This window comes from Amblyomma americanum, chromosome 10, assembly GCF_052857255.1.
Source record: "Amblyomma americanum isolate KBUSLIRL-KWMA chromosome 10, ASM5285725v1, whole genome shotgun sequence".
NCBI lineage: Eukaryota > Metazoa > Arthropoda > Arachnida > Ixodida > Ixodidae > Amblyomma > Amblyomma americanum.
Genome location: NC_135506.1, coordinates 69,227,420 through 69,366,236, shown reverse-complemented (window position 1 = coordinate 69,366,236; position 138,817 = coordinate 69,227,420). Strand labels below are relative to the sequence as shown.

General features: G+C 46.9%; 1 protein-coding gene and 1 pseudogene across 1 annotated transcript; one reads left to right on the top strand and one right to left on the bottom strand.

Moving 5' to 3' along the window:
* Positions 1–43,676: 43,676 nt before the first annotated feature.
* LOC144106806 (protein tyrosine phosphatase domain-containing protein 1-like) lies at positions 43,677–138,584 on the bottom strand. Its single transcript, XM_077639750.1, has 12 exons — positions 137,935–138,584; positions 79,338–79,484; positions 76,290–76,370; positions 60,827–60,942; positions 56,032–56,053; positions 54,103–54,387; positions 52,978–53,016; positions 52,341–52,440; positions 51,652–51,761; positions 48,604–49,042; positions 46,821–47,120; positions 43,677–44,857 (listed from the first exon to the last, which is right to left on the bottom strand). Exons 1-12 carry the CDS (start codon positions 138,018–138,020, stop codon positions 44,495–44,497), a joined length of 2,088 nt encoding a protein of 695 aa, XP_077495876.1. The 5' UTR covers positions 138,021–138,584; the 3' UTR covers positions 43,677–44,494.
* LOC144108950 (U2 spliceosomal RNA) lies at positions 95,648–95,776 on the top strand (annotated as a pseudogene).
* Positions 138,585–138,817: the final 233 nt, after the last annotated feature.

Sequence of the window (138,817 nt, the reverse complement as noted above, 5' to 3'; positions counted from 1 at the left end):
TGGGATTAGCCTTGCTTATTCTTCCGACAAGTGCTCCACCCTAACGTCACTTTTAAGTTAATAATGACCTAAAACCTGTCGGATCTTCCCCGCTACAGTCACTTATAATAGTACATATTTCACTCCGGCAGTCACTATCTATGCACACATTTACTCACAGTAGAACATAGTCCACTCCAGAAGTCACCATCTATGCACATACATATTCAGTCACAGTAGAACATGAGTTGCTGACTCAAAGGCAAGTGACTGCCCAGCACAAGGTGAACGGTACAGGAAGCCACGCCACTAAAACCAGCTTAACCCGTGCCAAGCGTGCCTGTAGTGAATGTGTATATAATATTATATAATATAATTGGTTTTGGGGGAAAGGAAATAGCGAAGTATCTGTCTCATATGTCGCCGGACACCTGAACCGCGCCGTAAGGGAAGGGATAAAGGAGGGAGTGAAAAAAGAAAGGAAGGAAGAGGTGCCCTAGTGAATGTGTTCCAAACTGCTCCTGCGCACGGAAGTTAAGTGCTCGTTCCACCGTGTGCGCAGATTGTCACCAAGCACAGGGCTTTGTTTCAGAGCCTTGTAGTCAATCGCTAATGGCACCCCTTAAGCTCTGTATCTATGTAAAGTGAGAAGGACCCTTGTCCTCAACCTTTAAGAGTGATCTAAAGGTTTTAGGGGTGCCGTATGGGCTCCACTACTCTACTATACGGCACCTGCAGAAGTGAAATAATTAAACCACCACTACGCACAGACCATCCAAGTGCGCCTCAAACACGCTTACAGTGGGCACAGGGCTGGTGGCTTCTGCCCAGCAGCGTATTAGTCTGTTGCTCCTTACGTCTGCAGCGGCCGACTTGTTGCGCCGCTTGCGTAGGTGTCTTCTGTAGCGACGAACCGCCTTCGCCGCCTTCCTGTGAGAAGAGCGATCGCTCAGCATTTTACGCAAATGCTTTGAGTCCTAGGGCCGCAGAAAAGCGGGTGTTGGCGTTGCTGTCGGCGTAACCGAAAAGGTAGGACTAGTCGGCTGCAAGAGGCCTCGATAGATGGCGCCAGCCACACCAGCAGCGCATCGGAAACCCCTGACCCTCGAGCCCTCGCTTTGTGAGTCAGACACGTTCGTACAGCTTAGTTAAAGCGGGGCTTTATATGTATGTCTTGTGGTCTTCCATGTAATGATTGTGACTGTGAAAGATTAAAGAGCCATTAAGGCTGGGAACTCGGCGAGTTGGTACTGACTGACATTTGAACAGCGCAATAAAACAACGGGTCACAATTTTAGCGCTTGTGGAGTAAACAGTGTACAATTCCTGCGTGGCCAAGAGGAACCGCTGTCGCGTCATACCCTAAACAGAAGGGTTAAAATTTCCCCCAATTTTTTCTTTAGTGCTTTCGTTACTATCTCCAGCTTTAGGTATTCCACAGAGTTCGCCTGGTGTGGCTGATGTCAGTTCGCTCATTCAAGCGCCTCGACTGCGGGTGCGCAGGCCGGTTGTCCTGAGTATAAACGCGGGGGAACAGCGCCAACTAACGGAACAAGACACAAGACGGAATACAACTAGCACCGTTTGTTAGCGCTGTTCCCTGCCTTTATTTATTTTATTTTTTTGCTTCTCCATTTATTTACTTGTGCCTCGAAGGCCAGAAAGGGCCATTACATGAAGGGAAGATTACTCGAGGTTAACCAACTAGCTCGCCCCAGCCATATTGCCCCAATTATTTGACATCGTCCTGCTCGCGCACACACCGCTGACGTGTTAAAGTTACTTGCATTTGCGGAACTGCAAGAGCCGTGGCATACATCAGGGGCAAAGTGCCTCACAAACTGTACCTTCACAAACGGCGGTAAACTGTCCCTGCAAACAGGAGCTTCACACACCTCGACCGTCCGAAGTGCGGTCAATGTCAGTTACACGTCTTCTAGCTGACAGCAGATGCGGTAAGTCATCGTCATTAGTGCCCACGTAGACGTCGGAAGTCACACATGTCGTCGTACTTGAAAAATTGGATATTGAGGAAAGGAAATGGCGCAGTAACTGTCTCAAATCTTGGTGGACACCTGAACCACGCCGTAAGGAAAGGGATGATGGCAGGAATGGAAGAAGAAAGAGAGTAGGAGGTGCCGTAGTGGAGGGCTCCGAAATAATTTCGAGCACCTGGGGATCTTTAACGGGCACTAACATCGAACAGCACACCGGTGCCTTTCGCGCTTCGCTTCCAGGTCTCCGGAATAATTTCGACCACCTGTCTTTCTGCGGAAATATGAGCGCACCCGCATGCGGCCGAAGCACTACATGATGTTCAATGTGTCCAGAGTTGCGCGGTTTGACACATTCACATAGAGGATATCCCTCCTGTCTTTTAAGCGGGCCTCCACTAAAAGCGCAGGCCGATTGCCTACAATCGGCTGTTGAATGGCTCCAGATCGGCAGCCAGCTAGATCGGCAAAAGAAGCTCGTCAACTGATCGGGCCGTGAGCATATGCCATGCTGTTCGGCTCAAAGGTCGCGCCAGCCGTCAGTCGTGACGTAAAGCCCGCTGTCCCTCACAAAGCTTGGCATATGCAGATAGTCCGATGTTTACATGCACCGCCGGGCTACATTTACCTGGGTACCTAAACACTGGTTTGGTTTTATTCATGACGGCTCGCGTTGCTTGAAGTTCTTTAATGGTTTAATATCAGATTTAAAAGAAACAGGTCTTTTTATACGCAACTTATCAAGCTTTTTTTAGGCTCGAAGCAACGATTTGAGTCTTGCTGTCAATGGCGCAAGTTCGGACGCACTTAGGCAACCACGCGCCCTCCCGCCGGCGAAGCGCGCATGCTTCAACTCCATGCTTCAACATATGTCCGTGTGCAGCTTTCTATTGAGAATTCGGCGCGACCATGCTTCAAGGTGAGCCTGTACCAGAAATTAATTGCATTTTGGTGCTTGAGCTGTAAATAAGATTGCGAAATATATTAGAGATGCTTATTTTGTTCTTTACGGTTTTAGCGGTATGATGTAACAACAGACGGTCGCCCGTGGATGCTCGCACACCTCTTGCTTTATCACATATAAAATAGCGCAACAGCAGACAATGACATGAAAAAACACACACGAGCGCTACGTAGCGCTCGTGTGTGTTTTTTCATGCCCTTGTCTGCTGTTGCGCTATTTTATACGGCATGCACAACCAACAAGCCCAAACTGCCACCTTATTGGACTTGCTTTATCAAGGCGCGCTACCAGATGTCTTTTCGAACTGCAGCAGTGGTGACATGTTACACTTTGGCTATTTAAGGCGGTCATATTCAGCGGTGTACTCAGATTTAGTAGCATAGTATAAGGTAGTATCGGTTTGGGCGCAGAGTAGATGATTGTTTATGACGGCGCCGGCCGCTCCTGTGGCATTAGACGTACAGCGTTGCGCACAAAATCATGGATGTGCTCCCCAGTTCGTAAGTGCGTTGGACAGGCAGGCGCCATTGAACATTTTGTGCTACCGTTGTGAAGTTGTGCGGCAATGTGTTGCACACACGCAGATTTGGGGCAATTCTTCGGGGATTCTGGTGCCGTGCACTATAGAATCGCGCACTTTTTTTTAATGCTTCCACCTATTCCGGGGTTCAAACCTCCTACTTTCGGCTTGTCACGTCTGAGTGTGAATAGCCCTTTGTGCGTAGCTTTCACTGCACCGTGATTCAAAGCATGGGCGGCACTTGTCACTTTCTGAATTGGCGAGTGTTGAATTCAAACTAACGTTTCTGCGAGGCGGCCGCCCAAAACAGGTTAGAGCATAGAGGTTGCTGTCGCTTTCCGTGTGCCGTTGAACCCGATTCGCTGGCTAACTGAGTGCGCTTCATTAAGCTTTTTGTATTCTGTATGGAGAAAAATGCCAAGGAAGATTTGCGCTTGCTAGGTTTATATAAAGTTCATTTGATAACGCTTTCTCTCTTGCGTATCATGGACACCGCGAAGTCTTATGGAAGGTCAAGCAGGCATGAGTTTATCGCTCACTGGATCAACCATTTGAGTCTGACTTGAACCTTTGCTATCATATTGTGGGCTGCCAGCTCACGGTCGCCGGCTACTGTCCCACTCGTTACTGCTGTGTGCATGGTTGCACATTTGAGTACTTTTTAAGCTGCTACATTTTTTACTTACCACCACACTGGGCAGGTTTAGAAGGAAAAATTCCCCTACTTACTTCAAGCGCAAGCGATTATGCGGCTCCGCTATAGGTATGTCTCAACCACTTGAGTTTGGAAAGTGTATATCATTGTCTCCTTACCTAGGCTCCTATGCAGATCTGTCATGAAAATAATTTATTTGGACCATTCATCACGACCGAGTGGTTGAGCATCCGCCTCACATGCGGGAGGTGCGGGGTTCGATCCCCAGAGGCGCCGGGTACCCACCGGTGATGCAATGGGTACAAGCTTTCCCCTGGTCTGGTGCTCGGCTAATTTGGGGTGAAATGCTGCGGAAATGGGTCTTGGACCGCAGCTTGAGAAATCTAAAATACCTTGTGCCATGGCGCTCTTTGGTCATAAATGCCCTTGCGCCATAAAAAATCCATAAATCCAAAACATTAATCACGAACGTGATTGTCTACGAGTTGGTGTGACTCTCAGCTGCGCCTGCCTCTTCCATTGTTTGCAATATGGTGCGCTAAAAGCATGTGGGCGAAAGTCGTGCAGTTGTTACTGAATAGCCAGCTGTAATAAAAAAAAGCTGACACCTATGCAAGTTCTGCCTTTGAAGCCATTTTCACTTGTTATGTAAATGTATGGTAGATAAAAAGGAAACAATTTCTTTTATGGGGCGTTTTGATATCGCAGAAAGAAAACTGCTGATTATTTATTGCCACCGCATTTAAACAAGGGCAGTGTCCAGAGCATACCATCCAATGGTAGGGTATTCAGCATTAAAGTGTTATCGCACAGCGCACGATGCACACCTACCAGCAACATCCGACTCTTCTCAACAGCAGTCCGTGCCATTTTCTAGGATCCAACTGGAACAGCGTAGCCGTCTTCTGTCATGCCACCGTGCAGTTGTGAGTAAAATAAGAAACCATTTAGAACACGGTGTTAAAATTTAGATGGCCTATTTATTCGCCATGCGCTTGCAATTTAAGTTGTCTATGAATTATCCATTAGTAGGGATAATGGTCTATGGCAATATTCACTAGAAGTCAGCTTTTAAACTATTTCTTATGCTTGTAACGCGACTAGTGGTAATGTGACCTCGAGTGTTGTCTATGCAAGATCATTGTCATGCGTAAGCAGCAATATTATGCTGTCTCACGCAAGTATTTTGCATTACTGTCATGAGCATCTGTGGCCTCAACAAATTGTTCTTTCCCTCGTTATCTTAGACAAAAAAACTTAGCTCAAACAGCAGCTGAGCAGATGGTATAAAGCTCATGCAGTATGGAAGCGAAGTGAGGTCTAAACTTTTAACTGAAGGACTGAAATTCTTCATCACCTTAAAATATTTTTTGTAGTGTTATTACCCTAATCCGTAAGCCTTGCATTTGGAGTGCAACAGTGTGATCACGGCTGCCACTAAAACCTAGGGTTCTATTTTCAGTAGTGGGGTCATTTTTTCCATAACCAAGGCTCTCGACTTGTTACTGCACTGACCACAACAAAACTGCAGTCATTTACATGTTGCTTATCTAGGTCATTGAGAGGCTAGGCCGAGCGGCCTGCTTCATGCCTCAGGGTTCATAAATCGCGAGAACCTGAACTTTTTCTTCATGCCCGGATATATAAGAGCGATTATTGTTTTCAGGAATCTAAATGCCCTACTGATATACAATGCCTGAATTTGAATGAGTATGGACTCCTAATTTTAGCTACATGCTTCCTTCCCTGTAATGACGCATAATACTTTAGAATGCATGAATTACCATGTGGCTTTTGCATACGACCACTAAATAATTAATAATTAATTTTCTTCTTTCATACTGCTTTGGTTTAACCTACCGAACGATCGTTGTGAAGGTAAAAGGTGATTTTATGTCACGTGAGAGATGAAAAAAGCTGCTATATGCAATATAATCGCTGATTCGTTCACAATATGATCGCTTAATGAAGGCCTGCAAGTGAAGGATGGGGCTCAAAGTGCTCTTTTTAGTTTTTAATAAGCACCTGTTAGTTAGCCCAAATGCACCAAGCCACAGATGAAAGGAACTACACGAGAGCGCTTTCAGGAGCGTGTCCGCAAGAACTGTCAACCATCCATTGTCGGTGTAATTAATAGAATAGTTGTATTCAATTAGCATGACTGAATCATTAAGTCATCAGAACGATTAAATAAATAAGTAATTAATTATTCTGTTAATCAATCTGTTACTTTACATATTAATAGGTAATTCAGTCGAATTGATGAATTAGTTTATAGCTGATTCGTTAAACAATCAATTAAACTCAAGTAATCCGCTAGAAAGATTTATTAATGCGGTAATTAACGAATTGACCGAAATAATTGGATTGTTAATTATTGAATTACTTCACATATTCATAGGTAATCTATTTGATGAATTACTTAGTTACTGCATTAGTTAGTGATCAAGTTAATTAATTAATCAGTACTTTGGTGCGCTTAGTATACGCTCTAGCAACGGGTCCCACGTCTTCGGATACTGTAGAACCGAAGTTAGAGCGAAAACACGGCTTGCAAACGGCGAAGGCATAAAGAAACGAACACGGAGCAACATAATCGGCAGCAGTAAGAGAAATGCTTTCGCATTAATGTAGACAGAAGCAGACTTATGGGCACCCCTGCAATTTTTTTTTAGGAGAACGGAGTTCCTTCGCCAGTGGTCCTGCCTAATTGTGGCCGCGTTAGACGGTCACCTAAGCCTCGTTTTTAGGCCTGTCTAGTTTGTTCAGCCGCATACCCTGTGCAGTGTATTTTCAGAGTAGATACATGCGCTCACAGCGGCCTTGTTTAAGCCGCTGTTCCCTATTAAAACCCTTAAAACGCACAGTGCTGTTTATCGTAATTTTTGTGATTGAGGGGCTTAGGATGAGAGTTGTGTTCACATCAATGCTTTTCTGTATTGGTGTACCACTTAACGTGTACCATGTAAAACACATATTTCCTCACGGTACATAACAGTATGCATATGCACTAACATGGCTGATACGTTTGCTGTGTATAAACCACTACAGATTTAAATAAGTGCATATATATCTCCATGGTATCCATGGATCAATTCTCTGCAGTCATTGTACATAATTTTGTCATTTTTATCACATATCTATACATCTGTGCATAGTGCGTCGTTCTGTACTGTGCTTATGCATTGTACCCTCGTCTTTTTTTTTCTTTTTAAACGTGCACAGTATATTCACTGTTCGGAGTGCACCACTGTAAAATGCCTATAGCTATTAGTAGGCATCTAACAATAAGTAAATAAATATTAATTTAGAATTCATTGCTAAACCCACCCCTAAATTTGGCCGCACAGGTTACCTCTAGAAACCAAACTAGTCGAACTTCGTTTCCGAGTAGACGCAATATAACGATAACTGCGGCAGCTCTCTTCCACCATAGTTTCCCACTTGAACCAAATTTTCTAGAGTCTTCTTAGTCTGCATTCATGTATTTAACTAGAAATAAAAATTAAACTTATATGTCGCAAGACTGAGCATAGGAGCTCGGCATAGGTGCATTTACTTAGCGTGCACTCTAGAATGGTTTAGAGGCGGGAGAATTCTACACAATTCTCTAGAATTCTATACAGTCGACAGGCAGCACCCGCAGCTGTTAACTGCACGTGCAGGCTCGGATAAACATGTGAAGAATTCGCACTCGTAAGCTTAGAATACGCCACCCAAAAAAAAAGCAATTCTCATGCCTTTATAAAAATGGTCTATATACAGTCTATAGACTCAACTGTTTTCATACAGATATTTCTTTTCATCGACTAATAGTCTATAGACTGTCTGTAGACAAAAGTCTATTGAAACTGTATGGCCATAAATCTATAGACTTTCTATAGACTGTCTATAGAATTTGTAATGTCTATAGACTGTTCTTCAAGGATCGTCTATAGAGAGCGTGTAATCTTTATAGACAGAAGTCTAGTGACAGTCTATAGACTATCTAAAGAGGTTTTCGTAAGCATGGCTTCCTTCGCTTTTAATATATGTTTAGAAATCTTCGCCAACGACGCGCCTGACGCGACGTCAACGCAGAATCGACGCAGTTTTCTAGGTCCACGCGTTGTACGTGTAATCACTTTCGGCCAGAAAAGCGCACTTGGCTAGCGTGACGTTTGCTTTCGGTTTGCTGCTGCACCCCATTTCCTGCACCGTTGTAAAACTAATCGCCGCAGTACATGCCAGCGAGGTAGCACTGCTCAAGTCGCTGCAGTTGTCCCACGGTTGTCCTGGCTACTGATGGCAGCGGTTCCGCTTTGCGTGAGTGTACGCGGATGTATATGTGCGTGTGTGCTTGTTTGTGCGTGTGCGTAAGAAAAAGAGAGAGAGAGAGAAAGGAGACACGGTGTTTTCGAAGGTTTGCAGATGGCCGATTCCGCGCAAGGTCCGCTTTTATACAAAACGGTCTATAGACAGTCTACAGACTTCTTATAGACTATATTGCCTGTCTATAGATATTTCTTCTTGTCTATTCATAGTCTATAGACTGTCTATAGAAAAAGTCTACTAAAAGTGTACAAACATATATCTATAGGTTATCTATAGACTGTTTACAGGATTTGTTCCGCCTATAGACTGCTCTCTAGGGTTTGTCTATAGAGAGTTCAGAGACTTTTTAGACAGAAATATATGGGTAGTCTATAGAATGTCTAAAAAGTTTTTATAAGGGCGGACGCTGGCCGCAGTCGTGCTCAATTTGTTCCCATTTCAGAATTTATTAGTGCCTACATTTTCGGCCCCTGCTGGGCGCGTCCGCACCTTGCACTATGCATTTTCGATCCGTTACACAGGCCAAATCACACGAAATCCGCGCCTTCCGCGCCTATTATTAAGCGTCTCTTGCTTCCTTTTGGCTTTTATTTCCTCTTATTTTTCGCCCAGCCCGTACGCGTTCACACACACTGGCAGAGCAACGCAAACAGAACACCACAGAAGCTGAAATGAAAGTAACAAACTAGAAAACAAGATAGAGTAAACGAGGGAAACGTAATTCGGGCGAGAATTCACATAAACTCCATTGGTGCGACGTACACACAGACGCACACGAGCACATACATACCCGTACATGGCGGGAACCCTACTTTCCGACGCAGCGCGCACGGCAGCTGCTGCGAGCGGCGCAGGCCGGCTTGCATGCATAGGAACCTCGCGAACTCATCGATTGTACGTTGCGTGTATCGACTGGACGCGCGCCGGCCGGCGTCGAAATATTACGGCTTCGCAACGGGCCCCGCGCCGAAGCACTGGAGCGCTTTGTTCGGGGTAGCTTGGAAGACCTGCTGCGAAGTTCGGCCCGTCTTTTGTGACGAATACTTGTAAGGACGCCGACAACGTATTGGATTCCCGTTCCTGTAAAAATTTTACGGAACTTTTTTTTTTTGAGGGGGGGGGGGGGGGGGGGGCTTCGTTGGCGATTCTTCGCCAAACAAAAGGCGCATTTATTTCGGTAAAAATGTGCACCTAAGCGTTTCTGGCGCTGCTCGTTATTTAAATTGTGAAATACTCCTCCGAATAAATATTATATGGCGGCCGCAAGGAGGGCATTAAAGGGATTAATATTGCAGCGCTACGCGCCAAGAGATGGTTTTCAATAGGAAAGTTGCGGAAAATTCCGTTCAAAGGTTCATAAGCCTCCAAAGTGTAAGATCGATATATCAGGATTTGTAAAGGGAGCACACGAGTTATTCTATATAAGAACGGCAGATTGGGCCAGTTGGAAATGCTCCATAATATTAAAGCAGCGCTATGCAACAAGGACGAAGGACGAATGAACACACACACAGGCGCTGATCTTACTACTGAACTTTATTTGAAGTAAGCAGGTCAATTTATACGCACACAAGAACTACGCACATGCGCGTGGTCAAACACAGATGTACTCATTTAAAAATGCATACAAAAATAAAACCGCATCAAAGGCTCGTGCAGTTATCGCCGATATGCTATCACCTGTGCAACAGGCTCATTTTCTTGGAGGTTAGGGATACTGAAGGTGTGCTGACGCAACAGCTTGTCTTTCTTATGATATGGAAGGCCTCTGCTATCTCTCTTGTGCGCCGATCATTGTGCACAAACAACACTTCCGTGTCGACAAAATACGGTGTCCATTTACACGCGAAGCAATGCTTGGCTAGGTTAGTCTCTTTTTTTCCCAAGGAATTGGCGTGCTCCATGAGGCGTACATTAACACATCGGCCGGACTGACATATGTACGTAGAACCATCTGGTAGACAATGCCAGTCCTGCGCTGGACATATTGATTGACATGGTTGGTGTTACACACTTTCATCTTTCTATGTCCTTCTATTTTTCTTTGTACTGCGGCCCCAACTTACATAGTTTATTAGGGGCTGAAAAAAGAACATTAACTTCGTACTTAGCCCCCACTTCTTTAAACCGGTGCGACAGGTTGTGAACATACGGCATGACAGTCACTCTCTTCCTTTCTTTTTGACTAGACTGCGCATCTGAGGTGCTCTCAGAGGACTTCACCGCTTTTAATACTTCATCAGCACTTGACACAGTAACCGAGTCCGGGTATCCTGCTTCCCGGCACTTGCGCACTTGGGCTAGGAGACTGCTGCTCATTTGATGAAGACAAGATTTGTTTACTGTCGTACTTAAACAACTAGTAACAATTCCAGCTTTCACCAGTTTTGAATGGAACGACTTATAGTTTATGTGTGTTCCCTTCGTTCTTCGTCCTTGTTGCTTAGCGCTGTTTTAATAATATTCTATATCACTTTTTGGTAGTAAGATAAATGTTGATATCGGGACTGATGACGAAGTCTGTCTGCTTGTAAACGGAGGAGGACGTGCTGCCAGGCATACTGTTCTGAGGAATATTATTTACAGCGTTCGCTGATTGACATAAAAAGCGGCAGATTTGCAATATCAAGGGTCCTAATTAGCTTGATACAAATCAGTGTTATAGGTGGAGCACTTCATCAGAAATAACTGGGAGCTTGCTGTGTAGCACACAACAGTGTACAGAGCGGCCGGGAAGGTAAAGTTGAAGCCTCTTTTCCCGCAACTTTGGTTCGAATTCATGACTTCCTAGATGACGCCGAGTGCATCAGGGACCCCGTGATCGCAGTTTAAGGACCGACTGGTATAGGGTCTGGCTTCAGAGATCCGCGCATAGGAAAAAGAAAAAGACATATCGTCTTTGAAGGTTGCTTGTGGTAAAACGTGCGACGGCAGTGCTTGATTAATATTTCTATAATTTTCTACCTCATAAACGCTGTACAAGTGGCCTCGTTGTCAGTGCGAAGCGGCACTCAATCGATGCATGCCAACTTTAATTTCCGATTTATACTTAATATGCCTCTAAGAACGAACGCTCTTACGCGGTATCGAAGGGTACGAAAACCTTTTGTTTTCTATTTATTGATTTATTAAGAATGACATAGGCCCCATTGTGGTGTATTGATGAAGGGGGCATCTGTAGAAAAAATATGAACTTATACGCAGAAGTACTTGTTGCAAGCCGGTAGGCAGAAAGATACAAATCTGAATAGCAGGGTGAACGGTCGTTGCTATGTAATATTCGGGGCAGTTGTAGCGAAGTCACTATTAAATATGATACAAATTGAGCGCTGTAAAGGCAGAAGACGCTGAACATTAAAAAAAACACGAAAGAAACAAACATGTCGCAAATCTCACCGGAAATATCTGATCGCTTCAAAAAACTTTGAGACATCAAAGAGATAATTTACAAAAATAAATCAAAGATGCAAGAATAGGGGCAGAAAAATAGATGAAAACGTGAAGCAGGTGCTTTAGTACCTATAGTACTCTAGACAGAATTATTGCGAAGAACACATCCTCAGTATTGCAACGAAACGTTTCTGACCTAGGGTCGGAGGCAGCCGTTATTCGAAAATAATATTCCACAAACATAACGGCTCGTGGAATGCATGTCAGATTAAACTACTTATGTGACCATGCCAGCACCCGATGCTCCTTAAATATCAGCAATAAGCACCATTTAACTACTCTTGGCATCGAGAGTGCAGGATACAAAAACAAAACGCCAAGACCCGCGCTATCATCTCTTGTCTTCTACTTGTCTTATTGCTCGTTTGAAGCTGTCATCAACAGATCACAATGACCAACTGTATATGTGTACGCTAACGCCTCTTTGATAGTGCTTTGTGGATATTGGACGCCTCTTCGATAGGGGATGAAACGATCTGTCAATTTTAACGTGGACCTCGTTATCTGCACCGGTTTAAAATATGATGCGTGAAGAGAGTTTTGCAAAGATTAGAATTTGAGCCTTCGGATCTCATTGGTTTTCCCTCTCCGTGATCCAACTGTTGTTGCTGTGCAAAGCGATGTCGAGAAGCGCTTCGTGGAGGAATGGAGCAGTTTACAGAAAGGAGTGTGTTTAGATTTCTACTAAGAGACCACAAAATGGAGGCGACAAGAAGTTTTATACACATATCAAGTTTTTTTTTTTTTGGACTCCCGAATTCTTAGCTCCCACACTCGAGTATTTGCACTCTTTCGATACTTTGCAGCCTCGCGGTCAACTGCTGCATTTTCGAGCGCCGCTCAGTTCGACTTGGGTCCTCAGGCATTTGCTTTTCAAGTGGAGAGGGTGAACACGCCGCCATATTGGGCCGAGGTCATGCTTCCCGCCCACGGCTGGACTGGACTTGGGGGGTGGCGTGTACAGCTCGGTCGTGGTTCACCCATGGTCTTTACCAGCCTTGCCACTGAACTCCCCCCCCTATGCCCATAGGCTAAACGTTCAGGGAAAATGTGTTGGGACACAGTCGCGGCGAACCTTTTATATCGCGGAGCAGCGAAGCTGGATCGATTAAGTGCTTCTACTACGGACCCGAACATTCAGCATGAAGAGAATAACCCGTTTCCTCTTTGTGCCGGTCCACCACCTAAGTATGTCGACGTCAGCAACAGTAATAATTTTCCTTTTGCGCTCTGGTTAGTCCCGTAGAATTCGTTGTCACCCATCGACATCTGATGTGCTGTATCAGCTTACAAGAATGCCTATTAGTTGACAACTGGCGGAGGTATTTCCTAAAGCCGACCTTCAGTGCCTTCAATGATTCGTAAAAAACGAATCGTTTTCACAATATGTGGGGAACATTGACGACCGTCACTTTCTTTGCTGCACTTGGAAACCTTGACTCCTAGATGTCTCGACGCACACGGTTTGCTTGTTTCACACTCTTTTAAGATAGTCAAACTCAGGAGACCTACTAAAGTTCGCCTGTATCGATGTTTATCACAGTTCTCTCAGACAGGCTACTTTAAAAGATAACAGTGGTTTTTATAGACTGGAAAAGGTTAAGGAATGAAATTTTGGGAACCCAACCACGGTTCTTTTTCGCAGGGAAGCTGCGATGACGTCAACGCAACGCTTACGAAGACCTCTGTGCGTAGACTAACTACAACGCAATTATTCAATTTCCAGTGGCGATCAGAGACTATTTTTTGTTGCTTCGCGCTGCAAATTTGAATCGACTGCCGCAGAAAAAAATGCCCATTTTTAATTCAATTTCCTCAGCAATAAATGCGTATTTAAAAGCTGCCGAAAAAACATGAACATAGCCAGAAAAGAATATAGACAATCAATTTTTAATGAGAAGCAAAATGTCATTAAGCTTTCCTCGATGTTTCTTTAAAGAATATAGACATCTAATTTTATAGCGTGTTCTCTTTTTCCAAAGAATGCGTTAGACATTATAGTACCTGGATTACCACGTGGTATTCACCTACAATCGCTAAATAATTTATAATTGCATTTATTCTCTCGTGCTCCTTCGTTTTCGGTTTCATCAACCGAACGATGCTTGTGACGTTAGTTGACGTTTAGGTCAGATGATGCAGAAAAAAATTGTAATGTAACCGTTAAAACGTAGTTTTAATCCACTACAACGCTTAAGCCTGCCTCTTTGAAAACCTTGAATGACAAAAAGAACGATCTATTATCAATTATACAGAACACCTTTCATTCCACACGAAACATTAACATCAACTACTCGTCAAAGCCATCGTTCGACAGTTGAAACCGAAACCGCGTCGAGAAGAAATTCAATTATAAATTATTTAGCAGTCGTAGGCGAATATGACGGGGTGTTCTATGTATACTAGTGTGTAATACATCGTTTGAAGGAGGAAAACAAGCAAGCAAAAATTTGATGTCAGTAATCGTTTAATGCGTTTTACATCAGAGCGGGACTGCAGCAGCCGTGAAGATATAGCCTGCCATTCCAGTCAAACACTATCGAAGTCAATGCCTTGCGCGCAGCTTTCTCATCGGCTGTGGGGGCTGCCTTCACGCGTGTTACATATTCAGGCCGCGTGGGAGAAGCCGCTCTCAAGATGGCGCACGTCCGTCACGACTTTGATCGAGAAACGGGCGCGCTAGGGAGCAGGGCTGAAGGCAGCCGGCAACGAGCCACGATTTCCTCCCTCGTGCCTCAGTCGAGCACGGGGTAGTTCTCTTTTGTGGCAGGCTTACTTTTGCTCTGTGCCGCACGTTTCGGTTCTGTTGCCCTCAGTCTTGCCTTTCTCTCTCTCCTCCTCTTCCCTTTCCCTTCGCCTCTTTCTCAATCTCCATCAAGGGTCGATATTGTCAGAGTCCCTGTTTCTTCTGCGTCGCTTCACTGCAAATGAATTCCTCGCGCGCACGTCAGAGAGGGCGGCATAGTAATTGCGGTCCAGCACCTGCCTTCTTCAAAGCTGGCGCAAAGGTTAAGACAGGGTTCACACCTGCGGTGCGAAAGATCGGCAAGCCGCTGCGAAGACAGCGCACCCTGGTGGCTTCACGGTGGGGTGGCCGAACGAGCAGAAGAATGTTGTGGAAGGCCATTTCCAGATAACAGCCGACAGTGCATTGCGTAAAAAGAGAGCTCTGTTCAGTTAAACTGGTGCAACTAAGAACAGCAAAAAAGAGAGAGAAAGGCATTGGTGTACGGTTTTTCGAACCACTCGCACTCGCGATTTATGTTGCCAGCAGAAGAATGGTAATCTGGGTAAGATTTGTTGAGAATGAAAACTGAGAAGAAAAAAAAAAACAGTCCCGAGCCCGTGATCCCCCCTATGCAGCATTCATTAGTGATGTGTTGCCCGCAGCGGTGGCTCAGTGGTTAGGGCGCTCGGCTACTGATCCGGAGTTCCCGGGCTCGAACCCGACCGCGGCGGCTGCGTTTTTATGGAGGAAAAACGCCAAGACGCCCGTGTGCTGTGCGATGTCAGTGCACGTTAAAGATCCCCAGGTGGTCGAAATTATTCCGGAGCCCTCAACTACGGCACCTCTTTCTTCTTTCACTCCCTCCTTTATCCATTCGCTTATGGCGCAGTTCAGGTGTCCAACGATATATGAGACAGATACCGTGCCATTTCCTTTCCCCCAAAAAAACAATTATTATTATTATTATTAGTGATGTGTTTGCCTCAAAATACTATTTGCTGCCATATTTAAAGTCAAGTAAACGACACATAAGTTCAAGAATAACTTCCGAGCAGGGCACTCATTTATCTGGAGAAAATAAAAAGGTAGCCTAGCCATGAAGAAGTCAATATCCTATTGTGTTATTTCCGGATATAAATGCATACTTAAATGGGGCTAGTGACATAAGCACGTGATGACAGTACTTGAAAAAAAATTGAGTAACCGGAAGAGAGTAATACAAGAAACCATTTCTCAGCATATGAGAATGAAGATAATTTCTTCTGACTGCGGCAAGTGACAGGTCCGAGTTTTGCGCTTTATGATTGCGCATCTTTTCCACTGAGCGTAACATTTCGATTTTCTTTAATTATGTACTGGTGAGGGCAAAAGTAAACGAAGCATGCTATTGCCATCTAACATGTTTCAAGCGTTACCTAACTGAAATTGGCTGCTGTGGTAAATGCAGGCTGGTAGTGGATATTTGTGCCATTTCTCATGGGCAAATAATGTTTCCTGTCGAAGCGGAAGAGCGCCATTGCAGTTAAAGCGGAATAGCGTGCTCCGTTTAGTTAGTCCGCACCTGTACACTTGTGACAGCTGTATCACAGCTCCTGGAACGTCGAACAATTTTTTTTTTTCAGCCGAACCACAGACTGTTGCACTGGCATCTTGCATAGACGTCTATTCTAGAGCTGTAATCTCTTAAACAGGACGCTTATGACCAGAGCCGGCGCGTATGTAACTGCTGTTAGCTTCCTTAAAACGGCACTGTAAGACTGGACACGGGCTTTAGAATCTTCAGAGGCTGGCGCTCAACGAAGAAGACGAAGAGAAGCGCCGAACACTGCGAAGCTCGAGTGCCGTACGCTCGGTCGCTCGTGCATGCTCTGGACTGAGCGCGGTCTCTGATCTGTGTCTGGACGGTTCCGCTGGTTGTTCGTGACGCTGTGCTTATTACTGTGCTGTGCTCTTATTACTGTGCTGTGCTGTGGTGTGTTGTGTGTGCCGTATTAGTAGTGTGCTGTGTTCTTATTACAAGTGGTGGAGGTGCCAACGATCCCTCGCCCTGGAGCTTCGCACCCGCGCATTGCCTACCACCTCTGCAATGCCTGAGACCATCACCCAAACCGCTTCACCGCTTCCGTCGGCTGTCTTCTGTTCCGGCGCCGCGCGGCAGCGTGACCCGACCATCTTCAGCGGCACAGATGACACGGATGTGGAGGATTGGTTGGCCTCCTAAGAACGCGTAAGCGCATACAAGTGGGACGATAGCGTCAAGCTCACCAACGTTATCTTTTATCTGAGCGACATAGCCAATCTCTGGTTTCGTAACCACGAGGCTGACATCTCAAGCTGGGCAGCTCTAAAAACCAGTCTGACAGAAGTCTTTGGCCGTCCCGCAGTGCGAAAGCTTCGCGCCGAGCAACGCTTGCGAATTCGGGCTCAGCAAACTGGTGAAAACTTCACCAGTTATATAGATGTCATCGACCTCTGCAAGCGTGTCAACCCTTCTATGAGCGACGCCGACAAGATCAGACACATTATGAAAGACGTTGAGGATAATGCCTTCCAGATGCTCCTCACCAAAGATCCCCAGACTGTCTCCGGTGTCATCGGCTACTGCCAAAGCTTCGATGAGCTGCGCAAACAGCGCCTTTCTACCCGGCGTGCAGGCTTTCAGGAGGCCGAACTTTGCAGCTTGGCTCTCCCAGGGGACGGTGCTCTGGACCAACAGTCGCTCCTCCAGAGCATCCAGCAGTTTGTACGTGAAGAAGTCGCACGCCAGCTATCTTTGTCTACCTGCCCGACTACGCCTGCGCCGTCGCTCACTCCCAACCTACAGCGTGTCATCCAGGAGCAGGTCGCTGAAGTCCTGCCACTTCCCTCTCAGCCACCCCTGATCGCGGCTCCTCTGACGTACGCCGATGCCGTGGTGCGGTCGCGGCCCTCACCTGCTGCCCCTGTCTACAGGCCACCTACCCGGCAGTTAGAACCCCAGCGACCTGCAACCCCACCTTACCGTCCGGTTGCCCGCCCCCGATCACAGCCGCAGCCACTCAACCCCTGGCGCACACAAGACAACCGCCCTATTTGCTACGCCTGTGGCGTCGCTGGTGGCGTCGCTGGCCACGTGGCTCGTTTGTGTAGCAGTCGTGACCACCGTCCCTACGATTATAGGCGTGAGCCGACGTACGCCCTTCCGCCGTCGTCCTCGCCTGCGTCACACTTACCGCCTCCGGATTCTTCTTCTCCTTGTTACCATCCCCGCTCCCACCGCTCGCCGTCTCCTGGCCGTCGTTCCCGTTCTCCAATGCTCCGTCGCCAACCAGCCGTCCACGCGGAAAACTAACCTCCGCAGTTCCGGAGGCAAGAACTGCATCACCAGCGGCTCACTCAAGACCTGTTTCTGCGCCTGCCAATATTATTACCGTTTTCGTTCAAGGAGTCGCCGTCGAAGCACTTGTTGACACTGGCGCAGCCGTTTCGGTCCTCAGTCACACCCTCTGTCCCAGACTCAGAAAAGTGACGACGCCCCTTCCTCCCGTTTCTCTCCGGACGGCCAGCGCTGAGGACATTCGACCGTTAGCCGCCTGCAACGCCCGCCTGCCCTACACAATCGAGTTCATCGTCCTCGCCCGCTCCTCTCACGACGTTATCCTTGGCTGGGACTTCCTATCCTCACATCACGCCGTTATTGACTGCGCCCGTGCTCGGCTTGACTTGTCGCCCTACAGTGACGCCCCCTTCGACGTAACCGGTGCTGCTGCCGCTACTGTGGTCGTCTCGGAGGACACAGACGTTCCACCTTTCTCTTCAGTGCTGGTGCCTCTTTCTTGTGCTGCGCTCTCAGATGCAACAGTGACTTATACCCCCTCTTTACGATGCGCTGACCAGAAGTCTGTTTTGCTGCCTTATGCTGTGCTGACAATTGTGCGTGGCTCCAGCGCTATTTATGTGGCCAACCCGCTCTCCTGCCCTACCACTTTACTCCGTAGCCAATCGCTTGGAAGCGTTGCCGTTCTCGATCCCGCCTCCGCATACCCCCTCGTCGATAGCGCGGCCGGCCTTCACGTCAGCGCCATTACGCCTGTTCCCATCACGAATCAGTCGTCTGTAGATATTTTTCACCGTTCCGTCGACGCCGCCCTGACGTCTACCCAACTAGACCAGCTTGTAGCCGTTCTGCAGCGTTTTCAAGCTTCGTTTGACTACCAGCACCCTTCCTTGGGCGGCACCACCACCGTTACCCACTGTATTGACGCTGGAACCCATGCCCCTTTGCGCCAACGTCCGTACCGCTTGTCAGCCGCTGAGCGCAGCATCATTGACGCCCAGGTGAACGACATGCTCCAGTGTCACGTGATACAACCGTCGCACAGCCCATGGGCATCGCCAGTGGTTCTGGTCAAGAAAAAAGACGGTTCGATCCGTTTCTGCGTGGACTACCGTCGTCTGAATAAGATTACATGCAAGGATGATTACCCTCTCCCCATATCGACGATGCCCTTGACTGCTTGCAGGGCTCTGAGTCTTTTTCTTCATTGGACTTGCGCTCCGGTTACTGGCAGGTGCCGATGGCGGAGGCCGATCGCCCAAAAACTGCACTCGTCACACCCGACGGGCTCTATGAATTTAATGTCATGCCCTTCGGCCTCTGCAATGCACCCGCCACATTCGAGCGCATGATGGACAACATACTCCGAGGGCTCAAATGGCACACATGCCTTTGTTATCTAGACGACGTTGTAATCTTTTCCCCGGACTTCCCGTCTCACCTCCAGCGCCTCGAGACTGTTTTTGCTGCCTGGCCGACGCTGGCCTCCAACTTAATTTGAAAAAGTGCCGCTTCGGAGCTCGGCAGTTCACCATTCTCGGTCATGTCGTATCGAAGGATGGCGTTCTCCCGGACCCGGCCAAGTTGCGAGCTGTGACCGAATTTCCAAAGCCCACTTCTGTAAAAGACCTCCGCAGCTTTGTCGGCCTCTGCTCCTACTTCCGCCGCTTTCTCCGCAATTTTGCCACTATCGTCGACCCCCTGAACAAGCTCTTTTCCTCCCACGACCTTTCGGCCTGGTCGCCAGCCTGTGATGAAGCGTTTACGACACTCCGTCGCCTCCTCACCACTCCACCAATTCTGCGTCACTTCGACCCTCGTTCTCCGACGGAACTCTACACCGATGCCAGCGCGTCGGCCTCGGTGCAATACTCACTCAACGCAAGCAAGGCTTTGACGAATACTTGTCGCTTACGCTAGCTGCACATTCACAAAAGCTGAAGCCAACTATTCTGTCAGCGAGGAGGAGTGTTTAGCCATCCTTTGGGCGATCGTCAAATTTCGTCCCTACCTGTACGGGCGCCCTTTTGACGTTGTCACCGATCACCACGCCCTCTGCTGGCTGTCCTCTTTGAAAGATCCCTCTGGTCGACTGGCGCGATGGGCTCTGCGACTCCAAGAGTACGACATTCGCGTTATCTATATCGTTCCGGCCGCAAACATGCCGATGCTGATGCCCTCTCACGTTCCCCTGTACCATCTGAGGCAGCGCCTTGTATATCCGCCCTGTCTTCTTTGAAGTTTGAGTTCGCTGATATGGCTTCCGAGCAACGCAAAGACCCGTGGATTACTTGCCTTTTTGATCTCCTATCTAGCCAATCGTCTCGACCTCCTTCCCGTGCTCTCCGTCGTCAGTCCCGCCATTTCGCCATCCGAGACGAGCTCCTTTACCGCCGCAACTATCTCCGGGATGGTCGCAAGTGGCTTCTCGTCATTCCGACACATCTGCGCTCCTTCATTTGCTCTTCCTACCATGATGATCCCCAGAGTGCCTATGCCGGATTATTGAAGACTTTCACCCGTCTACGACAGCGGTACTACTGGCGTGGGATGGCCCGTTACGTCCGCCAGTTAATTCAGTCCTGCACCACATGCCAGCGACGAAAACATCCACCTCGCCGACCCGCCGCTCCTATGCAGCCGCTGCCTTGCCCAGCGCAGCCCTTCGAGCGTGTTGGCATCGACATCTACGACCCTTTTCCAAGCACATCAACCGGGAACCGCTGGATCATCGTTGCCATCGACCACCTTACACGTTACGCTGAAACATCGCCTTTACCATCCGCTACAGCCCACGACATTTCATCCTAAATTCTCCATCGCATCATTCTTCGCCATGGTGCGCCCAATGAGCTGCTCAGTGATACAGGTCCGGCCTTCCTCTCAGAAGTTGTAGAAGCTCTCCTTCAGGAATGCAACGTTGTTCACCGCACCAGCTCCGCCTACCATCCCCAGACAAATGGCATGGTTGAGCGTTTTAATCACACCCTCGGCGACATGCTGGCCATGTATGTTGCTTCCAACCATTGTAACTGGGACCGCGTTCTCCCTTTTGTCACATACGCTTATAACTCCGCTGCTCAAGCCACCACCGGATTCTCTCCGTACTTTCTCCTGTACGGCCGTGAGCCTTCTTGCGCAATGGACACCATTCTACCTTACCGCCCTGATGCTTCCGAATTTACAACTCTTTCACAAGCCGCAACTTATGCCGAAGAATGCCGACAGCTTGCCCGGTCCTTCACTTCTCACGCCCAGCAGCAGCAGAAAAGCACCCGTGATCCCCCTGCACTTCCTTCCGCTTACCTTCCTGGCTCTTTGGTCTGGCTCTGGGTACCTTCCTCAGGTACAGGCCTTTCCTCCAAACTTGTTAGCAAGTACCAGGGCCCCTACCGTATTCTTCAGCAGACATCCCCCGTCAATTACCTCATAGAACCCCTTACGCCAACCCCTGATCATCGCCGCCGAGGCCGCGAAATTGTCCACACGACCCGCCTCAAACCTTACTACGACCCCGTCGTCGTCACATCGCCCTAGGCCGCCAGGATGGCGCCCTTTCGCCCGGGGGGAATTGTAAGACTGGACACGGGCTTTAGAATCTTCAGAGGCTGGCGCTCAACGAAGAAGACGACGAGAAGCGCCGAACACTGCGAAGCTCGAGCGCCGAACGCTCGGTCGCTCGTGCGTGCTCTGGACTGAACGCGGTCTCTGTTCTGTGCCTGGACGGTTCGGCTGGTTGTTCGTAACGCTGTGCTTATTACTGTGCTGTGCTCTTATTACTGTGCTGTGCTGTGCTGTGATGTGTTGTGTGTGCTGTATTAGTAGTGTGCTGTGTTCTTATTACACCACAATTAAAAAGGGAAAAGAAGCCAGATGGTCACGCAGTTTAGTTGATAAACCCTGACTATATATCTACAATACATTGAGTACTTTTGGCAGGAAGGGTATCGAAATTGTATTCTACATTCCTGCTACGCCTTGTACGCCAGAAAACATTGCGCTTTTCTTTTTCTTTTTTTCCCGAATCTTGGACAAAAATTTGCCTCGCGTCGAGTTTATAATGAACTCAGTCTTATGCTATCAGCTCCTGCGAACGGTCCTATCCGCAGCAGTCGAACAAGCAGGTAGGACTAACCACCAGGTTGGGCTGATAAGCCTAACCAGCAGGTGGCTAACCAAGGAAAGACCGCAGGTTAGCCATGTCATTAACCATGCGCAGCGCTGCAGCGGCAGCCACAAGTGGCGGGAGGTTTTTCAAACGCTCTTTTCAAGGATACCATTTCCTTGTCAGCGCGAAATCATCAATTCATTCATTCATTCATTCATTCATTCATTCATTCATTCATTCATTCATTCATTCATTCATTCATTCATTCGTATAGATGGTCTCGATAAGAGCATGCGCATCGCTTCCGCTGACAGTGCTTAAAGGCGTGAAGAATGTGCTGACTCAGCTCCAAGGCGAAGGGCGAGTATACGTATGATATGGATTGTGCGCCCACTGATCACAATCATGGCTGCATAAGTTCTTGACTGGATAAAACAATATGTGAGAGAAGGATATGGATCAAGTTGCTTGATGAGGACAAAGCACTTGTCAAACGGTTCTCGTGTCGCCTTCAGCCGCATGCTTAGAGTCCATTCACTTAGTCTACGTCGTCAATGTGTGTTTTCTAGTTCGATCGGCTCGCCGAAGAGTGTTCAATATACGCGGTGGCGTGCTTTGAGTTGTGGCACAACGTTACCGGTTGCCATGTGGGTCGAACATATCTACTCACCTAGTAAGCCATTGGTGGTATGCATAGCCTCTGCCAAATGTCTTCGGGCAGCAGGGCTTGCTTTTAGCCCTGTTTTAGAGCACTCAAGAAACCCGCATTTCTGTCAGATGAGGATAAGCATTGAACTCTCCTCTCTGGACACTGCGGTAATCAGAGGTGCTGTAAGTGCTGTTCTACAACATACCATGTGGCCTCAAGATTTTCCAACAAGGCTGCACCTTCCGGTCTTTCTCTCTCCCGCTTTTTCGCACACTTGAAATCTTCCCTCTCAGTGTTTATTTTTAGGCTTCCACCCAAATTAGACAGTTACCGCGCCTCTCCTTTCTTTACAACGTAACCTAACCTAAGTACTATCACGAATCACTTGTGCACCCACTCGAGCGAACGGGATGGGCTTCCAACACGGGCTATGTATCAGGGTGTTTTTTTCGTAATTACTTGAAAAAAATTCAGCTATAGGTGAAAATTGCAAGCGACTATTTCATTTCTCGAAGTGCAAGAGCCGGAGCGTGAGCGCTATAGCGACACCTGACACGGGATTCTGACCATTGGTCACGGTGAGGAACCAAAAAAAGACGTAAACGAGAGGACACGCTTTTCGGATTTGAGCGCATTGGCGCGTGACACGGCGATGTGTTGCACTCGCGCAAGAGCATAAAAGTACTACGCTGTTCCACTTGATCGCACTCAGGTTCCCGCTTCTCTTCGCGCGCCAATGAACTTAGTTCACAGAATTGTCGTCTGTTCACTCCTGATTTTGGTCTTACAATGTCGCAAACATGACTTTAATAGTTACTGCTACAATACCCTTTACAGTTACAATATCGTTTGTTTATGTTTATTTTGTCTTGATGCCAAAAATAGTTTAGCTTCCCCAGCCCACAAGCCACACCGGTTAATAATATTTCACACCTCGCACGAGAATGGTCAGCTACAGTTAAGGGATGCGTCCCTATCCGCGCAGACTCAAATAAATTGTGGTTATCGGTTGAATATATTTTTCAAGGCAGTAGAACCTCTTTCTAACGTAGTTGAAGGTGCCCGATGATTACTTCGTCATAGCCGTAGTTTCGTTATAGCTCATGTTGACCGAGATTCCAAGGGGAGTCGTCGTTCCTTCGTTATATCCGTTATTCCGTTATAAACAGTTTCGTTTTAACCAGGTTCTATTGTATTCATATTTGTAGCCCATGCTAGAAGAGGAGCCGGAACGGGATGAACATTCGGCCGCGCCGTGTATAAACAGCAGTCTTATTCCCCTCACCAGTCGGATAGAATATTTAGATATTACTAACATCCAAGAAGCGGCCAGAATACAGAATGTTTCTTTACGGTATGTACAGAATGTTTATCATGTAACGAAAATGGAAAGAGGCAAGGCATGCCTCTTGACGAAGCCCTAGATTTGGCTTACACGTTGCGACAGCAATGGAAGACAAGAAAATGCATACAAAGAGAAAATATAATCCTGTTTAGTTGCAAAGGAGTTTTTTTTTAACTGAATGCGCGAACTAGAAGCAACAAACTCTAAAAGCTCACGCGTGTAACAAACCCGTGTTTTGTAGCCTGCCATGGATGCAAATAAATATAAAATTATGCGCACCCCGGCTATTTTATGAAATATTAGGAGCAAGAAGCACTTACTCGAGCACTAATCTTGTACGATGCTGGCGCGAGTGAGTGTATTCCTACTTGCTCGCATTGTGATAATTTCCAAGCATGAAAGATACTTTGCTCGTCTAGCTGATTTTTCGTCTTTATTCGAACGAATACCGTGTGCAGCTATGTCGGCGATTTTCTGTTCGCGGATGAGTTTCTTTGCCGCCGCAGAAAGATAAATAATCGAACCCACTCTGAACTCCCACTCTACACAATCTTCCATTTCCGCATCGTCGAACGCACACAGCGGGATGAAATGGTCCTTATCTCTCGCTTCACTGAAGCGACAACACTATGAAGAGCCGTACAAAATCTCTATACGTTTTGGTTACCCCCATTTCTTGTCTTCTTTTTTCCCATGTTTGCACAGACGGCGTTATAAACCTGGATCAAAATTTTAAAAAAGAGAAGAGCGTTCATACCACAGTCTCCGCGCACCCCTGAACACTTCTGATACGATTAAAACCCGTGAGCCTCCTCCCAACCACGTTCGAAAACCCAGAAGGGCACATCCTCTCCATGTTTCTCCTATCTGACTGGAGAGATGTTTACACGCGCGAAGTGGCCCGTTCGACCGCGCCCTCTTTAACACACGCTCGCACTACGTTCGGTGGGGCAGTGTGCAAGCCTTGCCTTGTTCTTCGCAGAGTTGTAAAGAGAGCGACGTCCTATAGACGTGCGGATGCGTGTTGAAGAAAAGCGTGATAGCAAGGGGGGGGGGGGGGGGGGGGGGGGAGCGACCTATATATAGCGCTGTGTGTTCTGCCGCTTACAATAGAGGCAACAAGGGCCTGCTCTGAAGTGCTCGACCACCGCCACCACGCCTGTCGAGTCACGACGCCTTTTAAGCGCCTCGTTGACCACCGCTTGCGGAGGAGGCCTCTTGTTCAGGAGGTATATCGGGAGCGGAGCGGGCCAGAAAACCCTTTTTTTTTTGTTCCTTTACGACGAGGCATGGGTATTCGCTTTGGAGCGGGACGGCTGTAACGAGGTAATAAAGTAGCCCAAGTGGACTAGGAGAGAATTCGCGTTGTTATGCGCACAAGAGGGAAATAAAAATATTTATGCACCGTAATCGGCTACAGCCCGAGTTTATGACTTAAAGGGGATGAACGGGGGTTTTACATTAATCTGTTTGCATTTTTTGTGTGTGTGTGTGGGAGGGGGGGGGGGGTAAGGGGGGGCGTGGAGCTCAGGTTAAATATAACACTAAAAAAAATAAGCGCTTTAAATTCGCAAGCGACAATTCTGAAAAAATGGATAAGGACGGAACGGGATGGAAATATGCAAGGCAGTGCTTCTCGCATAATAACCCTGCCGAAGCAATCAACCGTTACACGAAGTTTCGGTGATTGTGATGTTAGGTGTAGTGCTGCCATAGTCAGGGACGGCGGCAGTCATTCAGTGGTTATTCGAGAAGCTAAATAAATACCATAGTAGCCGCAATGCTTAAAGTGCAAATCACAGGATCCAAATTCAGGCTTAGGCCAGATAACTGTTCTACAAAACACTTTAAGTCGGATAATTAGGAGTACAATAAGCATTGGCGAGGTCCAATGATTAACTGGGACGAGAATGTCCTCAATTAAGACTTAAGTACAATTTCGACGATAGTTCGCTTTCCGTGAAAAGCGACTGGATGGTGGAGCACTGCTCGTTAGTAAATGTCGCAAGCGTTGATCATTGAAGCAAGAGCCGGCAATGTTTCTTGCTTACTTCAGGACGCGTCACAATGAGGTTGAATGCTTCTTCAAAAGCCACTCAAAGCTCTTCAGTGGTTCGAAGTGGTCACTGAACTCTATCGCCATTGAACTTAACAAAATCTGCACCAGCCGGTGAATAACCACCGCTCAAAGATGCCTGCACGGCCAAGGAAAAGTTGACAATGCTTCGGAGGATGTCTTCTAGGGTGGGGTGGTTTTCCTGGCCGCTTAGCAAGCTTCAAAAAACGTCGATGTTTTAGGACTGCAAAAACTCGTTCTAAAAAAAACACAGTTGTTTCGTGGTAGAACCATATATATACAGCTGCATTTATTCTTTCGTCGAATTATATTTCTTGCATTCTGTGTTTCCTTATTGCCTATAGCTACATTTTCTGCTGTGATAAGTGGATTGGTTCAAGGCCGTCATCCATCTTTGCCTAGTTGCCCTGAAGGCGCATAAAAATCAATAAACTACCGTAAATAGAGCCACTGTGATTGAGTCACAATTCTCAAAGGTTTAGTTCACCTGCCTTCCTCCCACCTATTTGCCTGTCACTCTACTCCTACACCTTGACCTAGCCAGATGCAGTGCGTGCTATAATGCATATGTGTGTTTAACGGTGTTTTTTTTTTTTAACGCGCCACTTCTCCAGCCGAAGTGCCAATGAAAATCAGAGAACACTCACAGTACTACCACATTACAAGTACTGCGCAAAAAACTGGGCGCTCTTAGCAGCCTTCCAGGAGGAGGAGAGGTGGGGAGGTTAACCGGTAGATGAAACCAGTTTGCTACCCCGCACTGGGGAAAAGGGACGAGGGGATATAAAGGTGAGGGATAAAAGGAAGTGATTAAAGAAACAAAAGGCGAAAGGGTTTCGACAAAGTCACAGCCTGTCGTGCAGGCTCGGCCCTCTTAAGAATCGCAGGAGGGCCTGGCAGGCACTCACCGCCGATGGTCACTGCGGGGCCAGTGTCCAATAACCGTGAACCGCGTTAGCGGGCGTCAATCGATGGGTTCCAGTGCTCGGCGTAGAGAATGTCTCTCAGAACAGTACACTGGGCGCTAACAAAGACCATGAAAATAGCCTCATCGCGGCCACAGACGTCACACGCAGGGTGACATCCTTTAGTTTCCCGTTTAAAGTCTCCCTGCTCATCTGACATTACACTGTCTGCTTAACCCTATCTTTTGAATAACCCTACTGCTTGTGCTCTTCTGATTCAAATGGTTCATCTCATCAGCAGCACAATTCCTACACATTCCCGATGAGTATTTTCGTCACTATCATTTTTTCTGCATAAGCTCAGAGCAGAGAAGTGCTCTGTGTTTCTTTGGTGGACAAGGATGCATCTCTCTGTGGTCTGACACTGTGTTTGGACCAACTGTGCCTGTGACTTTATCTGTGCTGACATTTTCTGTGACTTTATCTGTGCTTCTGACTGTCTGTGGTGTCTGGAACAACTGTGCCTGTGACTTCATCTGTGCTGACATTCTCTGTGACATTATCTGCGCTTCTGTCCTGTGCCTTCGGGGTTTTATGTGATTTTTTGTTTTTTTGTTTCTATTTTTCTGCTTTTCTCTTTAAATTAAGTTTTTTCTTGAACGTTTAGCTCCTTTGCTTTTTTTATTGGCTTTAAGCCCGGTAAAGCGTTGCTGGTCCGGGCTCCCTCTCTCTTTCTATTATGTTGTTTTTTTTTTCTGAGAGGACCAATATAAGGGTTATCAGCCATGCCGATCACAGTATAGAAACGGTTTGTGATTGCTTTGTCTAAGTGAGCTTTAGGCTCCCAGCAGCATCCAAGTTTATCGTGCTTCACCATGATATTATTTGTAACTTTATTTAGTTATGCTTTCTGCCACGCATAAAATTAACTAAATATTCCTTTCTATACGCTGTTCCTTGTTTCTGAAGTCATAAACATAGGGACACGCATAGCACAGGGAATGAAGAAAGTAGCGTGGCTTTTTTGGGCTTGTTGGTACATAGTTCCAATACACTTTTTTGTATGCTCATGGCAACACCCAGGCTTGAGAAATACACTTTAGTTAACGCTGAAAAATCGAACTTGTGCTCGGGCCAGAAGAGGTCGAACCATCCTGCGGGACGAACAGGACGTAGCCGAACAGTAATGGGGCAGCTCCTGGTACACTGAGTATGCACAAGATGTGCTCGCTCGAGAGGAGAGCTGAGCAGATGGGAAGTGTAAAGGGCGATGTAGGAAGCGGCCATGTGGAGTACCACTCCTAGGTACAGCATCTGCCTAGTATGCAGGAAATACTATCGGCATGAATCGACACGTCTTCCTTAAGGGTGTGGATTCCTTTGTGTGGCGTGGAGTCCACCGACCTGGAACGCGATTTCCCGGAGACCACTTAAAGCTCTCGGAACAAACCGCTTTATCATCTCTCTCAATAAGCCAGTACCCTCTTTCTCACTCTCATTGCTGCACGGTCTCAGTCATCTGTCCCTTGAAGCACTGCATAAGAAAAAAATGATTCATGAAAGCCTCTGCCACCTTTAACAATCCCAGTAGTGGCCGCTACAATTTCAGTGTCAGTAAAATCAAGAACAACCATTGAAGGGCATCCGTTAGACATTAAGATACGCGTGACGCATATGCAATAGACAGACGAGCTTTAATTTAGATCATATGGTACACAGTACCAGTGACGCGGTCAAAAAACAAAAAATTATAAAATGGTCGCCCAGAGTGGACCAGGAGGACGAGAATCCTCAATAAATTATGCCTATTTTACTTTTTCAAATATTTTTGCCAATAACTGTTTTTCAGCGATGGCAGGAAAAAAGTGTCGACGCGTTACAGCCCTTTATGTACAGAATTAACGTCTTTATTTTTTGCGAACGTCGAAAAAGTACGCAGTGAATGTGTGCATGCACTCAATCTTTATAAAAGCGAATAGTTTTTATTTGCACTCGAAATCGTCTCAGACTCAACTTTTAATTCGCCTTTCGTTATTGCTCACTTAGCTGTCGACTTGACACTGATTATTCCACCCCTGCCTCTGTACCTTTTCCAGCCCCCTGCTTATCAGCGTTGCATGCGCCGTGGGCCTAGCGCAAACAGCGGCAGGCTCCCAATTTGATCACTCTGGCCTCGTATATATCGATTCGGATGTCCAGTCGTGTTTGCGCTCTTCGGAGTAAACGCAAGAACAAAAGGCCACACGCACTGGGACGCTGAAGTCGCATTACGTAGATAGTATGTGCAAATACTGGCGTCATACGACTGTACACAAGTGGTGGTGAATAGAAGCAAGAATGGAACGTTTCCAGGACAGGCGAGAAACACTACAGGCCTCCGCAATCGCATAATTTTAGCCGATGGAAGCGAACTCGTGACGTGTTTCGGCGCAGTCGATTATACCGTGCTCTTACTATTACCGCGATGTTAGTAAATTGCAGTTTAAAGTGTGAAGGAGTGATGTTAGCTAGGATGTCCTTCCATTATTGCATGCTGTTCTGTGAGCTGCGTGATAGAGCTAAACTGAGCTTACTTGAGCTGGTTTTGCCGCAAATTTATTAACAAGGTTAGCAATGAAGGTTTTTTAATCAATACGTTTATGTTGCTTGTTGAGCTATATTATAGCGCCCTCTTTAGCTTCATCGCGGTAGTTTATGAACAGTTAAGTTTGGTTTGGTTTGGTTCGATTATGTTATGTTAGGTTAGGTTAGGTTAATAACTCCAGACGGTTGAAATTAACTAGGAGCTCTCGGCTATTCTGTCTCTCACAGAACGTGTGCCGCTTCGGGACGTTAGATCAGGTCAGGTTAGGTTTGGGTAGGTTATTCTAGGCTAGTCAAGGCTAGGCTAGGCTAGGCTAGGCTAGGAAAGTGCTCGGCTAGGCTAGGAAAGAGCTAGGCAAGGCTAGGCAAGTGCTTGGCAAGGCAAAGCACGGAAACGCCAGGTTAGGCTAGGCTAGGCTAGGTCTAGGTTAGGCTAGGGTAAGCTAAGGTGGGGCTAGGCTAGGCTAGGTTTAGCTCCCTAAAAGCGTGGGAGTCGGCAAAGGTTTAACTGTTTCCCTCTGTTCCTTGCTCGAATCGTGCTTGCTAACACAACAGATTAATGCACCGCCGGAACGAGAGCTGCTCTTTCACACCACCCATGTGAAAAGACAAAAAAAGAAAGACAATCTCGCGTACTTGAAACGAGGAAGCACAGTCGTCCACACACCGTCCATACGGAGCACCGGGGTGTACACTAGTAACACTTACGAGTGACCTAGGGTGCCTAGGGCTTGAAACAAGGCCCTATCGGGCACTCAAATTCCAGCGGATCCTGTTTAACCCCGCATGTCTTCAAAAGCTATATCGGGACTTCAGGCAACGGCGGCAGTCATAGATGAACTGCAAAGCATGCCGTTCGAGAGACCGGTGTGAGGACGACAGTACTTGTGCATTAGCCTTCTGTAATCAGTACGTAGGGGTCATTAATAGTGTAGATAGTTTTCTACCCCTTCTCTAGCACCTATACTCCGGTCGCCTCCCTCCGCAGTATGAGCAAGAACCGTTCGATAAGGTTCGTTCCAGAATTCGCTCGCCGGCCATCATCGGTGTTTATAGAATGGGCGGGTACACAGTTCGTAACGCACCGTTCCATCGGTCCTAAACCGATGGCCTGGTTGCACGCAATTGGACCCAGACTGCGAACGCCTGCACGTAAGCGGCGAAAGAATAGCAAAGGCAAAAATAAGCGGAAAGAGAGGGGCCCCTCGCCTAAAAAAGTCTAAGGCACGCCGGATGCAGAGCACGGTGCAGGCTTGTACACGTATGGCTGCGTACACGGGTTAGTGCTTTAAGGCTGCTTTCCGCGCAAGCGTCCCCGCGAATGTACGTGGATGTTTTACGGGCGGCAAGGACTTTTTTCTTTTGTTAGGCAGTTGTTTGTTCTCGCACACGCTTCCGCAGATGCACGCGGGGCAGAAGAACCGTTTTACGACGTTTCGGGTCGCCGTCGCTTACGTGTAACAAAATGGCGGGTGAACAATTCAAAAAATAAAATAGAAAACTAGACGAAAGAAGCGGAGAAGCGACGACAGCCGGAAAAAAAAGATGCGGGGCTCGAGAAAACTGGAGCGAGCCACGACGTTCGGACTGCGAGGTTTCCTTAGCGCTCTTGTACCGTCTAATCTCCTCTTCTGCGAAGTCGAAAATACGACGTGGGGCAACCGGAAGAATCGCAGAAGAAAAAAACATGGCAACAAAAACGGGGAAACGCGCCGACAGGACTTCTTTTTAACAGACAAGCTTGGTGGGTCTACCGCGTGCCCTTCAAGAAAGGAGAAAAGAGAGAGAGAGAGAGAGAAGTGGAAAGAGGGAGGATGAAGGAGAGAGGAATGAGGACACGTGCTTGGCATACCCTCTGCAAAGCCACGCGATCGGCGTTTTTGAAGTACGTGTTTTAAAACAGCGGTTTTTCACATACCGAACAGAGGGAACGGGTTGGTTTTATGATTTATCAGGGTTTAACGTTCCAAAACGACTCAGGCTATGAGGGACGCCGCAGTGAAGGGCTCCGGAAATTTTGACCACCTGGGGTTCTTTAACGTGCACTGACATCGCACAGTGCACGGGCATCAAGAATTTCGCCTCCATCGAAATTCGACCGCCGCGGCTGGGATCGATCCCACGTCTTTCGGGTCAGCAGCAGAGCACCATAACCACTCAGCCACCGCGGCGGCGGAACAGAATGATTTGTCAGTAGCCGAGCGCCCTAACCACAGAGGTTGAGATTGAGGTGTTGAATGCTACAGGTGGGGTTAGCCTAACCACAGAGTCACCGCGGTTTCATTGGAATACATCAGGAAATGTATTGCAATGTAACCACGGTGGTTCGGTGGTTAGAGCGCTCGGCTACTGATCCGGAGTACACGGGTTCTAACCCGACAGCGGCGGCCGCGTTTCGATGGGTGGTGGTGGTGGTAAACATTTATTATTTACAAGGAGGTGTTTGGGCCCAGGCCCTATGGCCCAGGTCCTCACAAATCTAGGTGGAGCCCCTATTCCGGAGCCCCAATGGCATATAGCGCCGCTCGCGCCCTGGCGACCAAGGTCCGTTGGGACTGCAGGTCATGGCAGTTGAGCAGCGCCGCCTCCCAGGCCTCCCTAGAAGGGTGGTAGATGAAGGATTGGGAAGGGTGGGGATTGGAAGGGCAGGCCCAGACCATATGAAAAACGTCCGAGAACGTCGCTCCGCACAGCCTGCAGCCACCATCAAATTCTGAATTGAAGTGTTTCAATACTGCCGGGCACAGCATTGTATTTGTAAAAATTTTGAGAAGAAGCCGTTCGTCTGCTCTCCGGAGACCCTTACAGGGTTCCGGAAAGCGACGATGACTGTCCTTATAATATGTAGTGATGTCTTTGAATGTAATTAGATATTGGGTAGGCTCGTAGTAGGCTTCCTGAGCAAGTGTGAGTGCCCGGGGAGAGATCGCGCGGGCCGCCTGATCGGCTAGCTCATTGCCCTGGAGTCCCTGGTGGCCGGGAGCCCAGATGAGGTTACAGTTTGGAGGGTCGCTGGACCGACAGCAATTTTGTAGGATGCGCCAGGCGAGAGGAGGTATCCAACCCAGCTCATAGTTCCGACAGGCCCCCTTCGAGTCGGTAATGATGTGTTTCACTTGTGGGAGGGAGAGTGCGAGCGCAATCGCGATTTCCTCCGCGTGTGTTGCGCTGTAGGCGCGGAAAGTGTGTTCTGCCACTGTGGTGTCGTCGTGGACCACTGCTGCGGTGAACCACCCCCCACGGTGGGGACCGGCAATGTCCACGTAGTACACGTGTTGTTGTCGACCATAATGTCGCTCCAGTGCTTCCGCACGCGCCTGGCGACGGCCATTGTGGTCAGAGTGTGACATGTTGCGGGGAATGGGTCGGACCGTGAGGGCGCGTCTCCAGGGTTCTGGCGCTCGTACCCGTTCCTCAAAGGTGATGGTGTGTTGGATGTGGAGTCGGTCAAGAATGCGGCGACCGGATGGCGTTTGTGATAGGCGCGTATATTGGTTGACGAGATGTGCGTCTCGGAGTTTTCGATAGGTGTTGACCACCCCCAGGTCCAACAAACGCTGGTTGGATGTGGTAATGGGAAGGGCAAGAGCCCGTGTGATGACTTTGCGGTGCATGACCTCGAGTTGGTCCTCGTCGTGTTTGCGCATGTGAAGGTAGGGGGTTGAGTAGAGAATTCTACTCGTTACAAAGGCATGTGCCAGCCGCAAGGCATCTTTGCTTCGTAACCCCCCACGCTTGTTGGAGACTCGCCGTACCATACGGCCCACCTGATCGCCATACATGCGGAGTTTTGCGACTGCTGTGTCCGGTCTGCGTTGCTGGTGAATAAAGAGACCGAGGATGCGCATCTCCTTGGCCTCTCTAAAAGGACCCGAAGGGAGTGTGAGGTGAATTGAAGTGTCGTCCCGAGGAGAGGATCGAATATGGACAAATTCTGATTTAATGGGAGCACACTGGAGACCACAGTATGCAGCGTAAGTGCCCACTGCCTCCGCTGCCTGTTGTAGGCAGGTCTCCATGTGCCCGAAATTGCCTTCTGTTGCCCAGATAGAGATATCATCCGCATATAGGGCATATCGGATGCCAAGCATAGAGCTTAATTTTGCGGGAAGGTCTTTCATTGCGAGGTTGAAGAGGAGGGGAGATAAAACCGCACCCTGTAATGTACCCCGGGATCCGATGGTATAGGGTCTGTGCTCCTTGTCTTGAATTCGAATGTAGGCCTGTCGATTCGTGAGAAATTGCCTGGTGTATCGGTATGTATTCTGACCACAGTTGGTATCTTGGAGGTGGTTAAGTATTACTTCATGTTTTACATTATCAAAGGCTCCTTTCAAATCCAAGGCAGGACTACTTTGTCATTGTGAGGGAGTTCTTTGGGCTCTAATATATCATGATGGAGTTCTAGAAGGATGTCTTGTGCGGATTTCAGTGGCCGGAAACCAAACGTAGTGTCTGCAAAAGTGTGATGTGTTTCGAGGTAAGTGGACAACCTGTCTCGCACCATAGTCTCCATCAGTTTGCCGACACAAGATGTGAGGGAGATAGGGCGCAGGTGCTCCACATCAATTGGCTTGCCTGCCTTAGGAATAAACGTCACTAAGGCTGTTTTCCAATCCGGGGGGAGAGGAATCTCTCCAAGCCAGATATGGTTGATGAATTCGAGGAGGGTACGGTAGGCTGCATCCGGAAGGTTCGCCAGAAGTTTGACGGTAACCCTGTCCCGGCCTGGTGCAGTACCGCGTTTCATTTTGGCTAGGGCCTCCTTCAAATCATGGAGCTTGAAGGGGCCGTCTAGCTCCAGATATGTTTGCCCTATGTATGAGCACTGAGAAAGGCGAGGGTCCACCGTGGTACAGAGATATCTGTCACACAATGTTCGGGCCAGTTGTGTTGTAGTACCGGGAAAGTTATGCATTGCACGTTGTAGGTGCCGCGCCGTTTCTGCACCCGTTTGATTGGGGTCAATAAGTGCACGAAACATACGCCATGTGTTGCGGCCAGACATCTGGCGTGCAGCAGTGTTGCATCGATCCACCCAGTTAGTGTCGGCTAACTGAGCGGCATAGTCGGCAGCCTTGTGCGTGAGTTCAAGGATGCTGTGTCTGAGTTTCTTGTTGTGTTTCTGCTTTCTCCATCGTTTTGTGAGACTGCGGCGGGCCTCCCAAAGGTGGAAAAGATAGTTGTCTACTTCAGGGGTGGAATCAGTGAGCTGAATATATTGTTCGTTTTTGCGGAGGCGAAACGCTAAGGCGCCCGTGTGCTGTGCGATGTCAGTGCACATTAAAGATCCCCAGGTGGTCGAAATTATGCCGGAGCCCTCCACAGCGGGACCACTCTCTGTCTCCTTTCGCTACCACCTTCATCACTTCCCTCACGGTGCGGTTCAGGTGTTCATTACTATTAAGCTACAAGAATTTACTCCAACATTTGAGATTATAACGAGGAAAGCATACGCCAGTCCGCACAAAAATCTAAACAGGGAGCAAGGGATCATTTTAGGAAACTGCAATCGAATGCTTATTTAAATCCTGTCAAATTCAGCAATAATAATATAATTGGTTTTGGAGGAAAGGAAATGGCGCAGTATCTGTCTCATATATCATTGGACACCTGAACCGTGCCGTAAGGGAAGGTATAAAGGAGGGAGTGAAAGAAGAAAGAGAGAAGGAGGTGCCGTAGTGGAGGGCTCCGGAATAATTTCGACCACCTGGGGATCTTTAACGTCACCTTTGACGACCACCTGGGATCTTTAACCACTGGGGATCTTTAAAGGTCCCCAGGCGGTCGAAATTATTCCGGAGCCCTCCACTGCGGGCACCTCTTTCTTCCTTTGTTCTTTCATTCCCTCCTTTATCCCTTCCCTTACGGCACGGTTCAGGTGCCCAACGATATATGAGACGGATACTGCGCCATTTCCTTTCCTCCAAAACCAGTTATTATTATTATTATTATTATTATTATTATTATTATTATTATTATTATTATTATTATTATTATTATTATTATTATTATTATTATTTTATTTTTTTAAATCTTTACCGTGCACTGACATCGCACAGCACACGGGCGCCTTAGCGTTTTGCCTCCATAAAAACGCAATAAAATTCGCAACTTCAGCTATATGTTTATAAATTCGTTCGATTCCGCGCTGCGCCTTCTGCGGTGAAGTAGCTGACTTATACCGTATGGTATGGGCATGCCAGAAAAAACCCAGCTATACCAAGAGTCAATAAACAACTGAGGACTGGAAGGCGGTGCGGTCCAGCTCACATTCGAACGACCAGCTTTCGCTGGTGAACCGGGCAACAGCGGCGGCAAAAGCCAATGTGCTGTTGGAATGAGGGCCCACCCGAACATTCTATGCATTAAACGTTTCTCTCTCCACCGAGAAATGAGACGGATGCCGCACCTTTCATTTCCTGATAACCAATTTTAATGCAGCCGACAGCCTTTGAAACAAAGAAAAACCAAAGGGATGCATGTTACTAGGATTTATATGGCGGTGCTAGTTAGAGAAGAAAACTAAGGCATTCCTCAATCAGCACCACCACAAAAAGAATTGCCTGTGGCTCAACCCGGCTGAAGCTAGTAAGACGGGCGAAAGCTCCTATTAAGCATGGGTGGAGATGATTTAGCTTTGATTAAACCTTATTGCATATCAATGGTTCAGCTTCGACGGGGACGATGCGTCATCGAAGCACTAGTTCCGGCACGTTGGTCATACATGGCTTTGCGTGAAGGTTAGCGTACGGAGCTCTGGCGAGGAGCACCGAGTCACGTGATTCGATAGTTGCGAGTCAAGCGAGCGCCGTCGGCTCAACGCGCGCAGCTGTGGTGAGACGTGTCGAGTCACGTGGCATGACGTCATAGCCAAGCCTCCGCTCCTCCTGGTTTGAAGGTCACATTTAATATCCACATGACCTTCAGCATTTACAGGAAGAATAGAGCTTTCGCTCTAAAATAGTAACATTTCCTTCGCTTTCCTTAAATTCAAGAATGGCGGCTTCTTTTGTACACGGTCTGCATGCCTGTTATCCCTGAGCGTTTACCCGGGTGCTCAGCTTCGAACTGGGGTTTAAACCAGCGTATATCTTCAGCGTCAAACTAAACGCGAGAAGGAAATATGAAATACGATCACAACGGCACAAAGAATTCAGGTGTTGCAGTGGAAACACAGACGGAGTCTACTGACACACTCTGAGAGCGGACTTCCTGCCTTCGAAGAGAAAATAGCCGGTGCTAGTATTCAGACTCCGTCCACTAAGAGGATCTGACATTGTTTTTAGCGTTTCAGTGATCATCATCGGGTTTCATTTCACACTGATAGTACGTGTACAATGGCGCCAACACGTAATTTCTCGCTCGGTTTCCAAGTTCAAAGACATTTAAAAATAGTGAGGTGTTCAAAGCACACGCTTTAGCCGCAGCCCCTGCCGCGTTACCGTTAAGGCCACCTGGTTAACCCTAACTTAGCGTGTGGTCGACATTTCACGATCGGAAAGTAAGGAGGTAGTGATTCTTTAGCTGCATAGGCTAAAATTTCTCACATCACGTACAACAGATGATTTTGGCCCCCATGTGAGGGCTTGTCGATTAAGCGCAGAATTGACGGCACACTGCCAGCAAGAAAGCCATACCCGGCTATTCTGGATAAAAGCATTTTTGAACAGGAAGGAGTTTACGAACGCAATTTTTTCATCTATTGTAATATTTCAGTACAACAATCAATATGTCTGCAGATCTCCTGTCAACGGGCTTGCATTTTTTTGCTATTAACGTTTCTGCGGTGGGCAGAAGCGTTCCCCATTGGTTTTCTACGGCAGTCTTAACTGCTCCATGCGAGCGATTGAAAAAAAATTTAAAATTAAGATTTTGCTACCCATCGGAAGAGCGCACCATTACCTTCAGTACATCTATATTAATACCTTACAATTTTCTAACATTCAAAAATTTTGTCCTAGAATGTTGGTCATGGGTTTTCGGTAATTTCCCGCTTTCACGGACGAGATAATCGGGCCGGCTAAGCCACCAAGTCCACTAGCACGGTGCCTGCAACCTCTTTATGCAGGGGCTTTTTTTTATTGCAAAACAGGCCTCTTCCGTACTCATGTGGCATGGCATGTATTTTATTCTTTCTTTTACACCATAACAAAAATTTCATCCTGCAGCACTCGGCTGGCGCTGCAGTAATTCCCAGTGCCGCCATTAACAAATGGGGCGGCACCCGTATCACTCAAAACAGAAAGGAGTAAACTCCATGGCCTCTATAGCGCTCTCCATTTTATAAAAATACATTCTTATGTATAAATATATATATTTTTTAATTTATAAATATATTTTTCACTCCCATACATGAGTATTCGTCTTTAGAGCGTACTTGGTTTATAGGGGTTTAACGTCCCAAAGCGACTAAGGCTATGAGAGACGCCGTAGTGAAGGGCTCCGGAAATTTCGACCACCTGGGTTCTTTCACGTGTACTGACTCCGCACAGCACACGGGCCTCTAGGACTTCGCCTCCATCGAAATTCGACCGCCGCGACCGGGATCGAACCCGCGTCTTTCGGGCCGGCAGCCACCGCGGCGTCTTTTAGAGCGTACTGTTACAGGCTCTGTTGCACTCTCTACGTCAACAGCACTACTGTTACGATCAATGATGATGTGTCATTCGCGTGGGTCTGCCTTGTCTTGTAAGACAAACGTAGGCCGACGTGCTGTAGTCTATCCATAAACGATGGCACCATCGCTGTAGGTCAGCCTGTCGTCGTCGCTCACCGATTTTTCACGCCCCACCGTGTCGCCATCTGCCGACAGGACGGGCGTGGAGAGCAGGTGCGAGTGTTGTGTGCGTAATGGTCGTAGACAAGAAAGAAAGGTTCGGCCACGGCAGTCAGGCTCGAGCTTCATGCGTGCGTGCGCAATATTATTAATGCGAAAGCATTATATGGCTCGTCAGTCCGATAATCCGGCGTTGAACGACCGTCCACGAGAAACGGACCGAAACACCCACGTGACCTCATGGCGTCATCGGCAGTTTCCGAAGTGGGTTTCGAACCGAGGCTGCAACAATTCGGCGTGAAGTCCAATGAACCGGAAGTGATATCATGATGCTGAAAGTTAAGCTGGAACAGACTTCATCTGACCGGAAGGGAAGTTAGCTAAACCGAAAGTGGAGTAGCGGATCGGTTAAATCTACGGTTTATACGTTCCCTCTGTCGCGTGGTTTTCCTAAAGGGCTTCGCCCTAAGGCATTTCATCTAACGCCTTCACTGGAAAGTCCTTTGAGACATTAGTACTACTTACTGATACCAGTTAGTAAAAAAATACAATTAACTGGTACCTCACGATGACACGCAGATGCTTTCGCATTCACAGCATGCAACTAGTCTCAGGTGCCCTCTATAATTCTTGATAGCGCTAGACTGAAGCACGCAGAATATACTACTAACTACTAAAGCCATTGAACTGATCCGTCCGCTTACTGATTATTTCTAAGCAAAATCACTGCACTTCCGCTGAGTACCGTTCTGTTTCATTTCAACTATCGACATACGCGCATGAAAGCTGGCCATGTATGATATGAAAGGGCTGATTAGCCCTGCATAATTCCCGGGCTAACCAGTCCATCATTTTTACAAAGTTTAAGAACGCGAATAATTTCCTTTTAATCTGGCACATGAATATCATTTGCTTGCATTATTGCGAAAAAGATCTTTCTTATATATTTATCACAGCAAAGTGAAAGTGAAGGTACCGTTATTTTTTTTTTAATTGGTTTTGGGGGAAAGGAAATGGCGCAGTATCAGGAGACGTGCTCGTGATAACTCACTGCGAATACAAACGCCCAACGGCAAAGTGACCTAAAATTTCAATATTTGTGGTCGCACTTCTGTATTAATGGGTTGTGCACCAGCATTGAATTTTTATAACGGTTTATTGTGGGCCCGACTATTTTTTCGCAGCTTTATATTCTTCTTAAACACTAAAAATTATCATTATTCGGTCATTTTGAACAGGTTGTAATCATATCGATTAATAAATCGGCTGATTCTTTTTTTACAGTTCTGCAATGCACGGACAACTATAGTCGGATATACCTCAAGAAGGAAGCGGCTTTTCCCCATCAGAGGACCGCCTTCCAGCCAATGACGTCGGCCGATTCTCATTAGCTACTAGCGTGACAATACAGGAAGTGGCGCGACAGTCCATGGAGGGGACTATTTCCTTTCATCAGCCACTAGCTGCATTGTCACGCTAGCGGTGTCCTGAGAATTGGTCAACGCCATTGGCTGGAAGTGGGTTCGTTTGGCGGGGAGAAGCCGCTTCGTTCTTGAGTTGTGTCTGACTATACTGAGATAATGCTGGCAGTTTAGGCCTTTCGCCATGAGTGTTCATTATTTGGACACCAGGGGGTTGTGTTGTGAGTAATAACAGGAGCAAACAACAAAGCTCTTTGTTTTGTTTTTGATTTTTTTTATTCGGGACATTCACTGACAGCAGCAAGAATAGCCTCCCGCGGAGAGTTCTGTACAAGCTATGAACAACATTACACGTGTCACTGAAACTGGAAGCTTAACAGGAGGAACCTTTCAAGTTAGTTACATGAAGATAGTGTGCACGAACATGGGTTTTGCGTTATGATACAGGTGATAAAGGCCAGTGGGTGATCCCTGACGATAGTCCTGTGCATGCCTGAGCGCTGGTTCAACGAGTGGAAATGAGAGAGGTCGCACGAAATCGTCCTCAATGCGACTTGAATACTGCGGTTTTCCAAGACTGTCTGATATGGCCTGCCTTCATTTTTAGTACAGTGGACAGTTCAGAGGAAACACTTAGACCTTCTTCATTTTAATAAAACAGATGCTGCGACATTTTCAAGCTGTTACGCCTAATTAATTCAGAACTACACCTCAAGGGCCTTCAAAAATCATAGCAGTGGACATTGTACGGCTTGGAGTTTTTCACAACTTCGTACGAGGAATTTAAGCTGTCATTTTTTTCTGTTAGTGATATGAAGAGGCTGGTTGCGACGCTTTTCGTACATGTGCGACATGAGAGGCAGGTCACGTGGGTACACGAGATCTTCATTGTTTTTCCATGCCGTAAATGTGCTCATATTCTTTACGGATGCGCCTCGGCTAGATGCGTAACCCCGGATTTCAACTAAAAATTGCACCAGTGTGATGACAGTTTTCTCGCATTCTGCAGTTTCAGCCGCATAGTATTCACAATTATCAATGCGAAAGCAACCCCTCATTGAGGTATGCTTGCTAATATAATTCACTGGAAGAAGCGTTTTAAATCTCAGTTGTTGGTAGTAATGTAAAGGCCTAGGTGGCGCTAGCCTCACAAGAGCATTGCCTGCAATCGCTCCATCAGAGCCTCGTGATGACGAAAAAAAAAGCGAATCTTCTACCCCTCTCACAAAGGAATAGAGGCCTATAAATACTTCAGATCTGTATGTCACAATTGCGTTTTGCACTTACAAAAACTCCCCCTCCCCTACCTCATTAAAATAAAATATTAACATCTTAACGCGCTCAAAATCCTCCCTCTGAATATTTGCGAGCGTGTACTCGTAGCCTCTATTATCCGGACCCTTGTACGGCGAGCATCGATACGGACACTAGACCTCTGGGTGAGGGTGAACATATGAATTAATTGTGAGTCGCGCAGAAAGCACAGCTGGTATACAGATAAAACATCGAGTGTACAGGGTGTGGTATATGTTGTTGTAGAAAGTGGATGTTTCCAACTTGCTATAGATTAGAGTCTCAGTGCTTACTCTCATGTTATACACATAGGCTGAGCTCTGAGAGATTTGCTCTTCCCACACATTCATGATAAAGTCCGAAGTGGACTTCATTTGCCCATTCCGCAGGGTACTTTACCTTCTTCGGCAACAGTCGATCTCAGCCTGCCAGGACCGGCCCGTAAAGCATGATATCGACTACGGCACCCAAACTTCTTTGCATATTATTCATACAGCACCCTACCCGCACAAGGGTCCGTCCTTTCTGATCGATCGATCTTCTCTGAAACTTTAAAGCCACCGTGACAAGCGCAACCTGGCGCTGCAATCGACTGCCACACTCAATGCGAGCGCTAAGGCTCGACCCAGCCCTTACTGAAAAATTTAATGCGGCTTATGAGCGACCGATCTTCTTTTCGCCTGTGCCCGTGAAAAATGCGCTTAAGTTAATGCTCTGTTTATGTAAGAGCAGTTTATCTATGACGGTTTTCAGTCATGCGGTACTGCATCAAAGAGTAAGCACGTGTAGTTAGGATAACATTATGTCAAAGCGCGATGCTCATGCCGCTCGCCGTTAAGTGGCCGCAGTCTTATTCAGGTTTGCGTTCAGTCTTGAACTTAGTGTGGGCCGCATGTAGGTACGGGAAATTATTTAAATGTCGACATAAAACAGGCGCATAATTACGTAAGTGAAAGTCCAGTCCTTCGCTTATTATGTGTTTCTCGACGTACAGTAGGGGACAAAAGCCTCTGCACCGCATGCACCTCAAACGAAGCCGATAGCTCCGTTATTAGCCGCCGGATCTAGGCCACACTTGTTAAGCTGAAAGTGAGAATCCTGTTCTTTCACCTCCACAAGTGTGGTCTCGAGTCAGCGGCTAATAATAGAGCTATCGGCTTCGTTCGGGGCGCATGCGGTCCAGACACTTTTGCCCCCGACTGTACTGTACAGCTGTAGTAAGAACACAATTTGAAACCATTATAACTATTGTGAGCAAGCAACCATTCCCGTTTATACAAGCGATTCAACTCTGCCTTTAAAGACAATGTTCGTGCACACCTGCAACTTTCGGACCTTTGCATCTGTGGGCGCCTAAACATACCTCTCACTGTGCTGCACATAAATAAAAACGTGTTTTCCAAGCGCTTCACATTCGCTCTTTAGATGGCTTAATATCATTACTTGTAGCTTATTTCTACTTTATGTTAGCATTTATGGAGTTCCCATTGTAGTATGTATATTGTGAATTGTGTGTGTGTTGTAGCTTTACTGTGTTGAGCGTTATGTCGCCAGTTCAGGTGCTTTTCTTCCATCATGTGAAAAGGAGTAGCCGGCGTCATAACCAGGCACTAACATTGCCTTTTATGCCTTTGTCAATAAAAAAAATGAGCGGATGTTTAGTTATCCTCGACTGCTGGATGGTATCGTAGTAGGCTGCTGCGCAATGCTTGAAAAAAAAGGAGTTGGAAGGAGGATACATATTCCCAGCTGTCTCCAGTAATCTTCTTTCATATTTGTGAGTACGCTTATGAACTGAAACCATCTGCGGCGTTCTCATGATTGCGCTGGAAAAACGACCTCCATTTTAGCATTCTTTACCAAATCATGCAAATATCGTCAAGGTTCTTACCTCCACTTTCAGTGAAAACACATTCCATGCATATCACTTTCGGTGAAAAAAATTTGTGACCCCTCCTATTGTATACCCTCAAAAGCATCTCATGCAGGACCATATTCGCATATCCCGCTCGCATTTGGTATCTGGATTAAGGCTAGACTCATCGTAAGTTGGAGTTGTGGTTCGCCAGAGCGCATGTGCTAGAGGTTTGCCATGGTGACAAGAAAGCTGTCGAGCCACCAACCAATAACGTTCGGGAATTGCATGTAAAATGTTTTGTGAATCTGGCCACTGTTCCCTGTCACCCTGTCTTGTCGTAAGAGCCGCCAATATTCCACCTGAAAAGTGTGTGTTCCTGGAACAACACTCGAATAGTTGCCGGCCCTCGCCCTGTTCAGGTCCTTAGTTGACTGTAACTGAGCTTTGTTGATTGAAACGACTTTCAGAGTTTATCCAAGAAGAACTAATGTGGCACCCTCTTCGAAGTGTGAATGTAGTGCACACAACGCGCACAGCTTTGTGGCAAAAAGTGAGTGCTTGTTAGCACAGGACGTCTACATTTTCATAAAAGAACACGAACTCGACGCAAGCTGCTGGCCGCTGTGATACTCGTCGAAGTATACCATCAGAATGGCGTATACGAAGAAAACCTTTGTAAAATCTTGTAGCTCATGATTACTCACACAACGACATGAAGCCTACTCTACGTCAGCCTTGATCTCTTGAAGCTAAGCCAGAGTTTATTCACGTGCTTCTTAACCTTAGTGTCTCTCCACGACAAGCACCACTAAAGAAAGGACGCAGAAAGATTAGCAGTCGTCTTGCGAGCAACAACTACCTAAATCGACAAAATGGCGTCACGCGATTAAGTAAGGAGTGGAAGTTGAGCCGCAGAGCGCTGTGCCTCTTGAGACTGCTTGAAGGTCTCGCTCTTATAGGACATCGCTGACTACCCAGACAGCCTATGTGAGCTTTTGACCGCCCAACAAGTCTGGATTCACCTGGATTCACTGACATACGGCGGCACACCCTCTTTCTCGTATTCTGGAACACTAGTTGTCAAAAGTGACGGACCATGTTCTCTTAGGTTCTGGAAGCAAGTTTGGATCCACCTGTAACCATCACCGACATGCGGCGGCACACCCATTTTGTTTCATTCTTGAGGACTTGTTGCCAAAAGTCACGGACCGTGTTCCCGTAGCTTCTGGAAGCGAGTTTGGATTCACCTTGAACCATCACTGACGTGCGGTGGCACACCCGTTTTCTTTCACTCTCGAGTACTTCTTGCCAAAAGTCACAGACCGTGTACCCGTAGCTTCTGGAAGCAAGTTTGGTTCCTCCTGGAGCCATCATTTACAAGCAGCGGCTCACTCGTTTTCTCGCACTCTCGAATACTCGTTTCAAAAAGTCGCAGACCGTGCTCAAGTAGTTTCTGGAAGCTTTCATCGCCCGCCAACCAGCGGCTAAGTTCAACGGACAACGTCCAGTCCGGCGAGACCGTCTCGGCAATTGCACCCATGGTAGCTTTCTCGCTGCTACCTGGCGATGGCAGAAGCCATGATGTTGATACCCCGAAAGGTCTTCTCCCTTGACGTGGAAGCACCGTTGGCGAGAGTTCCGTTCTGCTTTTGCAAGGGCCTGTCTCGCTGGCTGACCGAAGCAGCGTTCTCGCACACGGCATCGTGCAGCACCTCCATGAATTCGGTGGCACGCGCAGCCGTGCCCTGACGCATCTTGGCCCATCCGGCCAGTGCGGGCCGCTGGATGCCGTCGATGGACAGAGTCTGGTGGCAGAGGGCGCTGGTGAGTCGCCGTATCACGTTGCGCCGCTCGGCGAGGGTCGGTAGATTGAGGCGTGCAATGAACCTCACCAGGTACTCGGTCGTGAACCGGGTTGCCTGTAGAGAAGAGAGGAATAAACGGACAAGTTGTATTCATGAATGTGCTACTGTGGAGATTACAATGGAGATTACAAACTATTACAAAGGACAGAGACTAATATGCTCGGCCCCGCATAAATCACTAAATAAACAGAAACAGGTTGTTTGGAGGCAACTTCAAACAGGCACATTCCCTAGCCCACACAGAAGAGCTCTAATGTACCTCGGTAACTTTAAACCACAGTGCCCCATGTGTAAGGATCCAAAAGGGAACCTTGCACATATGATGTACGGATTCTCCATGCTTAAGCCTAGGCCATAATGGCATATTAGCAACAAATAACAGTGGGAGACTGCGGTAACCAGCTCAAAACCTGAAGTTCAGAGGCTGGTGGTGGATTGGGCACTGTAGGTCGCCTGCATGCAGGCACGAAGCCGCGGCCTTTGCCTGAAGCCTGGACCCAACACCGCATCCACGGCGGTGACAACGCAACCTTTTTGGTTCAATAATGCTTTCAATGAATGAATGCTACCGTGCCGAATATATAAACAAACACTAATTGTGTAGTGCGTGACGTTAGGCGCATTTAGCTCCATACAGCGAGCCACCTTGGCTCTAGGGTTCGGGTTCTATTCAAGCGTTCCTCGACCGTCGCTCGGTAGATTAGCGCCTCACATAAATGACGCTCAGGCGCCATTGTATGAGCTCGTTGACGCTGCCAAACACAAAGTTACAGTGCGTGCGACGAACAAGCCGTCCCTTCGCCAGAGGCAAGTGCCATCCTTGCCTTACGATAAGCGTTCTTGTTGCACTGGTGGCCACCTTCCACTATTACAGCAAAGAGAGCGAACCACTCTTTGAAATCGGCAGCCCCTGGACGCCACTGTTCTGACAGAGGCTGATTAACAACCACTCAAATCCCCGTCCTCGGTTTTCGGCGAAAACCATAAAGCGGTAGTTATAGTTAGAGGATGGATACACTTTGAACCTTCATGGTCAATGGGTATGGAACCGATTGAGTTGACGTTGCAGAGAGGTTGTAGAGATACAGAAAAGTGCTTTCGTGCTTTAAAGCAGATTCAGTGTATATGCCGGCTGCTTCCTATGGCCGCGAGAACTAGGAACTCGCATACCCACCTCCCTAAACAACTTTTGGCTCTAACCACCTAATTTTTTAATGCGAAAGCATTACTTGTCTATGTCGACGAGTGCGTGTCCGCAAAACGTGTCGGCAGCCGTTGTACCGTCCTCATAAGAGTTAGGATCAAACGAATGATTTCAATTGATAGAGGATGATGTGAGGAGGATGTGCGACAAAATTTGATGTCGATAGGAGGATTAGTTAATTAATTAGAGCAAAAAATGTCGAAAAACCACCGAAATACCACGATATAGTGAGTGGACGGGAGAACAACCGTGGACGGCAAAATAGTGAAAAAATAGGCAACGGAGTGGAAATAAAGTTTGAACTGTATTTAAATGTGTTTGATGGGTTATAATTATACGAACAATAAGTTTAATTCACATATATTAATTAGTTCATTAATTAGAAGCAAAAGTCGTCGGACGGCCGAATAGGCTGGGCGGGAATATAGTAGGTGGTCTGGAAAGCAGCAATGGCGCCAAATTTGAAAAACCAAAATGTGTGAGGTGAACAGAGGATGTAATCGGAGCAAATTTGATTAATTAAGGTTTTTAATTAAGGGAAAAACTAATACAATTACAGTAAGCGCTGTGATGGTGAACTAATGCGGCTGCCATGGTAACACATATTTTCGCATTCCTCAACGTAAGCAGAATTAAGTGCCCTCAGAATTTTATTGAGCACCCTTTAAGGAAAACAGAAATGGCTGTGCACGAGGCAGATTTAAGTGCGAAAGAGTGCATAACCACTGTTTACGATGACCAGCATGCTATCCGCCCGGAATTCTCGTTCGCACAGATTGCACAGTTCACGTCGATACGCAATGCTTCAGATACCTTGTTCAGTTTAAGAAGCACGGCGACGGGGTTTGTGGGCCGAACAACGACCGAGGTGAGATCCTGTTTGCTGAGCACTGGTTCTCTAAGCTCGTCCAGCCAGAACCATAGGAGGCCGGCCAGGATCGCGGGGTCTTCCTCGACGTTCAGTTTGTCCCACGCGGCCCCCCTCGAGTTGAGCTCGCGCTGGTATTTCCGCAGGCGGGCCAGGAACACGGGTCCCAAAAGCTTGTGCTCCAGAAGCAGCGCGGAGGCTACGTCCGACGGAGACAGGGCCACGGATGAGCAGGCGTTTTCTTCCTGAGGTTTCGTAAAGTCGTAGGAAAATTTGACGAACACTCTAAATGTTCTTAAATCGAAAACAATATTCAAATAGGTAGTACACACGCTGGAACAAATATGACTGAGAAGAATAGAGAAAAGTATCAATTAAAAAAAAACTGCGTCGTGGCACAGCAATACTTTTTCAGTGGAAAACTAATGGGGAAGGACAGTGTTGATTATTATATTATTTTTCTTTCGGTGCAACTAGCCATCAATTCGTGAGAATCTACACGACAGCCTCGGTGCTCTATCTACCGTACGGATGCCTGATAACGTGAGTACCGTGCCATACTTTTCGTATCGTCCAGAACGGCACATGCAGCATGGCAAGTTGATGCGCGCACAAAGAAGGCAGCTAGAAACTGCTTGAATGCATTAGAAAGCGTTTTTTTTTTTTTGCCGTGAGTACCTCACGAACGTCAAAGGCGAAGTTGTCAACCTCCAATGCATACCTCAAATTTCGTTCCAGAAATTGTTTGGATAGCCCTGTATAGAAATTACGCGTGAAATTCAGCATCACAAGAGTCGGTCCAAAAGCTTCAAACTGTCCCTATTGGTATGCGCGCAAACTAAAACCGACATAGGTGGTGATGGAAAGAAAGCAATAGAAAGCAAGGTCCGCGAAAATAATAAACGCTGACAACAAGCAAACATCGCACAGACTTCAGATACTAGTGCATTAAATGAAACCGGTCTTATCAACAAGGTAATAAGAGAGAAACAGCAACCAAGACAATTCACGCTGCTCTGGAAAGTTTTACTAAAAACTCCGCAAATGATTTTACTCGTGATTCGTTTGATGCCGACAGATGATAGACCGTCAGCTCCCTAGATCTTGACGTAAGGCGTCGTCCGCAAAGAGGCGGTGAGGAACTGAAAGGAAAACGCACAGACGGGAGAGTGATAAAGTTAAAAGAGACAACTAAGCGAGCGTGATATGCTTGGTTACAGTTTCGCTACATTTGGTTACAGCTACTCTGTATATGATCTCTGTGGTTCCACGACGACTTCACTGCATTAGCACCGGCTATAGTCCCTCCGTGGTACAAGGTGCATTTCCGATTATAAATCTCACTACATTCCAGTTGACCGCATGTCGCCGATTTTCGCCCTGCATCGCCGAAACCGTGGTGTCAGTTTCTTTTTCTTTCAATGCGAGAGCATCACCTGGCTCAATGTGAGGAAGCCCCGTCGTCATCAGAAACGCGTGGCAGGCACGCGTGGCTGAAACGTGGCACACGAATGACGTCATCATCCCCTCTGGAGCAATAGGCTGCCGGCGTTCGCTGGGCTCGTTAGCGTTGACTTTGACAACGTTGTGGCATAACCAACGGCACGGTTGAGGTGTCCACCGAGAAGTGACACAGGTGCTCTCGCATTTACACATCGTATGAATTGCTTAGGTGCTCCCTAATCTTTTAGTTCAACAAACTAACACGCGAGTGGTAGTGAGCGATACCTGACGCCGAGCGCGCAGCTCCTTCTGCGAGGACAGTTCCTTGAAGCAGGCGTTCTCGGTGAGGGTCTCGTCGTCCTGGCTGCTGCCACCGGCTTCGCTGGCCTCGAACTCTTCGTCCTCGTAGCTGCTGAACTCCGGGCTGTTGGGCGTGGACGCGAAGAGGCCGGCGAGGCCGGCGATGAGCAGCGAGTCCAGCACGGCGTCCGTGTCCGACGGCTCTTCGTCCTCGGGCGACGGGGATAGCATGTCCTCCGCGCTGGTCGCCATCGAGGAGCTGGTGGCCGCCGAGTCGCCGCGTTCGCTCTGGGTCGTGGGACGCCATCGCTCGTGGCTCACAGATGAGGAGAGGAAGTAGTTCCAGAAGGGGTCCAGGTCCGTCAGCTCGAAGCTGGGGCACCGTGTCGTGCTGCCCGTGCTGGAGGTGGAACCGACCGTGGTGCTGGAACGACGACAGGGGCCGGAGTGAGAAAGGTCCAGACCATGAAGGAAACGGACCGGCGCGCTCAATACGGAAAAGACAGGTAACTAAAGCAAACACCAGAGCTGGTTTGTTTTCATCATTGATTTCCCTCAACTAGCTTAACTAGCGATTTTAATGGAGTATATTGCGTGTGTAATGCAGTAAAATTCGTGTGAAATTGAATTACTGACAGTGCAGCGAGCTTTGCAACGGAAAATGAAAAGGGGAACATTGAGAGACTTGCCATAGTGGGTTAGGGCATGGGTGCAAGTTAATGATATCAGAGCTGGAGCCAAGAAGATAAAATTGACATGGTGGAACCTACAACAGATGATAAAGAAATCATGGTTCTTCAAGGTAATGAAACCGATTCCAAAGAAAAATGAGTACAGCGGGGGGAGGGGGGGGGGCGTAGATTCGCAGTGTGAAATGAGGTCTGGAAGTTTGCGCGAAGATTTGGCGCAGGACAAGGTTAACCATTGATTAATAAAGACCTCTGGCCTCCAGAGGACTTAGCTGGGTGATGATGATAACATTTTATTGTGCAACGAGCTTTTTATGGGCCACAACCTTTGGGTTTAGAAACCCGACCTATTGGGTTTGATTATAGTCACCGCGTGCACATGCCAAGGGCAAAGAAATGGAGGAAGGCAATCGATGGTTCGATCCGACGGAATTGCGTGAGTAACGCGATTTCATGACACACGCAAGGTTAATTTATTGAGAGACTCTTTATATACCTCACACGAACAGCCACACCCTTTGGGCAGGATCCATCACGTCCGCCACACACACGCCTAGACACGCCGAAGGCACATGCGGCACTAACTCCCGCCGCCACACTCAGCTTTCTTCACTCGTCACCCCTCTTCCTCTCAAGCGGGCCTTTTCTTTCCTTCACTCGTTCTTTCCTTCTCTTCACCCTCGACGTGGCCTCACTCGACGTTCGAGTTTAGCCGTCATGGGCCCAGTAATGCTCCACGCGTTAGAAAAGTTAACGCTGCTTTGTGAGCCTCGTACATGTTCTTCGTCTAACGCCCCTGTCACACGGGCACTTTCGATCATCACCGAGTCAATGCTCATCGAATTCGATGCTCATCAGAGGTTTTCACACGGCCAATTTCAATCGCAATCGAGTCCTATCCTGCTTGGCTGGACCACTATTCCCAAAGCACTCTTGAGGTTTCAAGCACGGTCGAAAGCGGGCGTTGACGCTCTCACCCTCACTGATCTATGAAAGCTAAAAGAGTAATGTAAAAGCACGAATGTTAACGCATAAATTGATTAAAACGCATGACCAACCATTTTTAGTGCATCATGCCCGCTTTACAAAGGCACATCTTTAAATAATCTCGACATCGGGCTCTATCATTGGTGCAAACAAAAATAGTGCACCCATGCTGGTCGGTTGACCCAGCAACCGCTTCCACTGAGTCTTCCCGCACAATGGACAAAAGTACGTCGGCGTAGGAAAGGAAGTTTGATGAATAGCAACCGTCACCCGGCGTCTTCCCACCGAGGCCACTGGCCTTGTCTGTGCAGTGTTGGTGGATATCAACATGATACGAATGTCAGCGCAACATTAGGCACCAGCCTACGCTCATGAGGGCACCTTCTCAATGAGCATTCAAAACGCCCGTGCAAACCGGACGCTTCAATCCCGCTCGAAGATCTCGATGCAGAATGAATTCAGTTAGAGTCGAAAGTGCCTGTTTTGCAGGAGAATAGTGTGGCGGTTTGTATTTGTCTTAAATTTCAAACTAGTGATTTTAGGTAAGTGCGTTAATGAATTGACTTCAGTCAGTAGTTTATATGCATGTTTAATGGGAGGGGCAAGCTTTGCGTTCCTATAAACTAACAGGGCTTCCCTGGCCCACATGAAGAGAGCGGAGCGTAACGACACCACAATTTAGTCGGCCACATGCCTCTAGTACTCCCATCCACTAACTCTCCTTTATCTTAAGTAACGAATAAAAACCGAATAGAACGTTTTAGCCTCTCGAGCGCAAAAAAACACGATCTACGCAGAGCGCACTATGTTAGCTGCAGGCTGGAATCGTCCTGGCTAACACTGAGAGTTCAAATTATCACACGTGCTATCCTGTAACGAATCGCGTAGTTCTGTTATGTACAAGCGACTGGGTTCCAAAACAAATGCAACAATTCGTGACCCTTTGATGGTGTCGAGTAACGTCTATTTGCGATCACTTGGTAAATGGGAAGTTCTCGAGGCCATTTGCGTACAAACGTACGTTACGCTAGTTGTACACCATAGCTAAACGTAAAAATCACAAAACACTGTGTTGTGTTGTGTTGTGTTGTGTTGCGTTGTGTTGTGTTGTGTTGTGTTGTGTTGTTGCTTCATTCTCACATTTTTATTCCAGCCTGCTTATACGCCTTAAATATTGACACTCTCTACACCTGTGCTTGCCTAAGTCAATTGAAGAACATACACATACGACCATGTACTGTTCACAACCTGGCGTCAAGGAGTGCTTTTGGCAGTTGTTTAAATCGATTCAAGAATCGCTCCTGAAATGCATGAATATTTCCTGATCTGGTCGCAAGCGGTGAAAATTCGTCTGCACCTGCTCCGACTGCTGATGCTGCTGCTCGATGAGCTCTTAATGCTGCTGGTACCCAGTGTGCCCTTGGACTGGCTCAACCTGAGCAGCCTCTCGCACAGGGCGTACAGGATCTGCGGAATGTAAAAATGCGGTGATATAGGCTAGTAAACACATGCACAATTCGAGATTCGTCGGATATACTTGGTTTAAAAGAACAAAGCAATCTCAAGCCGCGTTTACATGAATACGACAGTGGCGCATCGTATTTCCCAGTGTATCTCGCGAAGCCGACATGCCACTGTTTACATGCACTGCATCAAGTCAGGCGGCACAATGTCCCAATCACCCAGTGCACGCGGCGGAGGGGGCCAGCCCGATTGAGGGGGTATTGTTTAGCCACCGCAGGGAGATGGAGGGGCACTTCCAAGCCTGTTTCCAGTCACCCGGTAAGTCGGCTTGCCCTTGTCGATCTGCCCCTGCCTGACGAAATAGCGAGATGCGCTCTCCTGTGGCATTTTTTCCGTTCACATGAGCGCGATACGCCAGAAAGTTGATACGATGCGCTCCTGTCGCATTCATGTAAACGCGGCTACTGTATCTACAGAAATTCCACGATAGGCGCAGTGTTTCCCTTTTTCACTGATAATTATTTATCCGAGAGAATTACAATCCTCATCTGGAACAAAAATTGACGTGCGAAGGCTGCTTACCTTTGGAATGTACCTGAGATGCCTGGCCTCAGTACCGTGCATGACTTTTCGCTGTTTTGTTATGTACTGTATAAGAGTGAAGTCGGTAGCCTTGGCCGGTCTGGAAAAGGACGGTTAAAAGCACTTAGTACATTGTAGCACGCCACGACGGATCACTTGATGAGATATATATTCAAAATAACCATTTCGCACTTATTCATCGAGGGAGCTATTCAGCTTATACAATTGCTTTTATTAATTAAATTGATCGCTAATAGTCCTCTCCCCGGTGCAAACAACGTGACGTCAAAGGCGCGTTGCATGATGGGAAAAACCGTTCACTTTCGTTTCTGAACCAGTTTTGCTTGTGGCGAACGCTCCACAGCCACCTTTCTTCTCCACATTATATACTGCTCGGTACGCGGTATGTTCTGCCTCTCAGACCAGAAACACGTGCTCTGATGACGTAGGCCGGGAGAGGTCTTTTGTAACACCATTCCTGAATTTTTTTTTTTAATTGAGCTCATTGACGTCATTCCGGGAAGTTGACACAGGTCGACAGAAATAGAATTCGCTTTCTCTTCTCTGCAATGATGGAGACGTCCTGCGTTTTCTACGAGAGGAAATAGCATAAGACGCTCTTAGAACATTAACATACCTGTACTTGTCAGCTTTACATGGCTTTCTGCTTGTGTATCTGCGAAGAAAAGGAAGAACTGCGTCAGTAAGTTTAGAAATTAGCATGGAGGACACGTAATGAACATGGTGGAACAGCAATGAGACCTGTTTCTATTAGGACCACCCAGTGAGGTGGTTCCTTTAAAAAAAATTATTTGGACAGTCCATAGATTCTCCATTGGCTTTTGTCTATAAATTCCACAGGCTTTCCATAGCCAAATCCGATAGACTAGTCTGTAGACACAAAATCCTAGAAAAAGTCTATTTGTTATTAGATTTATGGACATACACTTTTAGCAGGTTTTTTTTTATTCTGTAGGCAGTCTTTAGTTAATGAATAGACAAAATGAAATATATAGAAACCCAATACAGTCAATATAAAGTCTATAGAAAGTCTTGGAACTCGTCATTAGCATGCACTAAATGGTTACTCCGCCAATATGAGTGAGAAGCGCACGTTATTTTTTTCTCTCAGTAGTATACGTGCGGCGGAGAGATTAGCCCATTTAAGTTTGACGCAGGTGCTTTAGTACATCTTGCTTGTGAGCCCAAACTAAATTTTCTCTCTAAAAGAATCTTGTGGAGCGCTCCAAATAATTTTTCATCATTGCAAAATTTGAGTGTTCGGCTTTTGTGGTTCTGCTGACATTATTTCGGCAGCGAGAGGCGGATTTTTTTGATGATTCGAATTCGTGATGTTGATTATGACGTCAACAGTGTATAAGACTCTACGTCTTCAGGCTGTAAGTGGATGCCGGTGTGGTCTAATCTCAGAAATCCGCAAATGAAAAAAGCCCTTTGACATCATCGCAGATGGCTTCTGAAAATTACCTGTGGCGGCTGTACCCGCATTTTATTTTTTGTCGTCTTATAGCTTACACAAGCTCTATTTGTAGTGAAAGTGGCCTCTTTGTCAGTATAAAGCGGCGATTAATCTCTACAGGCCAACTTGTATTTGTTCTCACTGTTCCCTTTAATGTTGCCCGCACCTGTATGTGACAGTGATTTCTGTCACCCGTTCCCTGTCTGTCTGTAGTCCCTAAGACTTCCTGGCCACCCTGTGTTGTGCTTTGGTATTCACCGCGGGGCTTCCTGGCCCACTCACACGATGGGGTAGACGACCAGCAGCGGTAGCACGAACTGGGCGAACTTCTGGACGCAGTCGATCTGGCTCTGCGTCTGCACCGATCCGCGTCGCTTGAGTCGCACGAATCGCACCGCGTCGTTTGGGCGGCAGCGGAGCGCGAACACCAGGTAGCTCGCCACCAGCACGCCCGTGCGGCCCAGGCCCGCGTGGCAGTGCACGGCCACTTTTCCCTCGCCCAAAGCGAACGACATCACCTTCACCATGTCCAGCAGCGCCAAGCTGCTGGGGGTGCCGTAGTCGCGCCTGCAGCGAGCGTGTGCGCATGCGCGCATGGATGAATGCACTGTATGAATGCACTGCTTAGAACACTCTTCCTTTATTATCTTTTGAGTGCGAATTACGATCCCGTAGGAGGAAAACTTTTCTTTCCTTTTCTTTCCTTTTTATCTACATGCTTTTACTTTTTTCTTTGAATCAAAGGAATACCCTTCTGTAATTATGGGTGCAGAATAATTGTCTCCGTGCAGGCAGTTAAAAAATACACACTTTCGTATTGATTTCTGCATTGTTCCTCTATTATTCTAACCATATGGTGCTGTCGCGACCGCAGCATGGCCCAAGTACATACAGCGACTTCTGCTACCATAGTTTTGTTCTTCCCTGGATCGTCTGTCTTTCCGTGTGTAAAGTTTACTATCTGCGATTGCGCACGATGTTTATTTGAACTGTTTGACGCATTGTATACATCGACTTTTGCTTAGATACGTAGATTTAATGGAAACATACGTGTATTTAAATATCTTGTTGTGAGGTTTTGTGCATACATACAGTGACTTTGTTTCCAGTGACACTTTTTTGTCCTTTATCAAGTTGTATCTTCGCATTTCTAATACTCCATTTTATCTTCGTACTTCTAATGTATATTTTGCAGAACTCCTGTTATATACATGTTCTCGTTGTTGCGAATAAAATTTTGGTGTAATTACTCGCAATACATGACCCGTGACAGCAGCTGCTGCGCAGTACGCTGGAACGAAGGACAACGTCATTGAAATTTTTCCCTGGCCGTTGGATACGTACAAAAATCTAAAGGTTCTCGAACGACAAAGATTCATTAAAATGTTTGTCCTCTGCTTGCTCATTTCATGCCCTTTATTTTTCTCACATCCGCGCCATGCACTGCTTTGCTTGTTCCGGACTAGTATAGTTTTAGACTTCGTGTGATATCTTCTTTAATAATTAAATAAGCAAAACATGGAAGCATTGGTGGCAGTTATGTCTGCCACGATTTTTAAGACATACGAACACATTTTTTTTATTTAAATAATACATATTTCACTCGCCTAGACAGTGCGTAGCGCTATCTAATACACAATAGCATTGTCAATGGCAATGCAGTTATTTTTCTTGCGTTTGATTCCTCCACAAATTCCATGAGGAGGCCGCCCTGCAACATGTGCCGCTCCCCCCCCCCCCCCCCCCCCCCCAACCCGAACAAAATTTCTGGCTACGCCACTGCTGGTGGTTTACAATATATGAGCAACTTGCCCGTGTGGCTATATTGTGTTAAATAGTTGGAAGCCTTTAGGGGGGCTCTGCCTTTATTGAATGCAGAGGCCTAAACAGCACAGACTACACCGATATCAAAAAAGAAGCACATAATACTATCAGTAATTATAACAAGGGAACACAACACCCCTTAACAAGCCTGTATGCAACAATAATGGTAACCAGATAGCGCTTCAAGGCAAATAGCTATGGTGTATAAAGGGTAGCACGGCAGTAGTTGGCATTAAAAAGCGTCTTGGCTGCAACACTGAATAATTGTTTATGACGTAGCTGCTGCTGACTTATTCGCGAGATCTTATTCTTTTTTCTGCCATTAGCTAAAATGAATGTTCACCAGTGCGTATGCCAAGTAGCCCAACTTGTTTGTTTATTACTTACCAGCCAAAATTGTAGAAGAATACTGGAGGCATCCCGTCAAGCGTTTGCGTGTTTGGGAAGGAGACAGAGTCGAAAAACACACAAATGAGCGCCAAGAAAGGTGATGCGGCTGGCGTTAGTTTGGCGCGATAGAGCTTGAAGACGTGCTGGAATGCTTATTTCAAATCAAATCAAATTTAATCTTTATTCAGCATTCTTCCGCGGACAGGAACCTAAAAACAGGAACAATGTAACAGTAAAAATCAAAATGGCTCAAACCTGCAGCAATGTTATAATCGTTGGGTCCTTCACTAAAGGCCCAACGACCCAACTGGCCTTTTAGTGTATCGAGCTCAATATGACTTGCAACGCGTCTGTAGTGAAGGTGACTTCACTTTATAGAAAAGTAATGCGCCCTCAAACAGATCACTTGAATTACACAAACATTAACTGCACTTTTTTCTTTGCATCAACAGCTCCGTGGACACTTTTTCAGTAGCGCTGGGATTGCACTGGTTCAAGAGCATCTCGTGTGTTGCAGCTCATACTGTGCGCCATGAACCCTGCATGCAAGAACAGCGATTGTTGCTCATTGCTCACTGTCTTGACAAGTGGTTTTTTTTTTCTTTCTCTGTCATAGCGCAGCCAGGAGCTGCAAGTTGTAAATATAGCATCAACGACCAGAGAGAACAAGCTCTGTGCAAACTTCAAAAGACGAGATGAAGTTCGAGTAATAATAATTGGTTTTCGGGGAAAGTAAATGGCGCAGTATCTGTCTCATATATCGTTGGACACCTGAACCGAGCCGTAAGGGAAGGGATAAAGGAGGGAGTGAATGAAGAAAGGAAGAAATAGGTGCCGTAGTGGAGGGCTCCGGATTAATTTCGACCACCTGGGGATCTTTAACGTGCACTGACATCGCACAGCACACGGGCGCCTTAGCGTTTTGCCTACATAAAAACGCAGCCGCTACGGTCGGGTTCGAACCCGAGAACTCCAGATCAGTAGCCGAGCGCCCTAACCACTGAGCCACCACGGCGGGTATGAAGTTAGAGATGAAAATCAATATTTCGCTCGTATTTCTGGAACTGGTGTTATAATCTGGCTTGCGAGAATCAAAACGACATGAAAGATTTCTGTTCCGAAGGCAATATGTTCCTATGCTCTGTATGTACCTAGACGATACTGCACTTTGGTCAGCTAATCAACGTAGTTATCACAGTCGTAACAGACTCTCAGGAAAAGTACATCTCCTGTTACGAAAAAAACAGAATACTGTCAGACAGCATTTTTCCATTTTATTCTATTTTCTTTTAAGATCCTCATCTGCATAATGAAATCAAACGGAAATTTTGTCTACAATCTGCACCCGTCCGCTTAGTGCAAGATGTATCTGCAGAAGAACAAAAACGCGGTACAATTCACATAATTTAACGAAAACCGTAGAGAAAAGACCTGCGTTATTTTTTGAACGAGCTTGTCATACAAATGTCATATGATGCGATACATTCTTACAAAATGATACATACAGATTTCTTACAATATTCAAATTGTATGACAAAGCCTGTATTGGGTTATTGCATCATACACCTTTTTCAGTCGGCAATCTCTGAAACAAAATGTCTACTCTTAACTTGTTGGGTTCTATCTCTCCTCATCTGACCGCTATCAGCGTATAGAAACTGCTTTTTGAATAAAGGTGCAAGTTAGGAAGAATTCTTCGCTTGTTCCGCTGTATACTCCAATATTTTCTGTGCCTTTCAACCGGAGATCCAGTTTTAAAGACGGCGAGGATTCGCAGCATTAGATTTATCTTTCTCTAAATAAACCAAATGGAGTGGCTGTCTGCACGTAGCGCAGCCTCTTTAAAATCTTCGCCCTTCTTTGCTCGACCCGCAATGTCAAGACGTGTTCCTCACCACTGTATTGTGCTCTTCTGGCCAGGAGGGCCGTGTATAATACCGAGTCCATTAAGGTCGCGGATCCTTTCGGCCTTATAACGACCGCCTCTCGACGAGAGATCGTCTCCCACCCCTCCTCCTCCTTCGTCATCCTTCTCTCCCCTGAAACTCGTGCACGACCGAAAGCGGGGCCCCTCCGCCTCCCCCCCCCCCCCCCCCCCCCCTCCCTCGCAGATGAATCGAGTGCGCGGCCAGAAGCAGCTGCCTTTGTTGTCGATCGTCGGGTCGACACTAATTCCTCGTTCGGCCGTTGCGGGTATTAACACCGAATGCAGGCCTCAGGAGCGGCTGTACGCCTGTTTTCACCCCCAGCGAAGACAATGGAGCTGCCTCGACTTTCCGTTTTAATTTACCGAATCTGTGAGCTGCATATCCGGCTCCTTCGACCGTCTTGTCTTTTCCTTCACCATCCCTCATGGTGCGTTTAAGGCGCCTGGTAGTGAAACAGTCACCGCGACTTTTGTTCCTGCCTAATCTGCTCTTTAACTTACTCCATGATTGTTTACACTGAGTCGTTCGGAGACCTCAGTTTACCAATCTCGCGTCTTCCTTTCTACAAGTACTCTTTGCTTCAGTGCAATCAGGGCTTTGTTCATTCGTCTTGTTTTGTTCTATCGGGCTTTATTTGGGTGCACATAACTGGATTTGAGCTGGATGCTTTTACACTTTGGTGGTAGTTTAGCTTCCTGCTGTGCATTGCTTGTAGGTGCTTTCGTTTCTATCGAGCGGATAACCCGGACACAACCGCCTCTAACATATTTATAGCCGCAGTCACTGATTTAAATCTAAAGATTCGATTGCCTTGTTTTCTCCGCAAGCAGTTTCTCTTTGTCCAATGTAGCTTCAGACTCCGTTAGTCAGCGCTTCCGCGGCCGCGTCGTTCTTTGTGTCTACTTCCGGCATCCGTGACAATCGCTCATGATCAGCGTCCATACAAATCACCATCTTATTCTGAGTGACCGCGAGCCCAGACGGCGAAGCTTCCGATTAACTTCCAACGAAGCTTCTCTGTTCGAACAACGTAAGTGACGTTCATTCTTTGTCTGAAGCTTAGTGTCGCTCTTAATTTAGTCATTCGTACAGGCAAAGCTCCGCACAGGTGATCGCAAGAGTCTTCGGAACAAAGAAGCCACCAAAACAGTCAACTGCTTGGCAGTATAAGCATGAAGCCAGGAAATGAAGAATGTGTCTTGCCCTTCCTTGCATCAGCCCCACTACGCGACCTTCAATGCCAGGTCACGCCCCCCAGGCAGCGGGCAAATGCAGCTTTTTTCGAAACTTCTATGTTCCAAAACCTACTGTGAGCGTCTGTACACAATATACTCGTTTTTATGACATGTATACATATACAGAGTAAAAACACAGCCAGCAATTGTTATGCAGTGGCGAAAGAAAAAAACAACTAATAGGATACCTAACTTTCATGCTCCAGCGCTAGTTTACTTACAAATCAAATAATTGTTTTAGTGTTGTATGGTGCTTCTTAAGAAAGAGCGCTCAAACAGGGTTATTGGAGTCGTGTACTCATTCTTAGTGCAAACTGTTAGAAAAGGGGGTGGCAGCAGAAGAAAAAATCAAACAACCGAACATAGGAAACCAAGAGTATATGACAGATGCAGACACGAAGAATCGCCGACGGCCATTTTGGTCCACAAAAAAAAATTAGGAATCACTGCTGCTACCCGCATTGGAAGAATGCGAAAGCGTTGATTAATTCCTTGATTCATTCTTAAGTCAGCCTCAATTCGTTACTTGTGTCATTTTTATTCTAATTAACCCATTAATTCTTTAATTACACTAAATTATTTACTAAGTACCCATTTCGGGTTTTAGAAATTTGGCGCAACGCATTAGCTGCGCCAACACTACCGGTTTTTCAAACTTCGCGCCACGCGGTGGCCTAGCTCCGCCCACTTTTTGAATATTTTTGGCTCTAATTAAGTAACTAATCACTCTATAGACGTAATTTCTTTAGCGCAGCATCCTCACATCATCCTCTTTCGATTGCAACCACTCGTTTGACGCTCTCTCTTCAGAGTTCCCCTCAACTGCAGCCGACACGTTTTGATGACACGATTTGGTGACACGACCCCGCCAACATAGCCTAGTAAGGCTTTCGCCTTGATAACCGCTACGCCAGCTGCGTGCTTAATGACACACCGCCGCTCCGGGGAGCCGTTGAGCACACACGGAAATCTCCACATAACTCGCAGGCTCGGTCGACCTGAAACCACTCCTGCTGCCGAACAAGACGTAGTCGTTGTACGCTGTGGTTTTCGTTGCGAGGACGGACGGAGCCTCTTGCGTAGCACATTACGCGGACAACGCGTGCTCTCGGGGACGCGCATAGTGCCCGAGCGTGTGCCTCTGTCTGTGTGTGTGTGTGTGTGTGTGTGTGTGTGTGTGTGTGTGTGTGTGTGTGTGTGTGTGTGTGTGTGTGTGTGTGTGTGTGTGTGTGTGTGTGTGTGTGTGTGTGTGTGTGTGTGTGTGTGTGTGTGTGTGTGTGTGTGTGTGTGTGTGTGTGTGTGTGTGTGTGTGTGTGTGTGTGTGTGTGTGTGTGTGTGTGTGTGTGTGTGTGTGTGTGTGTGTGTGTGTGTGTGTGTGTGTGTGTGTGTGTGTGTGTGTGTGTGTGTGTGTGTGTGTGTGTGTGTGTGTGTGTGTGTGTGTGTGTGTGTGTGTGTGTGTGTGTGTGTGTGTGTGTGTGTGTGTGTGTGTGTGTGTGTGTGTGTGTGTGTGTGTGTGTGTGTGTGTGTGTGTGTGTGTGTGTGTGTGTGTGTGTGTGTGTGTGTGTGTGTGTGTGTGTGTGTGTGTGTGTGTGTGTGTGTGTGTGTGTGTGTGTGTGTGTGTGCACATACCTCCGTTGTCCATGAAGTCTTGCGGGTCGTAGGAGAATCCTCCGCTCTCTAGCGGATTACCGCAGTGGGCGTGCTCGCCGGGCAGCTGCAGGTTGAAGACGGACCGAATGCCATGGCTGTGCACGGTGCCGCACCATACGGAACCGCGATGAATGTGCACGATAGGGGAGGTGGATGAGAAGGGGAAAAAAAGACACAAGATAGTATTTAGAACAAACAGCCGAAAGCAACTTGTTCAGAAAGCAAATCGCTATTGTAGAACGTTCCCACTCTCAGAAATTGTGCACGAAAGTGGAGGCATACCCAGCAATTCTGGACAGAAGCATTTTTTGAGCGGGAAACCGTTTATGAACGCACTTTCTTTCATATAATGTGAGATTTCGCTATAACAGTCAATATATCCGCAGGTTACACGATGGCAGTCTTGTTTCTTGTTTTTTTTTTCTTTTCACGTTTTTGCTATCGTCAAAGGCGTTCCCCATTGGTTTTCTATGGCAGTCGTAACGGTTCGATGCGATCGCTGGAAACACATGAAAAGAAAGAATTTGGTACAGGTCAGAATAGTGGACTATTACGTGAAATATTTCCGTGACAGTGTATTACAATTTTCCAATTTTCAAAATTTTTTCCCGAGAATGCTGGACTTGTGGATGAATTGATTGAATTCATTTAATTCATTTATGAATTCATTCATTCACTTTTTCATTCGTACAGAGCTGACGTTCAGACCAAAGTGAGGAAGCCAGGCGGGCCTGCACTAAAAAATATTAAGCAGGTTAAATACAGCACCAGCACTCGCAATACACGCATGTAAAACCCAAGAGAAACAAAACAAGCAAGCCACCCATCAGTCCAGAGAAATGTGATATTAAATCTAGATCAGCTTGAAATTCAAACTTCTACTGAGGTGAAGCTTTCGATCACGTTTACTTGTCCTGCACAAGTCTATCCTGGCGATATGTCACTGCACTTAGTTTCAGTTTATCAACACCCGCACTCAGGTCTTTCACTGCCCTGTCCCGTCTACATCTGTGTCGTCCGTGACTCTTTTCTGCGCTGTGTTTTCAAAAAACAGTTGCCAACTAGCCCAAACCAAGCTACTGTTGCAGCGTTGCAAAACTTGCAAACGTTGCCCGCTCCGCTCAGCTAAGCACCATCGCCGCTGCATATGAAACAAGCTCTTCCGGAGCTGATTAAGGCGTGCTTCTGAATACCAAGCAATGGCCTGGCCTAACATTTACACGCTTTCGTATTCTACCTTGACTGCGTAACTGTCGAAACCGTCGGTTCGCTATGCCTTGCGATGCGCAGTGCACCCAACCGGGTGCTCAGCAGCCCGTGAAACTGTTCACGATCTTCGCTGCTTCCTTGTTGAGCCGGTGTATGCAAACCGGTCAGCCCCCTGCGAGTTGCAGCCCGCTCACTAAGCTCCAAGCCGGCCCCGAAGACGGCCGCAAGCAAATTGGAACGCGTTCAGAAAAAAAAAAAAGCACGCTGTGAATATACTGGCTCTATAGCGAAAGCGGTGACCGCACTCTCGTGCGATGCCTCCTTTCCACATTTTTCTCAAACGGGGGGAGGGGAGGGGGGCAATCTATTTATAGCCTGCCGCTACTGTGCAGACCAAATTCAATGGCAGCATCGATCTTTTCAGTACCGGATTTTAACCGGTACCGTTATGGACAACATTACTGTGGAACTGAAACTTGGCCACCATTCCTGCAATGTTCTTAAAAGGACACTAAAGAGGAATGCTTCGTCAAACTAGATGAATAAGTACGGTTTGTCATGGGATAGCATAATAATAATAATTGGTTTTTAGGGAAAGGAAATGGCGCAGTATCTGTCTCATATATCGTTGGACACCTGAACCGCGCCGTAAGGGAAGGAAGGGATAAGGGAGGGAGTGAAAGAAGAGAGGAAGTAATAGGCGCCGTAGTGGATGGCTCCGGAATAATTTCGACCACCTGGGGATCTTTAACGTGCACTGACATCGCACAGCACACGGGCGCCTTAGCGTTTTTCCTCCATAAAAACGCAGCCACCGCGGTCGGGTTCGAACCCGGGAACTCCGCATCAGTAGTCGAGCGCCCTAACCACTGAGCCACCGCGGCGGGTCATGGGATAGCAAATATGTCAATTTTGAGTGCTGTGCGATGTCAGTGCACGTCAAAAATCCCCAAGGGGTCGAAATTATTCCGGAGCCCTCCACTACGGCACCTCTTTCTCCCTTTCTTCTTTCACTCCCTCCTTTATCCCTTCCCTTACGGCGCGGTTGAGGTGTCCGCCGATATATGAGACAGATACTGCGCCACTTCCTTTCCCCAGAAACCAATTATTATTATTATTATTATTATTATTATTATTATTATTATTATTATTATTATTATATTATTATTATTATTACACAAAACAGCTTTTATAAGCCGGAATATTGCATAAAAGCGAACTACACGTGGAACCAACCCTCGCGCCTGGTGACGTGAATTCCTCAGCACTGACTAAAAGGTTTCCTGAAGCAACACGTCATTACATCTGTCTCTGTATAGAAGTGTTCCTGGAAGTGCTTTAATGGTGCTGCACAGAGTGAGCACAACGTCCTCTCTCAGCTTTAGCAACCTGGAGAAAAGCTACTAATTTTATTTCCAGTAAGCACAGAAAAACTGGTTTGCCATCAGTACAAACGCTGCATAACAGGAAATTAAGCCCTGTAACCTTGATTCGCAGACGTCTTCCTGGAAATTGTCAAATAAATCTGCCGAGCTGCGTGAGACTGGCAAGTACAAAGAGAACGCGACAATGCATAAATGAAAATTTATTAGCCCGAATATCCGCACAAGCAAATGGTTTCAGGTAAAGATTTATTTATTTTTCCTTGATCACAGCCGCAGAGTCGCTCGCTTCCTTATTAGTCGCAAAATATTGTGATCGATCTCGAGTAGAATTCTTTTCTTGCTCCTAGGTATGATTTGTTGAGCGTGCTGGTGCCGCGCTTTATTTGTTGCAGTTACAAAGCTCCTCATGTTAATTCAAAGCTCTGGCTCGCAGTGCGTACAATAAATAAATATTTTAATCAATCAGCGGTGGTATACCGCTGTGTATAGTGAAAGATACGCAAGCACAGTCATATGGAAATGTGACCGGCAATCGCATGGTACTGCTACGTCACAAGGTGATATTCGCTAATGGTGGGTGCAATGCGTTAGAAATCGCACGGGCACAGTGGGGAGATAATGTGACTTTCGTGAAATTTTGACAGAACAGAGGCTAAGATGCGCGCAAAGATTTCTTGTCGCCTAGGTTTATTTAAATGGCTAGACATGAGAATTTATGGCATAGAGATGGCGGGACCATGGGTTCATGGAATATAGAACCAAGAGAGGATGGAGCCTCAGGGTGCTTAGCCAATGCTTCGACAAGAGGTCTTGTCTTAGTCTGGCAGGCAATTCCTCTCGTAGGCGCTTTAAAGCACTAATAGTTAAAAAACAAAAATGTCGCCTTAGCTGTACAAGGCCTATGGAAAAACGGGGAGGTGTGAATCTTTCAAAAAATTTTTAATTTCGCAGCCATGGCTTCAGATGGTCCGACTGAAGTTTTTTCGACTTTCATAACTATTTTTATGGTGCCCACACTTGTCGACACTGCACATTGGACTCGAGGATTTGACAGTGTTCTTGCATGAACAGACAGACAGACAGACAGACAGACAGACAGACAGACAGACAGACAGACAGACAGACGGACAGACGGACCGACGGACGGACGGACCGACGGGCGGACAGACAGACAGACAGACAGACAGACAGACAGACAGACAGACAGACAGACAGACAGACAGACAGACAGACAGACAGACAGACAGACAGACAGACGGACGGACCGACGGGCGGACGGACGGACACAGACAGACAGCCAGACAGACAGACAGACAGACAGACAGACAGACAGACAGACAGACAGACAGACAGACAGACAGACAGACAGACAGACAGACAGACAGACAGACAGACAGACAGACAGACAGACAGACAGACGGACGGACGGACGGACGGACGGACGGACCGACGAGTGGACGGACGGACACAGACAGACAGACAGACAGACAGACAGACAGACAGACAGACAGACAGACAGACAGACAGACAGACAGACAGACAGACAGACGGACGGACCGACGGGCGGACGGACGGACGGACACAGACAGACAGACAGACAGACAGACAGACAGACAGACAGACAGACAGACAGACAGACAGACGGACGGACGGACGGACGGACGGACGGACACAGACAGACAGACAGACAGACAGACAGACAGACAGACAGACAGACAGACAGACAGACAGACAGACAGACAGACAGACAGACAGACAGACAGACAGACAGAAAGACGGACGGACGGACGGCCGGACGGACGGACGGACACAGACAGACAGACAGACAGACAGACAGACAGACAGACAGACAGACAGACAGACAGACAGACAGACAGACAGACAGGCAGACAGACCGACGGGCGGACGGACGGACGGACGGACGGACGGACAGAAAAACTTTATTGGTGCAAGTGAGTTTTAGACCCTGCTGGGTCCCTGGGCCACTGCGCGGTTCCGCGCTGCATCAAGTAGGTCATGTCGGGACATGATGTCGGCAGCCCGCGTCACCGCAGCAAGCTGCGATGTCGGGTCTTGCATGAACAAACATGAACGCAGTGAGGAAGGAAATATTAATTCAAAACGATTATTTTGGAAAAACGATTATTTTTTATGCAGCAGGTCAGTACAGTTGAGTAAGTCGGTAAGTATAGTAGCCAACAACCTTAATGATCGCCAAAGAGCTCCAAGTGGCAATCGTATGGTAGGTTAAATACAATTCCGGTTACCTTCTTTTGCACAAACAACAGTTTATTCAAGTTTGTTTTATTAATTGTTCCCTCTTCTAATTGCGCATACGTGAACGCAGGAAATGGTATTAAGTTAGAGAGCAATAATATTAAGCGCTCAGGCAACACATGCTCGCGTTTGTTTATTGTGCTCGCAGTACTGCAAAATCTTTCATACGTTTTGCTGACTTTGTGGTCCCAGGTTTAGTTGCTAGCAGAACGAACGACCATCATGTCTTCATACACTCCACTAATAAGCTGGTTCCAACCGATGGTAAATTAGGGCAAGAAAGCACTTTATTTAACCAGAAAAGAGTAGCTTTCGTTCCCCCTACAATTTTAGTTAACGATTCGCGTTCTCTCCAGGCTGTGGGTTGCGAGATAGACTTATTAATGCGAAGGCAGGAGGCTTCACATTATGCGATTTCGCGACTTTCGTCCGTCTCAAAAGTCACTGATTGGTCGAGCGAAGTCACGTTACCTTCTGACGTCATCGGAACCTGCCCACTCGTTGTGAGCAACGTACCCACCGTGGCAATGCACATCATGCGATTTCGCGTCCTGCGTTAGTCACAATCATCGCTGATATGTCGCGAGGTCGGAGACGTCACAGGGTCACGTGGCTACGATGCGAAAATTCAAAACTGAAATGCAAGGGGGGGAAGGGGGAGCGCGCTACTGGAAAGGGCGAGACAAAAATATGGGAACAGGCTCTCGGCGGACTTACTCAGAACATGATTATGTGTGTGCAAATTAAGATAAGAGGAAAGTGAGATCATTGTCTATGTGGTGAAAGAACTGACTCAGGCACATAAACATGCAGCACCAAATATATACGCTCCTAACGCTGCCGCATTCCACTCTTTAGGTGACCTAAGTGTCCCCATAGTTTTTGTATAGTTTTTGTACGTCCTAGGTTGTTTTGCCCGTAAATAATAAATTTATCCTGACGGAAGAAAAGGTTTGAAATAGCTGTCGGTATAGAATTAAACATCTCCAAACCATTTAAGTATGAGCAGAAAAGATGGGGCTGGACACGCTTCCTTAAAGTACTTCTGCTTCTGTACATTTACTGTATGACCGAAATGCATCCAACACAAACTACGCTAAGCCAGGAGGGAAGTAATTCATTGTGAACTTGTGAACAAATTGTGAACTTCTAGGATTTCATCGCTAATGGTTCTATTATTGCAAGATTGTAAAAGCTAGGAGATTTATTACGAAAAATATTATTAAAACATAATTAAAATTTGCTCATTTTAACATCTGATCAGAACTCAGCACAAATTGCAAGGTGCATAAAGTAAATCAAGAACAAAATTCAAAACTCCTCTATCAGCTCCCAATGCAGCATTACTACAGGACGAATTTCAATCTTCTTTGCCACCAGGGTTTGCTTTAGCATGAATTAACATTTCAGCATGCCTTCTGCACCAATGACAGCCAACGCTGTGACCTTCCTTTATTAAATATTTTACGAAGTACCGTTCATGCAATTACGGAGGCAATTAGTGTAGTTCTGTTAGAAGAAATGAAAGTTAATTGTGTTCTATATCACAGGTAATACGCCGGCTTTTACAGGGTTAACGGACCTTATTTCTAAATTGACAGCGCTACATATATGGCTCTTTATTAAATTTATTATTGTGAAACTGACCACTCATTTGTCAGACGCAGAAACGTGATACTTTCGACGACATGTTCATTGATGATTGGCTATCAATTCTTGGAAAGTGGTTAATGAAGAAGTCGTTAGTCAAAACAGCTAAACAGCGTGCCGAACTATTTATATCATCGAGACTTCATTTTATTACACCCTTATGTACGGCGCAGCATGGAATATTTTTTCTGGTTGCTGTATTTCTTAGTATGATGTGAAAATAATTTACGAGTAGAGCACCGATTTAGTCTTTAAAAATGTGTTAGTAAACTTACCTCAGTGACGTTTGAACATAGCGAAGATAGCCATATCTTTTTCACTGAATTTTTTAATGAGAAGGCTTTTGAGACCAATTTTCTGTAGGATATCTTGTGTTGTGTTACCCAAGGCTCTCCAATTTTGTTTCTTTTCTGCTGTTTTCAGAAAGAAAATTCCTTATATATAAGCAATATTTACACTGGTTAAGAATGTTTAATTGGCTTTCTCGGCATTTGTTATGGCTTCTACATATACGCTCTTATTTTGCTCTTAACTAGCCAGACGCAAACATTTTTCTTTATTTTTATTCGCACTACTTGGCGTCTTCATAGTCATATGGAGAGGTAAATGGCCACTTAAGTCGCTAGCGTTAGTAGCTGCTGACGTATTATTAGGAAGAGTTTTGGTCGCATTCATTCGTACCAGTATTTGTTTTTGTTTTCGCGGTTTCGGAAATCCTTTCGGCACCGAACGAGCTAGTTGTCCAAGTTGATAATGTCTGTCTTTAGGCACAGTCGAGCAAATTAGCATTGGAGCAGCCAGCAAAACAAGCGTCAACCGGTCCTCTGTTGAAATTCATTAAAAATAAGGGGCATATTTGTCAGCTTGTCAATTTGATGCTGCTGTAAAACCCCTCACTGAGTAATTAAATGAAATGAAATCGCAAATAAATCTCCCAAAAATGTCTACGCTCTTGCATCAGGAAGGAAATGGCGCAGTATCTGTCTCTCATCTCGGCGGACACCTGAACCACGCCGTAAGGGAAGAGATAAAGGAGGGTGTGAAAGAAGAAAGGAAGAAAGAGGTGCCGCAGTGGAGGGCTCCGGAATAATTTCGACCAGCTGGGGATCGTTAACGTGCACTGACATCGCACAGCCTCGTGAGTACTTGTATTGTTCAAAAGGCTCAAATAAACAGAACAATACAAATTTATAACGTGATCGTGCGGTGCATCTGTCGATCTAAAAGAAGAACCAGTACTTGTCCGGCTGTCGAACTCGCCGGCATGAAACTGTAGCACTGAACGTGCATCGGTTCCTAAAAATTAAATGAAAAATTTAACGTTCCTCCTGTCATCACACGAACGATTGAGCCGCGGTTGAAACACTTGCTACGCTTCTCATATGTGTCCGAAACGCCATGAGTAAAAGAAAAAGGAAAATAAAATAGAAGGGAAAAGCCCTTGAATCATAACGGTGATGTGAAGTGGCAAAAAAAAAACACTGCGAAGATCGACCTCCTGACCTTCGGCCTAAAACCGAGGCCCCCGCTAGCGTACGTCGGCCGGCACGCCGCCACCACTGCCGCATTGATCGGCAAAAGCTAAGAGCGGCCAAAAAGGCGAAGCGCGCGCTTTTTTCTTCGCAAGCATCGCACAAACACACACGCACGGAAAGGGGGGGGGGGGGGTAGTAGGCTCTTCGGCTTGGGAAATCGACCGGCAGCACCGGTGAGTCCCTTCCGATTGGTCTGTTTTCTCCAAGACCACAGGCCCACGCTAGCCTCCTCTTTTTCACACGCACCTACTTTTTTTTTAGCCCCTACTCCATCTACCTGCCAATTTTCCGGCGACAAGCAAAGAGGACTAACACTCTGTTCATTTTTTTATTATTTCTGTTGTTGTTACTGTCCTCAGCAGCCCTCTCCCCACTGACCCTCAATACCCACGCCATGTCCCGCAACATCCGCCCATTCTTGTCACTGAAGCGAACACGCGAGGAGGCCAACTCACGAACGAGTTCGGTACATCGATTCATCGAACCTGGCCCTGTAGTGCGCTTTATATTTTCTTTTTATATAGTATTCAACAGCGCTGTGGCAATCCGATGCGCGTAAATATGGCAGATACAGCCCCTATGCCATCCCCGAGTAGCCCTGCATTTTGCTGGAAAGAAACGTACTTATTTCTTCGGGATTTCTATGGGGGCGCCCATGGTCGCAGTAGGGGACCTCGCCCTGTATATACATTTATGTCAGTAGCTTGTACTCTTAACTTCATGTAACTTATGTCTTTCTTGTTTGTAGCTTTACAGTTGTAGCAACTCCCGATTCAGCTGAATAAACTTGAAGAAACTTCAGCCTTCTAAATGGGCGCGAATGTATTCTCAGAGTGGACTTGCCAGGTCATAAACGCTGCCAGGTTTCTTTATTGTTATCAAGATTTGCCAGGTCATAAAAGCTGAAAGATTTCTTTATTGTTCTTTTTCGAAAATATGCGTTCGGTAAAGGTTTAGGAGTGCGCCCAGAAAAAAAGGAGCTCGAAAGTTGTCGAATTATCGTCGTTTTAAGGTTCTTGGCGAGTGGCCGGTTTATACAAGAAAGAAAATCGTTCAGCTGGAACTGTTTTTGCGCTTTAAACATCGATAACGATTTTACTGGCGTTGCACATTCAGGCGCTGCTGTAACCGCAATCTCTTTTGGACTCTAATAGAATACTCAAGCTTATCCTTTGATCGCGGACAACCAATTGCCAGGTCTGGTGGAGTTCTACGGACCACTATTTCCACACTGTCAGAAATGACGGAAGTGTTTGCGATGTCATCGTGAATGATAAAAGCACACTGGCTAAGTTTGCATGGTATCTTTTAGAGGTATGCGTACTAGCTTGTAAGTACTTTCTTGTTCCCCCTAAAAAAAAACAATTATTGCTTCTGTATAAAATGGCAAAAACTGAGCTGTCAACAAGACGCCTTTTGTGAAATAACAACCGAAACATTCAAACTAAGTATAATAAATTGTGACGTATTTAAATTAACGCTATATCTTCCGCACACGGTGAAAAATACCCTTGTACTACAGTAAGGAAATATTCCGCACGGGCTTCGACAGGATATATTCTTCAAGCTGTAACATACTTTCAGGGTAAACCTTGCGGCTTTGTGTGCGAACAGGTCGAACATGAGCGAGCTTCCATAAATAACACAACTAGCGAAACAAAATTTCGCAGCACATTGATCGGCCGGCGTCTTTTTACAGCGCGGTGTATTACAGCTCATATGGATCGCGGTTCCAGGGAAGCCATGGTCGACCTATATAATTCATCTTCTGTAGACTGGAAGCACTGAGTTCCAACATACGTTCAATTAAGCGACGTAGGGCTTACAATTGTTGGTCGTGAATGGGACAGGTTGCTTGAACCCGGCCGGATGTCGTTTTTTACTGCTCAGCCGGCTTGAGTGATTGAGGAAGCGAAGCAGTGAGTGCGAGAGTGAGTAAGGGAACTAGTAAGTTAGTGATATAGCGAGTAAGTGGGTGCGAATGGTTAAGCGAGTGACTGAGTGAGTGGGTTAGTGAGTGAGTGAGTTTGTTAGTGAGTGAGTGGGTAAGGGAACTTGTAAGTTAGTGATATAACGAGTAAGTGGGTGCGAATGCTTAAGTGAGTGAGTGAGTGGATAAGGGATCTAGTAAGTTAGTGATGTAGCGAGTAAGTCGGTGCGAATGGTTAAGCGAGTGACTGAGTGAGTGGGTTAGTGAGTGAGTGAGTTTGTTAGTGAGTGAGTGGGTAAGGGAACTTGTAAGTTAGTGATATAACGAGTAAGTGGGTGCGAATGGTTAAGTGAGTGAGTGAGTGGATAAGGGATCTAGTAAGTTAGTGATGTAGCGAGTAAGTGGGTGCGAATGGTTAAGCGAGTGACTGAGTGAGTGGGTTAGTGAGTGAGTGAGTTTGTTAGTGAGTGAGTGGGTAAGGGAACTTGTAAGTTAGTGATATAACGAGTAAGTGGGTGCGAATGGTTAAGTGAGTGAGTGAGTGGATAAGGGATCTAGTAAGTTAGTGATGTAGCGAGTAAGTGGGTGCGAATGGTTAAGTGAGTGAGTGAGTGGTTTAGGGAGTGAGTGAGTGGGTTAGTGAGTGAATGAGTGAGTGAGTGAGTGAGTGGGCTACTGATCTAGTGAGTGAGTGAGTGGGTAAGGTAACTAGTAAGTTAGTGATACAGCGAGTAAGTGGGTGCGAATGGTTAAGTGAGTGAGTGAGTGAGTGGGTTAGTGAGTGAGTGAGTGCGTTAGCGAGTTAGTGAGTAGGTAAGGGAACTGGTAAGTTAGTGATATAGCGAGTGAGTGAGTGGGTAAGGGAACTAGTAAGTTAGTGATATAGCGAGTAAGTGGGTGCGGATGGTTGAGTGAGTGAGTGGGTTAGTGAGTGAGTGAGTTTGTTAGTGAGTGAGTGGGTAAGGGAACTTGTAAGTTAGTGATATAACGAGTAAGGGGGTGCGAATGCTTAAGTGAGTGAGTGAGTGGATAAGGGATCTAGTAAGTTAGTGATGTAGCGAGTAAGTGGGTGCGAATGGTTAAGCGAGTGACTGAGTGAGTGGGTTAGTGAGTGAGTGAGTTTGTTAGTGAGTGAGTGGGTAAGGGAACTTGTAAGTTAGTGATATAACGAGTAAGTGGGTGCGAATGGTTAAGTGAGTGAGTGAGTGGATAAGGGATCTAGTAAGTTAGTGATGTAGCGAGTAAGTGGGTGCGAATGGTTAAGCGAGTGACTGAGTGAGTGGGTTAGTGAGTGAGTGAGTTTGTTAGTGAGTGAGTGGGTAAGGGAACTTGTAAGTTAGTGATATAACGAGTAAGTGGGTGCGAATGGTTAAGTGAGTGAGTGAGTGGATAAGGGATCTAGTAAGTTAGTGATGTAGCGAGTAAGTGGGTGCGAATGGTTAAGTGAGTGAGTGAGTGGTTTAGGGAGTGAGTGAGTGGGTTAGTGAGTGAATGAGTGAGTGAGTGAGTGGGCTACTGATCTAGTGAGTGAGTGAGTGGGTAAGGTAACTAGTAAGTTAGTGATACAGCGAGTAAGTGGGTGCGAATGGTTAAGTGAGTGAGTGAGTGAGTGGGTTAGTGAGTGAGTGAGTGCGTTAGCGAGTTAGTGAGTAGGTAAGGGAACTGGTAAGTTAGTGATATAGCGAGTGAGTGAGTGGGTAAGGGAACTAGTAAGTTAGTGATATAGCGAGTAAGTGGGTGCGGATGGTTGAGTGAGTGAGTGGGTTAGTGAGTGAGTGAGTTTGTTAGTGAGTGAGTGGGTAAGGGAACTTGTAAGTTAGTGATATAACGAGTAAGGGGGTGCGAATGCTTAAGTGAGTGAGTGAGTGGATAAGGGATCTAGTAAGTTAGTGATGTAGCGAGTAAGTGGGTGCGAATGGTTAAGCGAGTGACTGAGTGAGTGGGTTAGTGAGTGAGTGAGTTTGTTAGTGAGTGAGTGGGTAAGGGAACTTGTAAGTTAGTGATATAACGAGTAAGTGGGTGCGAATGGTTAAGTGAGTGAGTGAGTGGATAAGGGATCTAGTAAGTTAGGGATGTAGCGAGTAAGTGGGTGCGAATGGTTAAGCGAGTGACTGAGTGAGTGGGTTAGTGAGTGAGTGAGTTTGTTAGTGAGTGAGTGGGTAAGGGAACTTGTAAGTTAGTGATATAACGAGTAAGTGGGTGCGAATGGTTAAGTGAGTGAGTGAGTGGATAAGGGATCTAGTAAGTTAGTGATGTAGCGAGTAAGTGGGTGCGAATGGTTAAGTGAGTGAGTGAGTGGTTTAGGGAGTGAGTGAGTGGGTTAGTGAGTGAATGAGTGAGTGAGTGAGTGGGCTACTGATCTAGTGAGTGAGTGAGTGGGTAAGGTAACTAGTAAGTTAGTGATACAGCGAGTAAGTGGGTGCGAATGGTTAAGTGAGTGAGTGAGTGGGTTAGTGAGTGAGTGAGTGCGTTAGCGAGTTAGTGAGTAGGTAAGGGAACTGGTAAGTTAGTGATATAGCGAGTGAGTGAGTGGGTAAGGGAACTAGTAAGTTAGTGATATAGCGAGTAAGTGGGTGCGGATGGTTGAGTGAGTGAGTGGGTTAGTGAGAGATACAGCGAGTAAGTGGGCGCGAATGGTTAAGTGAGTGAGTGGGTTAGTGAGTGAGTGGGGTAGTGATCTAGTGAGTGAGTGAGTAGGTAAGGGAACTAGTAAGTTAGTGATATAGCGAGTAAGTAGGTGCGAATGGTTAAGTGAGTGAGTGAGTGAGTGAGTGGGTGGGTTAGTGAGTGAGTGAGTGAGTGGGTTAGTAAGTGAGTTAGTGAGTGGGTTAGTGAGTGAGTGAGTGAGTGAGTGGGTGGGTTAGTGAGTGAGTGAGTGAGTGGGTTAGTAAGTGAGTTAGTGAGTGGGTTAGTGAGTGAGTGGGCGAATGAATGAGTGGGTGGGTTAGTGAGTGAGTGATTGGGTTAGTAAGTGAGTGAGGGGCTTAGTGAGTGAGTGGTTTAGCGAGTGAGTGGGTTAGTGAGTGAGTTAGCGAGTGAGTGAGTTAGTGAGTGAGTGAGCGGGTTAGTGAGTGAGTGAGTGGGTTAGTAAGTGAGTGAGCGAGTGAGTGAGTGAGTGAGTGAGTGCACAAGTGAGGGTGTGAAGGTGCAAGTGAATGGGGGAGGAAGTGAGTGATTTCGAGTGTATGGGCGAGTGAGTGGAGGGAGTTAGTGAGAGTTAGTGAATGAAAATTGAGTAAGTGGGAGGGAATGAGAGAGATAGAGGGTTTGTGGGTGAGTGAGTGCACAAGTGAGGTTGTGAAGGTGCAAGTGAATGGGGGAGGAAGTGAGTGATTGCGAGTGAATGGGGGAGTGAGTGGAAGGAGTTAGTGAGAGTGTGTGAGTGAAAATTGAGTGGGAAGGAATGACAGAGATAGAGGGTGTGCGGGTGAGTGCACAAGTGAGGGTGTGAAGATGCAAGTGAACTAATTGCGAGTGAATGGGTGAGTGAGTGGAGGGAGTGAGTAAGCATGAGTGAATGGAAGGGAATAAGAGAAAGGGTGTGTGGTTTAGTGAGTGAGTGCACAAGTGAGGGTGTGAAGATGCAAGTAAATTGGGGAGGAAGTGAGTGATTGCGAGTGAATGGGCGAGTGAGTGGAGGGAGTTAGTGAGAGTTAGTGAATGAAAATTGAGTAAGTGGGAGGGAATGAGAGAGATAGAGGGTTTGTGGGTGAGTGAGTGCACAAGTGAGGTTGTGAAGGTGCAAGTGAATGGGGGAGGAAGTGAGTGATTTCGATTGAATACGTGAGTGAATGAGAGTGAGTGAATGAAAATTGAGTGAGTGGGAGGGAATAAGGGGGAGAGAGAGAGGGTGTGTGAGTGAGGGAGGAAGTGAGTGAGCGAGTGAATGAGTGGAATTATTGAATGAGTTAAAGAGTGGATGGGAGAGGAGTGCGTGCGTGAATGAAATAATGAGTGAATTGGCGGATGGGTGAGCTAGTGAGCGCCCACATCATTGTGATCGTGACTGTATGCCAGCCGATACTCCAGCACAGACTTAAACATTTATAATTCTGAGTAAAAGCGTGCTTTTCATATATCTCATGCAATTCTAATTTTTCTTCTATATCCGGACGTGTTTCGTTCCCAACAAGCCAGATGCTCATTCCTCAATGTTCGCAGTTTTTATCATTACGAATTTACCGGCCGCGTTACATATGTCACGTCTACAACACCTACCCCTGACACTATTAAATTTTTCTTCGCGGGACTACCCTTCATTGCTTGAAAAGAATATAGGCTTCTCGCGACACACAATCCCTGACGTTCGTACTGTATAAGAGTTGTCTCGTTATTACGCATATAGTTCGCAAAAGAGAAGTTAACGTTGAGCGGGTAACGTTGGGCATAAAACTATTATAATAACCAACGTAATTAAACCGTTTCCTCATGCTCGAATCAAAAGCAATGCCGAGATGAACGGCTTGTACAATGCCTCAGGAGACTGAAGAGAACACAAATTACAACGCATCTGCCACTACAGCACGACAGGTTGATGAGTACTAAACGCAGAAAATAGGAACACTTCCAACTTAGCTACCGTCGACTGCAATTAACGGTAACTGCTTCATGAACTCCACAGTCTATGTTCGTTTAGGCACAGTCTAAAAAGAAGGATTGAGAAGTCTATCACGCTAAGATCTGCCTTTATGCTTGGCCCTTTTGTTCGCTGTCCCGCCACATGATCACCCTCTATCGTTATCTAGCGTCGTTGCGCCATGGAACGAAATACCGGAAAGCAACATAATTAAGCGGCGCCGCATCGTACTGCTAGTGAGGCGAAGCTAGTCATCAACGTCATTTTATTGCGTCAAAGCCACATCTGGCATCCTGCGATCTGCCGACATGATCCTGCAACACATTGAGGGAGACAGTTTCTGACCTATTGTTGTTCTCATAACGCCATCTATCATAAACACAGCGCCCTACGACAACGCTTAGTATTGGCTCGCTCAAACTGTTATCGTATTGTCCACGTCATCCACTCCTGGTGTAGCGTTGAATGGACAGGAAAAAAGTGGCCACATCCCTTCAAAGTGACATACCGTGAAATAATAATTATAAGTATTGGTCTTATGTTTTCAATATGCAAACCAGTGGGCAGGAAAAATGCCATCACGAAAGCCTTCAAGGTGATATCGACAACTCGGTCGATATCATGTCACATCGAAATCAATATACAACTGCGGCAGCGTGTGTCGCGGTCCAAAAGTCTTCAAGGCATAGATGTTTTCTCAAAACACATCAAAACCAGCGATCCGGATCTCAGGCGCCTAATAAACTTCTCTCTCTCTCTCTCTTCCTCTATCACACACAAACATACACACAAGAGAGCGCTCTCCTGTCAATCTATAAAGCCCGTCAGACTGGAGGTGTGCTGCGTTCCTGAGCGCATGTACAGGGCTAGGAGTACTCACTCATTGAACTGCTGGATAATGTTGTAGCGCAGAATGCCCTCCGTGTTGGGTCTCGCCATTGCCAGGATGTCGTCCGTGATCCTGAAAGATAACACGAGGTCGTTCGGGAGTTTACTCCTCTAGTATACTCTTTAGTGGCGTATTTGTGGCTGATAGTGCAATTATACCCTGCTTTTAATATCTGGCCCATTGATGCATTTGGTTTCAGGATGCGGTGGTTCGATGTCGGTTTGGTGCGCTACATTTTTTTTTGTCGAGGATCAGGCATTTAAATTATTCATCTTTCCGACGCCAGTCTAAAGCAGAAGAACATTTTCACAGGCACTTCAGGCTCTTTATTACATTCAGGTGAGCTTCAATATGCAAAATGATGAAATGGTATGCTGCGTGATTCACAATTTTTTAAACTTAGAACGTAGCAAGCCTGTGCAGAATAAAATCTTTCACGTTACTTCTGAACCTGATATCTAAACTTTTCTTTTTATTTTTTCTCTTCTTAGCTCATTCCTGTGCAATCATTTAGCCTTTTTACTCCTCCCTCGTGCTATCAAAATTTCGGAGTATCCAACGCTTCGGACTTGAATCTTGTGTTCCCTTCCATTTCATGCTGTGTCTTCAGCCCATGAGATGACACAGATTTAAAATACATTAAAGTAAAATTCTCCCTTAGCTCAGTAACTTCCACTCGATCACCTGCAACGTTGCGCTTGCATCGCGTTCTAGAACGCAAGTGAGATTAACGTGTTTGAAAGTTTTAGGAATTATTGAAACGAAATACAATTAACCAGAATTGCACAAAACCGTTTGTAATGTATAGTAGGTCCCGAAGTAAAACTGTCTGAGGGACCTCCCATCAGAAATACACGAGTATATAAACAGACAAATTTGACAGATCAGTTGGGAAAAATAAACAAAATTTAAGCTTATCGGTGCAATTTGCAGCAATTAATAAATTATGCGACACTTAATTGTGGCGTAATTTTCCGAACATAAAGCAAAGGCACAAGACCGAATAGGCATAAGAGCCAGAGAGAAGAAAAAAAGAGATCAAATAGAAATGGGCTACGTACAGAGGCAGAGATTATAAAAAGAAAATGGAGAGAAATCAAAATTTTGTAAATGAGGAGCAATTTTGAACGTTTACTGTAGGAGTGGACAACATAAAAAGAATAGTAAGGCAACCTTATGTATAGATTTAAGTTAAATGAATTAATCAGAGGTGCTTGTTTAGTAAGGTGCGGAATTCGGGCTACGGGCGCGCTGTCTTCATTGCTTGTGTTAATGCATTCCTGACTTTTATGACTCAAAAACAAAGCAGTTTGCTTTCCATAATTAGTGTTAACTTTTGGTAGTAGCATATACTGCTTTGTTCGGAAACCGGGTGTTGTCACTATTAACGAGGATAGATGCGGACAAAGAAGCTGAACTCAGCCATGGCGACAGCAGTCGCTGATTGTGCCGCCTTTGCAGTTGTTCACCATCTGTTCTTGTATGGTCATAGCCGTCTGGCTCCTAACGAGTGGGATCTCAAACGTATGCGCGGAGCACGTGACTCATCACCCGGTTTTTTTTTTCGCAAGGTACGAAACACAGCCGGTGCCTGTACACTTAGCGTCCCGCTTTAGGGTCTGTAATGGGCCTTCGCTTTCTATACAACTAAGTACTACATTGCAAATGTAGGACGTCTCATTATGGACGGCATATGTGTGGGCCCTGTACAAGACATTAATGGTTGACTGTACCGAGCGTACAATGGCCTTTCGAAAGGACACGATTACTGGGGCCTTGTAACTGCCCTAACTCAATGCCCACGGACATGGTGCCTTCATCGCTCATGCATTATTTAATCGCTTGGCTTTCTCGCCCACTAGTGCGATCGATGCTTCTACAGCTGGGCCAGGCCTAACTTTCCTACGATGCCGCGCCAGTCTGCTTATATTCTTTCTTGATGAATTGACATGCACTTTGGGTTTTAAAAGGTTAGGCCTTCTGAACTTTCGCCATTACTAACACAGAGTTTATTTGTGATCTAGCATTTCTGGAGCCTGGCTTAAGAGACATTGCGGAGAAAATGGGCGTCTAGCTAAAGCGCTACTGCGCACAATTTAACAATCAAGCCGTCTGCGTATGCTGAATTTCTGCGCCTACACGGACGCCGTCAACAAACTTCAGTAACGAAAACGCGTTATTACGTACCTCGATGTAAATTGAGAAAAGCGTGCAGGTAAGTGACTCGCTCCTCAAGCAGCTACTGATTAAGGCCCCAACCTGACAAAGCTGGATCACTCGGTACGTCGCGAAGTATCAGAGCTTCTGTGAAGTTCAGCGGGTATTGATGACGTCAGAGAGTGTTTTGCCCTTAGTGGTCGTCTCGGAATGTAGCAGAGCCCCAAATCCGAACACACAAGCACCTCACGCCTGTGCATCGGCAGGTAGTGATTAGCCGCGAAGAGGCAGTACGTCAGTTGACGCGAAACGACGCGGGAGTGACGCCGAGATAATCATCATCATCATTGACGCCCCGGTGACGTCTTCTCACGTCTCCCGCCGCAAGGTACTTGAGGGAGACGTCAAGACGCTTTGGCACATGGTGAACATGTCCTTAGAGTATAGGCATAAAGCGTCACCGTCAGCTGGCGTAATCGCCCACTCTGGATTGCCTGAAACCACGGCGTACTCCGGGCACTCCTTTGCACCAAACCTTCGTGACAAACGGCGAAAAAATAAATTGCTCATCTCATGCTGAGTTTAATTAGGTTTCACGCACTATCGTCGCGTGCACAGCTGCTCGTTAACTAAGGTGACAAGGACAAACAGTTCCAGAAATTCCGAGTCTGTACTTTCTTTAAATCGCGCATGCTCCGCGTAATTTACTGCGGCAGATGGGTGCCTCATATTCCCGCACCTACAGTAATTAAGTGGCAGACTGTGGTGCTGCATATCGTGTCCCCCCCCCCCACCCCCCCCCCCCCCTTGAGGACTACACATCTTGAGTATCGCGGAACGCGACGACGGTCCCTTGAGATGGGAGTTTGAATGCAGACTGACCAATGGGAGTAGAGTCCCTTGATGGCGCAGTCCTCGGCCGGCCAATTGGCGCCCGCCTCGTACTTGCACTGGGAGCCGCCGCAGAACACCTGACACTGGAACTCCCCGGGTGCGCTGCGTCGAATGCGCTCCGAGATCTTGGTGTAGCTGGGAGCGAGAAAAAGGCGGGAGAATGGACTGTCATTCAGGCTATGCTACGGAGAGGAAAGTAATGGGTGCGAGGCCGCAAGAGAGCAGAGTGGGTGAGGGAACAACAGGGGTTAATGGCATCCAAGTCCAAATCAAGAGGAAGACATGGGCAGGGCATGTAATGCTAATACAAGATAACCGATGGTCCTTACAGGTAATGGGTGGATTACAAGAGCGGGTAAGTGTAGCAAGGGACGTCAGAGAGTCAGGTCGGCGGATGAGATTAGAAAATCTGTGGGTATGAGGTAGCGGTAGCTGGCGCAGGAAAGGGTTAATTGGAGGGAAATGGAAGATACCTTACTACTGAAGTGGACGCAGTCAGGCTGATTATTGAAGCACGAAGGCGCACAGAGTTGATGGGGCTCCCACTGGTAATCACTCTCACGGAACACTTTTTTTTTTACATGCAGGACTAGTCAACAGATAACATGACCATATGGTTACAGAGCGTGTCAGATCGAATGAGCCGTTTAAGGATTGAGCTTGGATTAAAGGGACACTTATTACAAAATAAAGTTTGCCTGTATCGATACATTACCACGTTCTAATGAAAAGAGTCTAAGTTTATGGAAAATTTTGCTTAAAATCAAATAAAACAAAATGAAATTCACGTTCGCTGGCACCAGTCGTTTTCGCAATGAAAATGTGTTTTTGTTTATTTATTTGATTTTCTTCATTTGTTTGTTTCCTTGTTTGTTTTTTGTGTATTTATTTATTTGCCTATTTCTTTACTATTTTCTATTTCTTATTGATAATCGGTGCCCAACGGAATTACTGAGGGGAGTGGAATGATAAAATGCACAAAGAAAACCGTAAAAATGCACATTTAAACAAGAACGGCATTCAAAGGCGCGCGACGACAGAATCAGCAGCATTAGACCAGCAGCAGCAATAACGTATACGCACTTCAAACCGAATAGCGAGCAAAAGCCAGCGAAAAGTAATTTCAGAAAAAGAATTCGCGCCATCCCCACTGTGAGGCTAACATCAAACCACCAGCAGCAGCAGCAAAGCAGAGAAATCTCCTGAAAGAGAAAGATAAAAAAAATGAGGCGCCCACTAGTGACAGTTTGAATGCATTTTACAAGATTGTTACAAAAAGATTAGTCGCGGCTGTGCAAAAAAAAAAAACACTGTCGCCTTTGATTGCAGCCATGGCGTGAGGAAGGTGATTCCAGCTGGCAGAAAGGCTGAGTATTGGAGTCATCAAAACATTTGTGCGAAATGATCTAATTCCTACATTGTGACGACAACCAATGTATGTTTAAATGTTGGGTGATCGTTTTAGAAGCTTATTCTGTCGGAGATGTAGAAAATTATGAAAAGTTTGCTCAATAAACATAGACGAAACACTTTCCTGCGTTCTGTCAAGACTTAATTGCGTCTGGAATTGTGTGCGTACGAAAAGGGAAGGTATATTAGCACTGCCCTAGAACGGGTTTTATGGACGGAGGTACCGTGCAGAGGGCAGACACCAAACATTACGTTACACTAACCAGAATCATTGCTACGCAGCTGTAACAGTTTTTCTGATTCGTGTTCGGGCTCCTTTAGAGAGGAGGTGGTGAATGGCAGTCGTCGGTCATATAACACGACTGAAGTTAAAACCATTGTGTGGGGTTAATCAAAGGCTGGCGATGCTTTTTTAGTGCAGCTTCTTAAGAAAGTCGATTTATCTTTGAAAGAGGAGGCATGCGAAAAAAATATGGTATGAAAGAGACAGACGCAGCATAGTTAGTCATTTTTCGCGGTTTTCGCCTTTGAATACTGAAACTCTCTATTTAACAATGCACGGCGGTTATGGTGCTCAGCTGCTGACCCGAAAGATGGAGGTTCCATCCCGGCCGCGGTGGTCGAATTTCGATGGAGGCGAGGTTCTAGAAGCCCATGTACTGTGCGACGTCAGTGCACGTTAAAGAACGCCAGCTGGTCGAAATTTCCGGAGCCCTTCACTACGGCGTCGCCTGAGTCGCTTTGGGACGTTAAACCTCCATAAATAAAACTTATTTAAGCATACGTTTCCCAGTTTTCGTTTAACTGGTAACATCTGGCATTTCCTTGGTTCACTCCTTCTGTGACTACGGTGAAGGCATTTACTTGGCCTGGCCGCCTCATTTCCCCAATTTTCTTGGAAGCGTCCGAGCATGCATTCGACCTACATCAGTAGTGACAGTGCACATTTGCGTACTTCTTTCTTCCAATATCATGCACGCGTTTCAGCCCAAGTGCGTGTTTGTGCATATGTGCAATATGTGGGTATTCTAGCGTTCTCTGCAGCCTTCTATTTTCTACACTTTCACATAAGTGTCAGTCGCATTTTGGCATGTGCAATAATAATAATAATAATAATAATAATAATAATAATAATAATAATAATAATAATAATAATAATAATTGTTTTTTGGGGGAAAGGAAATGGCGCAGTATCTGTCTCATATATCGTTGGACACGTGAACCGCGCCGTAAGGGAAGGGATAAAGGAGGGAGTGAAAGAAGAAAGGAAGAAGAGGTGCCGTAGTGGAGGGCTCCGGAATAATTTCGACCACCTGGGGATCTTTATCGTGCACTGACATCGCACAGCACACGAGCGCCTTAGCGTTTTTCCTCCATAAAAACGCAGCCGCCATGGTCGGGTTCGAACCCGGGAACTCCGGGTCAGTAGTCGAGCGCCCTAACCACTGAGCCACCGCGGCGGGTGGCATGTGCAGGTCCGACACGAAGTCGTAGTTTCGAATACATGTCAAGCGGCTGAGCGTGTTTTCATGAACGACTCGGTGCAGCTGAACATTTCCTTTAATGCCAGAGATTAGGTTGCTCATTGACGCTAAAACCCGGCGTTGCCCAAAAAGTGTCGGCGCTACAAAACTTGCGATTAACCGAACCGGTCTGACGCCATCAAAGGCAGAAAAATACGAAATGTTAGGCTGTAATAGTCAGTACGAGTACTTGCAGCTGCACCAGCTACAAAGGAATAGAGCAGAATTAGAATGGAATTAGAATAGAACTGAAATATAGAATGGAACTGAAATAAAATTGGCATGACACTGGAATACAGTGAAGCAGAAGTGGAATTGAATGCAACAAAATTGCAATGCTATAGCATTAATTGCTCGTAAGTTCCTTAAGTGCCTACTGTAAGTTATTACCTTCTCAATTTCAATGAATATTGAATTGCTTGTCATCTTAGGAAGCACTGGTCTGATTTTTTTCCCTCATACATTGCGAAACGCTAGTTTGCTAGCAAAGGTTTGATTAGCATCTGCATTTATCCATCGGCCACGAAGACAGGGACAAAGGCTCTTCGAAAATAGACGTCAGATTAGCTTTAAATCATAAAATAAAAACGGAAAAGAAAAAGACAAGATAGGATCACCAATTCCATTAAATCATGATTCAGGTTCCTTAAAGGGGAAATACAGGCCTTCCCGGTGGTAGTCGTGGTGGAAAACATTTATTCAAGGCATTTTATAGGAGCGAATGGGGACTGGCCTTAAGGGCCAGCCCCTTACAAATTCTAGGAGAGGTCCCTAGTCCGAGACCCCTGTGGCTTCCGCGGCAGCTCGGGCCCTAGCGATGAGGGCTCTTTGGCTCTCTAACGTAGAGCAGCCGAGCAGGGCACCCCCCCTTCCCCAGCTCTCTCGAGTAGATTAGGAGAAAGGGGGGTAAGCAGGGTTAGAGAGGCATGCCCACAGCGTACATGTGGTACACGTCCGAGAACGCGCATCCACAATGCAGGCACTCCCCGTTAATAATAATAATTTGTTTTGGGGGAAAGGAAATGGCGCAGTATCTGTCTCGTATATCGTTGGACACCTGAACCGTGCCGTAAGGGAAGGGATAAAGGAGGGAGTGAAAGAAGAAAGGGAGAAAGAGATTCCGTAGTGGAGGGCTCCGGAATAATTTTGACCTCCTGGGGATATTTAACGTGCTCTGACGTTAAAAGCCCTTTCATCCACCTTTTCCGGCTGTTCAGTTGTCCGCCTCTTACTATCTTCCTTATTTCACTCCTTCCATCTCTTCCATCACAGCACGGTTGAGGTGTCCACCGAGGAGTGAGACAGTTACTGCGCCTTTTCTTTCGTCGAAAAAAAAACGATTTTATTTCATTGTTTAACCGCGGTGGCTCAGTGGTTAGGACGGTCAGCTATTGAGCCGGAGTCCTGGGTTTGAACCAGACGGCGGCGTCCGCATTTCAATGGTGGCGAAACTCTAAGGTGCCCCGCCGCGGTGGCTCAGTGGTTAGGGCGCTCGACTACTGATCCGGAGTTCCCGGGTTCGAACCCGACCGCGGCGGCTGCGTTTTTATGGAGGAAAAACGCTAAGGCGCCCGTGTGCTGTGCGATGTCAGTGCACGTTAAAGATCCCCAGGTGGTCGAAATTATTCCGGAGCCCTCCACTACGGTACCTAATTCTTATTTCTTCTTTCACTCCCTCTCATATCCCTTCCCTTACGGCGCGGTTCAGGTGTCCAACGATATATGAGACAGATACTGCGCCATTTCCTTTCCACCAAAAACCAATTATTATTATTAAACTCTAAGGCGCCCGTGTGCAGTGCGATGTCAGTGCACGATAAAGATCCCCAGGTGGACGAAATTATTCCGGAGCCCTCCACTACGGCACCTCTTTCTTCCTTTCTGCTTTCACTCCCTCCTTTATCATTTCCTTTACGGCGCGGTTCAGGTAGTAGTAGTGGTTTATTAAAATAATAATAAAAGCTACAATAAGATTCTTGCTAGCCCCGGCATCTGCCATCGATACTGAAGTACCTGAGCTGGGACAGCGGAAATAAAGGATAGCAGGCAGAATGGGGAAATGAAATGAAAGAGGTGAGGGGACAGGAAGGGAGCATAGGGGGAGAGGTAATATACACAAACTATTTACACAATGAGAAATGTGCACAGGCTGCGCATATGATTAGTTCATGGTGAAACAGTTCAGGTGTCTGCCGACATGTGAGACAGATACTGCGCCAATTCCTTTCCCCAGAAATCAATTTGCAATTTTTCACTGTTAAACGGACTAATGCTTGCCGACCTACCGACTTTTTGTTTGTGGCTTCTGATTTCAACACACGTTAATTAAAATCTCTATAGACAACGGATTTTAGATGTGCTACACGCTTATCGACTCAATACGTAAAAACTGTGCACACTGTGGCATCAACTGCGCCAATAAAATGAGCTGCTGCCAACCGATTAAATGTTGCCGGCGATCTGCACTGCCCTGTCTCATAGCTCATAGAGTGCGCCTTCGTCTGCCAATGTCCGGGAACTGGCCGCTTGAAGAGGCGCCGCAGTTTCGTAACTGGCGTGAGTAAAAAACAATGCATTTCTATTTTGCAGATCCAGCTACTAACATCAACACTGCTAAGCTAGTTGAACGTGAAACTTCCTGTTTTTCTCTTACGTGGATAATGAGCATATTTTTGCGCACGTTGCGGTACATTCGCAGCTGCTCGGTATTATGCGCAACTCGCGGGGAAAACGACAGGGAAAATTGCGGGCCAGACGACCCAGAAAAAAAAAAAGCGCGCGTAAAACACACTTCTCGTCACGGCTGGCTTCCTCGGCGGTGCTGCGGCATGCATGTTGAGATGACCAGAGTTGCGAAAACAGCGTTGTTTAATAAAAGCGGCACTGCTGAACGCTTTGTCCTTAACTCCCGCGGCCAGCTAAGCATGCATGCAAGCGCGGCGAAACTGTCTCGACCACGCCCCCTAATTGTGCTCCGCTGTTGTGGTCTTTTTCTTTGCGTCAGTTTCATGCGGAGAGGGGGTGAGAAGGTGAAGTGGAAAGAGCAGCGAAAGTAGGTTGCCCAGAAAGGACACAGCGCGCACCGCCGACCGCCCACTAATTAAAAACGTCTGCGGTAAAGGGGGGGGAAGCTGAAACGGTAAAGCTTCAAATGATATGGAGCACGCGGGGGTGTCGCATATCGTGTAATCTCGATTATAAGTCGTCCCTCATTCACGGCCGCCACCATTCTTTAATGCGATAGCATTTAGGATGCAGTCCTGCAAAATCCCACCGGGTTTTTCCGTTAGCCCCGCCGCGGTGGCTCAGTGGTTAGGGCGCTCGACTACTGATCCGGAGTTCCCGGGTTCGAACCCGACCGCGGCGGCTGCGTTTTTATGGAGGAAAAACGCTAAGGCGCCCGTGTGCTGTGCGATGTCAGTGCACGTTAAAGATCCCCAGGTGGTCGAAATTATGCCGGAGCCCTCCACTACGGCACCTCATTCTTCCTTTCTTCTTTCACTCCCTCCTTTATCCCTTCCCTTACGGCGCGGTTCAGGTGTCCAAAGGTATATGAGACAGATACTGCGCCATTTCCTTTCCTCGAAAAACCAATTATTATTATTATTATTTCTCCGTTACAAAGTTTCCTGATTGGTAGAGAGGGTCGTGACGTCATCAGCACCGCCAAATTAGAAAATGTGAGAACTAGATTCAAGCACCTACAGTTGGATTACCATATGGTATTACACTAACCCGACCCACTCTTTCCGCTTAATCCACTCAGTAGTGCACCTAAATTCGTTTTCTGGGGTAATTAAGTGGTTTATTAAAATAATAAAAAGGAATGAAAAGATTTTTGCTAGCCAAAGCATCTGCGATCGATACTAAAGCACCGTAGCTGGGGCAGCGGAAATAAAGGATAGCAGGCAGAATGGAGAAATGAAATGAAAGAAGTGAGGGGACAGGAAGAGAGGATAGATGGGGAATAGGTACACTCTGGGGTAGGCCCACTTCCAAAATTTGGGCCGTCATTTGAAAAATTTAGGGGTGGGCCAAGTTCAAAATGCTCTCGCATTTTCTTCTTTAGGAATGTGGTAAAGAAGGTCCGAAGTTTTTTGTTTTTTTTTTTGCAACCGCTTCCATCTAGACAAGTAAAAATTACGGGACGATCAGACGTCTAATCCGACAGTTCTGTCAAGGCAGCTCGATTAGCCCTCGATGATTACCACTCGTCGTAAAGCACCACTGCTTTCGCAGTAAAACATTCGTATATAGCCTAAAGAGGGCACTGAGGAGGAATTGAAGTTGGCTTGTCTGAATAGATTGCCATGTTCTAATCTCAGAGACGCTACATTCGCTTGTATTGGAGCTCTCATAGGGTACAAAAGCTCAAGGAATATCGTGCAAGAACATTCTTACAGGCTAGTTGGTACATATTTTCCGAATTTCTAGCGCAAAAAGACGAGGACACAAGAAACAACGTGTGCAGGACACAGCGCTACACTTTTTAGCTTCGGTCTTGACTTTCTGCATTGACAGCTTCCTACCCTGCTCAAAATTTCCGTGCACTGCTTCGGAAGCCTTATTACGGTATACATTTCTGTTCATGAGGCAGAAACCGCCCTCTAAATTTATCTGCCAGTACAACTGCAAAGTTATTTCCTTTCAAGTAGCGGATAGTTTTTTCTGCAGGTATCGTGCGTGCTGATGACCTGTTCCACGTTGTTTCTTGTGTGACGAAAGAAGGCGCCGACCAAAAGAAAAGATGGGATGACGTTTCGGCTCCCCCACGGGAGCCTTGTTCACATGACGAAAGAAGAAGGCGCCGACCAAAAGAAAAGATGGGATGGCGTTTCGGCTCCCCCACGGGAGCCTTGTTCACATGACGAAAGAAGAAGGCGCCGACCAAAAGAAAAGATGGGATGGCGTTTGACGAAAGAAGAAGACGCCGACCAAAAGAAAGGATGGGATGACGTTTCGGCTCCCCCACGGGAGCCTTGTTCACATGACGAAAGAAGAAGGCGCCGACCAAAAGAAAAGATGGGATGACGTTTCGGCTCCCCCACGGGAGCCTTGTTCACATGACGAAAGAAGAAGGCGCCGACCAAAAGAAAAGATGGGATGACGTTTCGGCTCCCCCACGGGAGCCTTGTTCACATGACGAAAGAAGAAGGCGCCGACCAAAAGAAAAGATGGGATGGCGTTTGACGAAAGAAGAAGACGCCGACCAAAAGAAAAGATGGGATGACGTTTCGGCTCCCCCACGGGAGCCTTGTTCACATGACGAAAGAAGAAGGCGCCGACCAAAAGAAAAGATGGGATGGCGTTTGACGAAAGAAGAAGACGCCGACCAAAAGAAAGGATGGGATGACGTTTCGGCTCCCCCACGGGAGCCTTGTTCACATGACGAAAGAAGAAGGCGCCGACCAAAAGAAAAGATGGGATGGCGTTTGACGAAAGAAGAAGACGCCGACCAAAAGAAAAGATGGGATGACGTTTCGGCTCCCCCACGGGAGCCTTGTTCACATGACGAAAGAAGAAGGCGCCGACCAAAAGAAAAGATGGGATGGCGTTTGACGAAAGAAGAAGACGCCGACCAAAAGAAAGGATGGGATGACGTTTCGGCTCCCCCACGGGAGCCTTGTTCACATGACGAAAGAAGAAGGCGCCGACCAAAAGAAAAGATGGGATGGCGTTTGACGAAAGAAGAAGACGCCGACCAAAAGAAAAGATGGGATGACGTTTCGGCTCCCCCACGGGAGCCTTGTTCACAATATTGTGTCTTCGTCTTTTTGCGCTATAAATTCGATTCGAAGAATAAACCTTCACTCCGGCGTCTCTCATAGCCCGAGTTTCTTTGGGACGTTAAACTCCGATAAACCTAAACCTAAACGTTGTACAGAACTGCTACAGAAAGAAGCGAAAGTCACAACGGTTTCTGCTCTGAACAGAAAGGAGTATAAAGGGAGCGAGCTGTCCTCTAGGGCACTCCCACTAGTTGACAGCTTCATCATCATCATCATCATCATCATCATCACCATCATCATCAGCCTGACTACGCCCACTGCAGGGCAAAGGCCTCTCCCATGTCTCTCCAATCAACCCTGTCCTTTGCCAGCTGCAGCCACCCTATGCCCGCAAACTTTTTAATCTTATCAGCCCTCCTAACATTCTGCCGCCCCCTGCTACGCTGCCTTCCCTTGGAATCAACTCCGTTACCCTTAAGGACCAGCGGTTATCTTGCCTTCGCAGTACATGCCCTGCCCAAGCCCACTTCTTCCCCTTGATTTTGACTAGGATGTCATTAACCCACGTTTGTTCTCTCACCCACTCTGCCCGCTTCTGGTCTATTAACGTTACAGCTACATCGTGCCAGAAGACACGCGCTTTCTGCAAGCATGCAGGCAAAGAAACCTTTCCAGTGCACGTAGCTAGTCATAAAAGCCAAATTTTGGCGAGCCACAATGCTAATAGTAATCGCGTTTCCTAAATTCTAAAAACAGGTATATGTACAAAAGGCAACGTTTGTGTATGCGCTCTTTGTTTCTAGACTCACTCAGCTTAGCGTAAACGCGCTAAATCGACATCCACACGGCTCATCGACACGAAAACTCGGCGTCGCCCAAAAAGTAATGCCTTTACAAAACTCGCGATTGGTCAAAACGGTGTGACATCAACAAAGGCAGGATAAAACGAAATGTTCAAAGTAATAGTCAGTACTATAGTGCTTACAAGTGCACTAACCATGAAGGCATAGAATAGGATTCGAATATAACTGAAGTAAGATTGAAATAGAATTTTGAATACAATTAGAATGGCATTGGAATAGAATTGCGATGATTTCGCATCACCTTGAGTTCTTTGAGTGCCTACCAAATTTTTTTTATTTAATTCCATTTGTCGATATTCTGGCACAAGATCTTTCCACAATACATAAGCTTCAGGGCTGCAAATACCAGCTGAATTATGCTTCATCACTAACTTCAAATATCCCATATTTTATTTTATTCTTATTTCATTCTACGTCAGTTTCCTTCAAGTGCAACTTGGTTTAGAAGGCTGCGTGCCTTAAGAGCAGATAGTGCGGCCAAACGGCGGCAGCTCGGCTCTACAGAGCGACATAGGGACGAATACGACTCTGGCGAGTAAGAACTCAAGACGTAGCACTTTTTCTCGAGCTCCATACTCGCTGTGCCACTTTTACCGAGCACAGCGCTCACCTCAACAGTGCACACGAACGGCACGCACTTCTGTCCTGCATTTCTAAGTGTTCAGCAACGTATAATTCACGTCACCAGTCTTCAGTATCTCAGCCGTTTCCTAATGGAGCCGCTCCGACAGAGATTGGGATAAAAAAAATAAAGAAAACAATTGTACTGCCCACACCGTCTTGCGACACAGTGGGCTAGCCGCTCAGACAGTCGGCGGCTGTTCGAAGGCGTTATTTCTGTCCCTGGCTGCTTCTTGGAGATGAAATTGCTAGGTAGTAAACACTGGGAGTCAGCACTTACAGAACAGCGCGCGGCTGTCGACGACTGACCGCTCCATGAAGGGCTTCTGGGTCGATGTGTAAGTAGGTCCTTTATTCCTTCTCGCTTTCATTTTACTGCCATGTGCGCATGTGCTTTATATAAATGCGCCGCTTTGTAAATACGCCCGCTGCGGCATTGTTTGAAACCCGAGAACTTTGACGTTGCGACAGTGCACTGTACATTCTGCGCTAACACCACTGCTTTTCCTCGGCTTTGCCGGCCACTTGACTAAGGCATACAGTACATATATTTATTTAGTCTTCATTGCGACAAAGTGCTCTGCGAGTGCAGGGGGTGCTTTCGAAACTGTGCCATTAATGGCATGGGAGGATTTCAGGGGAAGGCGAGGGATGTTGGGGGAGGGACAAGACTTCGCCGTCCCCCCGTCAACCCCCCTCCCCCCGCGAAAAAATGTTAAAGGAAAGTCACTTTGAGCTCCCTTTTCTTTTCTCGAGAAAAAAAAATTTGAAGTAGTGCACTGTGAAAATAACACTTCCTGCATGCCCTGAACGAAGGCGGTGCCGTGCGGTAGCACCTAAAGGGATGGACCCGCGACCTCCATTACTCCAAGCTACTGATGGACGCAACTCCGACACAGCACGCGGTGACTCCATCGGACTGCTGTCTCGACTGCCACAGCGGCAGCTTTGGGTCCTGGCCCGTTGCAGGTTCTATTTATTGTATTATACCAGCCCATATGGGCGTGGGAGTTGACGGACTTATATACTCGTATTATGGGGCGACTGGGATACCATAGTGTCTTTCATTTCTTTGTAACGGTACAAAGAGAAAGAAAGAGAAATGAGTCTGCGAGGCTATTCTTTAAACTCAGAATTTCTTAGTAACAGACTGCCGCCGCGTTCATTCCTTCTCTCCTGGTTTATCTAGACACGTTGGAAAATCTACTCATGGGCTGCAGATAGTTGATTTTAGAGTTCACTTCTTAGTCTGGAACGAAAGTTAAGTAGGTCCTTATTCAAGGCGAGACTTTCTTTCATATACCCCGAATATGCACCAGACACCACACGTCTATCACCTAAGCTGCCACACGATTCAGTAGATCAGCCGAGATCTCAGAGGCGTCGGCAGGCTTTGGAGCCAGTGTGGTGTATGCGCGAGCTGACTGCTTTTAGAGCGCTAGCACTAAGGCTTCCAGTCTCGAAAAAAACTCGTTGTCTGAGTGTCTGAAGCCATCTAGACGTGCAGAAGTAAAGTAAATAAGTAAATATAATTATGACTGCGACTGCATCGCCCGTGGTTTCGAACCCGCGGCGATGCAAACAGATCAGCTTCGCTGGCCACTGCATTAAACCACTACGACATCGTCGCAACCGATCACCCTACATGTTTAACTGCCACTCTCTCCCCCTTCATCGGTATGACAGACTCTCCTGTGTGTGAGATCTGTGGGTGCGACGAGCCAATTGAGCGCCTACTTTGTGATTGCCCTCGGTTCAAACGTGAGCGTGTCCTCCTTGCAGCATCACTCCGCCTCTTAGATCCTCGTCCTTTTACGGAAGCCAAGATTCTGGGTCCTTGGAGTGAGCCTTCATCGCAGAGGACAGCTTTGAATGCACTTTTCAAGCTCTTAATGAACTCAGGACTGAGTTCAAGGTTATAAACTTTCAGTGTGTGCCCTATGTACCCTGCAAGTAATGGCCAACGGACTTGTGGAAAAGTGATCTCCCTTTGTTCTCTCCCCTTTCTATCTCTCCCTCCGTTTCCCTTTCCGCGTGTAGGGTAACATGCCTGGTGCTGCCTAGTTAACCTCGATGCTTTTCCGTTCATCTTTCTCTCTCTCTCTCTCTCCCTTTCTCTCGCTTTGAATTGCATGTCGTCGTGTTCATCAACTCCCATCCGTGAACAATGAATGCAGAACACGCCACTATCACAATGTCCTCTTCTGGTGCGTTAAGCGGCCCCGTAATTTTACAATCCGCTACCACTAAAGTCCTCAGTCATAGATTTCGTGGATTTTTGCCTGGCCGTGGAACCCTGGCCCCAAACCGAAAGAGAAATGAAACATGACTTGATATAGAGCACATACTTCGCATTTGGCCAAGTAAGCTACATCGGCTGTAATTTTTCTTTACTTCTTGGCTGTGAATCGACTAGCGGACAGCAAACGTATACGGCATGATACCGTCAACATGTCACGCCAGCATCATGGTCACCGCCATACTATGTTCCGCGTTTATGTAGGCTGATTCCCAGCTTGTGCGATTAAAGCTGATGCGCGCCAGGATAAAAGTGCCGCGCCTTCACAACTCCGCGTTAAGTGTCACATGGAACCACCTTTGAACAAATAATTCCCGCGCTATGTGAACTGCAAAGTGGCACGCCTCAACGCACTAGCGCGAAGACAAGCCATCTTGTCGAAACATATTGTTCAGAAGACTGGGGCTTCTTTCCCACCACATGTTCAATTTTGTGTTTGCGCGTCGTAAAGCGTGTTCTGCGAGAGCTAAAAGCTAGGCGGGTTCGCACTTGATATATGAACGAGGAAGATCGGCGGAGGAATTTTAAGCATAAACGGTGAGAGTTGTTCCGTAAGTTTTTGCCTTCTTAGCTGTAATTTTTTTTTCATTACAAAACAGATTTGACAGACGTCCTCAAACAAAAGTTTATAACGTCTTCTTTCTTCTTTCGTGCCGGAACACGCCACTTTTCTATGTGTAGCCACGCCCGGTGGGCGAAGCACTTCTCTCCGCTGGTGCTCTGGTCTCTGAATGCTGACGTGGAAGTATAATGGTGATTGTTAACAGAACCAGCAGCTCAGTGCACTGGTGACCTCTCCTTTAGCCACTGCCACAGACCCTATGGGAGGTTGTCTGGCTGTAATGAGGCTGGTGAAGGAAAGCAGCCGCCCTCGTTCTTCTGCGTACGGTGACCGACAAAGGTAACTTCCGATGGTAAGGACCATATCGAGAGAGAGAGAGAGAGAGAACAAACATTATTAAGAAACTGGTCTTGAGAGTTTCTTGGCGATCATATGTGTGGGAGCCTCATTCCAAGACTCCAGTGGCCCGAGCTGCTTCACGAAACTGGTAGATGGGCTTTAGCTGATCTTCTAAGGATGCGCTAGTCAATCGAGCCTCCTACGTAGCCTAGTAAGCCCATTTGAGCCTAGTAAGACGTGCGTGTCGTCTTTAAAAGTTAGGACTTGCCCTGACACCCTTACGAAACATTCAAAAGTGTGAGGCTTGCGTCACACCAGGGGCAGGTGTCAGGGTAATGAGTAGAGCACATTTTACTGTATTTATGTAGGTTTCGAAATGAGTTTGTATTTGGGGCCAGGCTACATCATCTGCTGTGCTTATCTTTTTGTGCGGTGGAGAGTATCTCCTGCGGTTAAGACGTAGTGTTTCTAGTCGTTCGCTATATGTGGATGGAAGGGGTGTGAGGTGAGGATGGGGTGAAAAGGGGTTATCCTCAAAGCAATTTTGTAGGCAAGTCTGGACTATTTGACCATATAGAAAGGTCACGATGGGCTTTTGGGAAAGAAGTGGTTCCAAGCTTCTATGTCACTGCAACCTACACAGTTTCAATTCCGTCGTTTAAAAACATAAGAGGAGACAAACATATGATCAAAGTATAATGATTTGTGACACGTAGACCATGTCCTATTTTCGGGTACGCAGCTCGATAAACGAAGAGCATTTCACACGATTTTATTAGAAACTTTCGCCTTGGATGAAAAACTTTGGTAGCTTCTTCCTGTGCATTTAGGTTTCTAAACTAGGCAAATTTTTTGAACAAACTAACATTTTAAAAACAATTAGTTCGTTTGCCGGAGAAAACAGACAAGTTTAACTACGTGTTTGACGCGTGGTAAACTTAGATACTGGTCTTAAAACCCACCATAGCACAGTGACATAATCCAAAAGAAAAAAAAACATACAGCATGCAGGAAAGAAAAATTGGGGAAGAGTATCCACGGACAGCGTACGTCTGGACTAATAACTCAGTTCATAAGAAAGTGGCTTTTACCAATGTAACAAAACAGGGTGCACATGCGCGTGACAGGGAAAACAAATGCATCTGAATCCCAGAAACGCGAACCCACTACGAACACTACCCCCGTCGACAGCAAGGTCGACACGTTCTTTCTGCTCGGCGTCCAGATTAGAGCCAGTGTCGTAAAACGAGGTAGGCTAAAGCCAGTTGTTAGTCCGGCAGTGTCCTTTCCACTTCTTCATCTGGGTCTGTGTTCGTTCGCTTGTTTTACGCAAGCCGCAGTGATTGCGCTTTACCACTCGCCTTACGCAAATGGCGGTTCGCGCTCAGTAATTTGTTTGTGTACACCGAAGGCCGGTGCTTGCAGTCAGTGGAACTGTTTGAAGGTAACGGCTCAGTCACGGACGCAACTGAACTGAGACGAGGCTGCGTGAGTTGTTTCTAAAAGGCGGCGGAATATTGGGCCTACTTCCGGCATTGCTTGTATCTTGTTGCCATGCAGCGAGAACGGCCGTCGTGCTGTGGACTTCCTCCGGAGAAGTCCACAGCGCCGCTGCTGGCTATGTGAGCTCTAAAGTTTCTCCGCCAAGAATGCACTCGAATTTGTGTATAATTCTGGCTAGTAAATATAAGATTAATTCGATTCTAAGATTAATTACTAGTAAAATGAAGCAAGAAAAGGCGTGGATGGTGAAACCTTTTTAACAGAGCCTCACACCCTGTCGGATTCCCTGGACAAAGCAGAAAGAGTTTTAAAAAACTGGTCTGTTTTTAGCAGCGGCGTCCCTTGCAGTCTTGGCCGTTTAGCTTCGAACACTTCGCAACGGGATAAAGACTAGTAAAGACGTTTTATATCAACAAGTGGCTATCTATTTTCTATAAAAAATAAATGATACCCTTTACGCCCCGCTCTGTCGTTGTAGTGTCTGGAATGCACTAGGAGACAATAGAGGAAAGACACAATAACCGGCAGAACTGGGTGAATGCTGATGATGGAATGTTAGGAGTTCCTCGAAATGTGCTTTTTAACGCCTCTTACGAACTACATTAAACAATGTACGATACTATTCCCAGCAAAGTTTTCACGTGGCACATTCATGCTTGCTCTGTGCTCATTGGATAAGGGGTACTGCGGACAAGTTCGATTGCCGTGACACACTCAGGAAGCACTATGTATAATTAACGCGTGCCCAGCTTTCAATGTGGAGGCTATACGCTGCGTTTTCATCATTGCTTTCTCAGGGAAAACAACATAAAGAACGCACGAAAACACGGCTGTCTTACAAGAGTGTCCTGGAACAAATTTAAAGCCAACCAAACTGAAGACTACTGAAGCGAAAATACGTCACAACGATAATACAAAACACCTGGAAAGTGACAGCCCCCCTTAAAGACTGCACGACTAGTCGGCTTGAGAAGTCCGGCGTGTCCACAACCTGGCTGCTTTCCTTTCGGTTTTTGCGTTCCGCTGTTATACCTGTGTGAAAAGTTGATTTTTATCCCTCGTTTACAATCTTCCATGCTCTAAACGAGCCGCCGCCGCGGCTAAGTGGTCGTGGCGTTCGGCTGCTGAGAACAAGGTTGCGGGTTTGAATCCCGGACGTGGTGCTTGCATTTCAAAAGAGGCGAAATGCGACAACATGCCCAACAATTCTGGGCAAAAGCTTTTTTGAGCGGGAAACGTTTTGTGAACGCAATTTTTTTCAGTTGATGCAAGATTTCACTATAGTAATCAATATATCCGCAGATTACCCGATGTTAGTCTTGAATTTTTTTTTCTATCAACGTTTTGCTATCGTCAAAAGAGTTCCCCATCGGTTTTCTATGGGAGTCAACTGTCCGGTGCGACACTCCCGGGTGGTGTCCACCACCATCTTATCAGATACCTGATTTAATATCTGCTGCGGGTGCTTGAACCCAAAATATTAAACTTATTTTTGGAATATGGCGGAGTGCTTGGCTTGAAGCACTCTGACACGGGTCGGCCCGGTATTGCACTGCCTCCGGGATCGGCCCGGGGCATATTAGCGCACTCCTTTTCTTTCGATCTTTGCTCTCCTATCCTTTAACTCTCCTACTTTCAGCACGCGGCAGCGAGCGTGGCTCGGCTTGAGCCGGTAGGCAGGCTCGTGCACTTTCCTTTTCTACCTTCCTATCAGCAGCAGCAGCAGGATGGAAACACCTAAAAAAAAAAGACTTTGCTACATACCAGAAGAATGGACCGTTACCTTCAATATTTCCTTAAATGTACCTTGCAATTTCTCAATTTTCTAAATGTTTGTCCGATATTATCGAACATTCGTCTATTGGGTGTGCTACGTCAGTGCACATTGAAGAACCCCGGATGGTAAAATTAATCCTCGGAGCCCTCCGCAATGGTGTCTCTGTTTCTCTCTTCCTTCTTTCACTCCATCCTTCATTCCTTCCCTCAACCAATTTTAAACCAAAAGCTTTACTAGCCACGTCGATTCAAGGTCATCGGCGCGGCACGTTCGACCTTCAAGTTGAGGACGGGAGCTGCGTGAGCCTCCTGACGTACCACGTGACTCGCCGCAGCTGCAGCCGCCGCGCCGACCAGCCATCTGTGTCCACGTGACTAACCACGTGACTCGCCGTTCGCTTGAAAGGGAGACGGCACCGTTCTCGCGTGCATACACACTAAAGCCTCGCAGTTTCTCGCTATGGCCGTCTAGGCTGTCGGGACGGTCTCGTTAGACGACGGGCTGAGTCTGAGCAAGCGGCTGACGTTGCCAAGCACGCAAAACATTCAGCTAGACGGTAGGGAAGTTTGAACGTGCCAAGCTAGCGGCAGCGACCGACGAAGAACGCGAGCGTCGACTGGCTCAACAGCTGCGGTTGAAGGATGCCGAAATGCGGCAGCGGAGAGCTTTGGAGGAAGCCGCTTCTGCTTCTGCCTCTGCCACGACTTCGGCGACGAACGAAGAGGTTGAGTCTAACCCGGCTTAGCAACACAGCACAACTACGCATACCAAAGCTTTCGCTTGCAAAGGCGGCCTTAGCCGAGCTACCCACTAAACAATTTCTCCACCCTTTAGGGTGTAAATCACCTGTACCCAGACGAACACCTTTTTTCAATTGTTCTGTGCTAAAAAAGGGTGCAGAGATCAGCACCCTTAAGGAAGGGTGCACTTCATGATACTTTAGAGGATGTAATGGTTGCAACCTCATGAAAAAGTACTATTTTTCCATAACACCTCTACGAATGCATGTTTGAAGGGTGCTCTACATTGATCCACGCATGAAGCAAAAGCCTTGGACTGACGCACGCCCTCTAAACTTTCATGCTGTGCACCCTTCCTGAAGAGTGCTTCCTGAAGAGTGCTGATCTCCGCACCCTTTTTAGCACCCAAAAGGGTGTTCGTCCGGGGACAGCTGATTTGCACCCTTAAGGGTGAGAATCTGTTTAGTGTGTAAGCCGCAACCATTTTATTACATAAAGAGCTTAACTAAATATGGCTGGTTATAAGGGCGCAACTGCGGTATTTGATTTCGCTAGGCCGTCGTCCACGCTCGCGCGTGAGTGCGTGTCCCTCCGTACCTTTCTATCTGTGACGCGCGCGGTGCGCGAACCACAGACGTGCGGCGCGTGCCGGATGCTTTGCGGGGAAGCCGAGCGCGGCGGCCGTGGCAGCGCAGAGGACGCCTTGCTCAACTGGGCGACCCGGGCCGGCGGTGTTGTCGCCGGTTTGGCCGACCTTGGGGACGACGATGGAAATAGAAAAATAGCACGCGCAGATATTGAGCGCGCCGCTGGAGGTGCGCTTCTTCCTCGCTACATTTTTGTGCGTGCTGAAGCATGTGAGAATAATGCCCACCATCGGCGCGGTGTTGTAAAACAACACAACAGCGCGCGTGGGGGCGCTCGTAAACGGAGGAGTAGGTTAAAGCGTAGTTTCTACTGTGCTGGAGGGAAACAGAGAGTGAGAAAGATGGTTTTTAAAATCCTGGATGGAGGGAAATTGTCAGCAAAACAAACTATTATACCCCGTATGCGGATATATTCACTGCAGTGAAGCGTCTTTGAGATGCAGAGCACGTGAAAAGGCGCTAGTATTCATGTTCTTCCATAGTCTAATTAATGTATAGTTTCATGCAGTGATTACGGACACTTTATGACAATTCTATAAAGCCAGGTGTAAGACGGAAGACGTTTTGAACTAACTCAAAGCACGTATCTGGCTTTCAACTACTCTCACAATAAAAAAAAATCGTACATTATGCATCGTTGCAAGAACAGTGGTAGATGCAGTACACAATCAACAAAAAGGGCTAAAAAGCGGGTAAGCTCTCCTGTAGCGCGTTCCCTTCTAAAAAAGGAGTTGCTCTAGATGACAGCTTACTCCCCCTGTTTACTCCCATATAGGCGTATTCGTGTTTACAGTGATAGATAAAATGCTTGGATTCCTTTCGGCCTTATCCTTTCACACTATCGAGCATCATAGCAAGAAAATCCGTGCTGCGCTCTGTGTTACTCGAAACAAGCGATGCACCGTTAAGGACATCCCTTTTAACTTCTATAAAAATATTTTAAATACCACGATACATGGCGGGTCATCACTACGTGTCGATGCATTCCTTTAGCTTGTGTGCTAAGTTTATATTATCTTACTGTTCACGGGAACACCTATAGAGCGCAGGGCATACTACCAGACTCCATCAAGACGCTATTGTGGCCGCATGGCAGTGCGCGCACTCGTGAGCGAACTTTGGTGAGCCTCTGTGCATTCCTCGAACACACGGGCTTGACGTCCCGTCTGTTCTCCGTCAGGTAGTTACACGCAGTGACCGAACGCTCCGCGAGTTCTACCTTGAACGATTAATAACTGGACGCCCCACTCCAGTTGTAGCCAACACAGTGCTGTGCGCGTGTGTGATTTAATTCCTCTAAAATGAACTAATCACGCGCACAACCTGCACACATTTCTTAATGTGTAAATAGTTTGTACATATTACTTCTCCCCCTGTCCTCTATTCCTGTCCCCTCACCTCTTTCATTTCATTTCTCCATTCAGCCTGCTATCCTTTATTTCCGCTGCCCCAGCTCAGGTGCTTCAGCATCGATGGCAGATGCCGGGGCTAGCAAAAATCTTTTCCTTCCTTTTTACTATTATTTTAATAAAAAAAAACCACTACCACCACCACCACGGGAAGAAAGCGCCGGAGTCTGAACGCGGCATTTTTTTCTGTTCTTGCTTCTTACAGTATATATGGGGCTAACTGAGACTTCTTTGAAGTGCGCAAAAAACTTCGACAGTTGATCACTGCTAACTGCTCGATCTTTTTTCTATTGCAAGGCGACAGATAAGAGGTTTTTATTCGTTGGTCATCGACGACTATCATCGATGCACCTCAAGCGAGTAATGCTTTCTTTGCAAGCATAACAAGAAGTCTGCGATGCCGGTTAGCGGACTGAAGCAACTCGCACTTGCCTACATCTGGTCAGAATACCACAAATGTGTGCATGTCTACACGGATGGATCAGCGTCTGCAAATGCATCAACAGCAGCTTTCGCAATCCCTGCACAAGAGACGACCCGCAGATTCATTTTGGGACACAAGTCTACTTCAACCGCTGCAGAGCTTGTGGGCCTTCGGGAATCGATTCGCCACATCTGCGGAGAACCGCCACAGGAGTGGTGCATTTTCACCGACTGTAAACCTGCGCTACACATTTCAGGATGCTTCCTACGCCGCACCGCCTACCAAGCTCTGGCTCTTGATATCATTAGTCTCGTATCATTTGCTCAGGGAAACGGCCACCGTATAGTGTTTCAGTGGATCCCCGGACACTGCGGACTCGATGGAAATGAGACCGCCGACGCTGAAGCAAGGAGCGCCTTCAGCAGTGGCCTGCGTACAGCTGTACCGTTCTCTATAGTGAACACAACTTGTCTGCTTTCGGAATTGATGAGGAGGGCGACGGCTAGGTACTGGGCCCTGCCAGACACCCGCCACATCCGCCTTAAACGGCTAGATCCGACGATGACCTTTTCAGTTCCTCGCGGAATACCTCGCCCTATTGCATGCGTTATCCGTAGACTACGTTTAAATGTGGCATTCACGCGCAAATACTTGCACTTAATAGGACAAGCGGACTCCCCGAAATGTACCACATGTGGCGTGCTAGAGACTATAGAACATGTTTTAGTGGCGTGTCCAGCGTATGCACGTGAAAGACTCATACTCGCATCTGCTCTGAAGCCTATGGACACATCGCTCCTCTCCGAGGATTTGATCCTCGGCGCTTGGCCAGATAGTTTTAGAACTGTAAAGGCAACGCGAGCGCTCTCACGCTTTTTGAGCGACACGGACCTTGTCTCGCGTTTGTGATGTCAGAAAGTGTGCCTTGTTTTTTTTGTTTTTTTTAAGTAGTTTTCCATCTGCCTCCTCCCATCACCATCGTCCTCCATCGTGACCTTTTATCTCCTCTTCCCGTCCCCCAGAGCAGAGAAGCAGGCCAGATATTTCTTTTTCAGGCCAACCTCTCTGCCTTTTCCTATCAATAAACCCTCTCTCTCTCTTGCAAGCATAACCTCTAATAATGGCTGGCGTTCCCCAGTTACCAATGGCCAACCATGGAATTGTCCATCGGATTTTCATTGCAAAATTTGCCGGAAAGCACATTACCACTACAGACCGCAGCGGTGGTCAAATGGTTGAACATCCGCCTCGCATGCAGGAGGTGGGGAATTCGATCCCCAGTGCCACCTGGCACCCACCGTTGATACAATGGGTACATGCTTCCACTGGCCTGGTGTTCGGCTTAATCAGGGTGAAATGCTTGGGAAATGTGTCTCTGACCTAACCTTGAGCAAACGCAGAATACCTTGTGACAGCGCTGTTTGGCCGCAGATGCCCTTGCGCCAAAAAAAATTCGCTTTCATTATCATTATCCACTACAAAGTCAGTAGCTTTATTTTCGTTACAACCATAGAGGAAACAGTTGATTCCACCAGCCGTATGTTGAACGCAGGCAGCAAGGGTGTGACACTGTGTTGACTCAATCAAACATTCATGATGCTGCGCAGTCTATGCAGGTCAACCTTCTAGGAATATTTCGAACATTTAAACTTGGTTCTCTGTCCTCAATTTTAAAAGGACACAGTTCCGCTGTGGCTTTCTCAATGATACTTTACAAAACGCCTCCCCACCGGAAAAAACTGCCTGGCCGTTTAGCATTGATTTATAACCACGAAATATTGTGCGAAAGCCGGTGTTTTCAAATAGATACCAACGCCACGTACCTAAAAGCGCGGTTGAAAACGCGTTTTCTTTCCTTTTGTGACTTCTGCCCAAGATGGAAGTTGACAAAACGCGAGAGTGTTACAGCTTAACACGAGGCGTGATCGGTTACAGCGGTAGCATAGTGTTCTCGTGCCATGTGACCAAGGCAACAACAAGTGTTCTCGTGCAGTGGCCAGCGTTGATATTTGTGCAGTGGAATCGCCAATTAATGAAGTAAAATCACACTACACTGCACGGATGGGAAACTTCAATGCGAAGGTGGCCAAGAAGCAGGCCTATATGCCATAGGCTCCAGGAATAGCATGTGGTAGTTATTAGTAGAGTTCGCGGAGATAAATAATTTACGGATCACGAATGCCTCCTTCCGGAAACGAGAGAACAGGAAGTGGACATGAAAGAGCCCCAATGGCGAGACTGAAAACGAAATAGGCTTCATACTATGTGCTCCCCCTGGTATCGTGCAGGATGCGGAGGTCCTCGGCAAAGGTGCGTTGCAGCGACTACATAATGGTAAGGTCTCGAATTTGCTTAGGCTTGAAGAATGAACGGAAGAAGCTAGTGAAGAAGAAGCCCATTAATGAGTTAGCGCAAAGAGGTAAAACAGAGGAATTCGGGACATCGTTGCAGAACAGATATTTGGCTCTGAGGAAGAAGGTGCTATAGTGTTCAATCACTGAATTATGATCTCACAGCTATCGTTACGCTGTGCGCAGAAGAAGTAGGCGGTAGGATGGTTCGACAGGATATCGGCAGGCTATCTCAGGAGTCTAAATATCTGATTAATAAACGCCAAAGCATGAAAGCGTCTCACCCTACAAACCAAATAGAACTGGCACAGCTATCAAAGTTCATAAATAATCGCAAGGTAACCGACAGAAGGAAGTTTAACATAGAGAGAGTCGAGCACGCTTTAAAGAACGGAGGGAAACTAAAAGCAGTGAAGAGGAAACTAGGCATAAGTAAAACCCAGATGTATGCACTTAGAGACAAGGAGGGCAATGTCATTAACAATATGGATAGGATAGTCAAAGTAGCCGAAGAGTTCTACACAAATTTATGAAGTAGTCAACGTGATCAAAACGTTAATGAGGGAGGCAGTAACGAACAGCAATTCGGCATCCCACCAGTAACCAAAGAGGAAGTAAAGAAAGCCTTAGGAGCAATGAAAAGGGGAAAAGCAGCTGGTGAGGATCAGGTAACAGCAGATCTGTTGAAAGACGGAGGGGGGATTCTGCTAGGAAAACTAGCCATCCTGTATACGCAATGCCTTTTGACCTCGAGCGTACCAGACGCTTGGGAGAACGTAAATATAATCTTAATTCATAAGAAAGAAGACGCCAAGGACTTGAAGAATTGCACACCGATCAGCTTACTCTCCGTTGCCTAAAAGGCATTGACTAAGGTAATCACTAATAAAATCAGGATGGCCTTAGACTTCAGTCAACGAAATGAAAAGGCAGACTTTCGTAAATGACATTCCACAATAGATCATATTCAATCTATCAATCAGTTGATAGAGAAACGAGCAGAAAATATCCAACCACTATATGTAGCCTTCATTGATTACGAGAAAGCATTTGACTCAGTGCAAACTTCAGCAGTCATGCAGGCATTGCGGAATCATGGTGTAGAAGAGACTTATGTCAAAATACTGTAAGATATCTGCGACTACTGCACAGCTACCATAGTCCTTCATAAATCAGCAATAAAATTTCAATAAGGAAGGGCGTCATTCAAGCAGACAAGATCTCGCCAATGATATTCACTGCCTGTTTACAGGAGGTATTCCGAGGCCTGAAATGGGAACAGTTGGGAATAAGAGTAAATGGAGAATACCTAAATAATTTGCGATTCGCTGATGACATTGCCTTGCTGAGTCACTCAGGAGATGAACTGCAAAGCACGATCAATGAGTTAGACAGGCAGAGCAGAACTGTGGTTCTAAAAATTAACAAAATAATATTAAATTTAACATTTATTGTTATTACTCCAGGTAACTCCAGGTATCCAATGGAGCCCACCCCAAACCAGCTTAATCGACGTCATACATTCAAGTGTTTTATTTGCCGCCATTTCCCGCATCATGAGGCTAACTTCAGAGGCTCAATCACACACCGGCATTTTCCAGGCTAGGAGGCCAATAATATTTTCGCACAAAAAAAAAACTAAATGCAGACTGTCTGATCGCAAAAGAAAGATCCACTTCCATGATTAATGCATTCGTAAAACTGCTCAGATCTGTTCGACGTTCCTTTTTTTCTTTTGGTATCTTCGGCAATGTGCAAGAAGAGCAAATAGAGCACGTGGACGAGGCGTTCCCGAAACGCAGGAGAGTGACTGGCGTTAACTATATGGCTTACGTAATGGTCGACAAAGATCTCCTCTGCAGTGCAGGTCACGTCTGCGTAGCGCGAAAACCGCCATTCGTACAGAACGGCGATTCATCCTGCTAGTACGACCGTCCCTGCCTTTTCTCTCTGCCTGTATTCCCTGCATGGCGGAGGCAGTTTCTACAGTCGTCGGTTTGTCGTTTATTCCTTTTTCTTTAGTTGCACAATACGCACGTCTTTATCTCACAATCTCCGCAAGAGCCAAAATATGGGGTTTGCAAAATCGAAGAAACAGTAGTGCACTAGGAAGATGCACAGGTTTGCTTCGTGACGTACTTCCGTTTTACAACCGTAATATGCCGCATTTATACACACACACACACACACACACACACACACACACACACACACACACACACACACACACACACACACACACACACACACACACACACACACACACACACACACACACACACACACACACACACACACACACACACACACACACACACACACACACACACACACACACACACACACACATACATACATACATACATACATACATACATACATACATACATACATACATACATACATACATACATACATACATACATACATACATACATACATACATACATACATACATACATACATACATATACACACACACACATACATACATACATACATACATACATACATACATACATACATACATACATACATACATACACATACATACATACATACATACATACATACATACATACATACATACATACATAGCGTCAAATGAGCAAAATGAAGTAGATCTGGGCAGAGCTGTAGAAGAACTGCAGATTGGGCCAGTTGGCGTTGATTCATAACGGTGCTTCAACAGCGCAAATAAACACAGACCACGAAAGAGACAAGACACACAAACCATCGTTGGTTTGTATGTCTTGTCTCTTTCTTGGTCTGTGTGTGTTTGCGCTGTTGAACCACCTGGGCAGAGCGTCGTGTACTTGAGCCAAGAAGCAGAAAAAAGGATAAACAACTCAGCAAGCGGACAGGAAGAGGGGATGATGATTAATATTTTTTATGGGGGTTTAACATCCCAAAGCGAGTCAGGCTATGAGAGACGTCGTAGTGAAAGGCTCCCTGAAATTTCGACCACCTGGGGTTCTTTAACGTGCACTGACATTTCACAATACACGGGCCTCTAGAATTTCGCCTCCATCGAAATTCGACCACCGCGGCCGGAATCGAACCCGCATCTTTCGGGCCAGCAGCCGAGCGCCATAACCACTCATCCACCGCGGCTTTATTATTATTATTATTATTATTATTATTATTATTATTATTATTATTATTATTATTATTATTATTATTATTATTATTATTATTATTATTATTATTATTATTATTATATTTATTGTGCGTTTTAGCAAACAGATGGGCTGCATAGGACCATTGGTTACGACGTAGCTGCTTCGTGGAAGTCACAAGCTGATCATGGTTTCTGGCACATGAGTCCATAGAGGTCCCTGAAGGCTAGTGGAGACCGCGGTCTGACCCTTCCTTCCTATCCTATTGGAAGAGAGTTGGCCAAGGTGGAGCATAAATAGGGTCCATTACCAATGTTCGGCGTTGAGGTTACAGATGTGAAATATCCGAAAATTTTGAGTGCGAGTAAAAAACGTAATGTCTGTAAATATCGGACACAGTGTAAAATTACTCGAAACAAGAATTTGCACACGATTTATTGCCTGCTGCGCCCGCATGTTTACTAAGAAAAAATATCGCCACGTGCCTAACGCGCCGCGCGGCCTCCACGCTAAGTCGAAACGACGACGAAGCGGGGGTTGGCTCTCGAGGCGCTATCGAATATACCAAAATTGCATACGGGATACGGACCCCGCACACCGTTACCTCATATGGGCCCCTGCTCATCAGGGGTTGGCAGGAAACGAGGCAGCAGACGCAGCCGCCCGCGCGCTCTCTCACCGGGCTGTTTTCTCCTCCCCATCCGATCAGGAACCCGATGTTAATCCGGTCTATACATTCAAAGATATTACAACATATTATCAAAATTGTCATCGCCTTTACCCTAGTCCATGTAAAGGCCTGAAGAAGGCGGATGAGCGGCTCCTTCTCCGCCTTCTCACCAATACATTGCTGTGCCCGGCAGCGCTAAAACATTTTGACCCCTCCTTTAGTGGCAGCTGCCCACACTGTAGTGCAGTGTCCTCTGACACCTATCACATGGTTTGGGCCTGCCCCTCCAACCCCGCTATTCCCCCCATCCCCAACCCAACCCGGGAGGACTGGGAGGCGACCCTGCTCGGCTGCCACGACTTACAGGCCCAACAAGCCTTAGTCGGGCGCGCCCGGGCGGCGGCAACCGCCACTGGGGTCCCATACTAGGGACCTCCACCTAGTGCTTGTACGGATCGGTCCCTTACGGGCTGATCCAAACATACCTCCTATTCATCCGTAATAAATGTTTTCACCACCACCACCCTCTGGATCTGTGACCTGGACCCTGGTTCTCTAATTAAAAAGCTGTCAGTCTTGGGTTTTCCCCGAGGCCTACCTGCACGGCTCCTCAGGTTGTGACAATATTTATACGAATTGTCACTCACGTTCATTCAATACTGCCTGGTAATTTGGCTTCCCAAGGGCTGCCGTTTGCTGGCATGTGGAATCGGCGGAGGATAAAACTATCTGCGCTCGCACACTCTAAACATGAATACGTCTATACTGTCGCGAACATTTGCAGTGTTTGTTCATTCTTCAAATCTGCCACCACACAACTTTATCGGTTTGTTTGCGACGCAAGACGCGACTAGATTTATCTCGATTGATCGCATCCAGGCTGAGCTGATTCTACGTTGTTCCGGAATGTTCTAGTAAACTTGCATGCTTTATCTCGAAAGTTCGCTACCAGCTTTAGATTGAGCACGGCCGACAGCGGCGGGAATTCTGTTCAACGACCGCCGAGCACGCTTGTCGCTTCGCCGCCGCCGAGTGATACAGTCCATTTTGGGTGCAAGTCAGCCCAATAAACAGTTTTCTTTTTGAAGACCCTTTTGTCCGCCTTCATCGCTGCTTCGACTGCCGTCACCATTACGTGACGATATGGAAGTAAAAAGAGAGTAGGCCCTCAGGTTTCCTCTAGCGCGCTGCCTTTTTATAGAAGGTTGTGCCTTTACAAAACGGAGTGCGTATAAAAGGTAGGCCGCTAGAGGACAACTTACTCCATTTTTATCCTTTCTGTTTGGAGTGCAGGCGTGGTGAGGAAAGGAATGCGCATGCGCGGAATCACTGCAAGGTCCGAGTAGTGCCCACTGGGCACTTTACTCAGCCTGTGGAAGGCGGTGTTTCAAGGATTTCAAGCAGTCAGATTTTCTCCAGGACCCAATTATGCAATGATGGTGAGATTCGGGAGTATTGTGTTGAAAGCTGACATCATCAAATATAAGAAGGAAGCTGTCAAACAAATCGATCACTGTACTTCCATTGAAAAGCCTGTTTACCCAATTCCACCATAGTGCCTGAATATGTATGGTGTGGAGCTGCCACAAACGTTGCACACCGGTGGCAGCTTTCTTGCTTGGAATCGATACTAGGTGAAAGTCTTGAAGCTTCGATGCCTCGCCTTGCATCCGCGCCGCCATCGAGACACTCGCTACGTTGCGACTCCTGGCGGTTGAATATGAAAGGAGGATAAGACAAGCTGAAAAAATGGCTGACGGTTTAAAATTGCTATTTCAAAGGTTATTGGAGAGACTGTCAGTGAGATACGGTTTGCCATGTAGTTAGACAATTCGGGCAACTTGAAACTTGCCTATAGGTGGTCACAAGCCAGCCCCATTACCCCATGTCGAAGGTGTAGGTTTCTGCTCACAAGCACTAAGCTCGGACCCTTCCTGTCCCAACTGCCCCTGCATCTATGCGGACCTGGCCCACTGCCTCTTCTATTGCCCGGCTGCTCAGCAGTCGGGTTCCTTCCCCCCACCCTTTCTATCCATCACCACCTGGCTCGACTGGCTTGGCGCTGAAGGGGAAGAAGAACAGCGGCTTCTGGTCGCCCAGGCGGTCGACATGCTCGGCCTATAAATTATGGTCGAATAAAAGTCTTTACTACTACTACTAAGCTGTATTTTGCGTGAAGTATATAAGCATTGAATATTGTGCGAAAGCGCGGTTTTTGCAGGTGGCCACCACCGCCATGTACCTCAGGCCTCGATTGAGGTGTCCACTGACCCAGGAAGCCAGTTATGCGCTTTTCCTTTCCTCAAAATCTACGTAGTCTAAACCTTCGGCTGGTTTTGAGAAAAGGAAAGGCGCATATCTGCCTTAATTTGTAGGCGGATGCCACTGCCTGTTCACAGCGCGATTGAGGTGTCCACTGACCCAGTGAGCCTGTTCCACTTGCTACTCAGAGGCTTCAGACACACGAACTCCGCTGAAACCCGGGAAGTGCGGCTAGAGCTGCTTTTGCACTGAAAGACAAGAAAGGCTCATTAATTTCAGTAAGTCATGGTTCAGGCTTTTAACAGAGTGACGCAGTCTTGCTTGGTTCATCCGCCTTTTTCGGGTTTTGATTGATCCGCTTCTTTCACTACCGCGGTCCAGGAGCTGCGAAGCTTCCTGCGTTATGTGAACCTTATAAACAGCATTGCTGTCCGTTCTGCAGAGAGATTAAGTTTTTTGGTGGCATCTTTCCACATGGCAGTACGTGCAAATTGCAGTAGCTTGAGTACGCCATGTGCTTGTAGGCCAAGTTTGTAAATCTCAGGATTTGCACTCGCTATTTCACTTGCGATTATACCCTTACTATCGTCAAGTGACAAGGAGCTTTGTTTCTTTGTTTGAACCACATTTGTTTATTCTGTCTGTGTTTTGTGTGTTTTTTTTCGCAGGGTCACGGTGACATCACGAAGCACCACTCTTGTTTTTGTGGTTTTTCGACGCCTGCGCGCGACTTGTCTGTCTGATGGGCTTGTTTGGCATTTGTAAACATTAGCTGTTTTCGAGAAGTCGCCCTGTGCCTTCCTTTCTCTTGTCGTTCCGTACATTTCGTGCAGGTTGAAGTCTAACGTTCTGCGCACAAATCTGTTACACGGGACTTCCTTCAGGTAGCGAAAATTCCGAAATCCCTGAGAAGTTATACAACTGAAACACCTGAGCACAACACCGCCGCAGACGCGAGCTCTTACGCCCTTACCATCCGAACATGAAGTATCACAAAGGATTGGCATAGTAGTATGCACACCGTAAACTTGTACCCAACGTGTTCCCATGCGTGACTAAAAAGAACCTCAACACTGCGTCATCTCGTTAAGAAACGCAGCGGGCCAGTCCAGGCGAGCAACCGCACGCAAAAGGCCGCTCTAGAACCGCCGAGCTCGCAAGCGGTCGGCCAAGCGCACGTCCCTCCACCTCCCACCTTCATCACGGCACGTAATAATGACCCCGCTGCAGTCTCGCCCTCTCCTCTTCTCACCCCCTCTCTTCCCACCTAGCTGACCACCTCCGTGGTCGCCCTCTCCCTTCTTAATCTAACCGCACTCACAGTAGCCACGCGAAAGTGTCTGCTCTGCCAGTGTCTGTGCGCCTGGGTATTTGTGCGTGTGTCTATCTTCACCGCCTGTGTTGGTGCGAGAGACGGCATTGGTATTCCGGCTTCGCGAGCGGACCCGCGGGCTGGGAGTTCAACCGTGACCGCCGCCGTCGGCGCTGGCGAGAGGCGGCCGGGCTAGCTGGACCGGCTTGCCAAGAGGGCGACCGCGTAAAGCCCACCCGACGCCGCTACCAGCCGGTTCTCCGCGGTGTGTGCCGTCGCCTTTCGGCCTTCTCGCCTTCCGTACCGAGGGCGCGGCTGATGGACGGTAACAGCGAGCTCCAAGTAGGCGCGCCCGCTGAAGTAACTGTGGCTCGGGTGTGTGCGCATGCGCGGACGTTATGAACTGAATGAACATTGAATCCATTCTGTAAGCTGTGAAGGCCGCTGTAAACTACAGTTGAGACTAGTCTTTTTTAATATTGCTCGCAAATGCTCCACCACAGCGACACATAAGTAACGAATTAAAGTCGACCACTTGTGGCGTAGTGCTTGCGTCCTAGCAGCCTTATGTCACCAGTCGTATAAGCATCCAAGATGTACAACCTCTGTCGAAAATGTGTTATCCATAGGTTTGGTTTGGTTTATGGGAGGGAGCTTAACGTCCCAAAGCGACTGAGGCTATGATGTACGCCGCAGTAAAGGGCTCCGGAAATTTCGGCCACTTGGGGTTCCTTAAAGTGCACTGACATCGCACAGTACACGGACCACTAGCATATGGTTTGCTACTAAATCGTGTTGTGAGGCGCTCTAGCACTCGTGGAAGGCCTACAAGCTCTAGAGGTATGAAGACGGGAATTCATCTTCCCTTGGACAGGTTTCGAATGCTGTACATTGAAAGCGAGTTATGTACATATACTGCGCGGCCCAGCAATAAACACAGAGATCTGTATGTTTTTGACCAAGGCTGCACCTAGGCAGGCGCCATCTCCATTTGCAGAGTAGATTTAGAAGCCGCGGAGAGGCGTTCCTCTTTGGTTTCAGCTTTGGAGAACCATGTGGTGCCGCTGTCTTCTTAGGCCGGCGCTAAAAGGTTGCATGTAGCGGCATTACACGACAAGAACATTTTAAACCGTATATGAGCATCCGGCACAATTCCAAGCGTTCGACTTCCGAGGAATACAGTCTACTTGGCAGGAAAGCACACTGTGTATTCACGGTGCATTGATATGCTGACAATAGCAGACCAAATGCAGTGATCCACATCGTTAGCCTGACTACGCCCACTGCAGGACAAAGGCCTCTCCCATGTCTCTCCAATTAACCCTGTCCTTTGCAAGCTGCGGCCCCCTTATTCCCGCAATTAACTTCTTTATTTCATCCATCCACCTAACTTTCTGCCACCCCCTGCTACTCTTGCCCCCCTCACATCACTCTTGACCAAGCGGATTCCGTGTTCTGTGAGTTCGAGTGCACATAACTACACAGCTCATGGAGACCAAGGTCTCCGCTCAACTTTCAGTGGCGAGTAAGTCAACCGGATGCTGCACAGTGCCGAGGCTGGACCGTTTGCCTGCATTTGGGGATCACAGAGAAAGTTGTGAGATGAAGAAAAAAACTGAAAAAACGCAAGGAATTTTTGGCTGTTACATTTCATCAAGATGCTCGCGGTGACATTCTTTGCTTCATTCTCGTAAACCATTACTTTAGTAAATATTTCTACTCATGTTTTTCTAGAGCTGCAACCTCGCTCTAGACGAGAACAGCCTCCTCGGGGTTTGCGAACCTTTTTCTGGGCATATTATTTCATATTGTACACAGTTAAGAAAGTTAGTAAAAGCAACGGTAGCTATTTACAAACTCTGAACCCAGTTCTTGCTTCGTTACTACTTCGTGCGTTGTCATGAAGGTGCCCTCGACACCTTTAAATGCTATGTCCCTGAAAATTTAACGAAACAAACTGAGTTGCTAACAATCTACTTTTCCTAGTGAAAGACGTTTGCTGTTTTATAAGGCCGTTGTGCTTACCGTTTGTGTCACTACAGGTTTAGAAATAAGCAAAAAGTAAGTAAAGAAATAAATGCTTCTAAACCTGTGCTTATTAGAAATAAGCACATGTTTCGAAATTAGTCAAAATAAGTAATGTTTTAGAAATAAGTAAAAAAGAAACAAGTAATGCACTGCTTAACGGGTGAACGCCACTAGTTCTGACGGGGAACTCCAAAAAAAAAAATTGATGAGACACCTAAGCTCCACTTCAATAGTATGACGCGATAGAGTTAACGAGTCCCTTCAGTGGCCAGGGTTCCTCTTTGTGTATCACTTTGCGGAAAATAATACTATTCTTTCTTTCATTATCACATAACGCTTAACCTACCTTTAGTAGCACAATGCGATAGCATTAGAGAACTGTCCCGCGCAAGTACTCCTTCTCTGTCGCCTAATTTCTGCCTACATGCCCATATATGCGGACATCGTCCCCTGCTACGCTTCCATTATCTTGGGATTCAGTATGCGACCCTTAAGGACCATCGGTTATCTTGTTTTCGCGTTATATACCTTCCTATATGAGCAAACAATTAAGGACGGATAGCCAGCGCTAAACATCCGCATTAACACGCGTGCAATCGCCATTAGTTTTTCTTTGTGTACAAATTCTCTTTGCTGCACTAACAAAATGTGTGTTTTTTTCACTGTAGTGATGCACTGTATGTACTATATTATATTCTAATAATCAGCACATCAAAAACCCATTAGACAATAATGTACGACTAGGAGCCATCATTTCTGCTTTGTATGTGGTTTCTTTTTATTTTTTGTAACCTCTCCCCTCTGTAATGCCTCTGGCCCTGAGCGTAAACGAAATAAATAAATTAATTAATAAAAATGCCTGTTGGGCGGCATAGGTTTTCAAATTTTCTAGGGACGTTAATGGCTGCCTCGTTGAAATTCTCGTGTCATTTTTCTTCGACAGCAGGTTCTTCCTCCACCTCCTTCAGAGACTCAAAAAGAAGGAAGGCGCCCTATATAGCCAATACGTTCGCCTGTTGGTCAAGCTACAATTCATTGCACAGCTACGCCAAACAAAATCACACATGTAAAACCGACGTTCTGCAAGTACAATTACAACGGAGCCTCCATCTTGAAAGTACAGGCTTTGTTCGCTAAGGAGCTGTAAAACTGAATAATTGTGTAACTGCCTCTTTTATTCGTACTACTGAGACCTTCAAAATTCTGGCGGTGCGCCTTGGCAAGAAAACTATATGAAACGAGAGAAGCGCCCTTCCCTTAAACGCAGGAAAGGGGGGTGGGGGGCATCCTGTACCGTCCGCCGCGCGCTTTCCCCAAAAATAATTGCACGCCTGACCTGTCCCGCGGTCATTAAAGCCCTCCCTTCTCTCCCGAAAATAGACCGGTGGAGAGGCAAAAAACCGCAAGTAAATAAAGGCTCAGACAGGGCAGTAACGCTGGGAAACCTGTCTCCCGTGCCGTGTCAAGGTCGATTAGGGAGAGGAGCGGCGCTGTAGTACAAGCTGACTGGTTCCGTACGCCGGCCTGCACAGCTACTCCGCGGCAGTGACGTCGGCGTAATCATCATCATTTATGGACGACGGCGCGTTATCGCGGTTGTGGTGGACGCTATCTACGCACGTAGACAACGATCAGGGATGCCGGAAATAACCCGGGGAGGGGAGACATCAAACCGGCGTCTATACGGCCACAATGAGGAAGTACGTTCGGTTGTTAGCCTAGGGGGTCGCGAGGGAGGAGTGTGCGGCCAGGGCCGGATGCCTCGGCGCGACTCGGTGGCACGGGTCACCTTTGATCACAAGGTCCCGTAGCCGCGTTGCGGAGTCTATGCTGCCGTTGACCTCCTCTCACAGTCTCAAGTATTCTTTTCAATCGCCACCATGCACACTTCGCGCTCTATTCTCGGCTCTCGTATTTCGTAGGAAATACGAACTGTCTCGCTTACTGTGGGGACGCGAACCGTGCCACGAGGGAGAGGGGGACGATAAAGGGTTGCTGAAAGGCCGCACAAAAAAATAGACTCGCCGTAGTGGACCCTTACTAAAAATTCTTTAGAGAATTCTTCTCCATAGACTTTTGTCTATAAAGTGTATAGACGTTCTATAGCAAAAATTCTATAGATTAGTCTATAGACAATAAAAATTCTACAGACAATCAATAGGTTTATGACCGTACACTCTTAGTAGACTTTTGTCTGAAGACAGTCTATAGACTACGAATAGACCCAAGGAAATATCTATGGGAAGGCAATATAGTCTAAAAAGTCTATAGACTATAAAGTAGATTGATCATTTTTATAATGGGAGGATTCCGGATTAATTTCGACTCCCTGATATCGCACACAACCCAAGCATAACGTCGAAACTAGAATGTCTCTGTTGTATGGGACCCTCATTGTAAAAAGATATTACGCAGTTTGAAATGGTTTAGAGAGAAGCAGTTAGATTTATTTTTGGAAAATAAAAACGGTTAGATTCACCTTCTAATTTAATGAAGCACAATAATATTCCTACGTTAGACGCCCGGAGGAAGGTTACCCTCCTTACATTTCTTTATAACAGTCTTTCCGGAAAGATTAAGTTAACCATCCCAGAAAATCCTAGTACAAGGACAACGGGGCTTAAACATAAACGTTGTTTAGCTCCAATTTTTGCTCACCCTAACACATTTCAATGCAGTTTTTTCCTCGCACAGTCACAGAATGGAATTCTTTAGCACGTAACATTTTTAAAAACAATGATTTTGTGAAAGAACTAGAGAGCCATATTTTGCATGCCTAATGCACCTTACAAAAGAGTTATTTGTCATGAAAGTCGCATTCCTGTCATACACGAGATCTGTAGTTGCCATTTATTGCCTAGAAATTTTTAGTCCTTTTTTTTCAGAAGTGCACTGTTTCCTATGTGTTCTTTCTCGCGTTGCATGTGTTCTTTTTGTAGCATGCTTACATTTGTAAGCCACTCCTGCTTGGGGCAAAGCATTGGACTTCAGTATGTCTAAATGAATGAATGAATGAATGAATGAGCTGTTTATTTAGAAAGGGAGGCTCAAGGTCGTTTGTTGAGGAATTGGGTTGTTAAGGAAGGGAAAAGCAGAGCTGTATTGATACATGAAGGGACGGCGTGGGTGGTCTAGCCACGCTCTACACTGCTTTGTAGAGGCCACTTACCATATTTGCCAATATCTTCCCAGATGCCGTTCACTCCGGCTCTGGTCAATGCACCAAATTCTCCGCCATCGGTGGGAAAACCATGCTGGGCGAAGTGGTCGTGGCGTCCCTTGCGGAACTCTGAGCAATGCCAAACTAGGCGGTACAGCTCAGCACACCTACAGCCGCAGTGCGGGCACTTGATGACGTTTACATAGTCCTCATGATGCCAGCGAGGGCCGGTAAGCCATTTACGGATGATGTTTGGCGTGTAGGTGGTATCGGCGATGATCTTATTAATGAAGATCTGCTCATGCCCTGTGAGAGCAGCTGAGGTATCAAGATAACCCGGTGGGGCAATGGCCGTAAGTAGAGCACGGCTCCTCTGTTTGGCACGCTCCAGTCTGCACGTTAGGACAGCCAAGCTGTTGGACATATCAGCAGGGTCATCGGTAACGGCGGGGTATTCCAGCGGAGGAGGGAACGAGACACTCTCCCTAGCCGCGTTGTGAGCGGACTGGTTCCCGCCGTCATCGCCGGTGTGTCCAGGGATCCACGCGAGGCGGATGCGCACGTTGCCTGTTGAGAGGGTTGTGATTATAGAAGCATTCTGCTGTGAAATTTGGTGGGTCGACAATGGTTTGTGGAGCTCGTGTACAGCTTCATGTGAATAAGAGAGTGTTCGGATTTCGCGCGACATGTCAGTTTGTAGCAACTGATTGCCGACCAGAACGTTTTCCACCGGCAGTAGAGCGCCGTACATAGCGAGCAGTTCCCCTTCCTTTATGCACCCATCGGGTGCACAAATAGTACGGCAGCCGTTAAAATTTCGATTCTCACGGCTGCCCCACGCCATTGATATGGCGCCGTCTTTCAGGGATGCATCTACGTATATGTCCTCCTCATCTTGTTCTCTATCAGCGGCCGTGTGTCGAGCTAGGTGGAGCCGTACCACCGTTTGTGCTCTGGGTGGAGCCGTGCGTCTGTAGCGGCCGAGGTGTGGCCGAAGCCAGGGCGGAGCCGGCCGGCCTTCGTAATCAGCCGGTGCCGAGAGTTGCCGGTCCCAGCGTTCCAAAGCGCGTCCCTGTTTCGTGCAAGTTCTGCGTGTTTCGTGCCGGGTTACAGCTTCCTCAATGATTTTGTGTATAGTAGGAAGGGCCACCGCTTCCTCTAAAACCGTGATGCGCGCATGTCGTGGTAGACCCGTTATGGTGCGTAACGTCGTCCTGTGCTGACGATCTAGGCCTTCGTGGATTTTCGTGGTCAGTTCGCACGAGTGGGGCGCCGTAGAGAATCTTGACAACTGCTACCGCGCGATCCAGCGTCTGACAAGCCTCCTGCATTGCACCACCGTACTTGTCTGACATACGAGCGATGAGATGTAGGGTATTCTTCTGGGTGCTCTTGAGGCGTTTGATCCAAATACGAGGACTGTTACAGCTGCTGACGGGCACACAGGGAAGCTTGATCAATCCGTTATGAGATGTGGGTACCTGGCCTGCCATGAGAAGATGCAGCTGTTGGGGCGGATTAGTACGAGTCATTCCGTAAGTGCTGAGAAATTCAGTCTTGTCAGGTGCCACTTCAAGGCCCAGCTCTGTTACTGAGGTCCCCAGGCTAAGCACCGCTGCCTGCAGCTCGGCTTGCGTGTGATCGGCGGAATCAGAATCATTGGCCTCGACCCACACTGCTACGTCGTCCGCGTAGATCGCGAATCTTGCTGCACTGTCTTGTTCTAGACGTCATGCTGCCTTCGTCATCGCCAAGTTAAACAGTAAAGGGCCGAGGATTGAGCCCTGAGGAACTCCCCTGTCGAGGTAGTATGTGCGAGGGGTCCATTCTTGGTTACCACAGTTGAGACGTACGGGTCTGCTCTGGAGAAAGTTCCGTATTCAGTTCAGCGCCCGTTGTCTGGGGTAGGCCTGGGCAAGTTCCGCAAGGATAACGTTTTGATCGACGTTGTCATAAGCTTTTCTCAGGTCGACCGCGAGGGCGTAATCAGGCACGAGGTGTCGGGAAGTTCGATTAATGATTCACCGAAGCAGCCATAAGCAATCTTGTGTGCTCAAATTGAGGCGAAAGCCGGTTTGTGCAGTGTGGTTCCAAGCTGTTGCGTATTGCAGGCAATATTGAATTTTTTTGTTGATTAGTCGCTGAATCAATTTGCAGACTGTGGAAGTGAGAGCAATTGGCCTGAGGTTAGAAATGATAGAAGGATCTTTTCCAGGCTTCGGTATTGGTTTAACCAGTGTTAGCTTGAGCTGCTCAGGCACATGACCTGTCTCCCATGAGCTATTTACTGTTTCTAGGAGCTGCGCTTTGGCGGCATCGCTAAAATTTCTAAGCATCTGTCAGGTGACGCTGTCGTGCCCTGGAGCCGAGTGGCTCTTTCCATGAGCGAGCGCCGCCGACAGTTCCGTTATTGTGAACGGCTTGTCAAGTTCGGGATCTAGCGCAGACACAGTAACTGGAAGAAGGTTATCAGGAGTTTGGTCTGCAGCGTGCAGATAGAAGGTCCGGATAAGTTGCTCCTCTACCGAGGACATCAGTTGTTGTAAGGAGAGCTCTGCAAAAATGGAAGTCCGCTTTTTTTCCTTTTCCAGCCATGCTTCTGTAAAGGGCCCATAGCTTACGGAGCCCTTTTTCTTGCCCCATCTCAGCGCAGACGTGGTGCCAGTTTTCTCCGTCTTGGCGAAGTGTGTATAGTCGCTTATGGCATTGTAGTGGCGACGAAGCTTTATAAGATCCTTGTGGCGCTTGCCGCGTGTCCGGAAGCGGTTAGTGAGGACAGAGGCACGCTTCCACAGGTTTACTGCGTGGTTGACTGTGTCGCTATATTATATTTCTTCTGTCGCCATCGCTTTAGCTGTGGTAACCTCATGGAAAAATTGTTGGAAGCTATGGCATTTAAACTGTTGCGACTATTCACGAAAGCGCTGCCAGTCAAGTGAGGGCAACGTCTTCTTGGGTCGAAGCCGTTTGTTGTTGACACGGATGGCAATGGGGAAGTGATTACTGTTCCATGTAGTATCTAAAATTTCCTAGTGTTTCACCGCGTCAGGGGTTGCAAGAGTGAGGTCCGGTGTAGTGTCGGTTTGTCTAGCGTGGAGGCCGACCCGCGTGGGCACATATGGCTCGTTGTAAAGGCTAAGTTAGAAAACTCCATGGCTTCTTCGAGACGACGCCCACTGCAGTCGGTCGGGGAGTAGCCTCAAAGAACGTTTTTTGGCATTGAAGTCATCGCCAACAATGGCTGGACTGTGGTGATCGGTGCATCTTATCTGCATGCTCTTCATCATAAACTGTGACAAACATACTGTTGGCGACGTCGTCACAGCGCACTGTTGCCATGTCAGCTAACTGATCTTTCGGCGCCATCATTCCTATAGCTTGGGCTATTGCATTGCGAAGAACATTTAATGCCTTGAACTTTTGTGTGGGCTTGATTATCAGTGCAAAGCGGAGCCGACTCCCCCTGTCTTTACGGGTCATCTTGTGGCGCTTGGTGGGGCGTCGACGCTCCCAAGCTGTAGGTACGCCGTCTTCGTCACCCATGGTCTGGTCGTATTCGGCTGGCTGATCCAACTCGTTCCCCGGGACGCTGGATTGAAGCATAATTTGCGCCTGTAACATGGCGTTCGCCTGTCTCAAGTAGCTGTATCCAGACTGGGAGCTGGCGGAAGCGTCCGACTGTGCCATGCTGAACGCCGAGCACTGGCGCTCCACGCACTGGCTCGTAGACTGTAGTCCAGAGTTAGGCCTAGGTCACCGCTACCACGAATTCCAGTAAAGTCCACTAAAAACGGAGCCGAGGCTCCAAAAATCTGTTCAGCACAAACCAGAGCCACTAAGGAGAGTATCCGATAGTCATTAAAGGTAACGGAGTGGCTTCAAAAAGAGGGCAAGAGCAGCAGCAGATGTTAGAAAATGGGGTGCGCTGATGAGTTTAGGAAAGCTTGCCCCAAATAAATAATTAAAATGCTAAAATTTCCACATGAGAATTCCCACAATTTCGGCTTTTTCATATCGTTCATACAGAGTGCATATAGATCATATAGAGTCGATATGGGCTATATGGGCAATGCATATAGAAACATACGGAACCAATACCGCGTCATGCAGGCTATACATAAGTCATCTGGAAAAATATGGGAACTCTATGGACGCAATACAGAACGCATATGGAGGACATATGAGTCTTCATATTTTTTTCATTTTTTATGGACTCTATATCACCATCATTCCACATGAGTGGCTCATATGGAACGTGTCAGTATGGCGAAGCATACTGAGACTGCATGGAGCGCTAGATTCAAGACAAGAGAACAACACCACATAGGAACACCTCGAGACACGAGCGCAAACTTTCAACTGAGTTTATTTTCGACATGGCGCATATTTATACGCATCTAATCATGGGACACCAAAACATAAAAGCGTTAAAACCAACCGAGATAGCTAAGCAATCGTAAGCCATGCGAGCCCTGCGAGTTGTCTGTTTTCGCGCCTGTAACCAAAGATGTACAATTACCAACTTGCCCGGCAAGACGTTCTTTTAAACTTAAGCATGCACGTTCAATTGTACTATAAAGACTCTATACGTACGCTTCTTCCTGCGCTGCGGTACGTGTCAGGTAGTTGGCGAAATTCGTGCTAAGTCGGCGAAGCAAGCCCCGCTAGAGCCGCGACAGTCAAGTAGAGATTTTTTTAAGCGAGATTTATTTCCTCAGGGCATCAATGGGCGAAGGTTTGATGAAATATGTAGCAATGATTAAATTAATGGAAAAAGGCTAGCTGCTTTTATGAAGTCCAGTAGACAGCGATGGGATGGTGTCTGCATCCAGACAATATATGAAGCAGGGTTGCTCGGTGTAAGACCCGCTACCTTCAGGTGCTGGATCCTTGTAGGCTTGAGAACAGGGCAGTCCCACAGTAAATAGTGAATGTTGGTTTCAATGTCCTCGCGTTTACATAGCGGACACCCAGGCCGAGGAAAGAAATCTCGGTACTGAGGCCACTTCCGAGTGACGGCAGGTGTGAGGGCAACCCAGACCCGGATTCTCCTAAGCGCAACCTCCTCTGCACGGGTAAGATCGCGGGGGAGGGTTACCGCACACGGAGGGATGAGAGCACGTGTGCAGCGCCGGAGGAGTTCCTTTCTTGATGGAAGGAGGGCAAAATTGTCCAAATGAAGGAGCCTAGGCGGTGATGAGTTGGGATTCGCAAGGCGGATAGCTAAATCTTCCTGGCTTTTATAGGTCAGCAGATCCCGTGGGACCCACTCAATACGTACTGGCTGCGGGATGCGTGCCGCGAGCCGGTGGATGTCCTGACATATCGTGGGACAGCGGCTGACACGTCGTAGCGACCGGACAACTTGAAGGGCGTCAGTGCGGATGAAAACGCGGGCCGCAGGGAGCATGGTTATGTCGGCCACAGAGCAGAGTGCTTCTTGAACTGCAACAAGCTGAGCACAAAAGGACGAAGGGGGTTCCGTAAGCTGAAACCAAGAGGTTTTATTTGGGGGGCAGGTCTACACGGGCAGTAGATTGCTGTGGTTGCTTCGCAGGCTTGGATGCTTGCGTATACGCAGACAATGGATCCTTCAGACAGGCAAGCATCTTGTTCTTCAAATTTCTGGCGAAGCAACGATGCCGAATTAGCTGATGTTGGTCGGCGATTATCTGTTGGCTTGTCGTCGCTGAGCGGTACAAACTTCCATCAAAGACTAACTGGCGTTGACGGCTGAATAGTGGAGTGTGACGTTGCATAAGTCATCAGTGCGTGTGTGGAGTGCGATAGACTGGCCTTAAGGCTGCGCGCATCACGGCGCTGCTGCACCAGCTCATCAATGGTATTGAGCTGCTCATTCTCTTGTAAAGCTATGACTGGTGTGATGAGCGGAGGGCATGTAATGGCCCTCATAGCATCTAGGTTCACGGCTTCAATGCGATACCATTGGGCTCTTGTAAGTTGTTGAAACTCGGCTTGATAAACAATACGTGGCTGCAGAACTGCCCTCACCAACTGCCGTGCAACGAACGAGCCTGCGCCACCAGTTTTAGGAGCAATTCTTCTAATCAAACCCAAAGTCACAATAGCTTGCCTTTTTGCCTGAGAAAGCCATGCAGTCGCTGATCCTGATTGGTGAATCATTAAGCCAAGGATTTTTACACTCGGACTTTCCTGTAGTGGGGTGCCTGATAGACAAAGACGGATTGGACTTGCAGCAAGTTTACGGCGTCCCCAGCTGTTGGCAACTGACATGTATGTTGTTTTATGCATGGATAGCTGAAGTCCGATGGATGATGCGTAATTACAGGTAACATCCAAGGCAGATTAAACGGCAGCCTCCTGAGTACGGAGATCTTGGTGAGTACCCCACACCGTGATGTCGTCAGCGTACTGGAGAAATTTTATGTCACGGATGTCATGTAAGCGCCAAGTCAGTGGGATGTAAGCAATACTAAATAACGTCGGCGACAATACTGATCCCTGGGGCACGCCGCAGAGAGGAACACATGATCCGACCGCTTCGCCGCTGAGGCGTATTGCAAATTTTGTGCCTTCCAAAAATGATTCGACAAAACTACGCACTCTTAGAGGGAGATGAAGCATGTCAATGGAGTTCAGAACGGCTGCATGACTGGTGTTGTCATATGCCTTTTCAACGTCCATTGCTAAAACAGTACGCATATTGCGGCTGCGGGTAGATGACAAAACTGCAGATGCCAAGACAGCCAACCCGTCCTCTGTGCCAGTATATGGCCGAAAGCCGATTTGTGAGGGGTGATAAAAATCGTGCTGCTCTAGCCACCATGACAATCGTATGGCTAGCATTTTCTCCGCCAGCTTGCACAGCGTAGGAGTTAAGGAGATAGGTCGTGAGTTTGCAAGGTCCGTCGGAGGCTTTCCTGGTTTCGGTATAGGAATCACGAGAGTGGACTTCCAGCTCTCGGGCACTACGCCATCCAACCATACTTTGTTTATGGTGTCAAGTAGTTGAGGGAGTGCAGCGCTACTCGTGTTCTTGTACACCTCGTACTGAATATTGTTCGGGCCGGGCGCGATTTTCCGTTTCGCATCAACTATTGCAGACAGCAACTCAGGCATAGAGAACGGACACGCAATTCCACCTGCGTCGACATCAGACGGCGGCATTTGATATGCATGCGCCAGGATACCTACCATAATTAAACTAGCGGCTGAAGAAGGCACAGCATCGTATTTTGGGAAAAACTTTCGCGCAGCTTCTTTGGCGAAATCATCTGGCTACAAGTTAGCCGCGAAGCATGCGGTTGCCGCTGCGTCAGTCGAACGGCGACCGTGTTCCATTGTACGGAATGTTCGCCAGAGAGAGGCATTCGAGGATCTTGCAGAAAATTCCTCGCACCACGCATGCCACTGCCGCCGAGAGAGGTCGCGTTCATATTTGCGTGCCTTAGCTGTGAGATAGTGAATTCGCGTACGTGCCTGCGCCGAAGTAGGGTCTCGCGTAGCAGCCAGCTTGGCTTGACGGCGTGCCGCCCACAAGTTAAGTAGAGAATTGTGGGGTCAAGTTGGTAGCTGATGGGGCCACTCTGTCCAAAGGAAAGTATCAGGTATTCGACGATAAAGCACAAAAGATCACTGGTAATGCTAACAGCTTTTTTTTGTTGTTGTTTAAAAATCGCAAAGATAGCAGTATGCAGACGAGAAATAACGGGAATAGATAGATGAAAGCTTAGCTGAAATTAAAACTAAATGAATTTGGGTGGATTAGCGTGGAACAGCTAACTCGTATAGTCCTGGTAACTGGTACGACATCTGTATACAAACGAGTATACAGTGTATTTACACGCCGTACACGATGAAAAGATTATGTCCTCAGAGATGACATAAAATCTGGTGAAATTGTGCGGAAATTCCCATTATAGCAGGGGGTCGCTGCATGACGAGAGAAATTTCAAAGCATTAAAGGAGCCCTCTTCCTGCAGTTCATATAACTAGGCTGAGGTTAGGACGGTATTGTTGGCGTAATGTGGTTCAGTGTTTTAGGATTGCGCATTAAGCAATACTAGTTCAAAATAACGTCAGCTTGTGCTAGATGGTGCTTACTGTTTGAGATGGAAAATAGCGCTAAAGGTAGACAAACACATGTAAGACGCACGCAGGACAAGCGCTATTATGTGTTTACCTACCTTTAGCGCTATTATTTTCCGTCTCCACACTAGTTCTCTGGGCATGTTCTGATAAGAGTACAGCGTCACTGATTGAGGGCGCCTACATCTTTTGCCGGCTTGCTTCGCCCGATGGCAGAGACTTTTCTATAGCACTAGACGCTACCGCCAACGCCGCCTCCACAAGTGGCACCGTAACTGACGAACAATGCCGATTGTCCTTCGTAAGCCTCATAAGTATGTCCTCCCCTTCTGTCCGACTGTGACTTATGACGACTGCAGGCTTACCGCGTACGAGGGATTTACACCGACCTGAGACAAGCTCATAGCAGGCAACTCCTTAAGACAGGACACGCCTTTTTTTTACTTTTTTTGCAACGTCTGGCCAACGAAGGTAACTGTGCAGGAACGTTCAGTGTGATCATGGCGTCAAAAAGACTGTGCCATGTTCATTTGTCCTCATATTCATTCGCATTCGCGGTGAATGAACAGTTGGAAGTTGCGCCTGTCCCGTCTCGCTTGCTATGTGCTGTCTTTTTCGGCGCTACAACCCTCTTCTGGAGCCATATTTTTGTTTTGTTTCCTTTTCCCTTCTGTTTGTCTAGACACAGTCGTCAGGGTTGTAAAATCAACGGCCGTAGTCTGAACGCGAAAACGACAGCCTGTAGTTTTCGTCACGAACGCCTATACGGCGTAGCGAACCAACGTTCGAAAGCCCGAACGAACAAGCAGGCCACCTTCGCAGCAAGCCACCTTGGTCCATAAATATATATACATATACGTGAACCAAAAATAAAGAAAATGCGACCGAAACGCGCCCGCTGAACCGTGAAGAAAACAGGGACGCAAGTGCAGTTCGCTAGGACGGCTATTTCCCGGTCACATCTTCCAAAAGGGAGCGCTGCCTGCAAACCTGATTCTGTGTCTCTCTTTCTTCTTCCCTCCATCTATCGTTGACTTAGGAAAGTATAGCGCCACCCTGATGGACCCCGTCCATTAGGACAGACCGAAAGCCCATTTGACGAGCGGGGCGAGTCTCGAGAGACGCTCATCTTCTCCACATTTCTCACCTTCTCCGCGACGCCTTCCTGACTCTCGCTGCATCCCTCTATTCGTTTCCTCTTCTTCTTTCCTATTTCTTTTCGCTCTATTGCAGTTTTGCTCGTACGCGGTCGTTAACGTATCATGATGAGAAAAGAAAGAAATCAAAAGGTAATGGGTACAAAGGCTGTACCTTCTCGGCTCGCGAAACCCTCGAAAGAGTGAAATTTGTATAAACGAAAGCGGACCGAATGGGGCGGAAGCGAAGAACAATAGAGCCTCTGTGTACATAGCGTTCTAGGTTTAACGATGCGCAAACGGTCTTTTTCCTCGACTTTCCCGGACTAGACTTTCTGACGTTGTTGCCAGTGGCCTCTGACGAAATGAGATCTGATGACTTTCCATCAACATTGTAGAAAGAGGGGAGAAAGAGTGCAAGTTTCTAGTGGTTTGTTCTTTTTTTACTTCTTAATGTCGATGGTGTGACGAAAAGAAATCTAGATGTAATAATGCACAATATGACACGCTTTTAGGCACAAAAATATGCTTTTTCCTCGCCATTTGCCTGGGCGGCAGGGCTCTGGTCAAAATGGCCATACACTGATGTTTGAAGCGTGAATTGTTGGGCGAGTTGGTACATGTTGACGTGAAAAAAAAAACCAGCGAGAAAAGACGCAAGACCAGAGGAAGACGCACACAGACTGCAGTTCGGAGCTCGACATCCCTGGTGGATAGCCTCAGCGACGGTTTTCCCAGCGCCAATGCTGCTTTCTCGATTGACATAGAGGACTTGTTTTATTCAATACCGCAGGACGAGCTTCTACAAGCAGTGCGCGATGTGATTGAGACCAACGGGATAGTTGCATTCCAGAACAAATGCGGAATAGCACTCGACTCTTTCCTGGAACTGCTGAGCGTGTACCTAAGGTCCACTATCATACAGCACGGGGACAACTACATTGTACAGAGGCAAGGCATCTGCATAGGATCGAGTGTAGCGCCTGTACTGTGTAACGTTTTTTTGGCCAAGTTCGATTCGTCGCTGCAGAAAGCACTTCAATACAAGCGTGTTGTAAAAATTTTTCGATATGTGGATGACTTTTTAATCATTTTAAACTTATCATCAACTGACCAGCTAACCTCTGTGGCGGACCGGATTTTAAATGTTTTTAGTGCCTGCTCAAAGAGCATGGTCTTCACCAAAGATTTACCCTCTGACAACACCATTAGGTTTCTAGATTTAGAACTCAAGTTTTTAGCTGACGAACACGTTTGCTGGAAGTATGCCCCTCGGTCTAAAAAGGCGCTTTTGCCTTATGCTTCCGCTCACTCGAAGCTGGTAAAACGTGGCATTGCCAACCCGTGTTTCTCAAATGCACTGAGAAAAAGTTGCCCGCATGCCATGCAGCAGAGTCTTGCCGAGCAGGTGGTTCGACTAGCGGCCTCTGGGTTTCCTTCCTCTTTGCTGTTGGCGGTCGCTGAAACCTTGGGCAAGAAAATGAAGAAGCCTGCTGCCAGTACCGAGCACCCAACAGAGAGGACAAAGAACTTTGAGGTGATTCCCTACTACCATGGAATTTCGCATGGACTGAAAAAGGTTTCACAAAAATTTGGAGTGAATTTGGTGTTTTCGGCCCCCCGAAAGCTTTCCAGCCTTTGCGTCCGTATCTCCGGCTCCAAGCGAGAACCTGCCTGCAAAACTAAGCACCAAACAAAGTTCACGAAGTGTGCTGTGGGGGTAGTATATTCTATCCCTACCTCTTGTGGGAAAATTTACATTGGGCAGACGGGGCAATGTTTGAACGAGCGACTCAGGGAACATGACAGAAAGCTGCGCTTAGGTACAGGGAGCAACCTGGCCATACATGTCAAGAAGTGCCAAAATTGCTCAGCTTTGCTGAACAATGCTACCATTATTGGCCGCGGGAAGACCAGGCACGAGCGCGAGCTGTTAGAAGCGTTTTTAATAAAAAAGAACGAGCGTGTTTGTATCAGCGACCCATCTGTCATTCTCACTGACAAAGAATGGAATTTTTTATCTGGCTAGCAATGACGTCCGGACTTTGTTGAATGTGGCATGTATGTGCGCCTGCGCAAGTAGTGGCTATAAATACGTGGTGGAACCTTAATAAATTCAGTTGAAAGTCCAGCGACAGTCAGTGTGCATCTTCCTCTGGTCTTGCGTCTTTTCTCGCTGTTTTTTTTTTCACGTCAACTGATGTTTGAGAGTGAGAACCAGTAGACGTGATGAGCACTTCTGCAAGCTGCAGTACAAGTCGTGTTATTTCTTCGCGGTGTGAAACTTGAGTCCATGTTTCCTGTTAAATTCTGAACGCCGACTGCACATATAAGACGCCAATCGATTGTATGTGTACGACGAAAAAGGCTTTCGGTATTGCATCTTGACTCGCTGGTTAATTCCTGTGATGGCCAAGCAACGAACACGTTGGATTAAAATTAGGAGCGCCCAGTATTTTTTTATAACTAGCGGTCCCAAGAATGCAGAAATGTAAAAAATAAACGCAGATTTATAAAGAAATATATGATTACAGCATTACTGAATTTAGCGAACCATGATCATTTTAAATGTTTGAGAACGATTAAACTAAATAAATACTCCGATGCATACAATACTTATCAGCAGCAAAACTCCTAACCGTTCGCTCATTGGCGAGTGCAACAGTACGACCAAAGAAATGTTTAGGTGGTCATACATGGGGTTAGGGTTAGATTTTGCATGCACTGAGGTTTTTGGCGGCAGGCCCCCTATAACACTGGCAGCTGGCACTTTGACTTTGCTTGAATGTATATATGCGTCTGAAAAGGCAGTTTCTGCAGTTATTTAAAGAATTGCTGAACATTTCTGAGCATAAATGAAATCGATTCACATTTTTACGGTGTGCACTGCAGTACGTGATGCTCCGGGCATTACAGCATTAAGAGCGACAACGGGACCTTCGTGTCTGATGTGCTTTTCAACGTTAATTAAGGCGGACTTTGAAGAATGCGTAACTCTCACCACGTCGCTTAACTGTGGACAGCTTGTAACGAACGCTAGTCCATGAAGACCGGCCAAGACATCTTCAGCCAGTCAGTAGTCAAACATCTGAAGAGGCTACAACTATTCTCGTTCAGAAAAAAGCTTAATAAACAAAAATGAACCTGTTTCTTGTAAAAGGTTGTTCTAAATTTGAAAAAGAAAGATGTACGTTATCTGTGTCTACATATTTGAACATTGCAACTAATTGTGCTATTTTATTTCCAGTACTTGTGCACTTTTAAAACATTTAAGGAAGTGAAGGCGTGTTTTGTTTTTCTCTCTTCTCGTACCAAGTGACGTCATTGATTGAATTTTATGCCTACTTTTTTATTTATCTTATTTTGCCAATTTACCCACTACTGCGCGAATCTTTCACACGTGCATACTACTCGCCACTGGGCACGTTATTTGTGTGTTCTTACTGCATGGGCCCAAACCAGCTAACCATTGAGAGTCCAAATAAAATTGTCATCCATTATCCTGCGTACATGTTGCCAAATATAAGCCAAGCAAACAATAAAAATAACTTCAAAACGGAGTTTTAACGCGCTTTAAGAACGACTATAGAGCATTCTAACGGTATGCAACGCCACAGATGCTGTATGACAGCAGACAGTATAGACAATATCTGTATTTACTGTCTGGGCTACCTTCTCGAGAAAAGCCGCGTTTTTCTTTATCATTTCACCGAGGAACAACAGAGCTGAAGGCAAAATTAAATATCGATGGCTTAGCACGGTTGCATTCGACGGTCAGTAACCTCTGATTAGCATCCAGAAGCTTCCATCACTTCGTCTGCGAGAACCCCAGGTGGTCGAAATTTCCGGAGCCCTTCACTACGGCGTCTCTCATAGCCTGATTCGCTTTTCCACCATAAACCTAAATCTAAATTCCTCACGTAATACTCACTTAAATGTTCGACTGGTCGAACGCGCGCACTTTCTCAGAAAGAAAACAAAGAAAAAGAAAACCCTTATTTCGCGAGCAGTATACGGATCCCCAGGTGGTCGAAATTATTCCGGAGCCCTCCACTACGGCACCTCTTCTTCCTTTCTTCTTTCACTCCCTCCTTTATCCCTTCCCTTACGGCGTGGTTCAGGTGTCCAACGATATATGAGACAGATACTGCGCCATTTCCTTTCCCCCAAAAACCAATTATTATTATTATTGTTTTGCGGCTATCACCTCGTGAGAAAAAAAAATTCATTTCTGGTCAAACGACGTCACTCGTCGCTGTATACCAATTCACTGAGCGCCTGGCCTCACGGGTCACATTAGCCCTTCTATTCTACCTTGAGGTCTTTGCGCAAGTCGACTACATATACTGAAGACGCCAGTGCAGTCCCGATGTCCCCAAGTTTGCGCGTACAGCAGCTAAAATTAAAGGCTGCTGCCCCCACTCACTCCCGAAAGGTCTGAAAGTTACGCCTCCACCACAATTCACATCGAAACGTCCGGGGCACGCTTGCAAACAGACGCAGCGACGGAACAGCAGAATAAAAAGGACACTGCAGTCGGGGGAATTGTCGCGACAATTATCGCGACTTTCGCACGCCCTTGAGAGCCCTTCATCATCTTTCGGCGTTTCGCGGGGCGTGGGAAATCAATTACACAACAGCGCCCCCCCCCCCCTCCTCCCCAACCTCCATCTCCGCCCCTATATACAACACTTGTGGGCCTTGCAAGCACACACACAACGACCGCGCACGTCGAGCTCTCGTTTAAACAGAGCGGCGGTCTGTCATCACGTATACCCCGTCCACTATCGGGTCTAGCGCGGCGCTAGGCGAGTTCTTTATCGCCCACTGTAGCGGCCGCGGCGTCAGCGGTGAGCGAGCTTTGGCTACTCTGTGTTTCGATTGCGCAGTGCCAGCTCGTGCCAGCGTCGTCGCAAATGATGGTGTCGCCACGTCCAGGCTGTTTTTTTTTTTTTTTCTGAAAGAGGACGGGCCATCTTTCTCTTGCGTGTCGGCTCCGACCGAGACGGTTTTCCCATGTCGAAATTCTGCCGCAAGCCCTGTCCTGGAGAACGCTTCTATAAGCTTTTAGTTACAACGGGTTTTGTGCGTGAGAATGACTACATACTGGACCGCAGAAGTGGTGTCATCGGCCGGTTCTATCGTTTTTCCCGTACCTACAGATGTTGAATTTGTATCCTGGGTGAGATTTTTAAGATGACTTCTCAAGCAACAATTTGTTGTTTTCTTTTAATGTTTTGCAGTCACCCTATTAATTTTCCAAAGCTAACTTTGCAGCTATAAATCCCATGTCATAGCACATGAAATCAACGTGAAATAATTTCGTGCGCTATAATGACACGTTTCATCCCACTGTAGTCTTGTATTTCAGGTGGCTCAGTGGTAATGGCACTCGGCTGCTGACCCGAAAGACGCGGGTTCGATCCCGGCCGCGGCGGTCGAATTTCGATGGAGGCGAAATTCTAGATGCCCGTGTACTGTGCAATGTCAGTGCACGTTAAAGAATCCCAGGTGGTGGAAATTTACGAAGTCCTTCTCTATGGCGTCCCTCATAGCCTTAGTTGATTTGAGACGTCAAAACACCTAAATCGAATGAAATCTTGCATATCAGCGCAAAACATTGAAAGGAAAGAGGTTTTTAAATTCAAGCCACAGGTTCAGGGCACTGACTTGTAAACAAGCAAGACTACGGCTCTGTGCGATCAGTGCCTAGCAGCGCTTCTTTATTGCAAGCATAATGGGCCAGTTCGGTAGAGTTGTGAACCTTAGCCAAGGTGTCATGTGAATAGAACGGCCAATTTGCGAAAGATGTTTTGCATATGTTTTATTGAACGGTCCAGATATTATGCAACCCATTGCGCCCATTGACCATTGACCACTATGGCCTTGGCGTCCTACACCCGTGCCGTTTTAGCAATATGTATTTGTGTCGATTCATGGCTTGCAACCGTGGTGGTCCTACGTATCTCTTCGCCCTTGTTTCTCGTCTTGTTTCGCTGTTGTAAGCCATGAAACTATGTACACCCGCTCCCGCTACCCATTGCAGGGGCTCGGTGGCTTCGGCGTTCGGCTGATGACCCCATAGTTGCAAAATCGAATCTCAACGTACTCACATCTACCGCGAACTAGAGAACATAGTTTTTGTGTACAGTCAGATCTTTCTGCCGTCCTCTTTCATTGATCCTTTCTTCTCTCGTCTTTTTCCGCGCTTACCAAATGCTTAACAAATATTCCTCGATGTGCCCAGACTACTACCGATACAATTCCTCAGACAGGAATTGTACCCCGGCGATTGTGTGATAGCCGGAAATCGACTGAACACGCATTGTGTATACTTGGAATAAAGCCATAACGCCCTTGCCATCCAAAGCATCGTGTTGAACAAAAGGTGGCGAGCGTTGTGTAACCGATAGGATTGCGCAGTCAGCAAGTGCAGTGACCTCAGAAACATTCCAGTGCGGTGATCGTTACGCATACCTTGTATCGAAATCACTAGTTGTGTAACATCTGACATTCTCTAGAACTAACATTACCGCCACTTTTCTTATAAGTGGCAGTCACTAAAAATTTTTAGTTCAGAGATCCAACTAGAAGCCGTCGACTGGCCGAAGCCACCTCCAACAGTCAAGACCTCTTGGCCATCGTCTAGGCCGGAAGCCTACTCTACATTCTGTTGGACAATAAAAGTTTTGCAATCCAATCCAATCCAAGGTAAAAAGGGGGGTAGAGATAAAAGCTGAAAGGAAAGTCACGCAAAAGAAAGGGGGAGACCTCTGCGCGGTTTTAATAAAATCAAATTAAAAGGCAGCGGAATTGGTGACATGTAGTCCACTTTTTCCGAAGACCTGCGGCATTCGAAAGGAACAATGTTTCTAGGGATTGGGTTCGAAGCCCGTGGGCCGTTTTCGGTTATAGAATATCTGATCCGGGTCCCATTTGAACCCAACATATTTTTGGAAATGTGGCGGAGTGCTTGAAGGTTGCTTCACTTCCGCCACCGGTTGGCCCGGTATTGCACTGCCTCCGGGATCGGCCTGGGGCATTATAGCGCGCGTCTTTTCTATCCTATCTTTCTATTACTGTCCTACTTTCCGCAAGGGGTAGCGACTGTGGCTCAGCTTGAGCCAGTGGGCAGGCCTGTGCACTTTCCTTTTCATTTTTCCTGGCAACAACAGAAGAAGAAGAAGAACAATGTTTCTTTTCGCGATCTGCATATAGCGTGCAAATCTCAACTCCCATCTCTCATTATGCATACGCGTATATACTTTTCCTCCGTTTTTTCTACAACTCGGATTCGGCGCTCCACCTCCAAACCACAGCGACTTCCCTCTAGACTAGTGAGTGACATTGAAAAAATAGAGCTAGATTGAGTGAACTTTCCCTTCGTATTAGCATATAACGTGCTCTTGTGGATCGATATTCGTTTTGTAGTCTGCATCGAACTGTTTCCTGTGTGTTGGCTCAATGGTTAACGATAAATTGTGGAATGGAGCCAGAATGCTGAAACACGCAGGTACTGAAATCACACTGGACGCAACGGTGGCCTGGTCGTTTGCGCATCCGCCTCACATGCGGCAGGTGCGGGGTTCGATCCCCCGTGCCACCGGACGCCCACCGATGATGTAACGGGTACAAGCTTTCCCTTGCCTTATTCAGGGTGAAATGTTTGGGAAATGGCTCTTTGACCCCACCTTGAGTAGAAGAAAAAAACCTTGTGCCATGGCACTGTTTCGCCACGGATGTCCTCGCGCCATGAAAATTCATCATCATCACACTGGACTCTTTGAAAAGATGCCCGATGACGTGGTCGAAGTCATTCAGGAACTTGATTCTCACGCCTTTTCATTGTTCTTTGTAGTTTATGGTGTATCACCACAAAGTAAAGTGTTATCGCTACATCATTCAAAAAACAAACTTTATAAAGTTTGCATTTGAGACTTCTAGAACTGTACCTCCAGATAACTTGTTTTGCATCCACCCCAAATTCGCATACACCTTCCTCCTATGCAGGTGGCTATTTTGCACCATATTGGCTTCAATATTTGCGTAACAGCACCTTTCAAGATTCTATACTTGTCTCACAATTCAAAACTGACACCCAGATGATCCTGGACTTTGTTTCAGCAATTTATGAACTTAAATTACACTGCGGACAAAATTTCGTTCTGTGCTTTTTCTCGCATATACCGGATGTTACAGGGAAGACTTTAAGTGATTTTCAAAAATAGGATTTTTGAGGTAAAAATATGGCTTTTGCAGCATGGTATTGCCATGCTTGGCGGACACCAGAAAACCAATGAATAATTTTAACTAGTAAGGTGGTTAACTAATTTTCAATAATTAACTTCTTAACCAGTTGAGTTAGGCGCCTGTTTGCAATTAAAAATGTGTAGCCGATCGTTAGTAACCGCCATATTAGTTTGTAGAATTTTGAAAACGCGATTACCCTAGGCGCTGTGCCCCAACAAATATCGGCTACACCGTGCCTAAATACATTCGCATTTGAAGAGCATGCAGGCAATGCAACCTCTCCAGTGCACGTAACTAGTCGAAATAGCCAAATTTTGTCTAGCCACAGCGGCAACGGTAATCGTGTTTTCGAAATTATAAAAACTGGTATGAGGGTTACTAACGACCGGCTACAGATCTCTAATCACAATCAGGCGCCTAACTCTAATAGATAAAAAAGTTAATTATTAGAAATTAGTAAACCAGCTTACTAGTTAAGAGGATTCACTGGTTTCCTGGTGTCCGCCAAAGCTGGCAATACCATGCCGCTAACGCTATACGTTTACCTCAGAAATCCTTTTTTTGAAAATTACTTTAAGTCTTCCTTGTAACACCCGGTATAAGACGTTGGCGAAACAAAACTGGTGATTTTCATCACCGGCAGGGGGCACCTTAATTGATCCAATATGGTGGTACTACTAAGGAGGACTGCTCCCGGGATTAGCTTATGTAGATCCGCGCTTGCATTAAAATTTCATGATGAACTCGCACTTGTTTGTCGATCGAAGCAATCTCTCGTGCATCAGTCTCTTTTCTCTGTATACGGTGCAGTAGAAACGAGAAACAACGAATAAGTCACTGTCTGGCGATTGAAAACGGCCGGCGTAGGGGTGGAGTGGCAGGTTGCCGACGTGCGCTTTGGTGCGAATTTAAGATCAATGACATCTACTATGAGGAATTTTTTTTTACAGCGGTTGAATGACTAAACCAGGAGATTAGGTAAGAAAAGCATAGCAATTGTCAATTAGTCATGCCGCTTCGAACACAACAACGTAGAAGAGTTAGGAAGTCACTGTAGCTTGGGTTTTAACTGATAAAAGCGCACCCTGCGCTTTGCGGTTTTTGATTAAACAGTAAATTTCAACCACGTGCTACAGTGAAATGAGAATGCCACGGTACGATCATTTTCGTTAATTAAATTCGATTCGATTCTTGTCATCCGCCCGTCTGTCTGACTGATTCCAGCGACAGGAGGAGGAGGAGGAGGAGGAGGAGGAGGAGGAGGAGGAGGAGGAGGAGGAGGAGGAGGAGGAGGAGGAAAGGCAGGGAGGTTAACCAGAAGAATAACCGGTTCGCTACCCCGCACGGGGGGAAATGGGTGAGGGTAGAAAAAGAAGGAGAAAAGAGAGTTGCAGGAAATTGAAGTCACTATGTAAAGTCACAGCGTTCAGTAAAGTCACAGCCTATCGTGCAGGCCAGAAGCCCTCAAGAAGCGGAGCAGTGCCTTGGAGGCCTTCGCCGCCAGCGACAGCGTGTGAACTGGAGAGTCGAAGTGCAAAAAATAAACAGAATGTAATGGGATTTCAGTGATATAAGAAATGTTATGTTACACGGTATTGTAACGAATGATATTATCATGATATTATAACGAAGCCGCATGCAACCACAAAACGTCTACAATAATAAGGCCTGCAGTTACAGAAGTATAGTCTCGCACAAAGCTGCACTTGAAATGTGCTCGTTAGTAATTCGTGTACGGCGGCTTTTGTAGCGATTTCGAGCCTTCAGCGTGGCGGCGCGCAACGCTGTGGCTGCGCCGCCACGCTGTCACGTGGTTGGTCACGTGGTGCGGAGCAGCTGCCGGCGGCGCACCGCCGTGGCTGATCACGTGGTTCGTCACGTGGTCGGTCACGGGACCAAGTTCCACTCGGCCGGCTGTAGCTATCGCGTAACTCCAGGTTTAACCAGAGCTAAACCACCGCCTTTTTTTACATATAGCGCCTTATATTTACATAGGCCCTTCTATAATTCAAGCAAATCATGTTTTTTATTCTTTTATATGCATACAGAGTGGGCGCCTGATAAGAAATGTGCCATCATAGTCCGGCGTATGTTTCACTGCAGCCTGAAAAAGTCCTCATCGCATGCTCTCTATTTCTGGCGCCAGAAAAATCATGCAGAGACCTCAGAGTCTCACTGACCTCAGAGTCATGAAGTGACCTCAGAGTCGAGACAGAAGTCTCGCTAGATTGCAGACATTCGTGTAACAGCGCTCTCAAGTAATATTTTTACGGGAAAACTCCGACTACAACGTCTGAATGAGCAAGCCACAGGCTTCCTTGTGCCGATCCTGCTGAGGCTAGTTCGTGACGCCGCCGCCGCAGCGTGGCGTCGATTTCGCGTCTATTGGCGAAAATCGCCAATAGACATTCCCATTTTTGCGGTATATATTTGGCTTCAGATTTCGCTCTTTTTATTACGTTCCCAGCAGCAACACTGCTCCCATGCTATCGATGGTAAGCTCAAGTTAATTGCTTTTGGATGTAACTTGTCGGAAAAACACAAATAGCGCTCACACTAGGCACCTAGCTCCTCAATGTCACTGTGATTAATGAGCCTGACTTGAATGCAATTTCCAGCGATTAACTCGGTACACGTCACCTAGCGTGAACCCATTCATTAAAACCTCTACCCCCCCCCCCCCCCCCCAACCATAAACAGGGGTTCTAGCTGCGTGGAGGTTTTACAATGGCTTTAACCCATTCCCGTGACGAGACTATGAAGCCCTTTTTCATTGCTTTTTCCTACCTTGCGCTCTTTTCAGTTCGTGTTGCTTTTTGTGGCGAGGAACTATGTGCTGTTTGAAGGTGAAAAGAAAAAATAGCGCATTTCAATACGTTGTCTTGACCGTAACTCTGCCACCTTCATTGTTCATTTTCTCCTCGCCACTGCAATGCCGCGTACTAAACTGCGTTTCGGACGTAAAAGAAATGTCATGAAACATCATTTCTCATTCAGTGTACAAGGCGCATTCTCATAATCTTAAAGTCCCCGCCGCGGTGGCTCAGTGGTTAGGGCGCTCGACTACTGATCCGGAGTTCCCGGGTTCGAACCCGACCGCGGCGGCTGCGTTTTTATGGAGGAAAAACGCTAAGGCGCCCGTGTGCTGTGCGATGTCAGTGCACGTTAAAGATCCCCAGGTGGTCGAAATTATTCCGGAGCCCTCCACTACGGCACCTCTTCTTCCTTTCTTCTTTCACTCCCTCCTTTATCCCTTCCCTTACGGCACGGTTCAGGTGTCCAATGATATATGAGACAGATACTGCGCCATTTCCTTTCCCTCAAAAACCAATTATTATTAATCTTAAAGAGCTGCATCGGGGCAAGTTTTAATGAGTTGACAGCGTCGACGCTGTTGTTTGACAATGTCGCGTTTCCACCTTTCCACCACCGCAGCGGTTGCCTGGCGATCTGAGCATCCGCGTCGCTTGAGAAAAGGTGCGGTGTTCGATTCCCAGTGCCTTCGGGTGCCCATCGGTTTTCCAATGGGTACAAGCGTTCTCCCGGCCTGGCCACACCCAATAATTCTAAACGAAAGCATTTTTGAACGGGAAAGAGTTTATATTGTTTTGAACGGAAACGATTTTTTTTTCATATATTGTAACATTTCACTGTAACAATGTAACAATCTATATCCGTAGATATCCCGTCCTCAGCCTTGCATTTTTTGCTACTAACGTTTTTGCGATCGTCGAAAGCTCCCCTCATTGGAGTGGAAAACCTTCTTCATGCAAGCGACGGAAAGAAAGATTTTTCTAGGCATCGGATGAATGGGCTTCAATGTTTTCAACATTCAATATTTCCATAACAGCACCTTACAATTTTACAATATCCAAAATTTTTGTCCAACAATGTTTGACATGTGGGTTTTGCCTGGGATGAAATTCTTGGGAAAAGGAACACTCCAGGAGTATTTTCCCGAGCATTTCAGCCCAGGAAAGCCGACTACAAAGCCAAGGGAAACCTCGTACCCGTTGGAAAACCAGTGGGTACCCGGTGGCACAGGGGATCGAACCCCGCACCTTTCTTATGTGACACGGATGCTCGGTGGTCTATTGGATTTTCCACTTGAGATCGTGGAAAACGATTTATCCTCCAATCGAACCACCCTTTAGTGTTCGCAGTGTAATGTGTCGATGTTAACAAAGTCCGTGTTTTGGTTTCTCATAGAAACTGGCTTTTGCAGACACAACCTGAATAAGCATGTTATTAAAGCTCTCTCAGTCTGGGTGAACATCAAGCTCACTTTATTCATATGCCTTCGCACACGAAAAAGCGAGGCACAGTAGAATAAAATTGTCTTTCCGGAATATGTAGTGACTTCTAGGATTCTATAATGCGATGCAAAACCAGTGCACTTAGGGCCAGGCGCCAACGTTCGTACCACATTCGCGGGAAGCGTGGCAATATTATTGTTCTCTCACAGATTTTTTCGGAAGATTATGGCCTCTTAGGAGTAGTTTGTTTGCTGTCATTGCTGCTCGCATAGGCCAAATAAGCGTAAATATAACTGCTGATATCGAGATAACAATGGTCTGACTTTCCGGCAGAGCCCCGAATAGCCAAAAGGAAAATTAACATACGCACAAAAGTTCAGATGCAGAGGTTGGCGGAGTGTTGGTGAGGTGTTCCACACAATAGCGGATATCAATTTAGACACACGTCATTTATATCGCGTCTTTTGCAGCTTCATTTTTTTGTTCATTTATTTGCGCGCACACAGGCTCAAAGATGAGAAGACAAAAATTACGGCACCGGGATGTCGATAACAATCGCATCATATCTTTTTTGGAAAGAACTATAGCGCAACGCTTCGAAAAAAAAAGGATACAAAAGTGCACTGGCAGTTACAGTTCTAAGCCCAAAGTTCTTTGTTTAACCTTTGGTTAAAGCGTAACATATTTACAAAAATTCCTTAAAAGAGCTTGGTCGTGAGGTCAGGTCACCGATGCGTTGAAAAACTACGGACAGCCTTACGAAGGAAAAAGCCATGCAACACGTGAAATCACTTTATGCTAAAGTTAAAGCCACGTTTCTAAGCACACGCGTCGCAAGTTCCAATGCAGAATTCAAAATTGCAGGACTTAGAGCAACCAGGGAATACAATGGCGCCCTGGACTGAGGGTAGGAACCAAACCAGGCGTCACGAACACCTCCGTTCTACTTCGCTTAGGCTTAATAGGAATACGCTTTTTTTCTAACGCATAGCACGAAGAAGACAATGAGCACATGCTTAATGTCCTTCGGGAACTCGCTTGCGCGCACGATTCTGACTTACCGCACCACTAATGCTACAGACTGTCAAACCTGACAGTGCATGGTTGTGGCCATTTTGAACAAAAAAAGAACTGCTGGCAATTTAGCCTTGCTAAGCGCGCAATATTTTGCGAAAGCACCGTTTTTCGCAGGTGGACACAACCGCCACGTGCCTGAAAGCGCGATTGAGGTGTCCACTGACTCAGGGAGCCACTTATGCGGGTCTTCAACTTATTCATTGTCAGTGTCAAATCACGTGATGCACGCCGGCGGCCTATGCTCCAGTGCTGCGTTTCTTCAACAATGTTGCCAACGCCAACGCGTATTGCTCTAGTGCCGTGTTTTTGACACAACGTTGTCGACGCCAACGCATACAGCGCACATCTCTCTGTCAGTACCACCACATTGCTCAAAGCGCGAATATCAATTTCACAGCAGCATTATTGGACGAAGACGACGATGTGTAATGCACAGCGCGTGAGTGTATTGCAGTTTAACGCGAGGCGTGTTTAACGCGAGCCTGGTGTTCTCGCGCAGCGGCCTGCGAAGCTAATGTGTTCGCGCCGCCGCGGGTTGGACTCCCAGTCGACGATATTTATTTGATCTCTTTTTATTTATTACTTTCACTTGGCACAAACCCACAAGAACCGGAAGTATACAAACATTCCAAGATCTTGCTCAGGGTAGACCCATCGGCGTAGTGCTTTCGCGCATTAGTAATAAAGAACAGTGCATGGTGTACCAGTTGCAAAGCCAAGGGGAGGCTTGGAGAACTTCGGCTTTCCTCTCCTCCTATTACCACTTACGTGTTGTTAGGCTGCCACGGCGATACATCTGAACCCACTCTTTAGAAAGGACAATGTGATTCCTTCAAACTTTTATACCTCCCTCTTGAGCGCAGTAATCATAGCGGGAATGGGTCGACGATGACGCCGTGTACTGCGATAGTGGTGGGTTGCCGTAGTCATCGTGAAGACAGTTTTAACAGCGTGACATCGAAATCACACCGAAATCATGACTTCGCGTGGAGAACCAAGCCCACTGTAAACAGCTGTGTCCTAAGTGCGTTCGCATTCCGATACTCACCGTGATGGCAACGGGTTTCCGTAGCTGATGCAGGTCTGGCCCTCTGTGCTTGTAGGCGGCAGGGAAGCCTCCAAGTCCTCGCTCATGGCATACTAGCGCTGTCCCGGTCTCTTTCGGCGGTTCCGCACCGGCCGCGGAAGGCCCGCATGACGACCGCGTCGCCTACAAGGCCATCGTCCGTACCACTCGTCGACCTCCACCGACCGAGCTGTATTCTGGCCTCTGCGGGTCCAGGACAAACGCTGAGGTCTTCGCACTTCCGCGACAGTCAGTGAACACAGCCGGGCGACTTCTTTACCGTTTTCTCACTATAAACTAGCGACGTCTTCGTCTCAAACCATTTGCAATCAACTTGTCCCGGTGACCAGTGACACCTTCTGGACTTTAGAGATCTGTGCGTCGAGGTATCGTGAACGAGTGCAGAGTGTTACCGGGACGTCGGTAATCTTTGACGTGTGCTGTCTTGTCCTAAGCATTCACAACACGGGGAATCTGTCACCTCACCACCGAGAGCTCACTGTCGGGGCGTTGACGTCAGTTCACTGCCAAAACATCCAACGACCTGCCGACCGGCCGTGGCTCTTCCTCAGTCAAGAATCTTGTCAAGGGAGCGCGTGCTAAACCAGTCGCCTGTCAAAAGTGCCTCGAAAATTGACCTCCACTGATCCACCTCCTTGTCATCGACACAGTGATGAGCATGTAGACTAATAAGGTTTTAAAAAATAGCTTGCGATAGAACGAACCCCAACGACTCTTGCCGCCCGAAGCACGCGCCTACAACGGCAGCGACTGCAGCGTGTTCAAGCCGAGCGCACACACAACGCGTACTTCCCTCCTTTCATTCCCCCTCGCTCTCTGAGTGCTACCTTTCTTCCCCTTCCTT

Excerpts from the sequence above, each read along its gene's own strand:
- LOC144106806 (XM_077639750.1), bottom strand. The coding sequence starts at position 138,020 with ATGAGCGAGGACTTGGAGGCTTCCCTGCCGCCTACAAGCACAGAGGGC. Across the intron at positions 76,371-79,337 it reads AAGGGACTCTACTCCCATTG|GATCACGGACGACATCCTGG; the intron begins GTCAGTCTGCAT and ends GTTATCTTTCAG. Across the intron at positions 54,388-56,031 it reads TTCTTCTACAATTTTGGCTG|GCGCGACTACGGCACCCCCA; the intron begins GTAAGTAATAAA and ends CGCTCGCTGCAG.